The sequence below is a fragment of the Primulina tabacum genome, chromosome 4 (genome assembly GCF_025594145.1).
Source record: "Primulina tabacum isolate GXHZ01 chromosome 4, ASM2559414v2, whole genome shotgun sequence".
Taxonomy (NCBI): Eukaryota; Viridiplantae; Streptophyta; class Magnoliopsida; order Lamiales; family Gesneriaceae; genus Primulina; species Primulina tabacum.
The window spans coordinates 3415145-3522733 of record NC_134553.1 but is presented as its reverse complement, the minus strand read 5'-3'; the positions used below and the strand labels follow the sequence as shown (position 1 = coordinate 3522733).

Here is a 107589-nt window from a genome sequence, read left to right as displayed (position 1 = left end):
TTGCAATAAGCTAATGTAATAATATTCCAGAGAGTAAACAATCATTTCTTGCCAATTCCTATCTCACAAAAATGAATAATTCTTGAATTTAAAGCGAGTCAATAATATTTATATATATAGACACACACACGATGGATGTGACGTTCCACAATATGTACATCTCAACATCTTACAAACATTTAATACAACACGTTTTTTTAGACCGACTGATATGATATATACAAGATGTTCATGTTGCGGCGCTCATGTAGTGCTCTTGCAAGAAGCACCCAACAATAATATATATATATATATATACACACACACACACACCCATGGGGGTGTGAGACATTCACAAAGCACTGAACACATTGCAAGAAAGTATCTCAATACACCATTGACTGAGTAATCACAATATAAAAGCTAGAGTTTCTATTGGCCCTGTTACAAGTCCTGCGGTACAGCGCATCTGTACTCTAGAGCTCCTCACAGATACTTATGGGCAACCAATTGAAGTTTTTTTACATGGCAAAAGTGTATCCTCAAACGCTTTCCTCTTCTACTCCCGTTTGTTCCAAACAACAAGTATTCACCCTGTTGATGAAATCTCTCATACTAGGCAGCAACGGTTGCACTGTATTCGATTCAGATGGCTGCATCGTCTATCGAGTTGATAATTACCATACAAAATGTAGCAAACAAGTCCATATCATGGATGCTAAGGGCGAGGTTTTATTCACTATAGTTGCGAAGGTAAAAGAACAATGTAAAATTTATTTATTTCGGCAAGAGTTGGTTAATGTCATTCTTAAACCATTCGATATTGCATGTTACTTTTTTCAGAAACTCTCTGTTCTTGGGTTGTGGGAGGGTTACAGACCAGCTAACACAGGCAAGAAGAAGAAAAAACCCGAATTTCGCGTGACAAAAGTCCTTAACATCAGGAAAGTTCTGGGATTTCGTAGAGGGGCTTCGTCGTTTAAGGTTGTCGTTGGATTGGATAAAAACCAGCCTCGTGAATATGTTATGGAAGCTCAAATTTGCAAGTCGTCCTGCAAGATAGTTGACAACTCTGGTAAACTTGTTGCTGAGGTAATGAAATCACAAGAATTTGATGTAGAAAGAGCACTGATTTGCTTCACTTTCTTCGGCTCCCTTGATCATTAAACAATAATTATGATCAGCTAGCTGTGTATAAATTTTATTGCAGGTTAAAAGAAAGATAACTAACAGTGGTGTTGTTCTGGGAGAAGATGTATTAACAATGGTGGTGGAGCCCTACGAGGATCATTGTCTTATTATGGGACTTGTGGTTGTTTTTGGCCTCATCCTCCGCAAAATGTGAGTTTCATTTCAACTTTTGACTGAAAACACCACCATTTTCTTGCTTAAGATCAGGTGATTACGTAATACCACTTAAAAATAATTTAACTCAATACACTTCAATTAATTATTTTTTAGTTGAATCTCAAATTTGTTGATGTTCAAAAACAGGAAATTCAGGATATTGAACTGGACAATTGTCATAAATGGATAATTGAGAACAAGGAAAGACTTAACAGAGACTTAAATCAACCATTTTCGACCGCGGTTCTTATATATATACGATGCGACATTCATGTTTGATGATCCAGTTTTCTAGCATTATGTTCGATGATATTGTTTAATTATGTGTCTTCTTATTATTTGAACTTAATCCACATTTGTTTTTTTAACATGACGAGAACTCTTGATGAGGGTCTAATTTTTCATGCCATATGGCTTGAATTGCCACAATTTGATTCTAGACGACCAAAACGAAGACATGCATTTGTGATATTTTCTTTGAGTGATTACGACCATTAATTCAATGTTAGAATTTTTCATCAATCACAAATATATACAATAATGACAAAAACTTGTATGAGACGGTCTCACAGGTCGTATTTTGTGAAACGGATCTCTTATTTTGGATCATCTATGAAAAAATATTACTTTTTATGCTAAAAGTATTACTTTTTATCGTGAATCTCGGTATGATGGACCCGTCTCACAGATAAAAATTCGTGAGACCGTCTCACAAGAGACCTACTCTATAATAATACACTCAATCCAACAAATTACCAATACAACAAATGTAAACTCACATATATGAGACTATAATCCAATATCTTTTCTAAAAGTGAGAATTTCCGAGCCTCCTTCTTACTTGTCACTATGCCAAGAAATCCTCGGCACGCCGCACGTTTATGATATTTATAGTTGCATGAGTTGTAGCATCAAATCAAATAGAATTTACAGATTCATTTTAAAATGCTAACATTCCGAATATATATATGAAAAAAAATTCATTTATCTAAATTGTGTGCCTAATTTATTAATTTTTTTAAGGAAATAAAATGTTTATGATATAACAAATTTTAATTTATTTGTTAGATGGATATCTCAACGACATGAAAAATATAATTTTAATCATATATGTGATGATTTTTGAGTTTTATTAGTGTAATGCTCAATTTTTCGTTTTCATATTATAACTAGATATTTTTTAATTTTTTTAGCTGAAATATTTAAAGGGTAATTTGGAGAAAAATACATATTTCAATGATTTTTTTAAGATTCAGTACCCATAAGTTTTTTTTTTTTTTTTTTGTATTTTAATACCTGACAAAAGACAAACTTAGTTTTTACTACATGTTTCATGTATTTTTACCTTTTTACCCTTTTTACTTAATAAAAAATTATATAAATCTCTTTTTTTTGTTAGTCATCTTCTCTTTCCACTCATCATTCCCGATACATTTGGATCACATATACATTGAATTAAAATATTTTTTTATTTAAAAAAAACAATTCACAACTAAGCATTGAACTTTTTGAAATACTTAATTTTTACTTGCGAAATACTTAATTTCAATTTTAAAATACTTGATTTAGTAAATGACATACTCAGAATGTGTATTAAAATACTGGATATTCGAATATGCAACGCAAGTTCACCTAAGTGCTCGTATTTCCATCCAAGATCCATTTGGATGACATATTCATTTCATTTAATTAATTTTTTTTATTTAAAAAAAAACAAATTCGCAACTAATCATTGAACTTTTTCAAGTACTTAGTTTTACTTGCTAAATACATAATTGTAGTTTTAAAATACTTGATTTGGTAAATGAGATACTCAGAATGAGTATTAAAATACTGGATATTCGAATATGCAACACAAGTTCACAAAGTGCTCGTATTTCCATCCAAGATCTATTTAGGATGACTTGTTCATTTCATTTAATTATTTTTTTATTTTTAAAAAAACAAATTCGCAACTAAGCATTGAACTTCTTCAAGTACTTAGTTTTACTTGCGAAAATACCTAATTTCAGTTTTAAAATACTTGATTTGGTAATTGAGATACTCATAAAAGTTAATAAAATACTGGGTATTCTAGTAAGCAATGTAAGTTCACCAAGTACTCGCATTTCCATCCAAGATGCATTTGGATGACATGTACATTTCATTTAAATATTTTTTATTTTTAAATTCACAACTAAGCATCGAACTTTTTGAAGTACTTAGTTTTATTTACGAAATACCTAGTTTCAATTTTAAAATACTTGATTTGATAAATGAATTACTCAAAATGAATATTAAAATATTGGATATTAGAATATGCAACGTAAGTTCACCAAATTCTCGCATTTCCATCCAAGATGCATTTGGATGACATGTTCATTTCATTTAATTATTTTTTATTGTTAAAAAAAACAAATTCATAACTAAGTATTAAACATTTTCAAGTACTTAGTGTTACTTGCGAAACACCTAATTTCAATTTTAAAATACTTGATTTGGTAAATGAGATACTCAGAATATGTATTAAAATACTGATATTCGAATATGCAAGGGAAGTTCACCAAGTGTTGGTCTTTCCTTAGAAGATTCATTTGGACGACATATTCTTCTCGTGTGATATCTATTTTGTAAAATAATATCAAATTCCCAACTAAACATGAAACTTTTAAAGTACTTAGTTTACTTGATAAGTACCTACTTTCAGTTTCAAAATACTTGATTTCATAAATGAGATACTCAGAATAGGTAATAAAATACTGGATTTTTCTAATATGCATTATGATGCAATTTCAATGCAATTGAAATTTTAACAAATACATTGTTTATCACTCTTCATAAAATAAAAATAACAATTTATTTCGGTATACAAAGAAAGAACTTACTTTTACTCCGGGACAAGTATGCTACTATATTTTTGTTAAAAGTAAGTGTTTATTTTGATCTACAAACAACTTACTCTTACTCCACGATCAGTAATGAACTGTGTTCATTTCTTTAAATGACATGAATAAGTATTCTAATGAATCTTAGTTGGAAAACCAAACATGATTGAATTTACGTTGCATATTCGAATATCCATTATTCTATCACATATATGAGTATCTCATTTACCAAATCAATTATTTTAAAATTAAAATTATGTATTTCGCAAGTAAAATTAAGTACTTCAAAATGTTACATGCTTAGTGATCGAGCAAAACTTTCATTGTAAAATTCTTAGTAAAAATTAATAATATTCAAGCTCGAAATAATCGCAAGTGCACGATATCAAGTAATAATATAATGTACAAGAGTACGAATATCGTTCATCCTAAGGATTGTATTTCTCAATTATTATTCTCAGTTATTCAATTTTTAGCAGCGATACTTCAGATGATTATTTACTACTACGATTATTAAATAAAAACTCGATGAAATGGTTCAAGGATTAAATGATGAAATAAATAAGCTAGAATGATTGATTAAAGTTCAATGAGAAATGAATTTGTTGAGAATCTCGGTTTACCTACCCCTCGTTAATCTACTTAATTCGTTTGACAATGATCTATGCTTTCGACAAGATTTCCTATCCAATTGAACATGTCCTCTCAAGCTATGCCAAACTAATTCAACTCAGTGAAGTAATTAAATCTCTTTGATTATTTATCAAGGGTGAATTGCATGTCGTTTTATTAAATTCCCTAGCTTTCGACCTACTGGACTATGACTATCGACGTGTATCCGACTTCATATTTCTATGTAAATTGTAAATCCACGGATTATGCTACTCGTTCCTATCACAGGGTTATTCGCTCGAAGAACATTGTCCGGAAATCTTCAAATCTTCGCTCAAATCCTTTTTTCTCTTTCAAAGCTTTGTGGCTGCTAAAAAGTCATTGAACATGTCATCCAAATGAATCTTGGATAGAAACACGAGCACTTGGTAAACTTATGTTGCATATTCAAATATCCAGTATTTTAATACTCATTATGAGTATTTCATTTATCAAATCAAAGATTTTAAAATTGAAATTAGGTATTTCGCAAGTAAAACTAAGTACTTGAAAAAGTTCAATGTTTAGTTGCGAATTTGTTTTTTTAACAATAAAAAAACAATTAAATGAAATTAACATGTCATCCAAATGTATCTCGGATAGAAATGCGAGCACTTGGTGAACTTACGTTGCATATTCGAATATCCAGTATTTTAATACCCATTCTGAGTATCTCATTTATCAAATCAAGTATTTTAAAATTGAAATTAGATATTTCGCAAGTAAAAGTAAGTACTTCAAAATGTTCCTATGCTTAGTTGCGAATCTGTTCTTTTTTAAAAAAATAAAGAAAATAATTAAATGAAATAAACATGTCATCCAAATGCATCTTGGATGTAAATGCGAGCACTTGGTGAACTTACGTTGCATATTCGAATATCCAGTATTTTAATACTCATTCTGAGTATTTCATTTACCAAATCAAGTAATTTAAAATTGAAATTAGGTATTTCGCAAATAAAAGTAAGTACATGAAAAAGTTCAATGCTTAGTTACGAATTTGTTTTTTAACAATAAAAAAATAATTAAATGAAATGAACATGTCATCCAAATGCATCTTGGATGGAAATGTAAGCATTTGGTGAACTTACGTTGCATATTCTAATATCCAGTATTTTAATACTCATTCTGAGGATCTCATTTACCAAATCAAGTATTTTAAAACTGAAAATATGTATTTCGCAAGTAAAACTACGTACTTAAAAAATTTCAATGCTTAGTTGCGAATTTGTTTTTTTAAAAATAAAAAAAATAATTAAATGAAATAAACAAATCATCTAAATAGATCCTGGATGGAAATACGAGCACTTTGTGAACTTGCGTTGCATATTCGAATATCCAGTATTTTAATACTCATTCTGAGCATCTCATTTACCAAATCATGTATTTTAAAACTAAAATTAACTATTTCGCAAGTAAAACTAATTATTTGAAAAATTTGCTTAGTTGCGAATTTATTTTTTTTTTTAAAAAATAATTAAATGAAATGAACATGACATCCAAATGGATTTTGGATGGAAATACGAGCACTTGGTGAACTTGCGTTGCATATTCGAATATCCAGTATTTTAATACACATTCTGAGTATGTTATTTACTAAATCAAGTATTTTAAAATTGAAATTAAGTATTTCACAAGTAAAATTAAGTATTTCAAAAAGTTCAATGCTTAGTTGTGAATTTGTTTTTTTAATAAAAAATTATTTTAATTCAATGTACATGTCATCCGAATGCATCGGGAATGATGAGTGGAAAGAGAAGATGACTAACAAAAAAAAAGGGATTTATATAATTTTTTATTAAGTAAAAAGGGTAAAAATGTAAAAATACATGAAACATATAGTAAAAACTAAGTTTGTCTTTTTTCAGGTATTAAAATATACAAAAAAAAACTTATGGGTAGTGAATCTTAAAAAAATCATTGACAGATATATTTTTCTCCAAATTACCCATATTTAAATCCACCAATTATTATTTATATGACAACGATGCTATCATATATGACTTATATAACAAAAACAAATTTTATATTATTATACACATTAAAATATATAAAAAAATAAAGAAAAACAACAAATTTTTTTGCTCTTGTTTTGAAATACTGGGTGTCCTTGACTTATGTTCTTTTTTTTTATTTAAATTTATTTAAATATGTGTAATATATATTTGTTCTTACATGATATATGTAGAGATCATTAGTTCGATGTAAGGAATATTTGATTTAACGGGAAAAAAAATACTAAACATTGTCAAAAAGCTAAAACCATTAAACATTGCTAAACTCCATTAGACCCAACATTAGCATTAAACGCAAGAAAAAGCCACAAACCTCGACAGAAATCACCCGATAATTCCGAAATTCCACCGGCGATTTCGCTTTCTCTCGGCATAATCGGACAAATTCTGATCCATATTCGGTTGCTTTCCGCCCTCAAAACAGGATAAATTCAACACCGAACCCACACACGATATAAGCAGATGTGGCACAGGTCAGCTTCCTTCATTCTCGACAAACCGCTCCGAAACGACACTGTCACGAACCCAGACAGCAGGCCCCTTTCCTCCGCTTCCACCGTCATGGCCGCCGATAACGCTAACCCTCAAGTCTCCCGTTACTACCAAACACGCGCGGCACACCATGGGGTTGTCACTAGTGATTGGCTGGCTCAGGCGCAATCCGCTGTTGGCCACCACCCCGATGACGCCTTTTCTGATAATTATACGTCCGGTGGAGAGGACGATAAGAAGCTCAGCGTGGTGGATGAGTTTAATAACTGGCGGCGACTGCCGGATTTGGCTGAGGCTGTGGCGGCCATTAGGGCTTTGTCATCGGTTATTCGATCGAGTCAAGCCACCACTACGATGGAACTTGAGATTGAGCTCAAAAGAGCGTCTGATTCGCTAAAAGTAGGTGATTTTATTTTTATTTATTTATTACTCTCTTTGAAGTTCGCCGCGCAGAAACGAAGCCCTTTTACGGTTTTACTTGTTTGATGTAAACACAAAGTATCACCCCACGATTCATAATTTCATAGGTTGCATCGCATTGTGAGATTGGAGATAATTTAACCTAGAAACAAGAAATATCTGTGAGACCACTCGGTCATATCGCATTCCGCGCTTTTCTCAATGATAATAATAACAATAATCATAGCACGTCTAAGATATCATCTTTAACCATATTTATCCAAAGTTTCAATGGTCTGCCCCTCCTGTCTCTGCCACTCTTTCCATTTAACTGACAATCTAAGACATGTCGGATTGAGGTCATGTTTAGTTTCCTCTTCACGTGACCAAACCATATTAGAAGTCCTTTCTCTAATCTTATCCTCAGTGGAGGCTACACCTAAATAGCTTGTAATCATTTCATTTCTAATTTTATCCTTACCCATTTTGTCACACATCAATCTTAACATATGTACATATGCTACTGTCATCTTATTCATATGTAGTCCTTTATTGGTCCAACACTCTGAGTCATAAAGCATAGTTGGTCGAACAATGTTCTTATATCGTATTCTTGTCAATTTCGCAGGACATCCTTTTATTGCATAAGACTCATGATGTTATCCTCCATTTCATCCGCCCTGCTTTAATCTTATGCTCCATATAATCTCTAATGTCCCAGTCTTTTGGATAATAAATCCTAAATAGCGAAAAGCTTCATACTCTGGACTTCTCGACCGTCAATTTCAATTGGACTACTCGTTCATGTAGATTCAGGACCAAAGTTACAAACTAAATATTCCGTTTTTGAGCGACTAGTCCTAAAACCTTTACTCTCAACAATTTCACGAATCTATCTAATTTTTTATTTACACATTCATTAGTTTCGTCTATCAGAAATACACACAGATACTTCATCATGAATATGTCCCGTCAGTTCATCCATAGCCAAAGCAAAGAGGTAAGGGCTTAGAGCCAATACTTGATGAAGTCCTATTGTCACAGGAAATTCACACGACATCCCTCCGACAGACCTCACTAGTTATGATACCTTCATACATATATTTAATGATCTTGATGTAGTATTGAGACACATGCTTCTTTCTAAGTACCTACCAAATTAATTCACTAGATTATTTATCATAGGCTTTCTCTAACTCAATAAATACCATACGCTTCTCTTCTGATGTTCTCTGTATTTTTCTATCATTTGTCTAATTAAGAAAACAGCTTCCATTGTAGACCTACCTGGCATAAAACCAAATTGGTTAATTGATACAGTAGTGATACTCTTAACTCTCCCCTCTATCACACGCTCTCATAACTTAAAAGTATGCCTCAGAAGCTTAATCCCTCTATATTTGTTATGTATATCTTTTTTCCTTTTAAATCGATACTACAATACTGTCTCCAAAATTCTGGCATTTTCCTAGTATTATTGATGCTCTATGTTCATTGGACTTGTATTTTATCCGCCGTTTTGAAATTTGTTTCTACGAGTCTCAAAATTGAAGTTGAATGATTATTATTGTCGTTGGAACTACTTGGAAGAATGCTTGAAATGCTTAGTTATAATTGATGTTCCTGATGTTTGGATTATCCCAGACTAAGAGGTTTTTTTGTAATGTCTTGATTTGGAGAGTACATCCATTTTACAAATAAATTTTAACTAATAAATAATCTTCCTCGTGGTTTTTTGCAGTCATGGGACATAACTTCCATCTCTTTAACAGCTGGATGCGATCTGTTCATGCGATATGTGACAAGAACTTCAGCCTTAGAATATGAGGACTTTGGTTCCGCAAAGTCTAGACTGATTGAACGTGCTGAGAAGTTTGGAGAGATATCATACAAGGTATCCGTTGGCAATGATTTAGATTCTCTAATGATCACCATTCTTCACATGTCAAATTGCATCTCACTGCATCAACGTATATATGTATTGATGTGGAAAGCTGTTAAAAATCTCAGGCACGGAAGATCATTGCAATGCTTTGTCAAGATTTTATTTTTGATGGCTGTACCATTCTGGTGCATGGCTTCTCTCGAGTAGTGCTGGAAGTTTTGAGAACAGCTGCTCAGAACAAGAAACTCTTTCGAGTTTTTTGCACAGGTGTTTATTCTTGTGTTGACTTCTTTCTATTTTCAATTTTTTTGTTTTTTTATAATTTTGAATGTGATGACCTTGCAATATACATCGAAGGTTTGATTAGTATTCCTGGTTCACGTTATATCCAAAATCTATGTGGTCCAATCCTTTGGTGGACTCGTATCTGCGTACACTTAGTGGGAAGTTGATCAATGTTCGAAAAAAGTAACTGAAAATGACTATGGGTTAATGCCTTTGTATCTTTCAGATTACATTACGAGAGGACTTGTTTTTGCATAGTTTGTGAATGCTATGCGAACATGACCACTGATTTATACTATCCTGGTATCTTGATGAGCACAATCTTTCTGACGTGGCAATTCACTATCCTGCTATGTGTGAATGGTGAAATTTTTATTTCTGTAATTAGTAAGGGAAACAGATTAAACCATATTAGTTCAACGGTTTAACTTGTACAAACTGGCAGCTCGACTAAGCACGTAAGTCAACTGTGAAATGCAGAAGGGGGACCAGATCGAAACGGACTACGATTATCAAATGAGCTCACCAAGCTTAATCTGCCTGTCAAGCTCCTAATTGACTCTGCTGTGGCGTATAGCATGGATGAAGTAGACATGGTGTTTGTTGGTGCTGATGGAGTAGTTGAAAGTGGTGGTATAATAAATATGATGGGTACCTACCAAATTGCATTGGTTGCTAAGAGCATGAATAAACCAGTATATGTTGCTGCCGAAAGTTACAAGGTAAACTGCAACAATTTGTTTTCACGTATAATAAATGAAGCGACCATATTTTGAGTCATATCAAGAAAAAGTAGACTCAAACAGGCATTTCTGCATAGTCATTATTTTGCATATGGATGTTTCGGACAACGTTTTCACAACCGAACCGATAATTGAACTGGTTTACCTTGAAAAATGGACCATTGAACTGACGGTCGGAACGAAAAAACCTTGTGTTATATAAAATTATAATATAATAAAAAAAGATATACTTATCGAAAATTAAAATCTAAACAATCTACATATGATTAAATATAATTATATATACATATATATTAAAAAATATATAAATATTTTGGTTGAACGGTCTAAGGTTTTGTGTTATTTGCAGTTCGCACGCATGTATCCGTTAGACCAGAAAGACATGGTGCCTGCCCTACGCCCCATTGATTTTGGGGTACCAATCCCATCAAAGGTCGAGGTTGAAACATCTGCCAGAGATTATACCCCACCACAGTATCTTACCTTACTTTTTACAGACTTAGGTGTTCTAACCCCTTCTGTGGTTAGTGATGAACTCATCCAGCTTTACCTATGATGAGAGTCACATAAGATTGTTGCTAGAGTTGCAATTGCTGTTTGTATTCAAGTGATAGGTCGGAGCATTCTCCCCAATTTTGCCCAAATAGCATCGCCATTTAGTATACTGCCAAAACTGTGGATGTCATTGGTGTTGGTGCACGTTATAACCCTTTTGATTTATGGGTTATATTAGTTTTCCTTTGCTGCGAAACAGAGGAAATATCAGTTTGAGTGCCGGATGGATTGTAATGTTAGTGTTATTTTCTTGGATATCTTTTAAACTACTCGTCAACCAATTCACAGCCTTGAGCATGATTTCTAGATCTTTGCATCCTTTGAATTTTATGGAATATTACATCGTTGTTTTTCCAAGATCGAGTTGTCGAACTTCTATAGCTTTACATGGCTAGTTGGTTTTGGGGGGTTGAGTTATGTTGTTCCGGATTTGTTTTCCACGTCTTCATTTCTTGAGTTTGGCACCTTTTTTTCTAGATATTGTAAATTATTATATTAGATTACATTCTCTTATATAACCTGAAAACAAATATAAATACAAAAAATATAAAATATAAAAAATCAAACACTGATCATATTTGAACAAAAAATTATTTTATTCTTGTGTTCACTCGTTTATGTTTTTGAGTACGTTTTTTTTGTGAGATGGTTTGAGATATTTTTATTTTTTAAATGAGTTAATTTTGTCTAGATTACAATAAAAGGTAATACTTTTGTTAATTTTTTTTTCATGAATGATTCAAATAAAAAATAAGTTTCATCGAAATTTATCTATGAAATTGTGTCAAGAATTTCTGTGTATGTTTTTTTCTTTTACACGTGACCTATACTTTTGTCTTTTAAATTGTGTTTGATGGCCTGTGAGAAGAAAGCGACATCCCACCTATGTGTCTATATATATATATATATATATATATATATATTTGAATAAATATCTATATTATTTTGTATTATATTATTAAATTTGAGATGTTTAGAGTAATTAATTTTTGGTGTCATAGTCTGTTTTAATAATTATATATATAAATAAAGTATTAAAATTTTAAAGCAAGTCAACTGATAGATATTTAGTTTTTTAAACATTAAGTCGTATGTTCAATTTTTACTTGAATTTTTTTTCTTTTTATTATTTATTTTTTTAATTCATATATCAAAATTGTAGTATAGTTTCTCATTATTTTTTATTTTTTTAATTTATTTATTTAATTCATATATCAAAATTGTATTATAATTTTTTTCTATTTTTTATAATTATATTTTAATCTTTATTTAAATATAAACAAAATAAATTATATAAAAATACTGTATAAAACGTCCATTCAGTACGATACAATGTATTAATTTTAGGAAGGTGAATCAAACCCTTAATGCAGGGGCAAAAAAGTAAAACCAAATGATGCAAGTGCCTCGTACATTGGCCCTAATAAATTACGTATGTATTATAAAGAGACGAGGCGATTCATATCTTCTCTTCCAACGATTCGACCTATTTCTCATCTTCCAACAAATTTGCACCAAATTGTTGACCACAATAGCACTTCTCTTTTCGGGATGTGTGGAGGAGCTATAATATCTGGCATACCGCCGCCGAGCCGGCCGTCGCGCCGGCTCACTGTCACACCCGATATGTTGTGGGGAAGAGGGGCCGCCGATCTTAATGAGAACAAGTACACGGGGAAGATTCACTCCATGCCAGTGAGGTCTTGGTCCCTCGTTGACTTTGACCATGATCTCGAAGCTGAGTTCAAGGATTACTCCGATCATCATGAAGAGGAGTTCAATGTCCAAAAGAAGTCTGCTTCCAAAAGTAAAACTCTTCCTGGTAATGTTGGTGATTCTATTTTCCAGATTGTTTTGGGGTTTTATTAAATCATACTATGATCTATTGTTTGATAAGTTGAAAAATTAAATTTTTATATTCTAAGATCTATCGTCTGATAGGTTGAAAATTTGTTATACAAGCTAAGGGGGGATGCATCCATTCTGGAAGTTTAATGGCTTTTAAAGATTTTGTAACTAATATGCATAGTCTGAATTTCGATTTAGGGGTGAATAGCTTTTTAGTGGAAGGATTGATGTATAAAATAATAAAGAAATGATTGGCTTTGATTATTTTGATTATGATTATTTTATTAGGTGGTAAGATTAACAATTGATTTGTTTCTTTAGGCATGTTGAGTCAAAATTTGGATTTATTTTTTTATCGTTTCACTGTTTTGGTAAGTCTAATATGACTTTGCTGGGATTTATCTATTTGATGGAATAAAAAGGTATATTTTTGGTATTCTTCATGTATCCTTTAGCTATCTATCATGCTAAAAAAAAGAAGATTTCATTTATAGACAGGTTTTTCTTTGAAAGGACTTGGTGTTCTGATGTATCTATTTTAAGCTACCCTGACATTAAAGGGTTTGAAATGCACTGTGATATTTGAAAAATGAATTTCCCGTTTGTGAGGATTTCAAATCTGGAGTTAATCTTTGTTGTGCTTTTGGAATGATAACTTGAAGTTTAGTTTGAATTGAGAGCTGATCTTTTTTATGGGTGAACATGCTGTAGTATAATTCATTCGAGGTGATAATTGTATTCTGTTTCATCGACTCTTGCCAGTATGTGCCTAATTTTCTGAAGTGAAGTGTTTAGTCTGATGAAACAGTTGCTTTCTTCCCCTCATTCGTTTGAATGAAGTTCCAATTGCAGCCTTTGCGCATTTTAATTAGAAGGGGTATTATTCTCATACTTCTATCTAGTCAAGAATATGTGAATTGTTATCATTATCATACATGATTTTGGGTAATTAATTTCATAAGATTGAAATGTAAAGTTCTGTCAGGTCGTTTTTTTTGTACTCACTATAAAAATTTCTTGGGCTTGGGTAAATATCTGTTCCTGTACCCCCTACATCTCCTTTTCAATTCTTTGGTTTGAGATTTTTTCATGTTTTTGGAAGATATGAAAACTGTCGAGTATTCTGAATTTGACAAGGATGCTGCAAAGACCTCAAAAAGAAAGAGGAAGAATCAGTACAGAGGGATTCGACAGCGTCCATGGGGTAAATGGGCTGCTGAAATCCGCGATCCAAGGAAAGGGGTCAGAGTTTGGCTCGGAACTTTTAACACTGCCGAGGAAGCTGCAAAAGCATATGATACCGAGGCACAAAAGATCAGGAGGCAAGAAAGCTAAGTTGAATTTTCCTGAAGATGCCCCAGCCTCTGCTTTAAGGAGGACCGTTAAAATAAATTCTGGTAAAGTGCCACCTCAGGAGTGCTCGGACATGGTTCATCCCAATACGAACCAAAAGTTCATCACAAGCAATGATTACTTGGATTCTTTGGATTTCCCAGAGCATAACCCACAGATGATGCAAGGGAGCAATTCTTTCAACTCCTTTGACCCTTTCGGCTGTTCAGATTTCGGTTGGGGAGAAAACCATGGAGAGACTCCAGAAATATCGTCAATTCTCCCAACTGTTGTTGGGGATGATCAAACTCTGTTAATGGATGATGCTAACCCAGCGAAAAAAGTGAAGTCAACATCACATGATCTTCCATCATCTAATAATAGGAATACATTGAACAAGATTCCTGAATATGTCTCAGATTATGACTATCAGATGAAGCTATTTCAGATGCCGTATGCCGATGGTAGCAATTGGGATTCGTCAATGGATGCTTTTCTTGATGGAGCCTTTTGGACTTTTGACGATATTTCTCCTTCCATGATGGGTGGAGTCTGAACCCCATTTAAACTCATTTCTGTCTTTTCAGTGGATAAGGCTGGTGACATGCAAGTAATTTATAGCTTACGGATATGATGTCTCTTTTAGGTGTGTTGGCTGAGGAGCTGATTAAGCCATGGATGATGATATAATAAAGGTTTCTCTTCGGTTTATGAGCAGTAGTACATAAGTGGATGCTCTCTATCTTTGAGGCTTTGTGCTTACTAAAAGAATTTGAATGTTAGTTTTTGTGTGGGATGATAAACTTTAATTCATAAACCGATGCTTGAATATTCCGGCCATTGGTGTTGGATTCTTTTGTCTTCTTTTTATGGCTGAAATGCAGGTGAAACTAGTTATTGTGATATGATTGAGTAGTGGGAGCATTTTAACTGCACGATGTAAATTTGAAATGTTTTTTGAGCAAAATTTTCGCCAATGTTTCAAACACAACCTGAAAATTTCCGTACATGACAAAAAATATTGATAACAAATTTTGAAAGCTTTTGTTAATGTCTGAGAAATGTCCAAGTAAACAGATCTATTGTAAGATGTTTTTACAAGTTTATATTATTGAGATGTATCAATTTGATCCAAAATAATAATTTTTAACATAAAATATAATGTTTTTCATGAATTGGATCAAATTTTAAATTCGTCTCAGGACGTTCACAAGTAAAACATCCCACAAGATTTGTCGTTTTTCTTCGGTTGGTCTCAGCAAATTGCGTGCATATTTATTTCATTTTATGAAGTATTCATTGTATAGTTTCCTTCCAACTCGCCCACTTGTTTTTTAAATATTAATATACGTCAATCAAATTTATAAAAAAAAAATACTTGCCACTTGTTTTACTTTTTCCAAAAATTAACATTTAGTTGCCACCCAATTGCAATTTGCAAAAGCAATCGGCACGATGATTATTTGATCAACTTCTTTCTTTTTTTATTGATATAAATATAATTGTGATTTTAAAAGTTTCTTTTAATTAGTTAATATTAATTTCGTATCAACTAATTTGATGTTCGAGCGATATTACCTTCAATAGATATTGCTCTATTCATTTTACACAAAAAAATTTTGTGAAACGATCTCACGAGTCAATTTTATGATATAAATCATCTATTTAAATCACTCATAAAAAAATATAGATATAATTGACTTATCTTCATTTTAATACTTTAAAAATCGTCTTCTTTAGTGGCCAATCAATGTTTAAAATATCATGCTCCGATGACCACATGATTTTCGCGTACAGTATTAAAATATCTTATTTGCGATTGCATTTAAATTTAATTGGATCAAATTTTTTTTAATTATTATTCATGATTTGCCCATAAATTTTTTAAGTTTATTGGAAAATCTAAAGAAAAAGATGAATTTATTTCGAATTACAATTCAAGTTCCAGCTTGATCGTTTGCATAGAAGTTTATATTTGAATCCAATTCAATAAGATGAGTGTAATTTTAAGCATACAAAGTTTTCCATTCTATACATATACTTATATCTATATAAAAAACGAATAAGAGATACAATCGTGAATTAATAATTTGAACTTTTATTCTATGATATTCTACACAAAAATAAAAAAAAAGGTAAAGTAAAATATTAGCCAGTACATAAGAATAAAAATATTATACATAAATACATTAATTTATGTAAATGTAAATGAAAACACAATCAAATGTCAAAATTATATTTGATAATCAATATTCGTTTTTCAAAACCTATAAATACAAGAGTATGTATCTTGTGAGACGGTCTTATGAATCTTTATCTATAAGAGGGATCATCCCTATCGATATTCACAACAAAAAATAATACTCTTAGCATAAAAATTAATATTTTTTAATGGATGATCAAATAAGAGATCCGTCTCACAAAATACGACCTGTGAGACCGTCTCACGTAAATTTTTACCTAAATACAAATATACATACCAATATTATTTATAAAACTTTTAAAAAATGTCATTTCAGTTTATTTTTAAATCCCTCAATCCAATCATTACGTTTTTATAAGATAAATTTGAGCAATTATTTTCATAATAAAAGCTTGAGAATATCAATATAGGTAGGAATTCGATCCGAAAACTATGAATGTGAAAAAAAAGACTTTATATGTTAGATTTGACATGATTCGATATTGATCGGAAATTTCGATACGAGATTTGACATGTTTCGACAGTGATTAGTATATTTTCATCAAAATATCTATTTTATTCCTGTAAGTTCCTACTCATTAATTTTTTTTAGTAGATCTCTTGTAAGATGATCTCACGAATTTGTATCTGTGAGACGGGTTAACTCTACCGATAATCACAATAAAAAATAATACTCTTAGCATAAAAAATAATACTTTTTCATGGATGACCCAAATAAAAGATCCGTCTCAAAAAATACGACCTGTGAGACCGTCTCACACAAGTTTTTATTTATTTTTTATTGAATCAATTACGATCATATAATTATGTTTAAATAATCAATATTAGTTTTTTTTAAATATATATATCATAATTAATGACTGATTTTTTATTAAATTTTTGTAATTTATATAGTTAATTTTTTTTAATAACATATTTCAAAATGGATCCAATAAAAGATACGTGACTAAAAATATCTAAATTAATTGCTAAAAAAAATATCTAAATTAAAATTGACATTTTGTTGATTTTTTACCCGATGACTTAAAAGTCGAGGTGAAGGCGGAAAAGATGATGGTGCACAAAAATATCAAGCCCACAGCTTCTGGAGGCTTCGTTTTTGCACTCTTTCTCTTTCCAAATTGACGAGGTTCCGTGTCATAATACTCCCGCAAAGATGTGATTTTTATTCCCACTTGGGCATTCTGATGCATAGTATTATATATAATATAACATGTGCATCCTATTAAAACCGCGCATAATCACACGGAACTTCTGTGTTTTCGGCTGCTTGTTGACAAGGTTTCGTTGGGAGTAGGATTGGAATTCTCTTGGAGAAAGTTTCCGCAGCTGTTGTGGGTTGGGAGATTTTGAGGAATGGCTGAAGGGGTAGAGAAAAACGACGATTTTTATGCGGTTTTGGGGCTGAAGAAGGATTGCACGACGGCAGAGCTTAGGAATGCGTACAAGAAGCTTGCACTGGTTAGCTTTGAAGCGACTTTTTCTTCTTTCGTTCTTTTTTTTTTTTTTTTTGTGTTAAAATACTAGGAAATACAGTTTTTTGTGTTGCTCATATGGTTATTCACTCACGGGAGAAGGGATCCTTGAAAAATGTGATCTTGGAATTTTTGAAAGCATCGATTGCGTTTGTATTTTGGACGGGAAAATTCGTTTTTTTTGCTTTTGTGTGTTATTTTTTAAGATAAAAACTTATGTGCTTTGCGGCAATCATGTTTTTGGATTCTTGTTTCTCTTCGGAAATCTGAAAGCTGCTTGGGGTCTAATTGGTTTACTATTGTAGAAATGGCACCCGGATCGCTGCTCCGCCTCGGGGAGTGCGAAGCATTTGGAAGATGCAAAGAAGAAATTTCAGGCCATCCAGCAAGCCTATTCTGGTGACTGCGAACTAGTTTATTATAAATATTCTCTGTTATATGTTAGTTCAAGAAATCATGAAGGGGCCAATTTTCTGCGAAGAGTTGTATTTTTTGTACGTTGAGCAATTTTTAGGGGAAAAAAAGAAATAAATATTTTTGTTTTTGCAGATATCATATGATATGCAAGTTTTTGTTTTTGTTTTCTTTTTTGTTGAATACCCAAGAATTTGCTGTTATTTGAGTTTTAGTTGTGTGTTTACATAGTTTATGTATGTTATCCAGGAATTTATGAGCTACTTGTAAAATTTTCAAGTTTATGTTTGAACATGAACTGATTGTTTCTGTTAACCGTCCCTACTAGAACATGATGTAAGTTCATTTATTCTGTGCGTAGTAAGACTTATGATCTGCATTGTTTGGATTTGGACAGTGCTCTCAAACAGCGATAAAAGGTTCTTGTATGACTTAGGAGTTTATGACTGCGAAGACGATAATGACGAAAATGTAAGTCTATAATTATTGCAGACATTTTATGCAACCACAAATTATGTATGACCCCCTTCTGATATCATGTTTTGGGTGAGTGATCATGTTTCCAGGCAAATGATTTTAGCTTATTATAATTTTCTGTCGACTCCTGGATTAGAAGCAATAATAATCATACCTCAAGGTCCTATGTTTCACGGACAGGGAAATATGAATTTAGAAGATTTTAGGACATGATATTCAAAATAATATACACGTACATATCAATACAACATAACCACATCATCTATGTGTATATACATATCTAGATACATAACTCATGTTATTTCAAAACATCAAATATTAAGAAGACGTGCACAATTGTACCTGTGTTAACCAACCATCTTGCAAATTTGAAAGCATAACTGAACAAGTCTCGTTGACTGCATGTGCACGTATAGCTTTGAAAACTAAAACTATAATATATAAATCAGCAATTTTACATATCTATTCAACATAACCACATCATCTATGTGTATATACATATCTAGATACATAACTCATGTTATTTCAAAACATCAAATTTTAAGAAGACGTGCACAATTGTACCTGTATTAACCAACCATCTTTCAAATTTGAAAGCATAACTGAACAAGTTTCGTTGGCTGCATGTGCACGTATAGCTTTGAAAACTAAAACTATAATATATAAATCAGCAATTTTACATATCTATTCAATATGCCCATATACGCGATAGACATGCGTGTTCATTTTCTAATTTTAGTTTCTGAGACATGCTATGTAGTATGTCTAAAATTATAATTTTTGAAGTGACTGATGGCTTCAAGTGTGATATTGGCTTAGGCCTTTGCAAGTGGCATAACGTTGGTGCCGGATACATAAAAAAATTGCCCTTGGTGTCATATGTTGATTATGGCATGTTTTTGTTTGCGTGATGTGTGCAGGGTATGGGTGACTTCTTGAATGAAATGGTATCAATGATGAGCCAATCCAATGTGAGTGCCTGATTCTGTAGCTTATGTTGTCATTTTCCATGATTTTCCTCAAAAAGACCTATTTGATGCATGGAACAAAATGAGGAGAGCACCTTTGGATTTGCTAGTCGTGTTAAATTGAGTTGATGATTTGTAATTTATGTTTTCATATGCTTGTGAAACTTATATATCCCATTATATTTGCAACTTGGGAGTCCACATTTCTGATATGGGTTTTTGATCGACAATCCCGAGAAGTGCATCAAATATTCCCCCATTTAAATCAGGATCCGCCTAAGCAATAAGAACAAATTTTTTGGTTGGAGTTGTGGAAACATGTTCTAATTCAGTTCTTTAATCTGTGTGGTTGACAGGACAATGGAAATGAAAGTTTTGAAGAACTGCAAGAACTCTTCTACAATATGTTTGACAGCGACATTGACTCCTTTGGTTCTTCTTCTTCATCATCTTCTTGTTCTGCAGCCCCTCCTACATATTTTTCGTCACCCAAACCTTCTTACAACGAGACCCATTGCAACAGAAACTTCTCTGGGATCTCAGGCAATTCAAAAGCCAAAGCTGCTAAATTCGAAGGATTAGGTGAAGGGGTAATGATATTGAGTTAATGTATCTTTTCCTATCCTTCTGCTACTATTTAGTTCACTGCATACCTTTAAATGATGAAGCTGTGCAGCATATTCGAGAAAGTTAGAACATTTATATGTGAATGCAGGTGCAGTCGGGGGAAAGAATGGTAGGAAGGGCCGGGGATAACAGGAGGAAGGGAAGAAAACGAAAGATTATGCCTGACCACGACGTCTCCTCCACCATATCTGCCTAGAAATGTGCTGCAGCTTTACTGGTTTAACGTTTGGAGATCTAACACCGCATATGAGCTAAAAGAAACTAATCGTGGTCACACATGTTATTGAATCATTGGATTGCAATTGGGTTTTTTGTTCATACATGATTGATTTTCTCGAGGCATGTGACTGTGTGATGTTATAACTGTTGTCACGATGTTCCGTTTCCAAGTGAATTAGTTTGTTCTATGTCAGTAAAAAATTGGAGTAGCTTGTTTATGTTATGCTATTTGACTATTTTTAAATCTAAATATGATATTCTTGATTTATTTATTTTTCCATTCAATAAAGAAGTACGTGTAGCTCGGAAAATGGCTACCATAAACATGAAAAGGCCCCGTGTACAACAGTTTCTCGGGTTTGCCTTGTTCAACATGTGATTGCCTTACCCGGGGCATCAATGGTGGTTCGTCGATTTTTAATAAGCCTTAATAAACAGCGGGGGCGTCAGCATAAGAGGACATTTGAATGGGAGATGCCGTTTCCTTTAAACATCTAAAATAAGATAAAACAATGCAGCATGTTCCTACCATGTTTCGTGACGTGTGTCCAAGAATATTGAAGTGGAGAAAGAGACAAACACTCTGGATACCTGCAAGATGACAAGTGGAAGCTGCGACATACAAGGTGGAAATGAAAGGAGTCGAGCACATCTAATGATGTGAAGTCCGCAAGCCTTTAACTTGATGTAAGCTGTTCATTTAACTCGGTGGTTTCTATTGAGACAGAACGATGAATATCGGACAACGAGTAATCTACGAAATAGATCTTTTTCTTGACAAGCAAATTAGTTCATTTCTCTTCAACCTTTTCAATATGTTTTCTATATGCTTGTCTGCGAGCTGGCTAGCCAAAACTATAGCAACAGTCTTTTGTGAATGCATCCACCAATCGCGACTCAAATACTCTCTCTTTCTTTGAAACCAACTGCTCCATTGCCAAGCATTGTGCATCTGCTTCAAAATCAATAATAGATTGTGAAATGCTCAAAGAATTCCTCACTACGACAAGCCTTTTAATTGCTTAATCGATCATTGTTTGTTTACATTTATGGCAGATCATACATCTGAGATTATAAATTCGCCAATGTATACAACTGAGAGGCAACATTACACTACTCCCGATAGGTCCCAGTATCTAAGTCATTTTCTAGCTGTACCTCCAACCATTTTTCTCAGTATCTGACGCCTCACAAGCTGACAAATCCCACTCCTACCAGCCCCTTTGCGTCTGATAATGATAGGTCTTGGCAAGGGGAGCTTTCGTGGCAGTTTAAGCCAACCAGATGGCAGGAAAATCAAAATCTTGGGGCAGCACTTAGTCCATGGACAGCCAGTGCTGCTGCCACTCCATCCAGTGCTAGTAGCAGGATATTCAGGAGATCTGCCAATGACTATTATCTTTCACGTACCTATGGTGGCTTCCAAAGATTCACCAATCTCTACTACAATAGCCCTCACTCGAGCTATGATCGATTGCAGTCAGGAAGGTTTGAGCCTCATAATTATGTTGGAATAGATCACAAAAGCCCATTTCTTGAGAGTAATCACTCTTCTGACTTGCGTACCAGTCCCTGTAAAAGCACAATCTTGTCAAATGTCAATGAAGTGAGCGATAAAAGTGGTGGCCCTTTGGCTGATAAAGATGAGTTAAGCATGACTGATTATGGCACCACCCCACCAAATAATGATCCAAGATGGTTCTATGTATCAAATGCTTACGATGATGAAAATAATGATGATGATCAACAATCAAATTACCAGGAAATGTCAAAGATTCATCATGGTCATGATCATTTTCACAACAGGTTGCCTTATTATGGCCATGGCCATGAAGGGTACTATGATAATGAGTATGATGATTTCGATCGGAAGTCAGCAATCGGGGAAAAGAATGATGAAGAAGATGATCCTATGGCACCAAAATCAGTAGGCCTATTTAGCTTGTTTAGATATTCAACAAAGCTGGACCTCATTCTCATTGTTTTGGGATGCTTAGGAGCATTCATTAATGGAGGATCTCTTCCATGGTATTCTTATCTTTTTGGAAATATTGCCAATGAACTTGCCAGAGGACAAGAAAACGACAGGCATCAGATGATGAGAGATGTGCAGAAGGTATGCACTTGCAAATATTTCAATAGAGTACTCGAACAAAATTTCAGGATATTGCTTCGAGAATTTAATAAATTTTAAAATCATTCTAAAGAATTCAGGATTAATGATGATTGGAATGTTTAACGGCTTTCAGATATGTCTGGTTATGACTGGATTGGCAGCATTTGTTGTGATGGGAGCTTATTTAGGTCAATAGTACACATTATTTCCTTTCCTTCCCCCCTTAATCATAAATCTCAAGATTCTGTATGTGCATTTCAGTAAATGACACTTTTACTGTGGCAGATTACATGCTGGCGAATGGTGGGAGAAAGATCAGCACACAGAATAAGAACTGAATATCTTCGAGCAATTCTACGCCAGGACATGGAATTTTTTGACACAAAGATCAGTACTGGTGATAACATGCATGGAACTTCAAGTGATGTTGCACAAATACAAGAAGTGATGGCGGAGAAGGTTGACAAGTCTTAAAGTATGATAAATAAATTTGTAAATCAGATGGTACATTTTGTTCACCATATATTTACCTTCATCTGCGGCTATGTGGTCGGTTTCATGCGATCATGGAAAGTCTCCCTGGCAGTGTTTGCTGTGACCCCACTAACAATGGCTTGTGGCATCACCTACAAGGCAGTATATGGCAGCCTAACCGCAAAAGAAGAGGTATAATGAGTATATCATAACAAACATCTCGCATCGGATTCACTGAATTCCTGACCAAAATCTTTTCTTTAATAAAGGCGTCTTACACGAAAGCTGGAAGTATTGCAGAACAAGCCTTAAGTTGTATCAGAAATGTGCTTTCTTTTGTAGCAGAGGATGCTTTGGCAGAAAAGTATTCCAATTTTCTAGAGAGATCAGTGCCACTGAGAGCAAAAATTGGTTTCGCAAAAGGTGCAGGGATCGGGATTATCTATCTTGTTACTTATGCGACATGGGCTTTGGCATTCTGGTACGGCTTGATTTTGGTTGCAAAAGGGCAACTCTCTGGTGGTGCGGCTATTGCATGTTTCTTTGGTGTAAATGTTGGGGGCAGGTAAAAATTCAGCTATTCTTCCCCAAGATGCTCAAGATATGAATGTTTTCTCAAGTTCAGTAGTCAAGTGTATTTTTTGAATCGAATACAAAAGAAAAAAATCACGATGTTTGAATTTATACTATTGTTATATAAGAAAAGCATTCACGTCACATATGACAGGGGATTGGCTCTGGCACTGTCGTATTTTGCTCAATTTTCACAAGGAACCGTAGCAGCTAGCCGAGTGTTTGAAATTATCGATCGGATCCCAGACGTTGATCCTTATGGTTCCAATGGATTTAAACCGTCAAATATTTGTGGGAGTATTGAATTTAGAGATGTATCTTTTGCTTACCCTTCTCGTCCAACTATCCAAATTCTACAGTCATTAAACCTAGTAATCCATGCATCAAAGACTCTAGCATTAGTTGGTACCAGTGGAGCTGGAAAATCCACCATTTTAGCTCTCATAGAGAGGTTCTATGATCCAAACCAGGGTAAAATCCCGGTCTTTTTATTTCCTAAATGCTGATAATTGCAACCTCGAGAATCCTAAAAACCCCCACTAAATCTGACCAGTCGTGATTCAAATTTTCAGGCTTTATTACCTTAGATGGTTATGATCTAAGGACATTGCAAGTGAAATGGTTAAGAAATCAAATAAGTATGGTCGGTCAAGAACCAGTTCTGTTTGCAACAACCATACTTGAGAATGTAATCATGGGGAAGAAAAATGCCACCAAGAAAGAGGCCATTAGAGCCTGTATGGCAGCAAATGCTCATGATTTCATCAGTAACCTTCCACAAGGCTATGATACCAAGGTTAACATCTAATATATATTTAGCTCGTGTATCATTCATATGTGAAATTTTTCTGTAACTATGCTTCAAAACTTGTGTTTGCAGACTAGGGATAGAGGAACACTGCTTTCCGGAGGTCAAAAACAGCGTATAGCACTTGCACGAGCCATGATAAATGATCCAGTGATCCTCCTTTTGGATGAGGCCACGAGTGCCTTAGATCCCGAGGCTGAATTTCTCGTTCAACAGGCTATTGATACGATATCGAGGGGTAGAACAACCATAATTATAGCTCATAGGCTGGCTACTGTAAAAAATGCCGACACTGTTGTGGTACTTGATTGCGGATCAGTTGTTGAGATTGGTGATCATCGTCAGCTCATGGAAAAATCTGGATTTTATTCTGATCTTGTCAAGTTGTCTTTGGAAGGTGTCCCACAATCTGTTCTTAATCAATTTGATCAGCCCAAGAACTTAGATTTCTCCGCATATGAGAAATATATGCACAATGAATCAAAAATGCTGAATGTTCATGAAATATCAAAATGCATGTACTTGAAATCTGTGCAAAATGAAAATGAAGTAGAAGAAAAAGAAAATCAGTCAAAATTGACGAAATATAACCTTAGAGACATCTGGAACTTGCAGAAACCAGAGCTGACTCTGCTGATAATAGGGATTTTCTTTGCCATGCTTGCAGGTGCAATTCTCTCTGTATTTCCCCTGATTCTGGGGCAAGCTCTAAACGTCTACTTTCTCACCGATGAGCAGAAGTTGAAGAGAGATGCTGGTTACCTATGTTTGGTACTGGTTGGACTAGGATTTGGTTGTATAACCTTTATGACAGGGCAACAAGGTTTTTGTGGTTGGGCTCCAACAAAGCTCACTAAAAGATTAAGAAATATGTTGTTCAAAGCTATACTGAGACAAGAACCAAGTTGGTTTGATTTCGATGAGAATTCAACTGGAATTCTTGAGTCAAGACTCTCATTAGATTGTGTTAGCTTTCGGTCAGTTCTTGGTGACCGTTTTTCCGTATTACTAATGGGGTTGAGCTCAGCAGCTGTTGGACTTGGCATCTCCTTTTTTCTTGAATGGAGACTAACTTTACTGGCTGCTGCTCTTACACCTCTGACACTTGGAGCTAGCTATTTAAACTTGATCATCAGCATTGGACCAAAATTAGACAACACCTCTTATGCCAGGGCTAGCAATATAGCTGCAGGAGCAGTGTCAAACATAAGAACTGTAGCCACATTTGGAACACAGGAATGCCTGGTTCAATCCTTCGATAAAGCTTTATCTGAGCCTAACAGAATTTTGGTCAAAAAGTCGCAAATTCTTGGATTAATCCTCGGATTTTCTCAAGGTGCCATGTACGGAGCTTATACTTTAACTCTCTATTTTGGTGCCTATGTTGTAAAACAAGGGCAGACAAATTTTGGGGTGGTGTACAAGATTTTCTTGATACTCGTTCTAAGCTCATTTTCTGTTGGACAACTAGCTGGCCTCGCACCAGACACTTCCATGGCCGCAACTGCAATACCTGCAGTTTTTGCTATCCTCAACCGTAGGCCTGCAATAGGTGGTGATTGCAAGAAAAGCAGGAAGTTTAAAAGCTCCAAGGTGTTTGATATTGAGTTAAAGAAGGTAACATTTGCATATCCAGCTAGGCCAAGTGCTACTGTTTTAAGGGATTTTAGTCTAAAGATAAAAGGTGGGAAGATGGTGGCTCTTCTGGGAGGAAGTGGATCAGGAAAATCAACGGTTTTATGGATGATTCAGAGATTTTATGATCCATTAAGTGGGAAAATTTTGATGGGAGATTTTGATTTGAAGGAGCTTGATTTGAAGTGGTTGAGAAGGCAGATATCTTTAGTTGATCAGGAGCCGGCACTTTTTGCTGGTAGTATAGGAGAGAACATTGCATTTGCGAATCCAAATGCTTCATGGGTTGAGATTGAAGCAGCTGCAAAAGAAGCTTATATACACAATTTCATATGTAGCCTTCCTAAAGGATATGAAACAGAGGTAAGTATGATACTTGCATTAGAGCTCTCTTTGAGCCCACATACAATTTAGAAGGTGCCGAAGTTTTCTTGATTGATAGGCTGCAAGTTCGATAAAGGGCACACTGAGAAAACTTGAAATATGAGATGTTTTATGACACATTCCCTATAAACTAATTAGATTCTTCTCCTTTTTCTATAGGTTGGTGAGAATGGAGTACAGCTATCAGGTGGACAAAAGCAGAGGATAGCAATAGCAAGGTTTTATACTCAAGAAAGCAAAAGTACTGCTACTAGATGAAGCAAGCAGTGCTTTTGGACTTGGAATCAGAAGCAATCAATATGAGACATTAGTTTGACACCAAACAAGTAGGGAAAGAACTGATTAAGGTCCCCTACTAACTTATAAGTGAATCAAGTTGAATAGAGATTCTAATTTGTTCTCATTTTAGATCATGTTTCGATCCTTTTACAAATGACGCTTCCACGAAAACTCGTCCAAGTCTTGTTATATCCATGAAATGGTTTAGCAATATAAAATGGTCATTCGATATGAGTCGTCAAAAACTTAGATATACTGAGGAAAATTATACTAACTTGGAATCTCCATCCCTTAACGCATTGCATGCCCAGCAGTTTGATTCCTGGTCGCCGTGTAGTCATTACATTGTGCAAAAAAGGTAATTGTAATTATTTATTCAAGTATTAAATAAGACGGTAATATTAAAATTAAGAGATGCTTTTGGACAATTCGTTTTTCAAAGGATTTTTCCAAATTAATTATTAAAACCTGGGGCTATGAAAATTCTAAAACACATTAAATTCTCTAAAAATATTAATAAATTAATATATTTTATTTTAAAAAAAATCAAATATATTTAACTTCGATGTTAAAATAACTCAAACACGTGCAATATTTGTAAGGAGTTTGATGTTTGTTTTTTAGAAACGAGATTTAAAACAATATCAATCTTACATAAGGTTTTTTCGTCTTTTTTAAATTTTTATATTAAAGGGCTTTTGATACATATTGCCCCAAGAGGAAATCATAGGATGAAAAGCGTAAATGGGTTATAAGACTATGTTTAGACGAAATTGTCTAAGATAAAAAATATTATAATTATTTAAATGTTGAGTAGGATATAGAATAATATTTAATAAATAATAGTACATTTAATTAATTGATTAAATTTGATATAATTTTATTTTTTCAATAATTAATGTATACTGAAGAAAAAAGAGAAATGAAAATAATGTCACAATTTTAAATTAAATGATTTAATTGACATAAGATAAATAATCATTACATAAAATGCAATAAAACAAGTTATGGTATTGGAAAATCCAATCCATCTAACTAAACACAGCCTAAAAATATCAAATATTCACATTAATTCAATAAAGGTTACGTTTTTCAAATTGAAGTGGTACCATAACCAACAAGTAGCAACTGTGAAACAAATTTCATATCCATTCCAAATATTCAAGCACCGCTGAAGTAGGTATCCATAAGAAAAGAAAAAAAACGTGGTCATTGCAGTGCCAGACTTAACAAAACCAACACATTATTTCACCCATTATACAAAAACATCCCAGTGACAGACACAATAGGTTAGGAGAACCATTTTTGTAGAAATTACGAGTGGAGTGAAAAAAGCAAATAGATGATACTAACATGTATCATACACCACAAAAATAAAAGGAGTCATCGTATCCCACAAAGAAGACACTAGCCATTCCTACACTGTTACACGGGACATCTGAAAAGTCAAACAGATGATAAAATTAAGCTATCATTCGCAAAGGGGAAAAAATGAAGCCATGATATTCCTCAAAGAAGGCACTAATCATTCCCACACGAAAGCAGAAAAGCATACATCAAAGTATACAATACATGAAACAAGCATACATACGTCTGGCGTTGGGAATCCACCCCAAAACAAAAATATAACAAAACATCCTAAAAAGTTAGAAACTCTAACATGCGGAGGCACACAGTGTGTATGTCCAAATATCAAATCTTGATAAATTACTGGTAGTACATAAGCTGCTGTGCAGCAGCCACGTTCCCAAAACCCCCATCGTAAATGGCTTGGCTCGCACCAGCACCCATACCCATTGACGCTTGTTTCAGAGGATGTTGGCCTTGGGGGTGCATGAGGGCATGAACGCCGCCCATCTTGCTCATAGCAAGTTGTCGTTCATAAGCTAGAAAATCCGCTGCAGAAAGGCCTGGTAGGAGTGCCGGGGCAGGTGGTGGGAGCGGGTTTGAGCTTGTTCCAGGTGGAGTTGGTTTGTTACCCCACGAGCACTGGAGAAGCATTAAACAGAACTTAAGAATATTAAGGTCAAGGTTGAAAATAGAATCATAGACAGACACCCATCTCACACACTTAAGAGTGATAAAATTGAGAAACACATATCTGCGTCTATTTGTGTGTGTACTTCCTTTGGAAATGCTCAACACCTTTGGTTCAGTCTTTAAACTTCGAAAATAAAATGATTGGACAAAAAAATAAGGGAAAACAGGCCCAAACAAAGGAGAAGGATGGAAGTACATATTTCTTTGAGGAAATAAGTTATTTCAACTTTAAATGCAGTTTACTGGGTATTTACTCTGAATTTTTCCAAGATTTAGGGGGAAAAGAGAACTAGGATTTTTCATTTTTTGTAACTCTTGCAAAGATGCTCTTCATTTATGTAGTGATTAATTTTGTTGATATGGCTGCCAAAAATCGTGTGCATCATCTTGTATTGACTCACTAATGCAATTCACTACACCGTGAAAGCCTGAACCGTGTCTCATCAGCAATGAGATGCATAAGATTTTCAGTTGTACATGTCTTTTGTTCGAATTAAATAAGCTGGTCGAAAACAAAAATGTAAAACAGACCTTAATTTGCTTCCCACAGAGAAATGACTGAGTATTTCCAATTGAAATAGCCATAGCGGCCTCTGCATGGGTGCTATATCTCACAAAACCAAATCCCTTATCACGCTGGACTCGAACTTCCTCAATTGATCCAGCACCAAGGGCATGGAAATGGCGATGAAGGTCAACCTGGGTCACCTGGCAGAATAAAAGTGTAGCATGTTTTTGCATTTCATTGAGTATAAACTACAAAAGAACATTTAAGTATAAACTAAAAATAAATTATGGTTGATATAACATTATAAAGAATAGAAAATGTTCACTTTGATATCCAAGTAACTTCTATGATTTATAGTGCACCACTGAGGTATTCATATTGTCTAACAAGTGATAGGAAAATAACTAGATTTAATATTTTAATGAACTTTTAAGTAAAGAAACACTGTTTACCACTTCCGTTTTCCACTTGGTCCAAATATTCCAGAACCAAAACCAACACACACTACTGAGGAAAAAATAGATAAGCACCCACAGAAACCTATTTATGTTTTATTGTTTCAAAGTTAAATGTATGAATGGTAGGGGGAGAATGTGAGGCGTTGAAGAGCTTCTTACCTCCGGAGCAAGATTGCCAACGTACACAGTTGTATACTGAGGATTGTTCTCAGGAACCTCACTACTAGCAAGCTCTTTGACATCGTCTGTAAAAGCAAATGATGATATTAAATTCATATGAAACCAAAAAGGAAAATCACAATAACCACGAATAGCAAAAGTCTTGGCATGCTGTGGACGATAAGATCTTCATTAGATGACAATAACCACCATTCTTATCAAACCAACCACTAACCTGAGGAGCCATTTGTCAACTCCACAACACTTTTTGCATCGGAACTCTGCTTGTCATCACTGGTACCAGCACCTTTTGTAGCCCAGTTGCAACGTATCTGCCGACTGCCTAGCCATTTTCCTGAGATGTCACATAGAGGAGCAACTAGTAAATCACTTGAACCAAATCATTAAGAGAAACGAAATCAAACTATTCTCACCAGTTAGATCATTAATTGCGCCTTGGGCCTCCTGAATGAAAATAAAATGATTTAATTAATCTAAAGGATGTTCTGATTAAAAACACAATTCAGATTCAAGCGATGAATACATACCAGCTGGTTGCGGAAAGACACAAATCCAAATCCCCTGGAACGCCCCGTTTTTTGATCCCACATAACCCTTGCATCACTAAGACCAACATTGTAATCAAAATCAACTAAAACTAAATCACATATCCAATATGTGGCAACACCTAAATGACTACTTCTATGCATACAAAGGAAAAATGAGAGAATATAATTACTAAGGTACACCGATTTTGTAAGGAACCCAAAAAAATTTAAATCACTTGCGTATATACAGGAGTGTGGTCAAGAGAGGATTCTTACGAACAACTTGGGTAAACGGAAAAGCATGCGAACAACATGGCATCTGTAACCTCTGGGCTAAGATCGCCAACAAAAATGTTGTAATGGCCTAAACAAATGATATTGTCGGCATGAGACAAAAATTACTAGAAATTGATTTTACACTAAACTAGTTAAACATCACAAGCATAGTTCATTAATTGGTAGACCCACCTGATGTGTCCTCCCTCTGGCCACTAGCATAAGCCCAGTTAACTTTGATAGGCTGCCCAAAACTGAAATGAAGAAAATGATTTTATTCTAAATTACAGGAGAATATTAAGTCACACATTTAATGATTCTGACTTACAGATGCCTTCCGTTGAGGTTCATTATTGCAATTGCAGCAGATCTACGATCAAAGTAATGAATAAATCCATAGGACGACTGAACAAAGCAAAAAAGAAGACGAACATCAACGTCATCTTAAGAGCACAAATTCCATATCGGTACGTGCGACAATATTAGCAGGAGAGAGAATACAAGACAACAATTGTACCTTGTCTTTTCTGATCAGCTTACAACCTTCCACAGGACCAGTACTAGCAAAAACTTCTTGAAGAAGCGGCTCAGTAACCTGTGTGTGGATATTTCCAACATACCTGCATTTTCTCAAGAAATAAAAAACCTAGAAGTAAAAAAAGAAAACAAAACAAAACAAAGAAAAATAGATGGATTTATGAGAATCTCTTCCAGGCATTAACAAAGAATAAGTCAATAAACGAATAAAAAACTACAAAGATTCAAAGTCATAATTAAACCTTACATTTCTTCAAATACTCAGACTCATAAAATACCAAAAAACTGGGGACTAAAAAAAATTAACATTGACTAAGCATTCCGCAGAAACAAAAACTGAAAAATATATCTTAACAACACTCACACACTGCGGCAAGTACTTGGATCAAACCCAGGAGGCAAATTTCCACTTGGGATTGGTTCAATCTGCAAAAATGAATAAATGGGGAAAAAAAGAAATAAAGATAAAGGAAAAAAATCTTAATAAGGGTGCCGCCAAATCCACCATCCAACCCAAGGGGAAAAACTGGAAAAGAATATACATAACGTACACGTTGGAATGCCCCTACTGGAAGGGAAAAATAGGTATTTACAATATAACAATATACACTTCAGGCTGTCATGTTATATTATTTAAAATCTAATTCCGTTGGACTTAACAATGAAAAAACACTTTCCCTGCAAGCTTCTAAGTTCTAAAAAAGGTACAGAAAACAACACAGTTCGGGCCGTATAACTCTACAAGTCTACTGTCGTGAAATGGGGATACTCTGAATCTCTGATGCCGCACTAATATGTCCGAACAAAAGTAAAATCTACTAAAACATGGCGTATACAATGAACAATCCAATATTAACAGTCACCAATTGGATTTCTCAGAAAATAACCAAAATGGCTTCATACAATAAATGCTGCTCAAGGACTTTTTCACTAAAGATAGATAAGCAAAGAAGGAACGACAAAGAATTCATTTAGGTGAAAACCAAAACTTTCCATGACAAAATGACTCTTCGCGAGATAAAAAGACGGGACACTTCGTGAGCCCTTTTGATAAAACATTATCTGCAGACTAAAAGCAAGCAGCCAAACAAGAACTCGATTGCAACTCGACAAACTAGAGGAGATGTGGGAAGCCCCAAACACACAGAAAGTAAACAGTATGAATGGACCTTCGAAAACGGAACATAGTCGCACAACACCTACTCGCTAAAATTTGCAGAAAGGACTGAACAATTAATAGCACCGGACAAATCGCAAAAGCGTACCAAAAGAGAGAGAGAGAACGAAAATTATCGCGATCACAAAAACCAAACAGTCATAGACTCACTCCAACTAAGAAACTATAACAAATCCGAGTCTCGGAAAAACCTGAGGAGCAGCTAAGAGACCAGGGTGATACAGAGACTGCTGTTGAAGGAGAGCTTGCTGCATCAAAGCCTGTTGCTGTTGCTGCTTCAGCCTTTGATTCTGCATCTCTGTCAGATTTCAAATGAAATGGTTGCGAAACAATCGATTATACAATTTTCTCAAGGGCTCGAGGATGGGTAGGGTTTGTGGGGAGGAGAAGGGGGTAAATGCCTCGAACGACAAAGAAAAACTAAAAAAAAATAGAAAAGGAAAAAAAAAAAGCAGAAAATTAGAGGCGACACTTGAAAAGGGGAAATGTAAGTGGAGTTTTGCATATTTATAGCACGAGATTTTACCCGTCCCGACGTCACGCGGTAAGAAGCGGGATTTATTCTCCATTAGGTATTATTAACTAAACCAAAACTTACTCGTCGATTAATTTCGTGACACAAATATCTAATCTAATTCGATTAATAAAAAATCATGCTAAATAAGAATTAGGTTGATCGTCTCATTAAAAAATATTTGTAAAATCGTCTCATGAGTTATTTATTCTTTTAACTAAGGACCGGGTTTAGAAACTCGGTCTAATTAAGGAATTTTATTTCATTTTTAATGAATTGATAACGATAAAAATAGTTATAACGGTAATTCGTAAATCATTATTAATATTTTACTTACTACTATTATTACTTAAAATGCTATTATTATATAAAAAATTTAAAAATACTGTTGTTAACATTATTAGTATTTGAATTAATACATTTTATAACTGATATCAAAATTTTGGCAAACACTTGTGTGCGACAGTCTCACGGGTTGTATTTTGTGAGATTATTTGGGTCATTCATGAAAAAATATTACTTTTTATGCTAAGAGTATTACTTTTATTTTGAATATCGGTATGATTGACCCGTCTCACAGATAAAGATTCGTGAGATCGTCTCACAAGAGACCTACTTCATATTTTTTAATATTATTGTTCAAATAATTCTCGGATATGAATATATGATTCAAGTCGATGAGTGTAGGATAATTTCATAAAAGTTATAAAAATGTTCAAATATTATTATAAAAAAAATTATATTATGTGTACTAATAATTTTTTAGGGGTGCGGGATATGTATGTATACATATACACATATACAGTTTTGATATGTTTCATACTTATCATACAGACTTATGTGAACATTGATTAGATGACACTCACCTATTGGATGTGCAATTTTTTTATATTTCAAACATCCAACAGGTGAATGGTCACATCATCGGTGCTCACATCTTATAATTTTAAGTTTCGAGGTCTTCAGCCCAGCTCCTACTTAGATATATTCAAGTTCGAGTTGAAACATTAAAATTTTAATATTTTTTTCTCATATTGAATTCGAATCAATATTCGAATTCGACTCGAAATATTCGAACATGTTCGTGAAGTACTCGAAATAAATGTTCCAAATATATATTTATATTATATCAATAAAAATATTAAAGTTCACGAACATTTGGTAACTATCGAACAGAATAATATGTAATTGAGTTCAATTCGAATTCAATGAGTTTTGAATATGAACCAAATATTTACAAAATCGGCTCGAAAAACTCATTTGCTAGCTTGATTTGTCTTACACCCACACTATCATTTACCATTTCTCAAATTTTATGAAGTAAAATATTGAGATTTTCTTTACAATAAGCAATTTAAAAATTATGTCTCAAATATGTTTATATGATGTAATATCAATATTTTGGATTTTTGATAAATTTACTCAACATCAATAAAATTTTGGCCCTGTGATAAATTAACCCCAACGACTCTAGTGTTTGCATTTGTTTAAAAGAGAAACGAACATTCTCATTTTCTTTCCACAAAAACAAAACAAAAAAACAAAACAAAAATAAAAAATTAATTTCATAAATCGATATTATAAATTTAAAAAAATAATAATAATATCCCTCAAACCTAAACGGTAATAAAATAAGCGAATGTAAACCCTAACCGGTAGTTGTGATCAAGAGTACATGTTCAAATGATGATTAATTACCAGATAACAATATATAACAATCCATACTCGAACGCCAAATAAAGGCTATAATTTGAGGTCCAGGAGTTCATCTCCTTTGGATGAAGAAGAGGCTGCATGTTCTTGATCTTGGTATGGCCCTCTCGCAGAAGCTCTGTTCCACCAATGTCAAGAATGAAAAACAAAAATTTAGAAAATTAATTTTATTCCCATAATTCACTAACAAAATCAGTCATTAATAGAAAAACAATTGAATGAAATCTATAGCAGAAAAAGGTCCATTAATTTTCCCAGTTTCTACCCTTTACAAGGCTTCATGCTAACGAAATCGGCTTGTTTCTACCATTCTCTCTTGATTTATTTTTTCGGTATAGGTCCTCGTCCTGGAGCCAAATCGAACCACGGACAACCTGTTCGGAATCGATCTAGATAGGCTCGAGACTTGCACGCCTATTTTCGAACTCAAAACCTTATTCATAGCAACTCATCTCTTTCAGATATTGATTGATATGCTTTGTGTTTATACCAATAAATTAAGCATCTCAACAAAGTTAAAATACATCAGAGGGAGAGATACCTTTCTTTCCTCTTCTCAAGGAACCGATGAACTGAAGACCTCCTAGCAATTGGCAAATCTGATTACACAAAAACCACACTCAGTTTTAGACTTGTATCTTGTATCAAGCTTTATGATCTTTTTTTTTTTCGAAAAAACTAGTATAAACCAAGTAGTCCTGTAATTTGATTACCAGATCCATTAATTACAGGCTGCGGAGAAATGCACACTACGGTCCCAGAGCTCAACCCCATGTCGCCACTCCCCGTGTTCGGTAAGTCCTTAGAGGTGTTGGACGAGATGCCACCAGCTTTTTGGTGACCAATAACTTCTGATCTTGTTTTGTCCTTACAGCTGTTCGACGACATTAAGCCAGCCGTGGTTTGGAAACTGGGTACCGGTGGAAGTCCGTCTCGTGAGAAAGGTTTTGTAGCCACTAGAGCGCTGGGGCTTGGGTTTTGATGCAAGATGTTCGACACAAGGCCACCGGAGATGCGGGGGCTGCCTTTGCTGGCAAATTTTACTAGCTCTTTTGCTTTGTCCGCTGGACAACTATCGAATACCAGGATCCGGCCGCCGTAAAATATGGTCAGCTGAGCAGTCTCGGGTTCAATCTTTTTTGCATCTTTGCTGGAAATAATAATGAAAAAAATATCACTCTGTTGATGATTGACGACCACAGATTATAAAAAGCTAATTTAGAAGATTATGGGTGCTAAAGGGAGATTCTTGATTCATCAAGTAGGAAAAATGAACCTTTTGGTGTATTTCTCTGGTGTATCTTCGAGCAAATTGACGGAGCAATCAGGCCTGGCGGGACGAGGCAACGAATCCGTGGAAGGTCGTGCTGGTTTATCCATATTGGTCAGTAAATTAACAGTTGAAGAAGCTGATGCGGCATGAGCAGATCCGGATTTCACTGTCGATTAACAAGTATAAAAATGACTTGTAAAACTAAAAAATGAGCGAAAATGTAACATATTCAGAATCATAACTCGAAAGTAGAAAATTTGCAAAGTTAATACAAGCTTTTAAAGTCTTCCATATCCTGCCGGCTGCAGATCTTATTATGCGGAATTCCCATAATAATTACAGGTTATTAATTCCCTCACAAATCTCAATATACATAGTACTCAGATTTAACAGTTCTAAAGTCTAAAACAGAAATAGTAGATATGAAAGGAAATAATTACACGAGGAGAATTAAAACATAGAAATCTTACTTATAGATTCGAGGCTTTCGATTTTCCCATCAATCTCAAGATTGAAATCTCTGAGGCTACCTTTCTTCTTGATATACCGACTCAAAAGGTTGCAAGTATGCATAAAACTCGACCTTTCTGGCGCCTTTCCGGGCCTCCGTCCGTCTGAAAACTGCTGTAATCCCGACATATCCACCTATCGAAAACAGCCCTCGATTAGTTCAGCCCAGATCTTCAAATTTCAGCCACGAATTTTTCAATCTATATTCTTGCACACACTTTCCTTTTCTTGAACCTAAACTGAAATACATAAAACTCAAACTAATTGGCCAAAAGAGTTGGGGCGGCGAGATGAATCCGCATTTCTGGTAATTAATAGCGAACAATAATCAAAATCTAGAGCTATGAAATCGGATCAAGTATCGTGAGGTGTGATACAAAAACTCTTGAGGTGATAATAATTTTTCTAGAGCAAACGTATTAACGGGGGATTTAGCACGTGATAATTGCCTTTTGAGACGAAGCAAAGGCAGAGATAAGGAAGCGGTGGGACCCAAGGAAAGAAAAATAAACAAGTAAATGGATGTAAGAAACACGAGTTTTTATATTCTATTTGTTTATTTTTTGGATACCTTTGTTTGGAGCGTTTCGAATTATTGGGTTTGGCACACATGTTTTTCAAGTGCTTTGATATTTGTACCTACGATAACAAATATTTTTCAGCCCACGATTCTTTTCCCAACATGTAATTTAGAAGGGAAACAAAACTGTATTTTCTGTGATTTTTAATCAAGTTCATTTTTTTTTGGTAATTTTAAACATCTTTGATTTGATTGAGAGCGTTGATGCGGTGATGTACATGTCAATACGTCAGCATCACATCAATGTCATATTGTTGTCACACAAGAAAAAATGATTAAAATTACTAAAAAAATTTATATAACAGATTAAAACTGATAACATAGAAAACCAATATCGTAAATTGATAAATATATAAAAATACAATTTTTCCTGCAATTAATATGGTGAAAAAATAAACGATATAATAGATATTGCGCATTTAACACATTGTTTTTCCTTAAACAAAAATGAATCTAGGCTCAATGATTAGGCATGCCCAATCCGTGGAAGTGTGGCGAGTGATATGGCGCCAGTAGACGTGTGACGAGGGGTGTTATGGTTCATGATCGTGACCACTGGATAGCGAATGGTTGGATCGGATCAATCTAGAGCGATCAAATGCATACCAAGACAAGTGCACCATCGAGAAGGATGCGATCTGGTCTACCAAATTCGAATCTAATATAAAGGATGCCTTGAGTGGTGATTCGTTGATATAAAGATGATCACAATAGATTCAATCGCATTCTTGATACACAACTAATTACAAAATGGTCCCATCAAAGTGCAACCTTTGGAAACTTGTAGATAGAACTCAATATCAGGAGAAGTCTATTTACATGAAAGACTTACATTGAATAAAGCAAGCAAAAAACACTCCGAAATATCTTCATATGTTGGAACTATATAATTTTTTAAGCCACAAAAAAATAGAAAATACATTTACTTTCGTCCAATACATATTGTTGCATACAATTTCATTCTTCATATCTGAAAGTTCTAAAAACATATTTTGTCTGTCTGGTTTTGTAATTTGGAGTGTTCATATATATATTTATTAAGATTTTTGATTAAGATTTTTGAACGGAGTTTTTTTTATTATTATTAATATTAACAAAGCCTGAAGTTGATATTTTATGCCACAATCGCAAAATATAATGCCTAACAAAAGACGGGGATGAAATTGAACGCGGTTTTGGGCGAGAGGAATGCTGACTTTTCTTTCCAGCAGCTTCTTGAAATTAATGATTTTTTTATTATTTTTATATTAAAGAACTTTCGAATCTCAAATAAATAGATATTATGTTCAAAATATATATATATATGTATATATGTATACTCTAATCCAAACATTTAAAATGTAAATAATAATAATAATAATACACGTGTGAATAAACCATTGATAACAACACTAATTTACGGTTTTACCTGCCGACAGCCCAATTCTTGGGAGAAAAGTCAAATAAGCTTGCTAAATTAAGTTAATATTTAACATGCAAAAACTTGTGTGAGACGATTTCATGGTCGTATTTTGTGAGACGGGTCTTTAATTTGGGTTATCCATGAAAAAATATTACTTTTTATGCTAAGAGTATTACTTTTTATTATGAATATATGTAGGATTGACCCGTCTGACAGATAAAGATTCGTGAGATCGTCTCACAAGAGGAGACATACTCTATTTAATATTAGAAAGTTTGTATTAAATAAATATTTAAATGTGTATTGATTATATTTAATTAAATAATGCATTTAAAAATAAAACCCACGTGGAAAATTCATTATGAAGAGGGCGTTGGCCAACTTGCACACGATTTTGGGAAACCTGTGGTGCGGACTGGGGGGTGGTATTCTATGGAGCGAGCACCTTGTTTTTTCTTCTTCTATATATATATATATATATATATATATATATATATTGTATTATATTAAGCTTGATCACATGATACTAACTACTTAAGAGGACACCAACTTTTTTTCTTATACTTTTGTTTTTTGTTGTTTTCTTTAAAAAATTTAAACACATATTTTTATTTTTATTTTTTTATTTCAACAATTCAAATATCAATTTAGTCACTTCATAAATTGTCAAATTACAATTTAGTCCATAGATAATGATAAAAAAAAATTTTACACACGAATCGCGTGTGCATAATAACTAGTATATATGGAATATGTGAATCGGCCACTACGTCTACGCATACGATAGTTATATAAAATAATATATATTTCAGCAATACTTTTTTAAGTAAGTCTCTCGTGAGACGGTCTCACGAATCTTTATCTGTGACACGAGTCAACCTTACCGATATTCACAATAAAAAATAATACTATTAGCATAAAAAGTAATATTTTTCATGGATGACCCAAATAAGAGATCCGTCTCACAAAATACGACCCGTGAGACCGTCTCACACAAGTTTTTATCTACTTTTTTTATTCGTTTATATAGTTTTTTTAATAGTTTATTCTGTCTCTATATATGATTTTACGATCTCCAATAACTCGATCGCAAATGTAACTTTATATAATTATATGATACTTTATTTAAGTGAGTGATATTTTGATTAAAAGAGAGATACAATAATGTAGGGAGTTGAAAAAGCAAGTTGTGCTTTTACATTTCATGTTCGTTTTTTTATTCATGAATAAAGCGACACATGCTTATTAGATTTGATGAACCGAACCATATTAAACTTATATATTCGATAGATGAACGTCAATTTATTGATGAGTACGATTGATGAACAACGTAATAGCAATATATATATACATATACATATATATATATTTATTTATTACAAGTAGTTGTCAACTTATCGAAATTTTGAGCAAAAAGATGTGTAGTATTTATAAAAACTATATTGTTAAAAATAACCATTCGTGCAAGAATTTGATGGGCACACATCTCCGCTGTTTTTTTAGTATTTCAAAGTGCCAACCAAACAAACATAAATCAAGCATTATTGTCATCACAAAATCTTAATTTTAGTTATAAGACAGCTATTATATAGTAAATAAATATGATGAAAAATTAAGAATCTGTCATCCATACATGTCATTTGGTGTACGTGGATTTTGGGATTGAAATCGACTTCATTAAATTCCATCATCGCCTTCTTCAAAAGTATATTTTATTCTTCTTCTCACATCAATCAATTTATTAGAAAATAATTAAAATTATTATAACAAAACTTATTGTGTATATATATAATTATTATTTTTAAACAAAAATTCAAAAACTACTCTATTTTAGTTATTTAATTTAAAAATTTGCTTACATCATTCTAAAATTGTATTAGGCTTTAAACAAATTTATTTTATAACTTTAAATTCTTCATTTGATTTTCACAAAATATAAATAAAATTTCAACAATATATAATCTGATATAATTATATATGATATTTTTTTAGTTTTTATTTGATTAAATTTGTGCATACACATAAAATAAAAACAGTGTAAAAAAAAATAGTGTGTATTTGTTGGCAAGAAAATTTGATTAGATTTTTTTTGGTGTTAATATAATAGATGGATGATTTGAACACACAAAGGCGAGAGCTTCAAGAACAGAACCCCTCGTTGATTGGTTCTACTCCATGAATAGGCCCATAGAAATTAGCACCAAACAAGTTTTTGGACATTGACACATTCTAAACCTAGGTAAGTTGCTCATGATGGATCTCATGCAGGTTTGAGTTTTCAATTCATTCATTTATTATATTGATTTTCAGCAGTATCCTTAACTGCTCTCCTTTTTTATTCTCAGTATCTGACTTGAGCTTCGGAGGGGCTACGCGGGGACACCCTCACGGCCCCCTTCTAACGTACTCTTCATGATTTCAGGTCTAAAGTAAATTCGAGGTCTGAATTCGAGCTAATCTCACCTACTGGAATGGAACCCTATCTTTTTTGTGAGTACCTAAATTTGCTTTAGATACTCGTAATTAAATTTTCATTTAGTTTTTAAAAGAAAATTATGTGTTTACGTTCTTTAATCTATAACAAAATATTTTTGCACTTTCTAAGCTAACATGTGTTTTTCAAATGAAAATCGATACAAAACATTAAAAATATAGTACTAATATGTGATATTTGAGTACCAATTGTTTCATATCTAGTTTCAATATTTGATTTTTTGAGTATGTAAACATGAATAACAAATATTAATATTAATGACACGGTTATTTTTCAGATGAAAATCAGTATAAAACATTGAAAACATAGTACTAATATATTATATATGAGTATCATCTATTTCAGATATGTTGTTAATATATTATTTTTGAGTATCTAAAAATGTGCAGAGATGGATGATATTAATAAAATTGGTACAATTTTATAATTTTATAATCAAATCTTATCTTTTATAGCAAATCTAAAAAGATTAGTAATCAAATATCATATATCAGTACTGTATTTTCAATGTTTTGTACATATTTTCATTCGAAAAGACAATATTATATATCATTATCATATTTTCAATGTTTTACACTAATTTTCATACGAAAAAACAAATGTATCATTAATAACAATATCTGCTATATATGTTTAAGCACTAAAAAAATATATATAAATACTAAATCTGAAACATTTAATACTTGAATATTATAAATTAGTATCATATTTTTAATATTTTATATTAATTTTCATTTAAGAAAGGAAATAGGTTCAAGGAGTTCAAAGATATTTTTCTTACACGAGGATAATTTGTTTTTTGAGGATTTTTTATTAATTTACCGATAGATATAAACATTTAATCAAGTGCCTAGTTTATGGGAAGTCGACCTTCCGAAAACTTTGAATGTAATCGTAATGCAGAAAAATTTCAACACAAAAATGTTGACAAAATCGCATTTCATATGCTTATTTATCCAGCTGTGGGAGTTAAATAGAGATTTAAGATAAAAGTATATATCATCTGACTGCTCACGAAATTATATTCGTGTAATAGTGTTGACTCGATTCATACTTAATAAAAAACAATATTTTTGATATAAAACAATATTTTCTCATGAATCAAGTCAGATTGTGGGGACTCGGACGCTAATCATGTTCTTAATCATCATGGGGACTAATTAATCAATTAGTATAAATAGGATCTAAAATTTTTTTTTGTTTTTAAAATACAAAGCGGAAACGTAATGTAATTCAATTCAAATTACATATTAAACATAAATATACAAATCTTGTATTATCAACAAGAATTCAACTAGGTTCAACTATATCTCAGTGCTGAATCCTAAGTTGCTTCGAAGCCCGGATCTCCACGCTATCTAGTCCAGCCTCTTTCTCTTCTTGACCCTGATCCTATCCCACCTGTTGTCATGCATACATACAGACAAGACAACAGCCGGATAACTCCGGTGAGAATTACATTCTCAGTATAAATCATGTATACATGCAATTATAAAACAATATAAAAGCATATAACAGATATGTCTAACATGTATTCAAATCAGAATATAAATCCATATCAAGAATAAATCATATTCTAAACATGTACCATCATCAGGAACATAAATCAATATGTACCACATTCAGGAACATAATCAACATCAATCAATATAACTGTCAATTAGACTCGTGACTCCACATTTAAGACTAGACTCAATCCTAGTCTAGGGATCCCGGTTTCTAGAAGTTAGCATTCTCATATCGACCAACAGTAATAGAAAAGACTCCAGTTCTATCCGCGTCGATAGGGTATCGATCACCAGTAATAGAAGAAATACCAATTCTATCCACATCGATATGGTATCGATCACCAATAATAGAAGAAGCTCGTATTCTATCCACATCGGTATAGTATCGATCACCAGTAATAGAAAGAACTCCGATTCTATCCACATCGATATAATATCGATCACCAGTAATAGAAGAAGTTATGATTCTATCCACATCGATACGGTACCGATCACCAGTAATAGAAGAAGCTCCAATTCTATCCTCATCGATATAATATCGATCATCAGTAATAGAAGAAGTTATAATTCTATCCACATCGATGGCCAAACATCCGGTGACAGAATTTGGCACAATCGCCAATACACTATCTTGTGACATCGTGCAATGTGCCCGTGGCGATCCCACCACTATCAGGCACTTCTGTCACAAGGCTACTCGTCTAATACCTGCTGTCTAAAAATCAAGAGAACAAGTACATCAATCAAATCAATATCATAAGGTAAAGTATGTGATTTAGGGAAACTCGAAGCCAAACCTCACTCGAGTTGTGCAATCCCAACTCAACATTAATTTATACCTTTATCTTCTCGGTCCGACGAAGACGAAGTATCGAAGTCAACTCTGTCCATACCCAAATCTGATAATGACAATCGAATAGATACAATATCAGTACATAACTCAGTTCAACACCTGTTCTGATTAATACTCAAATCAAAACATAATCTGATCAATGCCCATCGACATACGATACCACAATACAATCTCAACCGATACTGAATCTGATCAATATCAATTTACGGATGTTTCGACGGCATAACAATACAGTCTCGATAACCCCGTCAATTTCAACACCACAGATATAATACCAGAACTCATAATCAATATCGGTGCAATTCATAATTTCAATAACAACACCAATCTGATATCGAATCTCAGTTAATCAATTCCAAAAATCATAACAATTACATAACCAGTCCGTTTCTTAATCTGACTTCGATTTTATGATGTCTAACATGTCAAGAACATCATATATGAATTCTATTCAATTCCAACAACATCATAATTTCAGAATATGTAACAACGTAACAAAACTTACGTCCAGTTGTAGCCTGCGTTGATAGGAACACAGTACTGAAGTCGAATTCAAAATCAGACGGACGGTTCGCTCGTAACTTGAATTTCTCCCGAAGCTTCCCTCGGCTTCGTCCTCTTTCAATTCTGAGGAACAATCGCTTGTACCTACATATATATATATATATATATATATATATATATATATATATATATATATATCATGCATGCTCAAGGAAACGTGGCTCGTTCCTTCAAGAAACACGTATCGCGCATATGCGCGACATCAACCGGCGCATATGCGCGAGACACCATTTCTCGGCGCGTGTGTCTCGGCATCTCTCGCGCATATGTGCGCCTTCCGTTGCGCATGTGCGCCAAACTCACTGCCCTGCTCGCGCATATGCGCCCCTTCACGTCGCGCATATGCGCCGAGCATTTCCTTGGCTACTGGACACCTCGCGCATATGCGCGCCTTCACGCCGCGCATATGCGCGGAGTCTTCTGTCAAAACCGCGCATGTGTGCGCACCAACTCGCGCATGTGCGCGCATGACATTTCCTTCGCACATATTTCGCGTCCGTTCTCGTCTTTCCCGGTCCACTCCGTTCCGTCTATAAACACTTCAATTAATCAAGAAATCATCCCAGAATAATCTCAGATTACGGTAAATACACCCAAATCAGTTCAGATTACGGTAAATACACCCAAATCAGTTCAGATTACGGTAATCAAATTCTCGGGCCTTACACGGATAAAAGAGATCTGCTTCACAAAATTAACTCATAAAACCGTCTCATAAAAGTTTTTATGAAATTATAATTATGACCCTTAAGTCGAACGAAATTATTTTAATTTGAGTTATACCAAATTTATATTTCGTTTTAAAGTCTGTCTTTTTTTTTGGGAATTTTTTTTCTGTAAAATTAAATCAATACAACAAGCTGGTTTTCGACGATGACATTGTCTATGATGATTGAATATGTTAGAATTAAAAAAACTTAACTTTGAATGGTTAATTTTAATTTTTATTTTATTTTTTTGAAGAATGAATGGTTAAAATTTTGGTCTCAATGCCAACATGCATCGGGTGTCAAATAAAAATTATTCCTTTTTATTTTTCTTTTTGTCTGCTTTATATTATATATAATACATTATATTATATTATATATATATATATTTCTTTAAGCAACAGTCTCACAGAATATAAACAAAAAATAGAAAGAAATTGTGAAAAATAATAAATTGTTGGACATAATTCAGAATGCAACATTAATATAATGAAACTTCACAAAAATAAAATTCCTTCAGGAATTCTCGATACAAAATTTAATAATACAAATAAATTATAATATTGATATTTTATTTCACAAGGCTCAATTTTTAAATTTTTTATTTTATTTTTTTAGGTTATTGAGTTATCATTTTTCTATATTATTCTGCAACTAAATGAAAGTGTTGTAAAACTATATTATAAATTAATAAAATTATTGTAAAAATATGACAAATTATAAAGTGTTGTAAAACTAGTACAATCCGGGACTTACTGTCCCGGGTAAGTCCCGGATTCATATTATTTTATTTTTTTTAAAGGGAAAAAAAGTGGGGACACGGATTTTTAAAAAAAATAAAAGGCAGATCGGCGACGGTTTAATCCAAAACCGTCGCTATTTGCGACGGTTTTACAAAAAACCGTCGCTATTGGCGATGGTTTAACAAAAAACCGTCGCCAAGCCAAATCCGTGGCGGGTTTCTTTCCATCATCATCGAAAATAATTGATCGCAGCTTATTTCTTTCATCCGATTTATATGTGCAAAATCCATCTTTTCTACTTCGATCATATATTAATATTATTTGTTGATTTTATCGTCAATTTCATTTGAAGAGATACGAAGATGTAATGTTTAATTTCGTTGATAATATTATAATTATACATTAAGAAGTAATTTTTTGTGTAATTTTTTTTATAATACATATAATTTATTTCAGATATTAGCATCGTCCGTTGATATTATTACAAGTTCCGTATAATTACGTCTGTGAAGATAATTTAATTAATTTTATAATATTTTGTTTGAATTATTTGTATTATATTAATGTAATTATAATTTTGTTCACTAACATTATATGATTAAATATAATTTAGTTAAATAGTATATTTTTAATATTAATCGCGATATTAAAAAATAGTTTGAATATTAAAAAATAATAAATATGGTACTATCCCGGATTGTACGTAGTTTTACAAATCTCTACAGTTTGTCGTATTTTTTCAATAATTTTATTAATTTATAATATTTTTAAAAATAACCCTTGTTCTGCAACTAAATGAAAATTTCTACTTTGTATTCAGTGGACAGAAAACACAAGGAAAAACAACCTGGATTAATATTTTCACGTGGAGCTCAATGATTCAAAAAGATATTTTTAAAAGCAGTCACATCAAATCAACGCGTGGATGAAAGTCTCCTTTATCAAGTCTTTCTTGTAACGCGTAAATGGAAGTCTTCCTCCATCTCTATAATCCAGCAGACGATCTAACTTTTCTTTCACCTTATTCCAAGCTATTTTCATAATCTTGATCCAGTTTCAGTTTCACCAATCTTCAACAATGTCTGAACCCATCATCACTGTGATCCTTACCCGAGTAGAAGCAATCATGGAAGAAATGATTCGCGAAGAAATAAGATTAGTATCCCATGTCAAAAAAGATGTCGATAACCTGACCAGAACATTCAAATCCCTTCAAGCATTGCTGCTTGATGCAGAAAAACGACAAGTGAAAGAAGAAACGGTTAAAGTTTGGCTTGATGACCTCAAGGATGTGTCCTATGATGCCGATGATGTTCTGTTCGAATGGATTACCGCAATCAATAAGTCAAAGAATGACCTGGAAGCTGAAGAATATTCGTCCCCTATTTATAAAAAGGTGTGTTCTTTCGTCACGCTACCTTGTTTTGGTGTGAGAAGAGTGGCCTTACGTAGAGATATAGCTCTTAAGATTAAGGATATCAACCATAGACTTGGCCTTATAGCTGTCGATAAAGATAGATATGAGTTGAATCCTCTTGAGGGTAGCGACGGTCTCGATAGGCTTAAAGCGGGGTCTTACGTTGTAGAATCAGATATTCGAGGTAGAGATGTCGATAAGGATACTCTTGTTAGGAAAATGTTGTCCGAACAAAATCAAAAAAAGACTTTAAATGTGACTTCAATTGTTGGCTTAGGTGGGATGGGAAAGACAGCACTTGCTCAACTAGTTTACAAATCTCTGTCTCAGCATTTTGATATGAGAATATGGGTGTGTGTTTCCGAGCCTTTTGATGAGGTGCGGGTTGCGAAAGCCATCGTGGAACATATTGAAGGGAAGGCACCGTATGTATTTGAACTTGAAACCGTGCTTCGCAAACTTAGGAATCATATAGCAGGGCAGAGGTATTTGCTTGTGTTGGATGATGTGTGGACTGGGGAGTGTCGAAAATGGGAGCAAATTTTTTATTCTCTCCGGGCGGGTGCAGCTGGTAGTATGATTTTAGTCACGACTAGAGACGAAATGGTTGCGAAAACAATGGGAAGCAGCTACGAGCTTCTGTTGGGAGAGTTGTCAGAGGAGGACTCGTGGTTTCTTTTTAGTGAAATTGCATTTTCCGACACACGCAAGGAGCAATGTGAAGAGTTGGAAGATGTTGGAAGGGCACTAGCTCGTAAATGTAAAGGCTTGCCCCTAGTTCTTAAGACTATTGGTGGTTTAATGAGATTCAAAACTTCACTGCAACATTGGCAAGAAGTTTTGTCCAGTGAGTTTTGGACAATTAAGGAAGCAGAAAAAGAGCTTCTTCCACCTTTTATGTTGAGCTATTATGACTTGCCTTCACCTTTGAAACAATGCTTCTCGTTTTGTGCTTACTTTCCAAAAGATCAAAAAATCGATGCTGATAATCTAATCAAGCTTTGGATGGCACAAGGGTATATCAAATCAACTGAGTTTGAGGAAATAGAGGCAACAGGTCAAAAATACTTGCAGAATCTGGCGATGAGGTCATTTTTCCAAGAGTTGGAGAAAGATAAGGATGGTACCACAATTTTGAGGTTCAAGATTCATGATATGATGCATGATTTTGCACAATACCTTACCAAGAACGAATGCTCTTTGATTGAAGTCAACGGTGATTTAGTACAAAAAATGGAGTCGTCCCCGAGAAGTGTTCGTCATCTGACATTGATACGTTCAGAAGATGCTCATTTTCCGACCTCTATCCCAAATGTAGAAAAACTGCACTCTTTTTGGGTTCAGTGTTTCTATGATTGTCCGCCTATCTTAAGCGAAATTGATACCGTTGAGCCTGATTTGTTTCGTCGTTTATCAAGAGTCAAAGCGTTAGATTTAAGCCGAAATAGGCTCGGAGAACTACCTAACGAAGTAGGCAAACTGATGAGCTTGAAGTACCTCAACTTATCCAACAATCCCTTATGGGAACTGCCCGAAATTCTTGGTGAGTTGTACAATTTGCAAACATTAAATCTCAGCTCATGTGATCATCTCAAGAAACTACCTCAAAGAATCCGGAAATTAGTAAACCTGAGGCATCTTATAATCGATAAGACCAACAGCCTCAAGGCATTGCCCAAAGGAATTGGTAACCTAAACTCTCTCCAAACATTAAGCAAATTCATAATTATCAGTCGAGAAAACAACGGTGAAGAGGTAGCATGCAGAATAGCAGACTTGAACAGACTCAACAAACTTCGAGGGCACCTCAAAGTCGAAGGGCTAGGCTATGCAGATGATACAGAAGAAGCCAGGAAAGCTGAGATGCATGAAAAAAAACACCTTTCTGGTTTGCACTTGGATTTTAGCCCTACAACTCAACCTTGTAGCAGAAAAGATGAGGTGATAGAAGCTCTTCGAGTTCACACAAATCTTCAGGTTTTGCAGATAAGTTCATATGGAGGCACTAAATTTCCTACCTGGATCATGAACTTATCCAATATGAGAGAACTTTCCTTGCAAGACTGCCTAAACTGTACAAACTTGCCTCCACTGGGGAGACTCCCATCACTGGTTATACTCTACATTGAGGGCATGCAAAACCTCAAGTTTATCGGGCCCGAATTCTCGGGACTTCCTGTCGATGGTAACAGCACATTTAATGGTGGAGCCAGGCTGGAAGGAACCTCATTTCCGAAGCTAAAGAAACTTAAGATTTCTAACATGGAAAGTTGGGAAGAATGGGACATCCCGAATGGAGGAAGCATTGATGAAAATGTTAAGGTCATGCCTTGCCTCAAGTGTTTGAAACTGGATCGTTGCGGCAACCTAAGAACATTGCCTCAGCATCTGCTTCTCAAAATCACACCGCTATCAAAACTGAGTATTAAAAATTGTGCTCTACTTCAGGAACAGATCGAGAAAACTGGAGAGAAATGGAGCAGCAAAATTTCACACATTGCCAAAGTCAGAATCTCATGAGGAAGCGGAAAGAATTGGAGCAATTAGCTTTAGTCAATGATGCATCTATCTAGAGTTCATTTTTCAGTCCATCCTTCTGATCTGCTTTGTTTTGATACTATAAAGTGTATTTTAATGTATAATAAGTTTTATGTAATAAATCACTTGTAAGATGTTACCTCAATCATAATCTATGGAGTGTAATATTTCATTTATGTAATATGTTTTTAAGCATTCAATAAAAATATAAGCATTTGTGTTCAAAGAAGAAGGTAGTCAGTCAGTCTATACAAATTGCTATGGATCTGGACATGTCAAGACCCAGACTGGCACGACCCATGTTTCGGGGGGCTGGGATGCTGGTCCGGGTCAGCCTCGGCCCACGTCCAACCTCTTTTTGGCATGTGGGTCAATGTAAATTTATGGCTATATACTACAGACAACAGGTCTTAATCAATATGCGTACATTTCACAACTTTCTTGGAAATGCAAAACTATTTCTAATTAATACCACCCAATGTATTATAATTTCATGATAAATTAATTTTTCTTGAGAAAACCGAAGATCGTGGGAAAAAAATTAGTTTTTTAAAAGTTGCTGAAATAATGGGGTAAAGTCCAAAGAAAAAATTAGTTTTCACACAAAAAAAAACAATTTATATTATATGCATAATAATATAGATGGAGTAGGTCTCTTGTGAGACAGTCTCACGAATTTTTATATGTGAGACGGGTCAACCCTACCGATATTCACAATAAAAAGTAATATTCTTAGCGTAGAAAGTAATATTTTTTTATGGATGATCCAAATAAGATATGCGTCTCACAAAATACAATCGGTGAGACCGTCTCACACAAGTTTTTGCCATATGGATGAGATAAGTAAAATAAAGGACGATAATCTAATTATGGTTTTTGTTGAATTGTGTCTACAGAAATTGAGACATTGTTATTTAACTACTTTTTAGGCAAATTGTTCGATCAAAATTTCCTTCTGCGGCAAATTAAACGTCATGGGATTTCATTGTTTCGACAAATTTTGTAAAACAAAAGGAAAAAAAGTTAGCTGATCAAAGATAAGAATAGGGCTTAGTGGGATAAATAAATGCATAAGATTTTTGACTTGATCAGAAATGAAACACGATTTTTGAAACGATCAAAGAAATTTCTATGCAAAGTTTTTGTATTTTTTTATTCCTTAATTAATCTATTATTGCTTTTACAACGTAAACTTGAGAAGAAAGAAAACATATATATAATATAATAAATAATAAATAAATATATTAATTAAGAAGGTGAAACGTGTAAGGCTACAACATTAATTGGAGTACAACTCGACAAACCATGTGAACGAAACATTGGTTTTACACGCACAAATCCGCTACAGCCAATTAAATTAAGTTTGTTATAATAACATAATATATATATATATATATATATATATTGTTATAATATATATATATATATATATATATGTATATAAGTAGGGTTTTTTTTAAATAAAATATAATCTAAAAAATTGAACAGAATGAGAGAAATTTAAGAAATGTGAGAATCATGATGTATGTGTTTATTGATAATAATATACACTTCTCAATCTTCTTGTATTTTATATTTTTTTAAAATTCTAGAATCACCTTATTCTTGTAATTAATATTATTTTTTAAACAAAACTTATTAATATTACCATTAAAAAAATATTGTCATCCTTGTAATTATAATTTCATATAATTTTGATAAGAATAAAGGCGATGATGTAATATTTCATTCTACATGGGTAAAAATATTAATGTTTCGATGGATTTATGATGATATACTAGCGTCTTTTACACGCTTATATGCTTGAAATATTTATCAAATATGAAATTTTTTATTTTAAATTAACTATTTCTCCGTATTTTTTATTAAGACTGTCGTGCTATGTAAAAATATCCACAAAGAACTGGTTGAATTTTTAAATATAAGAATTACTTTTTTCTAAGAAAAATACCCTTTTAGGAAAATTTAAAAATTATCAATAATTTTATATAATGAGAGTATAATTATAATTTTAAATAAGATTTCATCAATTTAATTAGAAGTTAGTTATTATTGGATTAATGCAATAAAACCATTCTATACGGACAAACTATTTTTTTCTATAATTGTGTGAAATAAAAATAGTTTTAATGCATAATGTTTGTTTATTATATTACATAAATGTAACTTATGTACCAAGGTCGCTTGTGATAACAATCATTTTAAGGGTATTAGTAACTAGCATTTTTTTAAAAAAATAAATAAATTTAATTGCAAAAAATCAATGGCCAAACTATGGCCAATTGTTTTTTTAATATTATAATAAGATCAGAGGAACAATTCCTCGGTTTTACATTTAGTTTTCAAATTTTTCCCACTTTTTTATAGTTTGGGAAAAAAAAAATTTACCATATTTTATTTTAAAAAAAACCTGGACATGTATGATATGTCTTGAATTATTGCAAATGATTTACATAGTAAGTCAAATAAAAAGGTAGGCACATAAATCATTTTGCATGATACATATGTTCTTGATCTTGTCTGAAAAACTATCTTCTTTTTCTATTTTCTTGTGAGTAAATATTACTTGAGTAGGTCTTTCATAATACAGTCTCATGAATCTTTATTCGTGAGACGGATCAATCATGTTCATATTTACAATAAAAATTAATGTATTTGACATAAAAAGAAATATTTTTTCATGTGTGACCCATATAGGATATCTGTTTCACAAAATTGACCCGTGAGCAGTGTTCTAAAAAGCGGTAGGCGATAGACCGGCGGTTACCTACCGCCTAGCGCCCAGGCGACTAGGCGGTTTTTTTTAAGCTTAAATTCATTAAGTGGTTCATGAGTATTATGTTTGTATATGAAATATATATTATTATAAAATTTAAAACTGTAATAATAAATATATATTAATAAATTTTTATATATAAATCATTCACATCAGTTTACTACTTTACTACGACCGTTGTACAATGAAAATTAAATTTGTTCAATATTTTTTCCAACATAATATATTGATATTAAACCTAAACATCTTACTCTTCTAGTTCATCTCCATATTTTTCCAATACTTCTTCTGTATCGGATTCAAACTCAAAATCCATGGCTTCTTCCTCCTCTTCATCCGATACAAATTATTCTTCGTGAAGTTCCCTTACATCTTCAACATTTGTCTCAACATCTTCATCTCCACCATCAACAATCCATCCTTGTGCCATAGTTGCTTCACAGCGAGTAGAACATCTACTCCTTTTTCTTCTTGCCTTCTCTTCTTGTTGATGATCTTGGCATTGAATTGAACATAAACTAAATTGTTCAACCTTCCGGTATCTAGTCTATTTCTTTTCTTAGTATGGATCTACATTAAAAAAAATATTAATATTGAATACATATATAAAAATATATAATAATAAGTATAGAATAATCAATTAAGTAATTACTCCCTCAAAAATACTCCAATTAAGTGTAAAATCGTTAAACCTTCCGGATTTTTAATTGTAAAATCGCCTAGGCGGCTTTCGTGCCAGGCAGTCGATTAATATGGTGGCGCCTAGAAGTTTCGACTAGCCTAAAATCGAACCGCCCAGCGCCTAGGCGGGGATTTTTAGAACACTGCCTGTGAGATCGTCTCACATGAGTTTTTGTAATATCACTTTATGTTTTCATCCATGTAACTTTGTTGCAAAGAAATATAATTTTCAAATTTTTATATAATTATTTTTAAAAATATAAATTCTATCAATAATATATATTAATTATTTTCTCTCCTTCAACTCTATGAGTAGTTTACTCCATCACCCACCTATAAATCCATTTTATTTTAATAAAAAATAAAAAAAAATCTAGAAAATCGTAGGCCTTAAGAAATAGCACTATTATTTAGTAATTGATGAATCATCACGAGCAAGTGTGTGTGATCGAGTCCATTTAAAAAACTATAGTATTTTTTTTCTCAATTATTACGGAAACAGCACTCTATGTTCTGTTTGGATGTTAAATATACGAAAATCAATTTTTAGGATCACCACTTTATTTAGTTGCTTTTTTTCATAAATAATAATTATGGTACCCTTTGTCCAACATGTGTTGGGGAAAAATATTCAAAAAAATTTATAATGAAATACAATATCAACTTAAATTAATCATTTTCATAAAACGAGACAATAATTCAACGTAAGTTGTCAAAAAAATAAAAGTTTAAAAATATTTATAATAGTTTACAACGAAGTCTTGTACTAATTTGAGTTAATTATTTTCGTGTAACAAAGACGGATATTGTCGTGAAAATATGTTGTACAATCGTCGTTCTCACACATGGACATGAAGCCTTGGGATGTCAATAATTCAACAAAAGTTTCCAAGAAGAAACCAAACAAAGCATTTGGTTGGGCTCCAATAACAATAAATAATGAAGCAAAACACGTAGATGAAGCGTGTTCCATGGCGAAGGCCGCCAATCATTGAACCTTCCTTTCCTCGCAATAAAAAAATATATAGCTAAGTTTGTTCCTCCTTTCATCTCTCTCACACGCACAAATATATATATACATGGTATGAATATATATAATATATGGCGCGCGCGCGTACACACTCATCGCACTTTTATCCCTGTCTTATTCTTTTTTTCTACGATGAAAATGCTAAACGGATTCATTTTGTGGACGAGATAGAACCCAAAAACCAATCTTTTCTATTTTATGAATCCTGTTTCTTGATTTGATATTATCTTCGTATCTTGTTCCACCTGTTCCGTGTTAGCGGTAAGAAGAAGTAGGAAATTAAACAGGGGCAAGAAACGAAAGGGTTTTGTTTTTGGCCAATTTTGCTGTTTTTTTTTTTTTTGGTTTTCTGAAATGTCTTTCATGTACATGTTCTTCATCCCTGAGGATGCCAAGGTGGAGGGAGAAGGCGAGTGGGACAAGGAAAGTTAGGATTTTTGTGAAATATATAATCAAGCTTTTTTTGTAGAAATTGGCAGAATTTAGGTATTGAGACATCGTAAGTCTGTGTACAAGCATCTGACTTGATCTTCTTCATCTGTTGATTTTGTGGGGTAAAAGCTCGGATTTCTGGAAACCCCATTTGCAGGTTCTTCATTTTGGTGCTGATCTATTGTTTTTTCGATATTTTTTCAGTGATGTCAACAGGTTTGATCGGTGATTCAATGGTGATAGCTCCCGGTCTTGAAGGGCCTGGGAGCACAAATCCTTCGACCCAAATCGAGCTGGATTTGGTCAAATGCGACTGTTGCGGGCTGACGGAGGAATGCACCCTTTCATATATTGAAAAAATTCGTAAAAGGTATTGAATCGACTTTCTTTCTTGATTATGTATTTTTTTAATTTGGAGAATTGCTAGAATAATTTGGTTGGTTGTATCGTAAATTTTCCTTTGTGGATTTGAGGAAAAGTTCATTCTGTCCAAGATCAAACAGCTAATATCTCGAACTTGGTCAAGCTCAAGATCACCTCCACCTTTTCCATGAAGAAAATTTTCTAGGATCAACCGAATCTATATCTGACAAGTCTTGATTCAAATGATTGATTTAATTTAACTTTCCTGAATCAGATACGGCGGAAAATGGATTTGCGGGCTATGTGCAGAAGCTGTGAAAGATGAAATCTTGCGTTGCCCAAAGTTGATAAGCCCGGACGAGGCCATAGCCCGGCACTTCAGCTTCTGCAACAAGTTTCGAGCATCAGGTCCACCGGAGGACCCGACTGTGCGTTTGATCCGGGCCATGAGTCAGATTCTGAGGAAGAGTTTGGATAGCCCGAAATCTCTGAGATCGATGCCGAGTAGCCCGACAAGGAACGGAGCAGAACTCTTAGAGGGCACCATGTTGACTCGGTCTGGGAGCTGTATGCCGAGTTTGACCCTGGTGGATGCCTCTGTTTACTGTGGAGTGGAAGAAGGCTGCGAATGAGGGGTTTGGGCCAAGGTAGTAAATTCGAAGATGGTTTCATCTTGGCTGCTGGTGATATTTTTGTGATTTTACTGTATTAGAGGGGGAAAACTTGAAAACAAGCACAATGCTAATGATAAATTGTAAAAATAAAGAATGTGCAAAGGAAATCAGTGCTTGATTTTGATGATTATATCAGCAAGTGTAAACATAGTGTCGCTCTTATTGTAAGAATGATTGCTTATTGCACCTTGTTCCAAATATCCCACAATTGTACAAAAAATTAGCGTGGAATCGCTCTATATTTTAATATAATCGGTTTAGTTGAATTCAAAATAAAAATACGTGGAGTTCTAGTTCGGGATGAGAATTTTATTTCAGATACATCATATGTTCAACCAAGAAAGTACTATATTCGATCTCATTTAAAAATGTTTCATAAATCACATGTAATATATATAAATATATATTTAAGCTATTGCCTTTCCTCTGCGTTCGAACCAGCTGATCTTCAAACGAGCTGAGAAAAAGTGCCAAGAGAAGGGCAAGTTTTTGCTAACTGTATTTCATTTGTCAATTGTGACATGTAAAAAAAAAAAAAAAAAAAACCCTGAAAAATATTGAATGCGGGGGGTGGCTAGAATCTTCTAGATAGTTGAAATGCAAGGAATATATGGTCAAAATGGGTGCCCCTGATTGAGTGGCAACTGGGTGTATGGGTCAAGTGATGGCTATGATTGAGGGGTTCCGTTCCCATTTCAATATTGACACATTTTATGAAGGGGACGGCTTTATGAATTTTTATTTAATCAAAAGTTGCTGATGGTATTGGTAGTGAAAAACAGCAAAATAAAGTAGGAATCGTAGCTTTTTGCGAGCTTATCTATCCATTTAATTTGTAAAATGAGAAAGGAATAATTCTATGCGATTGTAAACACTCGTAGCGATTCCTTGGGCATATTCCTCCATGGAAATGGTGGCCGTATTTTATATACAAGATATCATGTCATAAGTATACATGTTAAAATGGCTAAATCCGTCGACTCATCACATAAAGTAAGTGAGTCGTGTTTTCCGACCCGTCAAAATAACGAACATGAATGATTATGATTTATCTCCTCGTTTCGAGATTTTGATAAATGATATATTATTCTGTCCTATTTTTAGGCAAAGATTAATGGAACACCGAAACTAAATTAGTCAATCTATCTATCCTGTTTAGGTTTTGAAAGTATAACATTCGATATTTTTATTTATTTATTTTTTCTTCTGAAACTCGTAATTGAACAATCGACCTTGCTGGCTAAGAATAATGCTTAACAAAGAGAGCATAAGAGACGCAAGTGGTTTGGAGTACGTTGTCATGAAAGCCATTTTTTTATTTGTTTATGCGATTTGTGAACCAAGGAAGCCATGATATTCCGTTTAAAGAAATAAAATATACATATTCCTTATCTGCCAAGCTGGCAAGTCATGTACCCTCGTGTTGGGATCCCCTAAATCTTTATTATTATTATTGACAAAAATTCGTGTGAGACGATCTTACGGATCATATTTTGTGAGACATATCTCTTATTTGGATCATCCATGAAAAAATATTATTTTTTATGCTAAGAAAGTTACTTTTTATTGTGAATATCGATAGAGTTGGCTCGTCTCACAGAGAAAAATTCGTGAGACCGTCTCACAACCTACTTATTATTATTATTATTATTATTATTATTATTATTATTATTTTGTGTTATAATATCGTGTTTTTGTAATTTTCGAGAACATGTTACTATGGATGCCAATTTCATCCACGGAATTAGGGTCTCGCAAGTGTTCATCCGAACAAGGCCGATTCGAGGCCATTTATCGGTACATGTTTGTGTAGGACCGAGTGCTTACCGCTTTATCAAAAGCTATAGCTAGTGGTAATGATGCAACTCAAATCTTTTAAACCGCACAGCAGCTCAAGCACCACGATTCGATCACCCTACCAAGTAGGGACAATTATTGCACCCAACAATCTCCCTCCCAATAATTGCACTCCTTGCAATCAATGAAAATCGAACATTTGACCTTGGCTAATGGTAATGATGCAACTCAAATCTTTTAAACCGCATAAAAACTCAAGCACCACGATTCGATCACTTTACCAAGCAGAAATAATTATTGCACCCAACAGTTTGGGTTCAAGAAAATATTGGGTACAGTGAGATGATGTGATTGAAATCCTCAACCATGTATCTGCCCTAAAAGCCTATGAATTATATATAAATATATATTATTGGGGTGGGGTGAGAATGAGACGAAGACTTGGTCATCGCAAGAACAAATATGACGAATCTTCCATTAGAGAAATGGGGGATTAGGGCAGAGAATAGAAAGACAGCCCCGTCCCGTTTACCTCATTATGTTCTCTCTTGCCCACGAACCAAATAGACACGATGGTTGGTTAAAGTATCTACAAATTTTAATTATTATAACCTTTAATATGAGTAATTTAATATAATATAACTAGTGCATGGAGCAAGTGTATATAATATAAATATTATTTGAATTTAAAATTTATTTTTTGAAAATTTTAATTCAATATATTTTTTGCTTCTATGCTATCGTAATGGAGAGTGGTTAGGATAATTAGGCCATCTCCAACCTAAAACTCTATTTTAAAGCAACTCTACTTTAAAATAGTGTAATTTCTGCACCAAATACGATATTTATATCCAACCCATCTACTTCAAATCTTACTCTAAAAAAGAATATTTTCGAAATATTTTTTTTATTTTATTTATTTAATTAGTTATTAAATGTATATTTTTTAAATGTAGTGATATAATTATAATTACATTTTATATTGAATATATTTAATATTATATTTTTAATAAATGTGATAATATTACAAAAATGATTAACAAAATGAACAAAAAAAACTAGAAATTCGACAACAACAAATAGAATTGGCTAAAATTCAGGAGGAAAATAAAGTTTTGTACATGGATCTAAGCACAATTGGCGATCCAGAAATGCGTCAAATTGTTCAAAATGAATGAGCAAGAATTATGCAAAAAAGAGATGCAGAACGTCGTCAGCACGAGAGCAGCGCATTTGGAAAATATTTTGGTGATTTTGGTGAATCAGGATTTGGATCCGGATCCGATTTTCCAAATTATTGATGATTTAGTTTGTTTATCCTTTATTGTGTTTGCATTTAAATTATCTGAATTCGAATTCGTATTTTTATTTTAACTGTGTACTTGAATGTTTAAATATTATTCAATAAATTTGTGTGTTAGTGGAGAAACAATACAAATTAACTTTTTTATATTTTAGACAATTTATAATTTTCGGGCTTTCTTCTTCTCTTCATATTGGGCTGGTCTTTCTTTATAAACGGAAGGCCGAACTATTTGCTTAGGAATTTATACGCCCACCCTGGATGGGTGTTAGGTGTATGTATTTAAATTTAAAGTGGAGTTCATAAAAAAGTCGTTTGAATTTGGCAAAAGCATGTGTGAGACGGTCTCACAGATCATATTTTGTGAGACGAATATCTTATTTGGGTCATCCATGAAAAATTATTACTTTTTATGCTAAGAGTATTACTTTTTATGCTAAAAGTATTATTTTTATGCTAAGAGTACTACTTTTTATTATAAATTAAACTTCAATATATATTATATATCTGTAAATTGAAGTAGATCGTTTTTTACCAAATCAAACTATTTATAATAATTAAAAATAAGTAAAATAAATTATTATTTTTTGAAAAAAAATCGAACATTATTGCACTAAATCGAGACCAGCATTGGAGAATGGAGATGGCCTTAGTGGAGACATACTTTATGACCAAAATAATAATAATAATCATTTCTTTGGTTTTCCAGTCTCCACACTTCATTTTTATTCATATTTATATTGCATTTTTTAAGTGGTCGGACACCAACACTGCATTAAAGAACCCAAACTTTATTTTGATTGGATTTATATTTGATTTTATTTTTATTTTAGAACTCTAATCTATATTTTTTCATAATAACATGTCTTTGTGATATTATCTAAAATATTTTTATTTGTGAGATGAGTCAATTTCATCTATATTTTTTTTCATGAGTGACTCAAATAAAATATTTACATCAAAAAATTGACTCGTAAGACCTCTTTACGTTAATTTTTGTTTTAATATAATAATATAAATAATATCTTCTCGTATCAATGAATTTCAAATTTCATGTAAATATTAATATATTATATCTCATGAAACTAGTGACATTTTAGAATAATTAATTGTCCATCGTAAAAAATTACCAACTCTGATCCATTTCTTCGACAAAATAACTTTGAGAGCCACCACTGAAAACTGTTTCGTCTTCTTTTTCTTCTTTTTTTCCACTCAATATTTATAATCATCAATCCATGGAAAACTATTTCAATCGTAAAAGTATTGTGATTGATGATCGGTTGTGTCGTCACCAAAGTAGCGATACGATATAATAGGTAGACACTATTATAAAAGTTCAATGGTAAATTAAAATATAATATAATCGTTAAAATAAATAAATTCTATTCGTAAAAGATCATGTCTCTTGCCATACGATCTCATAGATTTATTTTCGTGTCTCGGTCAACCATCCTAACAATAGTAGGTAAATGGAAATAAATAAAAGTGCGATGTCTAAAACACGCATCAGTTATATATTTTAAAAATTACTGTTACAAAATATATAATTATGATTATGCATATATATTATTTATGATTATACATATATATTATTTGTGCCAAATAAAATTAGTATCAGTTTACTCGATATTTTTTTTAATTAGTCCTTCATTATGTTTTTCTATGCAGTTTTTTTTTTTTCGCTCGAATAGAAAATATAAACAAATAATGTATTTAGATTATAGCTATGGCTTGAAATATAAATATAAATATAAAATCTACGAGCGGTCATCAAAAGACGATATGATGAATAAATTCATAGATGCAACCTATAGATCTTTTATAAAAATATATCTAATGATATGTCATTTCGAGATTTTAATTTTCTATGTTATCGAATCTTAATATATATAATGTATCTTCCAATTTTTTTTATATTTTGTTTTTTTATCAACAGTGTTGATGCGTCACTACACACATCATCAGCGTCACATAAAAAAAAAGAATAAAATAAAAAACAAAGACAAAAACAAAGATATTTGACTAAAACTAAATTTTGACAATATAGATAAACAAAATTACAACGTTGCAAACTTACGGAAAAAAAAAAATTAACCATTTTATGACTTTTTTTTAGGACATCTCAAACCTGGGCCAAAATGGTGTGCGTGAAACACCACTTTGGCGCATGGGAGAAGCTCCAATGGAGGTGCGCACCTCCCATTCCCTCTTTTTTTATTTTTCATTTTTTTTGTTTTTTTTAATTATAAATATTTGAAAATTATAAATATTATTTATCTAATAATATGATATTATTATTATATTAATTTAATAATTAGATATATTTAAATAATATTTTTTATTATTTTAATAATTATATTTTTAATAATAAAAATTAAAATATTTAATTTTATAAATTTATAAATATATTTTTAAATAATTTTGATAATTAAACATCTAACACACAAATTTATTGAATAATATTTAAACATTCAAGTACACAGTTAAAATAAAAATACAAATTCGAATTCAGATAATTTAAATGCAAATATAAAAAGGATAAACAAACTAAATCATCAATAATTTGAAAAATCGGATCCGAGAATATGTAATTATAATAAAGGATAAACAAACATCAATAATTATAAAATGTAATTATAATTATATCACTAAATTTAAAAATTATACATTTAATAACTAATATTAACATTAATTATAATTATATTATTAAATTTATAAATAAATGGTAAACAAATGGAATATTTTAGGAATATACTTTTAATGTAAGATTTGAAGTAAATGGGTTGGAGATTAATGTTATATTTGGTGCAGAAATTGCACTAAACTACACCAAAATAGATTTATGGGTTGGAAATGGCCTTATGATACAAACTTACGGAAGAAAAAAATTAACCATCTTATGACTTTTCTTTATGATATTGTAATTATTCTTAAATTGGGAAAACGCTGAGAAATTTAGAGCTATTTTTTAATCGTTATGCTACATTTTATTTGCATAAAACAATATAATATAATTGCACCCGAATATTTCTAAGAAAGTGGCATGAAATTATGATCGAAATCGAGACAGCAGAGTCATCTTCCCATTCAATGAAAAGAAAGAAGAAAATTCCCATTGAATCCTTCCTTATTCACACCTAAGTTATAAAAAACGAAACCAAACATATAAAAGATCTTTCGTCTTTCCACTGATTACCAAAATTAATGTAAATTTAGTCCAAATTTCATATTTTTACTTATATTCCTAATTTCTTAAAATTTCGTCCCTAAAATTTGACCAACGATAACACCTTCTTTCGTTGCGAACCGAGGAAGATGAGCAAGTCGTCGTCTCTTAACTGAAAATATTAGAATTAAAGAATTTGTTTGTATTTACCAATTATGCCTAATTATATAGCAAACTTGGACTTAATTTTTTTTAATTAAGTGTATGTGCTCCACGAGGAAAACTGGAAAAAGATATAAAGGAAAAAACATTGTTAAAAAATGAGAGAACGTGCTTCACGACAATAATATCTCGATGAGTCGAGTCAATTTGTGTTTTATAATCAAGAAAAAGACGTTCAATTGTGTTTTAAAATAATTATATTTCAGGCTTGCAAAATACAAGGAAAAAGTTAGGAAACATTAACAAAATTTCCGAGAAACTGAACCCCAAACAAGTCCACTGCCACAAGTCAACCCCAATATCAGTTCCATATTTATTTAGTTGATAAAAACTTACCTGAGACGATCTTACGGATCGTATTTTGTGATACAGATCTCTTATTTGGATCATTCATGAAAAATATTAATTTTTATACTAATAATATTACTTTTTATTGTAAATATCGGTAGAATTGACTCATCTCACAAATAAAGATTCGTGAGACTATCTCACGAAAAAACTATTTTATTTCGTAAATGTGTCACCCACTATGTTTTTATGATAAAAAGCAATAATATGGAGATCTCAATATCAATAAAGTAATTCATTATTTAATGATTGAATATTAATTTTAATTTGAAATTGTGTATAATTCCTCGACAACCACAAGCATCGGCTTTATCTATAAATCACCCGTCTTTGAATTTCATGTATTAGTATACTCACTCCATTTTCCATCTCTTGGACTCTTCTCCCAAATGGATATCTCAATTTTGGCCGCCGTTTGTCTCGTCGCCTTTTCACTCTTTCTCTTCGGAAGAGTCATACATCGGAGAAAGCTTAATCTGCCTCCAGGCCCGAAGCCATGGCCCGTTATCGGGAACCTTAACCTCATAGGCTCACTCCCCCACCAATCACTCCACCAACTTTCACAAAAATACGGACCCTTGATGCACCTCCGTTTCGGGTCTCAGCCGGTGGTGGTGGGCTCCTCCGTCGAACTGGCCAAGACCTTCCTTAAGACAATGGATGTAAACTTCGCCTGTCGTCCGAAAACCGCAGCCGGGAAGTACACAACCTACAATTACTCCGATATCACTTGGTCCCCCTACGGCCCGTACTGGCGCCAGGCCCGAAAGATGTGTTTGATGGAGCTTTTCAGCGCGAAAAGACTCGAATCGTACGAGTATATTCGCAACGAGGAGATGAGTTCCTTCCTCCGAGGTCTTTCCGAATCCGCGCGAAAACCGTTGTACTTGAAAGATCACCTCTCCACAGTGAGCTTAAACGTGATCAGCAGGATGGTTCTGGGCAAGAGATACACCGATGAATCGAAAGACTCCATCGTGTCGCCGCACGAGTTCAAGAGAATGCTGGACGAGCTTTTCTTCTTGAACGGGGTGATCAACATCGGAGATTTGATTCCGTACGTGGGTTTTATGGATCTACAGGGATACGTGAAGAGGATGAAGATCGTGAGCAAGAAATTCGACATGTTCCTGGAGCATGTTCTAGACGAACACACCGAGCGGAGGAGGAAAGGTATAGAGAATTATGGGAGTAAAGATATGGTGGATGTATTGTTGGATCTGTCGGAGGACCCAACTTTGGAGGTCAAGCTGGAGAGGCACGGTGTCAAAGCTTTTACTCAGGTATGGAATGAAAACATGTTTTGGCTCCATTACTCCCTTTTTAAGAAGAAATTTTTTTTTAAAAAAAAAAAAAAAAACGTAACGAAAAAATTAGAACTTTATACAACAATAATTTGTGTATTCGTTGATCAGTTGAAAACATGGATCCAAATTGATTGTTGTCTAGGACTTGCTTGCCGGTGGAACGGAAAGCTCGGCGGTGACGGTGGAGTGGGCCATCTCGGAGCTCTTGAAGAAGCCCAAGATTTTCGACAAGGCAACGGAAGAACTTGATCGTGTCATAGGCCAAAACCGGTGGGTGCAAGAGGCGGACATACCTCGACTCCCCTACATAGACGCTATTGTCAAGGAAACTATGCGGCTACATCCCGTGGCACCAATGTTGGTTCCAAGGCTCGCACGTGAAGATTGTAAGGTAATATTCGATGCTATACTTTTATCAAATTTTAAAAATAATTTTGTCCATTTTCTAGAAATTAATATATATGTGTACTGCATGTGTAGGTGGCCGGATATGACGTAGCAAAGGGGACCCAAGTGCTAGTGAATGTGTGGACCATAGGAAGGGACCCGTCACTATGGGAAAACCCAACTGAATTTTGTCCCGATAGGTTCATTGGAAAGAGTATCGATGTGAAGGGTCATGATTTTGAGCTTCTGCCGTTTGGATCGGGTCGGAGGATGTGTCCGGGCTACAGTTTGGGCCTGAAGGTGATCCAAAACAGCTTGGCCAACCTCTTGCATGGGTTTAATTGGAGACTGCCAGACAAAATGCTGCCCGAAGATTTGAACATGGAAGAGATTTTCGGACTTTCCACTCCGAGAAAGATCCCACTCGTGGTTGTGGGGGAGCCGAGGCTTCCACCTAATCTTTATTTTCTCTAGTTACCTTTAATATGATCGTGTTGATGAAATTTAAATCATTTGATTATCTAAATAAACACTGAGGACTTGATGTAATATGGTGAGGTTAGTTAATTGGGCTGGCTCAATCTCCGAAATTTCGCTCTTTGTTATATTTTACACGCTTCAAATATGATCTTCGCATACTCTCCCGACACCGTTAGAGTTCGAAAAATGAGATGAAAAATGATGTAAAGTATGTGTATTATAAATCCAAATATAATGATTCATATTTATAATCTTTTATAAAACGTTAGCCAAATGTTTGATGAAACTATGATGCAAGTATGTATAATCATTTAACAGCTTAATTAATAATTGATCCCCATGAGTATCTAATTGTGTATCAGTTCAATTAAAATTTAGATCCATCGGACATGTAGACAGGCGAAGGATGTAGATTCTCCTGGAGTAGCTCGTGCGACCCTTACCTTGTCCAATTTGATCTCCGCATGCGAACACGTGTTTGCGCATGCATTTCGCACATCAACGTATCTCCTGTTCATTCATTTGTGCATGCGCGGATATATTTTTTGCTTAGAAAAAAAATAACACACGGTCGTCTGCGACAACTTGTTCATCTGTATCATTTCATGGTGGGATATGTTGTTAGAATTAGATTGTCGATACTAATTAAAAATTCATTTGGATTTTTTAGGCAGATATATACATCATCCCGTCATGCAACAATTCATATTCACCAGATGAAGATATTCTTTTGTCTCGGTGGAGGGGATAATTAATGGGATTAACAAAATTCGAGACCATTTATTCGGAATTTTTATTTGTGATCTTCATTTGAAAATTGATACTATATATCACACCAGCGATTTAATTATATTATTTATGTATGATAAAATATGTCAATTTTTCAAAATTTTAAGTGTGAATTATCAAAATTTCGAATTTAGAACAAATGTTCGATAAATCAAATTACGTTTTTGAGAGAGAAATTAAAAAAAAAAAAAAAAAAAAACTTTTGTATAGCATATATATCCTAGAAGGATCTACTTAATAGTAAAATGTACTAGAAGGAAACAAGTGTACACACCGTCGTGTTGACCACATTGCACGCAACTCAAGTATGTCCGTCTCTAGCCGAGTGTCCTATGTCTCTTTTTATAATAATATATAATATATCGAAATTTTTATTTATTTTTTTTCATTTTATAATAACAAATAATTTTATAATAACAATTAACACACACACACACACATATATATATATATAGGTAGATATCATGGAAATAAAAAAGTTATTTCATCGAATCTCATTAGATAACGTGTGTTTATAATAGTTTAATTTAATTATCCAACAACCTATTTTTATTTAACGCTGATCGATTTGTTCACGTAATTGCGAGCTTAAAATATCATATGTTAAGACTGATAATATCGCAAAAATCACATGAGACAATGTTTTAATCTTATGATATACATCTTCAACCTCTTTCGTTTCGTGAAAAAAATTATTTTTTCACATTTTGCAAAAAATTATTTTTTATTTTAAATATAAATCATATTGAATTTGCAGCGTAAAAAGTAATACATGAGATTATTCTACGAAAAATTTATTGCTATTGTATACAGTAAGTAAAGTGCTTAAAACAAAAGGAAAACGTCAATGAATATGTTAAAAAAAATATTTATTATTAAATAATTAATTATGAGTAACGGACAACAACGTTAAAATTAATAATCATTGTAGTAACTAATGAAAAATATTCACGCGTGTTGTTATTATCTTTAATTTAATTAAATGATATTAAAAAATTAAAACGAAATTATTTTTAATCTATAAGAGTTGTTCGATTTAAAAGAAAAATTTTATTTAATTTTTTAATGTAAAATATAGAATGACTTGAAAAAATTTTGAGTATGATAAATAAAATAATTATAAAATTAAATATTTTGATTAGTCCTAACATAAATAATTATTATAAAGATCTCGTACTGTTAACTATAATATAATAATATAGATGATATTCAACACCACACACACTATATATAATATTATTTACTAAAAAGATATCGATATTATCCTTTACGAAATTTTATAGTGTTTTTTTTTTTATATATATGAAATTATTGTGATTAAGTCCAATAAAAGTGTAGTAATTGAATCCTGCCCAGATTCATTGTCCTTGGATAGATTTCTGGAAGGACTGCAAGGAAGTCGTATGCCGGAGAAAGAAAATTGAAGCGTACAAGAAGAAGACACTCCCTGAATCGAATCTATCTGATCATTTTTCTTCCGAATCTCACATTTCATCATGGAAATCCCGATCACGCCTTCATTTTCTTGACCAGTTCCCAAATCGTTTTGTGGATATTTATCTTGATTCGATGTTTTTACTGCGACAATCCATCAGAAATTTTGCTATTTTTTTGCATTTATGTTTCTGATTGTTGTTTGTGTGTGTGTGTATATATATAAGATCGTTCACAATTTAGAAGTTTGGGATATTGCTTTGTTGTAATAGTGGTGAAATTAGGGGTCAGATTATGCCGATTCCGACAATAGCTCTTTACGCCAGTCCATCGAGCAGTGTATGTCAAATCAACTCCCATGCATCGTATGATGTAGACATCAATGGCCGTTCAACTTCGTCGGCATCGGCTTCGCCTTCGCAGAAACATATAGTTGGCGGGCTCTCGTGCTTGTTTTCATCGCCGTCCGTGAAGCCGGCGTATTCGAGTGGATCCGAGGAGTTGGGATCGCTGTGGCACGACATAACTGAGGAATTGGGGTCCTCTTCGCGATACTCTTCTTTAAGCTCGTCCGTCAAGAGAGATCATGGCCGACAGAGCCCGATCTCTGTAATCCAGGGTCCCAATAGTTCAGTATTATCTGGTTCCCGAAGCCCGCCTTCGAGGAATTGCGGCGATTCGAAGCCGCTGAGTGGGGGATTGTTTAATAGGTTCATGAGGCATGCTCTGGGTTCGTGTGTGGAGCATGGTTCCTCGACTTTGACTTTAAATATGACAGACATCGACCCATCTCCGTCGAATGTTATAGCGGAGGAGCTAACTTTCGCCATGGATGATAATAATTTCACGGAGTTGGAATTACCTCCATATGCTAAAGACCTGCTTTTTGAAGCCCAATCGAAGCAATTTATCTTTCGTGATGATAACGTTGTTAAGGCTTTTCGTGAAGCCGAAAAGGCGCATAGAGGCCAGGTATTTGAAATTATTCGAACGGATTCTTTTTCTTTCTTATTTCAATAGAGTTGTGATAAGATTGGACTCAATTCCTTTATCTTGTTATGGTGTTTTTAGATGCGTGCAAGTGGGCATCCTTATTTGCAGCATTGCTTGGAGACTGCGGTCCTGCTGGCAAGTATTGGAGCTACGCCCACAGTTGTTACTGCTGGACTTTTGCATGATACGGTTGACGATTCTTGGGTTACTTATGAACATATTTCCAGGACTTGTGGAACTGAGGTTGCTGAGTTGGTCAAGGGGGTGAGTCATAGAGACTACATAGAATATAGTTCTTATCTGCTGCATTGTTTTTAAGCGTATGACAAATCGGATTTTGTTAATGTGCAACTTGTTCAAGGCTTAAATTGTGATGACATGTTAGTTGAATTTTTTTTAAATATTTTGTCCCTTTGTACGTTAGTTATTCTCTAAATTACTCAGTTCTTGCTGGTTAATTCTTTGTTTATGTATTTAAGTGTAAGATGTTGAGTTCCCTTCCTTTTCGGTGATCCCATGATTACAAGTTTTGAATGCGTTGAATACTGTTTTGTTGTAATCATGTAGGGCAGTGGTGAAGTCAGGGGGTGTCTAGGGGTGGTCACCCCCCCTTCGTATTTTTAATCTTTTTGTTATTCATTTTTTTATGTGTTGAGTATTCATGAAAACGGAATTTCGCCCGTTAAATATTTTGAGCTTTAGTTTTGCTACATTACTGCTCTCTCCTGCCTTTCCCCTTCTTTTCCCTCCCAAGACTTTGAAGCGATTGCCTTGTGAAGTTCATTCAGTTATTGTTCTTCCAGGTGTCTAAGCTCAGTCACTTGAGCAAGCTTGCGCGAGAAAACAACACGGCCTGTAAAACTGCGGAGGCAGATCGATTGCATACCATGTTTCTTGGGATGACCGATGCAAGAGCTGTTCTTATAAAATTGGCTGATCGATTGCATAACATGATTACTTTGGGTGCATTACCTTTGCTCAAACAACAAAGATTTGCAAAGGAAACATTGGAAATATTTGTTCCTCTGGCAAATAGATTAGGGGTTTCAACTTGGAAAGAGCAGCTTGAAGATCTTTGCTTTGAACACCTCGATCCTGATAAGTACCAAGAATTGTCATCCAAACTTGTGAAGGCCTTTGATGAAGCAATGGTTACTTATTCTGTGGAGAAATTAGAACAAGCGCTGACAGCTGAAGCTGTTCCCTATCATTGGGTATCAGGCAGGCATAAGAGCTTGTATAGCATACATTCCAAAATGTTAAAGTATTTGACTCCTCTCCCTTCACTTTAACCAGTCCCTTTATTTGAAATTGAATTTTTGTTTAACAGATTTGTTTTGTGATATTTGAGGTTGTGTAAAATTTGTGGATGATTCTATGATGACGTTCACTTTAGCAGTTCAATTGTGTTGTCTAGATTTCATATGGTCCTCTGATTCATCAATACGAATGAAAACACAATATGCTATCAATTAACTGCCTAATGTATTTTATGTTTTGTAGGAAGAATCTCAATATAAATGAGATCCATGATATTCATGGGTTGAGATTGATTGTTGAAACTGAAGAAGATTGCTATAGAGCCTTAGGAGTTGTTCACCAGCTATGGCAAGAAGTTCCTGGTAGATTCAAGGACTATATTGTTTCTCCAAAGTTGAACGGGTATTCTAGATTCAAAATACAACGATTATAATATTTAGTTACTGCAACAATTATAATTGAAGCTTGACTGAAGCTCTGTAATTTTGCAGGTATCAATCTCTTCACACATTAGTGGTGAGTGACGATATGGTTCCCCTAGAAGTTCAGATTCGAACCAAAGAGATGCATCTGCAAGCTGAATGTGGATTTGCTGCTCACTGGAGGTACAAAGAAGGTGATTCAAAACACTCGTCTCACATCGTTCAGATGGTTGAATGGGCGCGATGGGTTGTTACTTGGCAGTGTGAGGCCATGAGAAAAAAATTGACATCTGCTGGCTTTATTGACTCCATGAAGCCACCTCGCACGTTCGTCGCCCATTCCGAGAATTGCTCATTTTCTTGCAGACCTCAATACGGCTCTGGAGGACCGGTCTTTGTCATATTGATTGAAAATGACAAGGTTTGTTATTGACTACCTTAGTTACCTGAATAATGAGTTGTTTGCATGCTACTCAAGATTTCCGAAATAAAAATCCCTACTAACGTGTTTGTAACTCGATATTTATGCCCCTCTTTGCTATTTTATGAGCTTGTAATTCTGATATAAATGTTTGCATTGCTGTGTTGAATCTGCAGATGTCTGTCCAAGAATTCCCAGCAAACTCATCAGTAGGAGATCTATTGGCACGAGCTGGTCCAGGCAATTCTAGATGGACATCATCTTCATGCCCGATGAATGAAGAGCTGAGGCCGCGGCTAAACCGCGTGCCTGTTAGTGAAACCATGTCCAAGCTGAAAATGGGGGATGTGGTAGAGTTAACCCCGACAATACCTGACAAGTCACTGACGGTGTATCGGGAAGAAATCCAGCGGATGTATGATGGAGGTTTGGTGAAATCAAGTGCAGTGCCAGCTGCAAGTACCTTGCTAACGTGAGAAGCTGAACCTTAGGGCTTATGCTAATTCTTTTAGTTTGGGTTGGTAACACAACATTCAATGACCAGAAAAATTAGCTAGTTTCATCTGTATATTGATTGATAAACGAAACACGCATTTGTGAAGAATAGCCCCCCATGTTCTCATATTAAGGCAAATGTCTTTAAGCATCTGGTTTTATTTGTCTCTTGTTTGCCACTTGTTGTCTTGTTTATTATTCTCGAAAAATCAAATTAAGAAGCTCACGTACCAGGCAACATACATAACAAGATTAAATTTTCAACTAGAAAGAGCGAAAATGGAAACTGTATCAAGGGGAAAGGATAAAGATCACGGCGATTACATCGACAATAAATAACATACTGCAACACACCCGGAGGGTTGGCCCTTGAATCTACTTCAGGTACCTAGGAAATTTGGTTCATGTAACAAGACTCCTGCTTATATCTCAATGCAGTGGCAGATACAAAAAAGTTATCTTGGGTGTTTAGTTCCAAGAGGAAACGATACTCGTTGGGTCGTTCCTTGGGGCAAAACACTGTGGTCTTGAGAAAGACTGGAAGCAGGAAAGTAATTGGGATTAGGATCCGCACCTTCTTCATCGTCTTCTGTTTCTTCAACGGGTTGGCCACCATGCATCTTTGGTATAGCAAGTTGATAATTTGGGCTGATCAAAGTATCCTGTTCTGGAGGGAGAGGGATGCCATACTGCGTGATTGACTTTGGTAATGGAATCTTGTTTCTGCTCCTGGCCAACTCTAGTAGCATCTGCCAAAGAGTTTGGAGTCAAAATGATCGTGTTTTAATATTGGTACATTTATATACTCAAAAAGGTATTTAGCCAACGCAGCATTCCAGATCAAGTACGAGGAAGTTAACTAACTGAATTACATATATGAACAAAGAAGTTACAAGGATTGAAAGTCCATAAAGTCCATAATCGAACCAAAAGCATAAACCAAATGGTACTGAAAGTCTGGAAGGCAAAACAAAAACATGTATGGCTATGCGACTTTACCCACACTTCCAATCAATAGGAAGATAAAAACACAAGCATGATATAATTCAGATTACCTGTCTCGGTGGAGGTTGCGAGAAACTAAAATTGACTTTTGACTGAATTGCAAGCTTCACATCATCAGAATCGATTGTAGACTTTCCAGCATGCTCTGAGTACACCTGTGCATCAGTCAGCACATCGACAACATACCGATACCACAGTTCCAAAAACTGATGGACAACCCGGGGCTCATAATCATCAACATTCATAGACTTTAATAAAGTCTTTACTATCTTTGCATCCCTTGGTATGTCTTCTTCTCTGCCTTCTGCCATTTCACACACTCAAGCTTCCCACTGACGCAGATCCAAACATTAACAAGCATAATCTTTCACAAAATACGCAAAAAGATAGGGTCGAAACAATAAAAAGCAAAAGTCCAATACCAAGCACTCCTGGAAAAGATCAAGAAAGAGACCTAATTTTCACTTCCACCGACAACTTATAGCCCCAATTTTGTCCGGGTCTTACGATACCTTGAAGGTTTTAATAATATATGCAAGTTATTTCCAGGTGAACAACTCAAAATCCTCAGGAAAATTGCACGAAAAGTTTTTTTAAAAAAACGTCAAATAAGAGGGAGACTGGGCCTGCTCGTCCATCCTCTAAGCCAAATCAATCGAACCCGGAACACTAGGGAAATGAAAGAAAAATAGGAACCCTAAATAATTTTCAACAGAAACATTCACCCACAGTATAAATCAAGCAACTACAAAAGCACAACAAAATAGAGCTACTCTCACAAAACGAAGACGCCCATAACGTAACATTAAAATAAAATAAAAAAAAACTCATCTTTCGATGGTGAATGAACAAAATCAAAATCAAAATCAGTGAAGTTGGACCAAAGAAACAACGAATTAGCTAGGATCAAACCAAAAATAAATTAAAACCCGCCAAATAAATCTAAAATCACAAAGCCACGAAACGAAATCCTGCAGAATACATTTAGCTTTTCAGAACTACCTGAGTTCGAAAAAAAGAAGAAGAAGAAGAACAAATTAAATCTGCACTGCTGTTTGATCTCTCCTCTGGGACCTGCACTGAATGTAGCCAGAGGATCGAAACTTTAAAATATGGATTTTAGTTGGGCTTTATGTTTCAGAATTTTAATGGACTTAAAGTCCAGTTAATATCGGGCTTCATGCGTCCAATTTGTATAAAATAATGTAATGAGTTTACAACTGTTTTTTTAATAATAAAACGAAATATAATATAGTATTTAAATTTGTGATGACATATTAGTTGAATTTTTTTTTAAATATTTTGTCCCTTTGTACTAGTTATTCTCTAAATTACTCAGTTATTCTTCTCCATGAAAAAACCAATTGTAGTAATTCGATATAAATCTATAACGACCGAGATATCTTCATTTAAAAATATTAGATCATTGTCATAACAAAATATTTCGATTGTAAGGACAACGTATATTTCTATTTAATAAACATTCGGGATGATTATGTGCAAATGTTAAACAAACGACTCTACACCAACATAATATTCATTTATTAGAAATTCGTTCTCCAACCGACAATACATCCAATTTCTATCGTTATCCATTTTATCATACAAAAAAATAATTAAGATGTATTTTACTGAATTGGTATTATTTATTCATTAATTAATAAAGTTAATGTATGAACTCCTAATTTCTCATAATATAGATTTAAAAATTTTAATGTTGAAAATTAAGTGAACATTTAAATTATAAAATATTTTAATAACAAACATGTAATACATATCATTTAATTTCTAAATAACATGCAATAAAACAAAAAAAACTATGTATAAATCAACAACAAACTCCCAATATCACCGTAGAAGACTTTGGAGTACTGTTCACGCATAAAGATTCAGCTAGATAACGACCTACACTACAACCTAACAAAATTCATTATCATAACTAAAAAACTTACCACAAGTCGAGACTAAAATCGCCACAGAGAAAGCCATAACAGGAGTGAAGCGATTTAGAGAAAAATGGGCGGAATGTGCTGGAATTTTATGGGCAATTAGCGACGGTTCGCCAATCTGGATCGGCGACACACCATTGCTTTTTAGCGACAGATTAAACCGTCGCTGATTGTAGCGACGTTTACTCAGCGATTGTATAATAATAACCGTATTATACCGTCGCTAATTTTTTTATTGAAAAAATTTGTGCGAGAGACTCAAAACCGTCGGTAATTACCTTTTTTTTTTTTGCCACATAGCTGCAATTGTGTTGTCTAGATTTCATATGGTCCTCTGATTCATCAATACGAATGAAAACACAATATGCTATCAATTAACTGCCTAATATATTTTATCTTTTGTATGAAGAATCTCAACATAAATGAGATCCATGGTTGAGATTGATTGTTGAAACTGAAGAAGATTGCTATGCTATATAGTTGCGACGAAACGTCATGATCAAGACCTAGCTAGGCTCTGAAAAAACACGAGTTGTGACGAAACGTCATGATCAAAGTTCAAATTTAAGTATGTTAGTAGGAGATTAAGCGTGATAATTTTAATTATATTAAATCAATCTTGATTAAAAAAACACACAAGACACCATATAATTTAAGAATATAACTTATAAATCTTAGAAAAAAATTTTCCCATAAAGAGCAACTATTAAAGAATATTTTGACGTCTTTAGGATATTTTAGTTTTAATTTGTATAAAAAATTTATATTATCAAATATTTGATATCTAAAATTTAAAATTTTAATTTTTCTAAAAAAGCTCACGGTTTATCCGTGCATATTGTGGTCAATTTTGTGGTTGACCGAGCTTCCTTTCGCGCGTTTGAAAAGACAAATCAAGTCCCGATCAAAGTTTTTTTCTACACGCTCTGTGTGCTTCATTTGTGTTTTTTTTGTGCGTTTTCGAAAGCTCACAAAATTTCAAAAAAAACAAAACAAAAGGCCGAAATCAGTAATATCAATATAAAATTGTTTTGCTGCAAATAAAATGTTTGGGTTGACAGTACTTAAGTTTATTGAAAGAAAGTTTGGAGATGCAACAACTCATTCACTCTTTATATTGGCTTTGGTCTCCGAACCATGACTCTCCGCCTTTGAAGTGTCCGAACTCCACTGCCCCTTGCTGCTATCCCTCCTCGCCGCTCCTGAATTCTGACACGGGCTTGAGGTTTGCACAGGTGCCCTGGATTCTCTGGAGAAGAAGTTGCAAGCCGGATCTTTAAGAATGAAGAAATCACCCGCTGAGTGAACGTTGCGACGTGACGTGTTGCTCGGGCCTGGCTCAAATTGCACATTATAAGCCTGATTAGTGTTGGAAGCATTGGTCATGGTTGATCCTACGCTTCCAAAATTGTTTTGGATCCCGTTTTCAGGCTGGATTATTCCCGAGATTTGACCCGATTGGGGAGACCTGTGGGCTCGACCAAACGGAGGCATTGATCCAAACTTCCTTGACTTGAAAGGTGACGGCCTATTGAGGTCACGAAACGTGTGAGGCGAAGTGGAATGAGACCTTCGCTCCTCTGGAGTCTGTCGGTTATTGTTACGCGATTTCTGTTGAAATGAAATCGAAGAAGATAAACAACAACAATCTGCATGTGTGCGTTCTAATTATGTGCGCAAGTATATATATATAAAGAACATACCTGGAGATGGCTTGCCACTTGCATTCTTGTCAGGCCCGGCGTCTCCATAAGCTCAAGGATGGCCTTCGGAAAACATCCTACACATCATTTAAAACTCCTTCAGCTTCGTTCGTTTAAAAATACATGGAAAGTTCAAATCTTGACCTACGATTTTCCAAAATACGAAGAAAAACAGAAGAACATACTCCCTTCACCAAGTTGCGTCACTGCATCCACAAACTTTGCATGCAGGTCTTGGGTCCACTCAGTGCAAATTTTCCTCTTAACCCCTGATCTGTTGCCATTATCATCTATAACCAAATTGCTATCACCCCTGTGATACCATTCTTCGTCACCCTTTTGTCCCTTAGATTTTTCTTTGGCTTTCCCTTTGCCTCCAGGTGCATAACTCGGGCTCCTATCGTACTTCCCCGATCTCCCACCGCCCTTATTCGCCGTTGTTTCTTGAGATCTCTCGTTCTCCTCGATTCGCTTTTTTTCTCTGTAGACATGTTGCCACAGACTTTGTAGGATCTCCATTGTCGCAGGTTTCTTGAATAACATAAATGCCCCATTTTCGAGTGCCATCGTGGCCAGGTATGTTTCGTCAGCTTCCGACATCACTTCATTATGCATGAATATAACATATCATCATGCAACAGAGATTAAAATATTATCAAATTTGTTATATATATATATATATATATATATGTTTCAAAAGAATAACAAGAATAATGGAAAAAGGTTTAGATATATCACCTCACAAGGATATGTCTAACTCTTAATTCCATTTTAGTACAAGTTTTGCACTGAAGTTGCGCAATTTTAGCACAAAATACAATATTAATATCAAATTCATTTACTTCAAATATTACTCAAAAAAATATTATTGCATGCTATCTTATTTACATTAATTCCTATGTCTTATTAAATACTCATTCCGACCCAATTTTATAGTTGACTTTGTTTTTCACATATTCAGAATGTTATTGAGAAAATAAACTATACAGATAAATTTCCAAATACATCTTTTTTTAATGATGTTGAAAAAACGAATTATATTCACCGACAATGAAAGTTGAATACAATTATACTTATTAAATAGTAAAATAATTTATTAAATGTGGAAAGTATATTATATATTTGACACATAATAAAAGAAACCTAGACTATATGTTAAATTTATAAGAACTCACAGATGACAGGTAAATCCATGTTGACAGCATGATACAGAAGCTTAAATGATTTGAAGTCGGGAGAGTTCACATCCGCCAGCACAATATCGAACTTGGCCTTTCCACTCGACAGCACCGACATAGCAGCAGATGCCATTTCCACTACTGTTACTGAATTCAAAAATAATAAATTTAGAGACTTTTATATTGAAATGGAATGTCTTTACCGATATATATTTCAGATTTAATATGGTTCAATCCACAGTCGATTGTGTTGGTTTTGGATATTAAATGAGATTGAGTTGTTTGAAAATGGATCAGAACTATTTTAATTTGGAGTGGGTCGTCTTGTGAGACGATCTCACGGATCTTTATCTATGAGACGAGTCAACCCTACTGATATTCACAATAAAAAGTAATACTATTAGCATAAAAAGTAATACTTCTTTATACATGACCCAAATAAGAGATTTGTCTCACAAATACGACCTGTGAGACCGTCTCACACAAGTTTTTGCCTTTGATCTGGTACCGAATCGGTTTGGAACTGGTGTCATTCAACTATATGTATATAGATATTTGAAATTATTTTTTTAAGAAACCCCAATAATATTACATTTTTTTCATCATTTTTCACACACACACACACACACACTTTTAATTAAAATTATTATTTACCTCTGTATGAACACATTTCTAGCATTTTTGCTGTGTTTGTTAAGGACTCGTGATCATGATCCACAAGCAACACATGAGTCTCTTGCACCATCGATTGGTACGAACTCGATGGGATATTTCTAGCTTCATTTGCGAAGTGGCTCCCCATTTCTCACTCGTCGCTTGATTAATTCTATATATAAAAAAATTAAATGTAATATTGAATAATTAGTCGCCTATAATAAGGATAAGATCAGAAAATTAAACAACGAAAACGAAATAACAAAATACTATATGAATTCGGATTTGGACGACAACTTTGATATGATGGGGTGTAAAAAGAAGGCGATAGTAGGGTTCTATTTATACTAGTTTTTTCACGCTCGTTTTCCTTTATGTAAATTTTATGACGTCACGTTGCATTTTTTTGTCGTCGAATAAAATTTAATTCGTGCAATACTACTTACCTTTTATATAATTTTCAATTTTCAAATCTAAACAGTGGTTGCATTCTAAGAATTGGTGTAATTTAGCGCGAGAAAAAAAAAAAGTCTTTGGCTAGTGCAATTTTATTTTTAGGATTGATGTTTCATTATATGGCGAATTAATTAATTTTTTTCGAATATTTTATTATAAAATTTGCCCTACACGTAAAATTTTTATGCATGTGATGTGTGAGAAATATTTACTCGATGCTGGAGAGAATATAAAAAAATATTATGATAATATAGAACTAATTATTATAGTACTAGTATAAGAATAGGATTGCTATTACTTGAATATTTCCAAAATAAAAATTAATAAAAGGAAAAAAAAAACATATGAATCGAAGTTCTGTAAATGCTTTTTATGTAATCTGATTTTTGATTTATTAGTATATGATTTGGACAATTATTACAAAATCTATGACATTTGATTTGTCTATAGATGTGAAATCATTATTCAATAGTCAAATCTTTTAAAACAACATATTTCAAATTAAAAATATCGGCAAGGTATTTATATTTTGGGAAAATTATTTTTGTTGTGTTTATGTAACTTTTCATGATATTGATCTAGTATGTTTTCAAATTTAAGGCTTAGTCAATTATCTTTATATATATATATATATATATATATATTTTTATAAGTTTAGTAATTTTTATATGAGACATCAATATGACGATATGGTTCAGACATGAGACTGACGTGTACAATGTCATATCATTATTCACGAAAATAATTACTAAAATTTTCAAAAAATAAAATTTGAGCAAAATGGAAAATATATAATTTTATAGAAATAAAAATGCAGTTTATTTTATATTTTCGAGAACAAAAATCAAATATTTATTTTATCTATTTAGCTCATCAAACACATAAGCTTTATAAATTTAAGTTTTAAAATCAATCTACTCTGTCGAAATTCTCGGGCCCTCGTGTCACCAAGCATAGCCTAGTTCCTATTCCATGTATTATTTTTAGGTAAAAACTTGTGTGAGACAGTCTCACGAGTCGTATTTTATGAGATAGATATCTTATTTAGGCCATCCATGAAAAAGTATTACTTTTTATGCTAAAAGTATTACTTTTTATTGTGAATATCGATAGGGTTAACCCGTCTCACATATAAAGATTCGTGATACCGTCTCACAAGAGACCTACTTTTATTTTTATAAGTGTTATTACATGTATCACATCTAAAATTTGTCAATAATAACAAAATATCCATTATATTTAAATATTAAATATATTTCATTTCAGATTTATGAAAATTGACAAATAAATCTGACAGCTTCTGATATTACATATGCTCTCTCTCAAGTAAGATACATACAAACTTGAGAATATAAAATATAAGATAAATACAAATTTAATGGAGATGTTTGTAATTTTATTAATTATTGGATTTAGTTTGTTATTTTCACTAACATCAACATGAAAATAATTTTAAGATATCATTATACATATCAAAACGGGCTGACAGGTGGCTAGCCCGCAACCCGCCGACACCCACCATTAGGCGGGCGGGCGGGGCGGGCCTCTAAATAGCCAACCCAGCCCAACCCACCTTGGGCCTGCGGGTTAGACGGACCAACCCGCTTATTATTATTTCTTTAAAAATAATAAATAATATTAAAATAAACATAGAGGAAAAATATATTTCAGTCAAATAGTTTCATAAAAAACTTAAAAACATTGAAATAAGACATTGAAAGTATACAACAATCAACATAATCCATAAAAAAATAAAGTGCTTTATTCTAATTCACACAAGATTTCATCGTACACATGTACAAAAAATTAACTCATGTAATATCACCAACCGTAAATACAATGAAACCTTTAAATGTGAATTCCAAATCTTTTTTAGTATATATTTTCTTCAGTTTCTTAAGGATTTATCCTCGCAATAAAACAAAAATTAACGATCTTAAGGGTTTGTCCGCACAAGGCACCTAGCTCTTACCATCCACATTTTCTTAAAAAGTGAGAAACATTGGAATATAACAGAAAGTCGAAGAAACAGACTGATTGTAAATTTCAAAAAATATTATGTGTTCAACAATACACATAAATACTTTATTTAATGTATTATTTCGATAATTCTGGATTAGTTCGAGTTAAACATTAAAAAAATGGAGGAGACTGGAGAGTATAACATCTTAAAAAAAATAGAAGTATAGAGATTTTACCTAGAGTGATTGAAGTTAGGCACATGAGAAAAAATAAGGAAGAAATAGGAATTTTTATATAAAGTTTAAAAGTATAAAATTCTACCCTAATTTGTCGGGCTTAGGCACATGAGAAAAAATAAGAAAGAAATAGGAATTTTTATATAAAACTTAAAAATATAAAATTCTACCTAATTTGGCAACCCAAACGGGCTCAACTCGTTTGGCCCGCAACCCAAACGGGCTGCTATTTTATCAACCCAACCCGTTCAATTTTTATGGCGGGGCGGGTCGACCCGACGGGCCTGACCCAATTTGACAAGCCTAGATATCATTAATTAGAAATTCATTAATCAGTGAAAAACAGGAAAATATTTCGCTGCATTGAAACAACTACGTTTTTCATGGTTAAACTGACATGAGTCTCATATATATTACTTATCTAAAGAGCGAGATTGATAATCGCTGGTGTTCAGAATACGTATCATTACCATTCGATTTATAATTAACGAGTGTAAAAAAAGTTAGTAATCAATAATCATATTTTCAGGAAAAAAATCTAAGTTTAAAATATACATATTAATATAATTAACAAAAATATGATAGTTTTGTGGTGAAAAATATTACGTTGGACATAAAAAGTAATATTTTTCGTTGGTCGGATCGGACCGAAGACTCGTCTCACAAAATTGAATCATCAGATAGTGTCACGTGAGTTTTTTTTTTTTTTTTTTACTATATGAGTTTCGTGAATGAAAAAAAATTTATTGCCCACTCTCTTTGGAATATACGAACAGTGAAGCACATCTTTATTTGTGTAGCACACCATTTTTAGTGCCACTATATTTACAATTGCGATAACATTTTTTACTTAAATGATAAACCAAAATATCTAGGGAACGTGATGTAATTAAATTCTAGATTTATTTCACGCTATAATATTTGTGACCTATAATAAATCGTGTGTAAGATAATTCATTGTTTCACTAGTGGCAAAAATTTGTGTGAGACGGTCTCACGAGTCGTATTTTGTGAGACGGATATCTTATTTGGGTCATCAATGAAAAATATTATTTTTTATGCTTAGAAAAATATTACTTTTTATGCTTAGATTATTATTTTTTATTGTGAATATCGATAGGGTTGACCTGTCTAACAGATAAAGATTCGTGAGACCTACTTTTCAATAGTTATGGATGAAACTTTAAATCGAATGATACGCTTACCTGACAAATTATTATTATTTTTAGAATACCTGACAAATTAATTAAAATATCATATAAAACATTTTCAAATATTTTTCAATTTCTATTTCAATAAAAATCTTATGAAGCTTAAAATAAATTATGCACGTCTTTTAAAAAGATTATCCCAACTTATAATTAATTAGTATCAATTAAATTATATTCGGAATAACCAAAAATATCTTTGTATCTCAAATCATCCTCCAAATCGAACTAGTTTATACATCAAGCTATTTTGAATTAACTGGAAAAAAAAAAGAATTATAAAAGACAAGAAATGTATATTGAGATAGCTAGAAAATTTGAAATATAAAATATCATTGCATCATATATATTATTTATTGCATCGTACTTATTTATGTGTCAATCGTTGATGTGACACTCTCACGTAATGATACGATTTTGATATATTTCAGTATATTTACTAGATGAGTCAGCGATTAGCCACAATGATTGACAAGTACTGTGAGCATTATATCAAAATTGTATTACATTATTTTTTTTAAAAAAAAACATATTAAAAATTATAGACGATCAGCACCTCTCATGCATGTGAATTACTTTTTTTTAAAAAAAAACTTGAAAAATATTAATAAACTCCTCCCTCATATTATATTATAATAGTTAAAATAAGTTGTCTATAAATAAAATGTAACGTATTTTTAGTCCAAAATAAAATCGTTTTATTGAAAAATCAAAACACGAGATCATTAACATGTGTCGGCGGACAAAGATTGAAACTTTATTTTATTTTTAGAAGTTTTTAATTTCTATATCTTAATTATAATAAAAATAAAATGAAAAATGTACAGTCGAATCGAGTTAATTCACGCCTCTGGGTTTCGGCTCAGGTTGCTCGAACCAAAATCGGAAACCCTAATCCCAATCCTTCCTTGGATTTTGGTTCACTTTCCTTACGCTAGGCACTGGATTATTCCCTTGCGTATTATTCTTCGATGATTCGCAGTGGAGTTATCTGAATTCGATGGATCGAGTGGTGAGTTCAGTTACAGTTACAGTTATTCCTTCTAGGATTATCATGTTTTCTGCATAGTCGCATCAATTTGTGAAGTATATAATGCATGAGCTGTATGATTCCCCGTCATCTACTTTTGAAACTCAAAATAGAGTTTGTTAGATGAGATTTTAAATGTTTATATAATTTTATTGTATATATATTTTATTATATTTTAGATGAGATGTTTGTATAATTTTAGATTGATAAAATGTTTGTTTTAAATTTTTTCTTCCCCAGGTTGCTTGCAGAAGTGGAATTTGAGTTATTTTATATGGAGACCGTGGTCGATGAGGAAGCTAAAGTTAAAGATAACTTCACCGAGATAAATGGCACCACTGTATCACCGCCAAAGACTGATGATCCTGTCGTTTACCACCTTGTTCGGGTATATCAATGTGTGGAATGACTATTTCAATTGATATTAACTAACCTATTCGAGGATCAGCATTGTTTTACATCTTGGCAGTGAGATCCTCCAAGGATGGTTGTATAGTAAGGGAATTCCTGTTTTCAGAGTTTTTTGTGCTCCTTGTTGATGATGTCTTGATTTGTGCTCTTAGTGTGTGGGTTCTCGGTGAATACGGCTGCCATTTTCAGTCCAACTCTTGATTGATGCGAAGTGTAGGCTTTGTTACTGTTTGAGTTGATTGGTAGTGTTATTGATGCCTTTTTTTTGTTAGAAGTGCCACTTGATCCGCATTTTATCCCTTCTGTTGTTCTCACGGGGCACAAATTTGATGGAGATCCGTTTCTTTATAAAATTAATTATTGATTTATGATCTTAAATTCAGGTTGTTGGAGATGGGACATTAGTTCCTGCAACAGCTGATCAAGTTATAACAGTAAAGGAATTGCTTGATGATGACAAAATTGAAGGCCGGATAATTTCAGACACTGCACAAACTTTGAAATGTGTACACTCAGGATCTGATCCGAACACTCAGTTTAAAATATCAGAAGGTTCACCAATATAAATTTTGATTAATTTCCTCATATTTTTTGTTTTGTACTTTCTGCGTGGCCTCTATAACCATAATTACTGTTGCACATGAGGTGCATGTTTCATGGATTGAATTCAGTTCAGAGACAAAATATATTAATCTTTGCGCGTGAATGTTTTGTATCTCAGTTTACTCTTATAGATGGTTTCCATTTACTGAGTTTATGTTCAAACAAGCAATGTCCTTCTCCATAGTTACATAAAATTTCACTTGCTCTTAATATGATGGGTGTTATTCCATTCTGTGCTCCGTTGAGGGAGACTACTTCCATATAGATGCCTTCAACCCTCATGTGCAACACGAATTTTGTTTTAGTCAGCTAGCCAGAAGGCTCAAGCTCTTAGGGCGCATGACTTGTGAGTCATTTTCGACAGCATGTAACTGGCCACACTTCTTTATATGGACAAATTGTTGTTTAAAAATTTGAAAGTGTCGGATCTGTGTTCAGTGGGTTGACCTGACTGGAAAGGAGAAAGGACATCAGTTGGAGTGTAAGATATTTGACCTTACCGGTTGAAAAACAGGCTTCCACGCACATGGACAAGCTGTTACGCTATGACATTACTAACAACTGTTATATTCCCACAAGGTTTCATGACTATTACCCTGTTGCCATCGGTAAAACCCAATGCTCACGAGCTTGCTTATGTGGTATTACTTTGAGAACTACTCGAGCAATATAAATTGGTCCATGTCTATATTTCTTTAGAAGTTTTAGCGGCTAGAACTTTTTAGTTTCTCAGCAGCCACATGTCAATTAGTGATGCTCTTATCAATATCGCCCATGAAACCCCTCGTAAACTAGTCGGTACTTTTTTCCTCCGGTTCTCTGCTAGTTTTGGTAAAAGAAGCTGGGGGTTCATATGTTTAATTTTTCCCATCATATCCTATCTGACAACCGCCTTTTTTGAGTTGCTGAACCTTGATTATTTTTTAGGCTTGCTACAACGTGAGAGCCTAGAAGTTGATGCTGGAGAACTGGGTCTGCCTCCTGACCTTGAAGTGGATTCTAAAAAAATGGATATTCGAGATGAGGTATTCGAGTTGGTGTTTCCTGAGATGTTTTTTTACTGATACTCCTACTTGGTTATTTGTGCAGTTAGTGGGTATTGAATTTTTCGTGGTCAAATTGGGATATATTGTGGAATGGAGAGGCCCAAATAGTTGTCTATTTTCAGCTTTATGTGATCTTATTCTTTCTCCTGTTACCAAAAATTGTTATTGCCATAATTATGATTCTCTTGAATTGTTCTATGTTTCGTATGAAAGATGGTTACACTATGATGACGACTTCCACTTTATTTTTACTCTACAGGAAAATATCCATCGGTTTACTAGTGATCGTGTTGTTGACCAGTCTAGACCTTCAGAGGAATGCTCAAAAATTTCTGGTTTGGGTGAGGACGGTTCCTCAACTTCTGCTATAGGTATTAGTATGATGCCTGATTTCTCTCTGTTGAAGGGGGAGATACACCTGGACAATCTGACAATGAAAGAACTTCAGGAGACATTCAAAGCAACTTTTGGAAGGGAAACTTCTGTGAAGGACAAGCGATGGCTTAAAAGGAGAATCATCATGGGATTGACTAATTCTTGTGATTTCTCGGTTACCACTCTTGTTATCACAGACGACAGGGTGTGTGCGGGCCCCTGTGCTACAGTTGATTGTGTCGTTCAATCTTCACGGGAGGACTGTGAAAATTCAACCTGCTCTGATGACCAAAAGGGAATGCACTCAAATGGTAATAGAACAAATGTACAAAGTTTTACGACACAAGAAAATTGTGGGAGTAAAGATGGTAGTGCAGAAGAAAGACCTGCAAAAAGAGTTCGGAAGCCCACAAGACGATATATTGAAGAGCTTTCAGAAGGAGAACCCCGGGATTCTGATGCCAAAATAATTTCCTCTGGGAGGCAACCTCCTGCATGTAACCAACCATCAGCAAAAGTTCAGCTAATACCTGTTCAGACTGTTGTACCAGATGCAAAATGTCTCATGAGACAGGATTCATTAGGTGGTTCTGGAGTTCAGGTCCCATATGTCTCTCGAGTTCGACGTAGTCGTCCAAGGGAAAGCTTCATGACCCTCATGGTAATGAAACAATACCTCTTATTTTATATAGTTATGATTATAATAAATAAATAGTATAATTTTGTTGATGTGGATACTACTCAATTGTTATCTGCTGCCTGTTTACTTTTTTTAAATCTTGCATCCATGTGTAGCAGCCAAATTTCAATTCAACTTGTGCAGATATACTTCAATTGAGAGTGGTGACGAAAAATGATGAATACAATAATTCCAATAAGCTTGTTAGGTGGTTTGATTTACATGCTTTCTGCTGTGTAGAAACTACAGCTAAGTGACATTGGGTTGCCGACCAGTCTGGTGAAGAACAATGTTTCATGCAGTGAAAAACTTCGCAATGAAATAGTGGACAAGGTTTTTGAAGCTGGCTTATCTCCCAGATTGATTGAAGTGCCTGTAAGTAAACTTACTTAGCATGCTAAATGTAATTTTGGTCTACTTAATTTTCACTGATATTAAAAAGCTAAAAAGATGATACAGTTAACTTGATTGGGCCTTATCAAATTATCTCAATAGACTGCTCTTTTGTCAGTTTGACAGATACCCAATATTGTTCTTCTGGATGTTATAGCAGTTTGCTCAAAGTATTTTAAATATTGAATAAAATATTGAAAACTGTGTTACATGGTGCAAATTGTTAGTGGTAAACAAAATCAATGTGAAAAGGTTTCAGGCTGTTCTGGTTTTAATTTGGTATATCAAAAGATATAATTGCTTCTTCATATCAATTTATTTCACCTGTTATTGTTTTCTGTTTCTGCTTTATTGATAAAAGTGCATGTGTATTGCCGGTAGGGATGTAAATGAATTAAACTGTTTGCGAGCTATTCGAAGCTCGGTTCGATAAAAAGCTCGTTTGAGTTCGTTTGTTAATCATATCAAGCCAAGCTCAAGCTCAAGCTCGATTTTGAGCTCGAAAATTTAATCAAACCAAGTTCAAGCCTAAAGATATTCGGCTCGTGAGCTCGCAAACATGTTTGATCTCTAGCTCGAGCTCGGCTCGTTTAGGTGGCTCGTAAGCTTGAGCTTGACTCATTTGTTGAATTGACAAATAAAAATATTAGTAGTAATGTCAATAGAAGGAATTGAACAAAAGACAAATAAAAATATTAGTACTAATGTTATTATTAACTTTGCAGGATACTTGACAAGTTGTTATTGGAGATGAATTTGTAATTTCTAATTTTAATGGATTCTTTGACGTCCTCTCTACTTTCTCACCAGATTTAGTTGAAGTATTAAAGGGGTGAAATTATTTCATTTATATTTATATGGTGATATCAGTGTATGATGAAATATTTATTATTTTGGAATGTTCAATAATATATTGATTTATGCTTTTTTAGCTCTTATTTGTGTCGTTTTGGTTATTTATGAATGAATTTACATTTTTATGTCTGATTTAAAATTAATTTATAGATATATTTAATTTTTAAACAGCTCGAATCAAGCTCAAATTCGAGCTCAATTCTATGCTTTACGAGCTCGAAAACGAGCCGAGCTCAAGCCAGACTTGTTAAACATGAAAAACGAGCTATTAATGAGCAAGCTCAAGCCTGGCTTGATTAACATGTTAAACGAGCTTTTAACGAGCCGAGCTTGAGCTTTTCCCGAGCTTGATAATTTCAAGACAAACCAAGCTCGAGCCTGATAATAAAAGCTCGAATCGAGCTCGAGCTCGAGCTCAAGCCTCAAACAACCTTAAACGAACCAAGCTAAGCTTGATACTGTTTGGTTTGGTTTGGATCGTTTACATCCCTAAATTTGCCGGTCTATATTACACTGGGAATAATAATGACTCTCCATGTAATAAATACCACTGGATATATTAGTCGCACGTGAAATTTGTGTTGAAGTCACATGTTTTAATGCATCTTAAATGAATGTCCCCGGCAGATTTCTTTTCCAGAGGAAGGCATGCCACCAACTGAAAAGGAAGTGGTTCATCTGGAAAAGGAAGTGGTATCGCAAAATGTGAGACCACACACCAATGGTTCGGACGACGAGGTGGTTACAGTTGCCAAAGAAAATGGAGGAACAAGGAGGAAACATCATCGACCTTGGACTCTAAGTGAGGTTGTTAAGCTGGTTGAAGGAGTTGCTAAATATGGTGCTGGTAGATGGTCTGAAATTAAACGTTCTGCCTTTTTATCATGTTCTTACAGAACTTCAGTTGATCTCAAGGTAGGTACATAAAGGTTCAGTAAGTGAAGTGCAGCAGAACTGGGTTACATCATCCACTTTTAAGCCATCATTTTAAGCTTGAATGGTGGAATGCTTTTTTGTAGGATAAATGGCGTAATCTCCTCAGAGCTAGCCTTGCAGAGTTGCCAGCTAGAGATGGGGTGAGCACAATGTGTTGTCACATTAGGCTAATTCACTTTACCACATTGATAGTTGAACTTTATTTTAGATGCACGTCTATACCACCACTAAGTATGATTCTGATGCGATTAACATGTTATCTATTTCAATATATGCTGCTATTTGTTTGCTGTTTTACTTTTTTCTCCTCATTCTCAAATGAAGCCTACCTGTGTAAGACAGACCCGGGGAAAAAAACCTTAGTGGCTGTGTGAATAGGAGAGGAATAGACCATGATCGGAAAATATTCAATAATCAGTTTGTGATTGGCTGAACAATTCATGTATGACGGTTTGGGTATCGCTACAGTCTGGAAGTGATAATATGTTCTCAAATCTTGTATGATGCGGATTCTCATTTTTTTCGTAAACTAACATCTTTATTTGTATTTTAAATTTCAGCGTGATGATTATTTTCGTTTGTGATAAATAAAATAATTTTCAAATATTATCTGCGTCGAAACTTCTAGTGACTTTCATCGATATTAGTATCAACCATGCTTAGTTATACTTGGTAAATGTTACAGCAGATGCACGCTTCTTCCCGCAAAAATGCTTCCATTCCGATCCCTGCCCAAATTCTATCTAGAGTGAGAGAACTTGCTGATGCCCCAGCACAGGTTCCCCCGAGCCTCGGCTTCGATGGTAATCTACACGAATGGGGGTAAGGGTTGTTTTAGCCTTTTGAGATGTACATTTATATTGTTTTAAGGATTGCTACAAGTGTGTTAGTATGTATATGGGTCACAGTTTGCAACTATAGTCAGTTTTTACCAGGTTTGTGTTAAGGCTGTATATTACATGGATATGATATGATCATCTAATGGTTCCTTCATCACAGGTAAACCTATGTTACAGCTGTTGTATTGCACCCCATAGATAATAATCATTTGACATCATCCATTTTATATATGGGTTTCATTATGTTCCATATGATATCCAATACATTACATAATCTAATACCATACACAGTGACAGGATCCTTAACTCAGATTTGGTCACAAATCCAAAAGTTGTCTTCAATTATCCACGCAGTGATCTATGTCAGATAACACAGTTGATAATTATGAATGTCGGTCATGAATCCATGATAGCAACATCGTATATTAATATGAACATGACATTAAAATACCATTTATGATTTGAATAGATAAAAAATATACAGACGAAAGTCACGACCATATATGTCCATACCTTCTTCCCATTTGTATTTTTACTCCATTCAAGGTGGCCATCTGCGAATACATGTCTCTTTGTTGAAACGTCGAGATATCTCAACTTAATAATTTGGGGAATCTGCATGAATTTTTAACGATGCATGATGCTTTTAGTTATTTTTTCACGGAGTTTGTGACATATTTAAAAGTATAGTGGGTTTTTATGTTATTGAATTTATGCAATAATTACGACATTTGAAGATTATTTTTTTGTACGGCGTTTTAAGAATTTAAGGCACTGATATTGTCAACGTCCGTGGCGTAAATGTTTTTTTTTATATAAATTTATTGAACACCCATAGAAGCTCTACAAGAATGGCGTTTATTGGAAAGCAACGACATTGTTAAATACATATATTATCAAAAGTCAAGTCTTCATTTCATATATTTTTATATTATTATTATTATTATTACTATTACAAACAACCAGTACCTAAATATCTTATATTCGACACTATTTAGGGTAATGTCTTAATACTTAGAATCTTCAATTACAATTTCTTTATTAATTTTCCTAAAAATCAATTACAATTTCTTAATTAATTTTCCTAAAAATGCCCTTTTAATTGTTCAAATTAATTTTTTTCTTATTTTTCTTCTATGATGATTTATTATTTCAATCTTCTCCAAACACAATGCGTGTGCCCCGTTCTACAACAGTTTATTAATAATTAATTTGTTCAATTGAATTAATTAATTACATGAAGAGCAAATAAGTATTAAATATTAAATATATTCGTCATTTTTAAATTTTGATTTGAAAAATCTCCATTCGTCCCTTCCTCTCTCTGCATATCGATATCTGACTCTCCGGGGGCCCAAGTTTCTGTATAGCTAACGAATCCCAGAGCCGGGTTTGATTTCCATTTCTTTCTGCCGTTCTTCATCGTCGCCGGTATCTCCGCCGACACACCAGGTGTAGAATTCACTTCCACTCGTGTTGGACGCCTTAGCTGTCAGCTCTGCAATTGGAAGCCGTTAGAGGAAGACATACTTCATGTTCGCATTTCTTCCAGCTCTTCTGTATCATTGGAGTGGTCTCTTCTGATGCGGGCTCCGCCACCACCTTTGTAATTTTTGTAACCACGGCACTACCTCGTTAGTTTCGCCACAGAATTTGGTGAGCAATTTGTTTTTAGTAATTTGGAAGGTGGAGTGGTAGACGTGTTTAATTTTGAAAAATATTTATATGATGTTACGTATTCGTTTTCTGATATTTCGTTTTTGAATGTGTGAACTTGGCTGAGTTTTCCGGATGATGAGTTTGTCTGTGGATGCTTGCTGCTTTATGCTCTTTTAAGCTTAGATCGTTGATACTCTATAGATCGAATAAAAATAGGTACTTTCCTTTTTTTGTACTTTCTGAAGTTAGTATGAAACCGTTGGGTTAGATTTCTTGAAAATTTCAAAACGAAATAGCAAAAATATTCACCACTGGAGCGTCCAGGCAGAAATATATGCAAGAAACAAAATGATTCATCAATTACTTTGCCTGGCCACCATTTTACAGAAGTCTGATTTATAACGGTCAAATAAAATTAACGTTTAGTTTCAGAACATTCACCCAGCCTTTGGCAAATCATATGCTTTTCATCAAGTACCTACTTTGGCCATTGTTTGCTGCCACCTCTTTTATTTGAACCGTATTAATAATGATAAAATTCCATTTCTGAAAAGTCTCTGCCTTCCTAAGTACCCCTATCTTGTTCTTTTTCAGAGCTGAAATTATCGTTCCATGATCTTCGAAATTATTATTGAATCTGTTCCTTGTTTGTATATCATCTAAATTTCAGAAAAGAGGATCTATTCGTGGACTTGTACTGCTGTTTAGAACACTCTTCAAATTTAATGTTTCATATTTGATGTATAAAATGTGTTTCTTTGCTTGTACCTTTCTCAACTTTGATGTATTTGACATCCACTCCTTAAATGACGAGGTTCAATCTTGAAAGGTGTTTGTGTATAGGTGTCAAAGTAAACTGACATTGGACTAATTGAAGTAGACGGTAGAAATATGGCACCAGGAAAATACTCTAGAGTTGATGGTCGGAGATCATCATCGAGATACTGCTCAACAGTCGCAATAATGGTTTTTGTAGCCCTTTGTTTAGTTGGTGTATGGATGATGTCAACGTCTTCTATGGTCCGTTTTCAAAATACTGATGTCTCTCTGGAAAGCGAGAACAAGGTGAAGACACACACTACTGATAGCAAAAGTGAGAATAATGATGATGATGATAACATTGATAATAGTAGCAATGTTGCTGGTGGCAGTCATGAACTAACTGATGATGGAAAGTCAAATCAGTTTGAGGATAATGCAGGTGATTTAACTGAGAATGAGACCAAAGGGGACACAGACAGGAATTTAAATCAAGAGGAAGAGAATGAAACAGACAATAAGGAGAAGAAGGAAGACAAATTGAAAGAGAGTTCTAAGTATGAAAATACAGAAGATGGATCAGAAAATGGAGACGACGGAAAATCTCAGATGGCGAATAAAGCTACTGGATCTGTAGAGATGGAAAGAAATTCTGATGACGGTGAGAAAGAATCTGAAAAGAAAACAAATGAGATGAAAGATGGCAAGAGAGAGAGTCAAATAGACGAAAGTGTGGTGATAAATAAAGATGAGGAGCTAGATCATGGTTCTTTTGCGAAGAACAACTCTGTTGAGTTGCTTCCTTCTGGATCTGAATCAGAAATTTTAAATGAATATTCAACCCAAAATGAATTCTTTTCGACTCAAGCAACGGAGTCCGCAAATGAGAATGAAGCCCAGAAATCATCCCAATCGGAGAATCAATATGTTTACAGTTGGAAACTTTGCAACACCACCTCTGGGCCAGATTTTATTCCGTGCCTTGACAACTGGGCAGAAGTTCGGAGACTTCCATCAACTAAGCACTACGAACACAGGGAGAGGCACTGCCCAGACAATCCCCCCACCTGTCTTGTTCCACTTCCTGAAAGATACCTGCACCCGATTGAGTGGCCTACAAGCCGGGAAAAGGTAAAGTACTTCCAAAATAGGTTTTTTAGCTTTATCTTTTTGGCTATTGCTTTCTCATGCCAACTTCTGTTACTATATTTGACAGATTTGGTACCATAATGTTCCCCACACAAAACTTGCAGAAGTTAAAGGGCACCAGAATTGGGTTAAAATTAGCGGTGAATACCTTACTTTCCCTGGTGGTGGCACCCAGTTTAAGAATGGCGCTCTTCATTATATTGAATTCATACAAGAGGTAGTGTTGTATGTGCCTTATTAAATTGGACTTGCATGTGCATGTGTCTCTCCTTTGTCTTACTCAATCTACAAGGAATTAACAAGTAGGCTTATGTTTGATCTTTTCTTCTCGCCGTTATGCAAATTTTTGTGATTCTGGTTTTAGCAATGAGATGAATATTTTTAGTTTTCATTATGTTACCCTGCATGTGTTCCTATGTCAATTATGATAGTATTGTCAAAATTGTGGCATGCATATAAAAGGTGACTCCTATCATGAATGATGAGTAAATAATTACCTGGAACTTGACTGTTTTGACTCATTACAATTGATTGTTAAATAGTCTGTGCCTGGCATTGCGTGGGGAAAACACTCCCGAGTTGTTTTGGATGTTGGATGTGGAGTTGCTAGCTTTGGGGGCTTTCTCTTTGAAAAGGATGTGCTGACAATGTCATTAGCTCCGAAAGATGAGCATGAAGCTCAGGTTCAATTTGCACTTGAAAGAGGAATACCTGCTATATCTGCTGTTATGGGTACTAAGAGACTTCCTTACCCAGGGAGAGTTTTTGATGTTGTCCATTGTGCACGTTGTAGGGTGCCTTGGCATATTGAAGGTAGTTGAATCCCTGTTACTTTTAGTTGAAAAAGATCATTGGATTAGTCCACGAGTATTTGAGCTATAAAATCACATGGAGAAGTATTTGGGCATTAACCAGCTCCTTTTTCATTTATATGTACATGTGTTTAAGTTTCCGACTCGGAAATAACCACATCTATGCTTTTTCTTTTAACATGTGATAATTCACTTCATTGTAAATTCACTTCATTGTATAACATGTAATAATATTTAGGTGGTAAGCTTCTCTTGGAGCTGAACCGTTTACTGAGGCCTGGTGGTTTCTTTGTTTGGTCGGCAACTCCCATTTACCGGAAACTTCCTGATGATATTGGGATCTGGGAAGGTACAATTTTACTCTGCTATCCCTCAAAGCTGATTAGGTTTTCTAGCTCTAATAAATGTGTGTTGGACAGCGATGAAGAAACTCACTGAAGCAATGTGCTGGGAAGTTGTTTCAATTTCCAAGGATGAAGTAAATAGAGTAGGGATTGCTGTATATCGTAAGCCTACTTCAAATGAGTGCTATGAACAGAGGTCACAAAATGATCCCCCACTTTGCCAAAATTCTGATGATCCAAATGCTGCCTGGTATGCTCAGTGTCGCTCGAACTGCAATTGCATTTTCTATTTGATTGATCTTGAATATTTCCTTATCTCTTTATCTACTCAGGAACGTACCTTTACAACCATGCATGCACAAAGTTCCTGTTGCTTTGTCAGAGCGTGGTTCTCAATGGCCAGAACAGTGGCCTGCCAGAGTGGAAAAAACACCTTATTGGTTGTTGACTTCCCAGGTTGGAGCCTATGGGAAGCCAGCTCCAGAAGATTTTGCTGCTGATAATGAACACTGGAAACGTGTAGTGAACAAGTCATATCTAAATGGGCTGGGAATTAAGTGGTCAACTGTGAGAAATGTCATGGACATGCGTGCTATCTATGGAGGGTAAGTGAAAAAAAAATTGAAGAATCATATTACTCCTCTTCTTTGCTTTTGAACATTCTTGTCTTAATTGCATATGGGCTATCCTGTGGTAGCATTATTGCGATCTATTCAATTTTCCAATCTCACGCTATCTAGCTTGTTCTATTTGCAGATTTGCTGCTGCTCTGAGAGAATTGAATTTGTGGGTTATGAATGTTGTCTCTATAGATGCTCCTGATACACTACCAATTATTTATGAGCGAGGTCTGTTTGGAATTTACCACGAGTGGTGTGAATCATTCAGCACTTACCCAAGATCTTATGATCTTCTCCACGCCGATCATATTTTCTCAAAGATAAAGGCCAAGTGCGTGTGAGATCCAGTGTTTTTATTCAGACAACTCATGTTTTGGCTTGTTCTAATTTTCCGGCCTGCAGGTGTAGCATCGTGGCTTTGGTTTCTGAGGTTGATCGGATTTTGAGACCTGAAGGAAATATCATAGTCCGGGACACCGTCAAAATAATTAGTGAACTTGAAAACATATTCAAGTCGATGCAGTGGGATATCCGCATGACCTACTCAAAAAACAAGGAAGGAATGTTGTGTGCACAAAAAACAATGTGGAGGCCTAAAGATGAGGAGACGATCCAATATGCCATTGCTTAAAGCCTCGCTGTAAGAACACAATTCTTGAGGTGTACATGCCAGCCACGTAGTAGGTTTGCATTAGTGCTTATTCAATTGCTGCTTATTCCATCTTTCTTCAGGTTATCATGCATCTAGTGCTAGCCTATCAGAGTAGTTTTTTACTTTGTGAGGAGCGTAAGTCCTGACAAGTGCTCTGTATCATACCTCCATTGTGATGACCTATAGCTATTATATGTAGTACGTGAGGTTTATATTTTGGAAGACTTTCATACAAAAAAAAAAAATCTTTCATTTTGCGGTGCGTGAGGGGCTTAGATATGCTTCAGAGAAATGGTCAGCAGCATTCATTTGCTGCTGCTGCAGGCTCTCTTAATCGTGAAATCACTTCTCTTAATGCAGGTGTAACAGGTGGTGGTACCAAGGGATCGAGGTTGGATTAATTTCCTGGTTGGTCAAATTTGGACGCAGTTGCTGTTGTAGCATGTGTACATGTAATATTTCTTTTCTTTACTTGAGTTGTATGTATTTTTGGAGGACGTTATACGAAGTGGCGTTGATTGATGAGGACAAGATATTTTATGTTGTGAAATATTCAACGTAAAGTTTTTCATTGTTTAAACCCTGCATAGTGGTGTGAATTCAATTATTTCCGAAACTTAACTTTCAGTGAGAATGAAAGCTTTGCTTTCGAAATTTTGATGCCTACTACTTTTTTAAGTTCCTAATTTTTCCAATGAGTTAAGTCAAGCTCTTTTTCACAAAAATCTATTCATTACCAAGTCTCAAGTAAGGCTTTATCTTAATTTGACTCGATCATAGAAACTCGAGTTCAGATTTGTTGAGTGGTTGGGGTTTATGATCGAGTTCGTTGACAATGCGGACCAAAATTTGTTGGGCTATCTTTTAAACGATCTGGGCATTGATTTCCCCTTCCTTTAATTGAAATAAGATTGGGTAGATAAGGCATCGTTATAATCTTGGAAACAGAAAGTTAGAAAAAATGGTTTAATATTCAAATGCATTAAAATTATATAAACAAGCCTGAATTCAGAATCTTGGCTTCCAAAATTTTGACTCCAAATAATTTATATCAAGAAAAAATCTCCTCTGAACATTTCGAATTAAGTCAGAAATACACATTAGGAAACTACAATATTATATTCAACTCCTAAAGCAGACCCCAATCAAGCCAAGGTCTTGCCCCCAAAGATATCATCAAATTTTTTAATGGAACGAGTCCCATCATGTCATTCAAACGAACGCAAGGGATCCGACCCCTTTTGCACCCTAGCCATAACAACTGGAATCAGGCCCTACCAAGCAATAATTTAGCCACAGAAATGGATTTGTTTGCCACTCAATCCTGCAGGGTTGGTTTTTAACAAGCTTTGCCCACAAAAACCATTCATATAACAAGTCCTCTTGATTTCGTGACATTTAATTGATAAATGGCTTTTGATTAGTGGCTGATAAAGAATTGTGGATTCAAGTCTTAGATAGGCATGCCTATCTGTGGTTTCTTTTTTCTATCTATATGGAATGGTTGGATCCATCGTCCACGCCATTGAGGTTGGATATATCACAAATTATATATATATATAATTCAACAATGGCAGCACTCTAATTATTGCAATCAAGTACATTTGACATAGGGAATGAGTTTATTAATCAATTTATAAATTACCATGCGTCAAGATGACTATTGCTTTTAACTTCAAGTACAAAGTTTTTAACCCACTTCAAAAATTTTAAAATGGAGTATTTTCAAGTAAAATGTTTATTTTTTTTTCTATTTTTATATCATATACATTGTGTTAAGCGTGTATGAGTAAAAATAGTATTGAGAAAAGTGATATAGTGAGAAATTCTCGTACGTCAAGCTGCTGGCGTTGCACAACTTTATATGGTTGGCTAGGTGGATCGTAAAAGAGTGACATCAGCTATTCACGGGTAATACTGTCTCTGCGGGGACATGGATATCGATAAGGAAATGGTAAGACTGATCTATGAGGGATGAAGCACTACCAGTAGATAGACACGCACTTCCCCGAATTCAAAGGCCTAACATCATGTTCCACCACAACCCATGTAGGTGCGATTACAAGGAAATAAAGTTGTGCATTGATTAATAGTTATATCTTTTGGCCTAGTGGTAATCGCTTGATCATAACAATTTGTACCAGAGCGAGGTCATGAGTTTAAGTCTCTTAAGAATCATATTTATATACTTCTTCGGGGTGAATATTGAGTTTAGCATGTATGAGTGAGAGTAGTACTAGGATGAGTGACCTCCTAGAAAATTATCGTACATCAAGCTACCGACGTTGCGCCTCTTAATCTAGTTGGCTAAGTGGGTCGTAATAAGAGTACCGACGGATCTTCACATGTAATATTGTCTCTACGGGAATATAGACGGTGGTAGAGAAAGGATAAGACTGATCTCTAAAATATATGAGACAACACCAGCTATTAAACACACACCTCTCCGTAATCATGAGTTTAACAGATCGACCCATTTGTATTCAAATAGGTGCGATCTGTGCTGCCACGAATAAAGTTATGTCTTGGTTAACAACTATAATTGTTGGCTTAATGATAAACGTTTGATCTTAATAATATGTATGATCCATGTGGGTTTTGACGAGGATTAATTTAGGATTTAACGTATTTGAAGGGTGAACTATATTATATATATAATAATAAATATTTTAGGGGGTGGCGACTGTCTGCACTATATCACGATTAAACTTTCCATATACATACATAATGTGCATGCGTCCGCTTTCTTTTCCAATGATCAAGTTTCCATTATTAATTAATAATGAACAGAAGCTAATTTTTTTGGTGGTATATATGTTTTTATTCCAAGTAGGGTTTGCATGCGTGAAGCTACGGTTCTACTGCATTGGAACTAGCTAGGCCACACAACATAGCTAGCCCTTTTCTTTAATTTTCATTGTCCCAAAGTTTAAATGACATATATTAATTATTCATTGAGTAGGTCTCTTGTGAGAATGTCTCACGAATCTTTATTTGTGAGAATGGTCAACCTTATCGATATTCGCAGTAAAAAGTAATAATATTAGCATAAAAAGTAATATTTTTTCATGGATAATACAAATAAGAGATCCGTCTCACAAAATACGATCCGTGAAATCGTTTTACACAAGTCTTTGTCTTATTTATTAGGACAACATGACGAAGAAAAATCTTGTAAATTCTAGTCCCCGTGCCTTTGTAAGAAAAATATATGGTGTATATATATATTCTAAGGTGTAAATTCAAATTTTCGTAAAATAATTAAACCCTCAGATTTTTTTAAAAAAAAAAAACTTACAAGAAAATTACAGAACAACCCTAATTTACGACTCGTTTGGCGTCAGCACTAGTGGTTTCATACACTGGCAATTCTTTCCTATACGTCTCCACTCCAATGGTGGAAAGATTATCCAATTCAAACAAATCAGAACTTGCACAGCTTTCCATATCGTCATCTTCATCTTCTTCCTCCGATTCTTGATCGAAAACTCGGTTCGTGAAATGGGTTTTTCTCAGGAAATCCATTGCTGCATCCTCCACTCTGCGGTTGTACTCCACCACATGCACCATAAGCTCTTCATCAATGGAAGATTTATTGTTGTTCTTTACGAGCTCGGAATATAGAGTTTTATGGATCGGTTTTTTTTCTTGATGTAATTCTTTTGGCCCACCCAGCTGACAATCTTCGTCAACGATTACGGTTCCGGGGAAAAATTTAACCGACCTTTTGGCGACGCTGGGAAATTTTCCAGTAGACGACGGTGGTTTGCTGAGACATGATCTGGAAAACGACGAAGCGGATGAGCAAGTGGACGTGTTAGCAGATTTTGACGCTGGAGAGTGGTGAGGATTTGTGTTGGCTTTGTGTTTTTTTGAACTTCCGGCCGCGTTGGTGAAGAGTGAGTTTAAGAAAGTTGCGAGCTTGCGGCCGGGAGAAATCGGCTGCTTCACCTTCTTCAAATCGGCGTATATTTTCAGTGCTTTGGATTTGGTCTTCAGGAACCCGCCTTCATGCTTCGGTTTCTGCTCTGATAGATCAGCCAAACCTCCTCTCTCAACACGATTCATTTCAAAATCCTGGCGATTTTCCCGACTTTTCTCCTTCTGATGAGGACCAGAACCGTCTGTTCTAATCGACTTCGGCCGCCGCACGGGAAGCTCCGGGAAACGATAGTTCATCAGCTTCGCCTCCGCCGGAACTCGAATCGGAAAAACTGCTGAAACTCAAACTACCACCCCCATCTTTCCTCCACTTTTTCGCCTGCAAATCCACCTCCGCGAACTTCCTCCCACCTTTATCACCAACCTTCTTCTCCATCAATTTCTCGATCATGCAAACCCGCTGAAAGTTTGCCATTTCTTCCTCAGTCCGAAACAAGCCTACCCTGCTGTTCTTGTTGATGGTTTCCCTGTAAATCCCCATTCCTTCCTCTCCAAGATCAAAGGAGCGGTAAACGGAATCAAGAAGCGTAGAGGAAAACGAAGGATGATTAGCAGAACAGTGCGAAATATACATTATATATATATATGGTGAAAGCAAGAGTATTGGTGCTTTATTGTCTGGTTATGGAGAGTCAAAAGCTGCAAGAAAAGAAGTAAAGAAGAAGGAAAATTGAATGGAAAGAAACAAAGATTGAGACAATTGTAATCATGAAGCAGAACACCACCACTCCAGATCCATTAAATCACTTGAGATTCCATATATATATATATATGTGTGTGTGTGTGTGTGTGAATTTTTTTAAAATATGGGAAAAATACTTTATTTTTTTAATAGCATTAGCATTTTTCTTTGACTATAAATTTATATTTATTCAGTACAAAAAAATACCTTCATTATGTTTTATACCAATATTCACATTATGTACATAACATACCAAACTTTTATATTAATTTTTTGGGTAATAATCATTGTTCGTTATAAGAGAACAATTAACATGCTAAGTTTGGATTGTTCTATGATCTAAATTATTTTATTCGCAATTATAATAATTATCGGTTGTATGACACATCAAAATATTAATATACCACCTTCGTATATCTGAAAATACCAGAGATCTTGAAAATCAACTCATCCGAAAACAGAGAAAAAAACATATGCAATTAACTCATCGAACTTACTAAAATGCCTCTGTCGGCATAGACTTTTTTGGTAGTAACATGAATTAGATTTTGATTGTGCCCGAAATATATATGTCCAAATCGAAGTTCTCTCATTTATTTATTAGGTGTGGACGAATGTGCATACACGTGCATGCAACAATTATAACATTTAAATAGTAAAAAATATTATTTATAAATGAGAGAACATTTAACTCAAAAATACGAAAAAGTCGAGCTCTTTAAAATAAAAAAATATAATATAGTATTTATATTTATTTAGACAACCTTATCTTCTTTAACCTCATTCGATAACCACATTGGCACATTCTAATTATAGGCAAAAACTTGTGTGAGACGATCTCACGGGTCGTATTTTATGAGACGGATCTCTTATTTGGGTCATCCATGAAAAAGTATTACTTTTTATGCTAAGAGTATTACTTTTTATTGTGAATATCGGTAAGATTGACCCGCCTCACAGATAAATATTCGTTAGACAGTCTCACAAGAGACCTACTCAGTATATTCACTAAAAAATGGTTTTATTCATTCATTATAAAGAATTAGATAATACAAATTATTAAACCTTATCTCTTCTTCTTTTCTTTTTTTAACATTATCTGATGAAATAAATCCTGGCTTACTAAAGAAATAATACAAACAATAGCTGATTCTATATCCTTTGTCCATATATATAAAGATAATTGAATATTCACTAGCCAATTTTTTTTAAAAAAATCATTCACGTCTTTTAAAAATGAATAAGAATTAAAAAAAAATACTTTAATTAGAGGTCAGAATCGGTTGTGCTAAGTGGAGTGTGATTGCACTCGTGGGGTCTATTTAGTGAGTTTGAAATGTGGCGATATATAGTATATATTCAATGGGAATAATTTAGTGAAGATTTTATTCGGTTCATGTGTATAGTGCGATTATATAAATAATTAATTTATTGACTTCACTTTAATATTGACCATTTAGAATTAGATATGTCAAAATGAGTTAGATTCGTCGGCTGGTTGTCCGTCTATAAAAGAGATAAGTTGTGTTGATAATTTTCCAACTCACCAGATTACACATCTAATCGACTAGGTACGCCGTGCCAACGCATCTCTCTAGCTAAAATAAGTGTGTTTGGTTGATAATTTCTAGATCCATCGGGAAGTGGGTCAGTTGGCCCTAATAGCCCGTTTTGACATCTCTGTTTATGGTAAGAAAATAAGAAAATAATTGTTGGTTGGTTGAATGTAAGACCTGACTTAAATCATAAAAAAAATTAGAATATATTTTTTGTTGGGCAAGCCATATTAGTGATTAAATATAAACTACTGTTATTTATAATAAAAATAAAAATAAAAACTCATTAATTTAACCTTTTTTCTCAAGAGAAAATCAAATTTGACAAGTATATACATTTCTTTCAAATGAACATATTTGGGTGTAGGTACAGATATCTCTCAAATATAAATGATGAAGACATGGAGTGCCAACATGAACTTGACATGGAAAAATCACGACGAAACAGGAAAGAGAGTGAAGCTGGCACACTTCAAGCTCATGTCCGTGAAATCGCGACCGTAAAATAAACTCATAATTTTATGAAAATGGTTAACCCAAATTAATATGAGAACTTATTATAAACCAACTTATTTAAATTTTATTTTCTAACCAATATGAGATAAAAAAAAAGTGTTACAAATACTTTTTCTTCTGGCCACCAAATTTTGTTGCATATGGATAATACCAAAATTTTGAAGAATTTTTTTCTGAAAAATGCTGTTGATTCATGTGCATAATAGAGTTGACCTATTAGCCCACTAAGGTAATTTACACGCTTTTATTTTCCAAATTCTCAATATGTATTTATATTTTTAAAGAAAACGCAAAGTAGACGAAAGGGTTAAAGCACATTAAAACTTGACATTACATTAAAACTTTTAGATTACATGCATCACCGGCGGACCAAATCCACTATAAGAAGCAAGATCCGATTTAAATTTATAGAAGGTAAAAACTTTGAGCGCAATATTTTATTTTCCAAAAACAAAGTGATTTTTTCCCTTCAAAATGCATTAATTAAGCTGTATTTCTTTGACTGAGGGGAAATTTGGATTAAAAAAAAATAATTAGTTTTAAAATATATTTCATTAAGTTGCTCTTTTCTGAGTGCCTATTCCCCCTTGTAAGGGAGTAGGAATATCATGTTTGGGAAAAATTTTGTTTTTTCAAAAAAAGTGAAGTAAACTTTCTAGAAGATGCATCATCTTAGATATGAATTAATCCAACCATTAAAAAAAAAAAAAAAAAAAAAAAAACAGCTTCGCTTTTTATATTGGAGGTGTCAAAATGAGCTAGATCCATCTCAAAAGTAAGTGAATTGTGATAATTTTCAACCCGCCAGGCCAAAATTACTGGTTGGAGTGTTGAGTTGTGGCGAGTTGTAGACCAGCTCGTCTCAACCCACCAAATTACACACAAAATTGATTAGATGTGTCAAGTCATTCCATTGTGATATCTAAAATATACACGATGGATTGGATTGGTAATTGAACTCCCAAAAATTCACAACAGGTCCGCCCTACTTACCCGTTTTGACGTCTCTGTATTTAAACCAACTCATCAGTCCGATGCATCCAAGCCGGACTGTAACACACACACAACACGAAGTAAAGACAAAGAAAGGTTCCCTCAGCCTGACGAATACAGAAGACATAAGAATCAAGAAACATTCACAGAAAAGTGGCAGCTTTTGCCAATCCCTAGGCTGAATCCACAACTGCTGCATGCATCTTAAAGTGCACACAATACAACTGCAACCAGGTTCTTTACCTTTAATCCTCAGACACATCAACACCATCACCCGAACAGAGAAAAATCCCTTTATGCATGTATAAAGAAATGGTCACTGTAAAAAGCACGATGGATGAGTCCAAATCTGAAAAGTGAATAGACCAAGATCCAAGGTTCACCCCATTCGCTGACTGGTTAGAGAAAAGTTCAAGATTAAGCCTAGGCTGATCTAAATTCAATGATATATTCGCAGTCCGCAAAAACCCACCGGTTTAAAACTTTCCGTGTTAGATAGAACCATTGGATGTAGTGGAAGCCACGGTATCCAATGGTTAATCCCACGCTGGGAATTTTTCTCACGGTGCAAGATAGAATTTTCCGCATAATGATACTGTTGGCGGGATTGGGGTATATCTCCACCTCATGACTATGATGACAAGATAGTGACAAAACGGGCTAAACCACTTCTCCAAATCACAAGGCATCTTATCTCCCATTTCCAATTGCCTCACCGTTTGTGGAAGACAGAGTGAACAAAAGAATAATGAGCAACATATAAAGGAGACAACTTTTGTTAATCCCGAGGTTGAGTTTAAAATCGCCTCAAACAATTGGCAGGAATCACAAAGTGGACACGATTCTGCTCCTTGATAAAGAAAGACGTGAGGTGTTCGCCTTTTATTTCCATGGGAAAAAGGGAGAACAAAACATTCGTATAACAGTTGCAACATGAAAAGGAGACAACTAAGTGGTGAACAAAGGCTAATAAGTTTTGTTTCAAGAAAAAGAAATCACGCAGGGTTCATTTGGTAATTTAGTCATAGATATATGACATACGAAGATCAGTTCTTAATTCTTAAGTTATTTTTGGCAAAATGTGATAGATTAAATTACTACTGTGGAAAATAAAAATTGAATTGATCAGTTGAAAACAATTATATGATTAAAATTGCGACTCACTAAAGTTAATTATGTGCATGTTGAACCACAAGAAAACATGAGTGAATTAAACTTGCTGTTTTGGTTTTTATGACAAATTAACCAAAATAAATTTAGTTTATTATATTCTTATGAATTAAACTAATAATACATTGTCAGAAATATTCAGACTTGTTTGCTTACACTCACTATCTACATGAATCGGGGGGGAAGATATAGAATTGGAAAATGTCCTGTAAACATCTTTGAAAGGGTAGTGGACGAATATACTTACAATATCATATTTAACATGAGGAAAAAACAAAAAAGAAACAAATTTGACAGAAACAGCAGATGGCTACAAGTCCACTTTCCCATCGGATCAAACATCTCTGATTCCCCTACTGCCCTTATACCACAACCAATCACAAAAACGAATAGAGAAAAGAGGAAACTACAAAGAGATGGCTAAGAAAAACACATTTCTCATAGCAAAGACAGCTACATGAACTAAAAGGGGTTGAAACTGTCGTGAAGGAATCGAGCAGAGCGTGGAATATTCTAGAAACCTGTCCTAAAGAGGTTCGAGATGATTATTGACTTTTCCCGGTAATTAACCTCGCTCATTCACAAGTACTGCTGTTGAATCCTTGCTCTGTTCTCTTCCCACCACAACCTTGCTTGCATTTCTCCAAACCTTTCTCGGCTGCATCCAATGTGTAAGATCTTTAATAATCTGTCTAGGACACAAGATAAATGCAATATAGACGTGTAAAAAGGTAGAGTGGCTCACCTAAACCGCACTCGTTTAAGCTCGCGAGTGCCATCTGGCAAAGCCCGGATAGTAACATATACTCCTGGCTCGTCCTGCTCGACCCACTCGGTCTCTAAATCACTGGCATTGCTAACTGAAAGCTCTCCAGAGTGGTCCAGGTCCCTCGAATTATAACTTGACCGTGCAGAAGCATCTATTGATGATGTCTCGGTTTTTACAGCACTGATGCTCGAGAGTTTAGGTGTCGAATTAAGCACGTTGGAATCACGGCCATGTCGACATAGCGTTGGGTGGCATTCGAGTGAGTTTGAAGACGAGTAGTCCACCCCTGTCGGGCGATGGAAGTTGCGGGGTAGACGCTCTTTGCTCAATGGAGGTGTAACTGGGCTACTCTCAGCAGATTCAGTTTTTGAGTTCTGATTGGAAAGGTAGGATTCTTAGTTCAATTTTTTTTTTTTTGTCAAAGCCCATTAGAAAGATACTATTTAAATATTGCATACTACAAGAACAAAATTTTGCATAGGACTAAGCTTTTATGCAATCACAGTTAACACTCACCTCGTCTTCAGATTGTGGAGGAGTTGGCACGGGTATCCCTTGACGATTGAACATGTGGACATTATATAATTCCATAACTTTATCGTAGTTCTCTGCCCACCATTGTTGAGCTTGCCATTTGTTAAAAATCTCTCGGCTATAAAAACAATAAAGCAGAAGTAAGATGGTGAAGTATTGAGCAGAACTTGTGCGCGGATTTCTATCGAGGGAACTCGTATCTTTCTTTTAGCATAATAGATCCCAAATTACACAACTACTGGATGCCAAACATCTGCTTGGCCTAAAATTCTAAAATGCTAATTAAAAGAGTTTATACCAAACTCACATGTAATTCTGGAGTGGCCTAGCTATAACTTCAACTGATTCTCCCACATAATAGGCAAGTTTTTTGTTTCAATCCTACTCATGTTTTAGGCAATCCACCAACCATTCGCTGAAGATCTAAATATGGACGCTTAATTTATCACTTGGTAATTCAATAAAATTGCATGCAATTTATCTGAAAGTTTGATGATATATCATTATCTATATTCGACTAAGGTGTATTAACATAGAGAACATCATAATAAAGTGGATATTCAGCAACAGTTATACACCAAAGAAAGGTAGGAACAAGGCGCTCCTTTCATCTCATGATAAATATAAAAGGTATTGAGTCCATTGAATATCAAAAGATTATTATCTTCTTACCTGTCTACATTGCTTTAACATTGTCATTGTTTTGTACACATGCTATCAAATTTTAGTCACTTCAACCGAAATACTATAATTTTCTTTCTTAAATCAGAAAGTTTTTTTCTATTTTTTATTATAACCACAAGGTGGGGTGATATGAGCTGGGGGGATTTTTCCGCTCTAATGTTGGTTCAAACTCGCGCCTCTTTCTTTGAGGGAAGAGGTTTATGTCATTTCACCAATACAGTGGTGACTAAATAAGAAACTACCTTCACGGAAACTCGTTAGAGACTAAACTCGATAAATACATACATAAATTGTTAAAAGGGTCAAGCCTCATAGTTATAGGAAAAGAATGAGGTCATCTCATTTAGGATCCCAGAATTCACGCGTAACAAATCCAATATGTGAATATTGAAAATCTAGAATAGAGCCATAGAGTAGCTCCTCCTTTCCCCCCATCTAAAATATCTTCAGTTCTCCAAAGATTTTGTTCTATGTGGAGAATGAGTGACTAAGAATAAGATGAAACAAGTTTTATGAGCCAGTGAAGACCAATTGTTCGTTCCAAAGACCCCACCACTTAATTTAGGGGTTTAAATCATTGGCCTCCACATGCCCCATTCAATACGACCACACCACTGTATAATTCAAAACATTAACCACCAAAATAAACAACAAAGACAAATGGCCCATCAAAATCTCACCTCGCAGACAAAATTCAAACTTTCAGCTTTCAGATCAAATGGGATTTACCTGCAGCCACTGTTTGCTGCTACAAATTTGGTCTCTAAAATACATTGGTTGGTCATATCAAATATGCTAAATTGTATTTACGATTATGAAACAATCAATTAAATCAGTTCTAAAAGCAAAACATGTAGGCACACACAAAATCTTGAGTTTCATTGAAAAACTCAAGGATGGACCAGAAAGTTCTCAAGAATAAAAAAATTACTTTCTATAAAAAGTTTACATCAAATTTAAATTTTTTATCTGAGGCATGAACTGCTAGTAACAGTAACTGTACCTGAATCGAATCCTTTTGAGATCATTTCCACCCTGGGGCAATGAAACAAATGTAATTAGCACACCAGGCTCGACTTGTGCAACCCACTCTTTGGGTTCATCTTCCTCCATGAACACTACTGACTCGGTTCTCCCGCTCACAGAAGCAGGGGTGCACGAGCCGCTGGAAAGGGCCTTCAATTTTGCTTCCATTTCTTTCCCCCAGGGCCTAGGCGTGGAGTTTGAGCTGCAAGCTCTTCTGTAAGTACCATAATATCTCTCGGACATCGAGCTGGCCTCCGAGTCTACATAGGCTCGGCTCTGATCGTTCTTGAAAGAGCCGGAACATGGCTTGCAGTTCTTGTACGCACCTGATGCCTTCACGGCCATGTCCCTGATCTATAACGCAAGAAACGGAGACAACACAAATTGCAATATTTGAAATCAATGAATATGCCTTTTTAGAAACTGTTACTTACAAAGTCTTCCTAATTACATTAAATGAAGGATGAATTCAGAAGAGAAAATGGTGTTTACTTGGGCTGTAAGGACTTTGATGGCCTGTTTGGTGGAGGGAGTGGCAGCGTTTTCTTCGTCCTCCGGGCGCTCGCGTAGAGATCCATTATTTAACTGCTTCGAGCAAGCTATACAAGTCAACATGTTCAATTTCCACAGACCTCAATCTACTACTATCAAAATGTCACTGAAAATATGGAAGATGCAAAAAAATTAAACTGAAAATCGAAAAGGGTCGCCCGTAAACCAAAATTAATTGAAAGTTGAGAAGAAAAATACGACCCACGTGCAATAACTGAGAAAGATTCAAGCCCAGATAGACTAAGAAAGAGACATGACATTTTGAGGAGATACAATATTAAAAGGGAGCGATCCGCACATCCCAATTGCCCAAAAAAAAACTGCAGAAAATGAGGGACAAAGAAAGGCAAACACGAAACTGTTCGTTTATGAAATGAGATTTCGGTTGAATAATGGAATCAACATTCACCAAGGTGGCGTAAAGGGTGGAAATACATAGTATTGAGGTCATTGTTTCACCACGATTCAGAGAGAGAGAGAGCTTCAAATTTCAAATAAATCAAGAACATGGTCCTTCCTTCGCAATAATAAAGAGTAATAAATTACTCTATTTCCTCTTCACAAGTCACAGCTACAGGGTGGAAAGAGTGAGAAACAAGCACAATCTTTTCTCACAGATTCTCGCCTCTGCCCCCCTCCTCTCTCTCACGCACAACGCATACCGTGTCCACAACAACTGCGAGTGGTTTTATGATGTGGGAGAAGAATAAAAAATGGTGAGAATACAATGGTGGATCGAAGAGAAGGAGTTGAGATTTGTGGGGTTTTCGAAGCAGAGGAAGAGGTGGCAGAACAGAGAGGCCTGCTTTGTGTGCCGTTGCTTGAATTACTCCTCCAATTAATAATAATCCTTTCTTAAATTGTTACTTATCAACAATATAAAGTAAAAATCGCCAATTATTTAATATTTGATTAATGACAATTTATTTTTCTTTATGCATCTATGTTTCATGTCGACTCAAATTTTATTGATGGTATATTATTCTTATATAGATTTATCATTCATATTTAACTATTTCATCACACGAGATTCACATATATCATCTCAGATATATCTGATCGTCCACACTTATTCTTATTTATTTTTAATATTAAATAGCATATCAAAAATGAAAAGAGCTCGATAAACGATACGAAGTTCGCTATATGTTCTTTACATGCTCGATCGATTATATAAATTATGAGATTAGATAAATTTTAATTGATATTTTGAATGATCTAGGACCCTTACATCCAAATTTAACCCAAAAAAAAAAAAAAACAAAAGAACAAAAAAACAGTGGACAAAGGAAGATTGGGAAAT

General features: G+C 34.2%; 16 protein-coding genes and 1 pseudogene across 30 annotated transcripts; 12 read left to right on the top strand and 5 right to left on the bottom strand.

Annotated features, from left to right (window-relative positions):
• The first annotated feature begins 345 nt into the window (after positions 1 to 345).
• LOC142542500 (protein LURP-one-related 11-like) lies at positions 346 to 1519 on the top strand. Its single transcript, XM_075649162.1, has 3 exons — positions 346 to 732; positions 823 to 1071; positions 1190 to 1519. The coding sequence occupies exons 1-3, from the start codon at positions 478 to 480 to the stop codon at positions 1322 to 1324; spliced, it is 639 nt and encodes a 212-aa protein (XP_075505277.1). The 5' UTR covers positions 346 to 477; the 3' UTR covers positions 1325 to 1519.
• A 5563-nt stretch (positions 1520 to 7082) lies between these two features.
• On the top strand, positions 7083 to 11465 carry LOC142542498 (uncharacterized). Its single transcript, XM_075649161.1, has 5 exons — positions 7083 to 7747; positions 9489 to 9641; positions 9758 to 9899; positions 10398 to 10639; positions 11010 to 11465. The coding sequence occupies exons 1-5, from the start codon at positions 7319 to 7321 to the stop codon at positions 11214 to 11216; spliced, it is 1173 nt and encodes a 390-aa protein (XP_075505276.1). The 5' UTR covers positions 7083 to 7318; the 3' UTR covers positions 11217 to 11465.
• Positions 11466 to 12647: 1182 nt separating this feature from the next.
• LOC142542497 (ethylene-responsive transcription factor RAP2-12-like) lies at positions 12648 to 15253 on the top strand. The gene is given in 3 exon segments (XM_075649160.1): positions 12648 to 13037; positions 14166 to 14383; positions 14385 to 15253. Coding segments are annotated over 3 exon segments (1173 nt in total). The 5' UTR covers positions 12648 to 12649; the 3' UTR covers positions 14952 to 15253.
• A 2400-nt stretch (positions 15254 to 17653) lies between these two features.
• LOC142542496 (uncharacterized) lies at positions 17654 to 21001 on the top strand. Of its 2 annotated transcripts, none has more exons than XM_075649159.1 (6): positions 17654 to 18059; positions 18379 to 18472; positions 18885 to 18958; positions 19885 to 19935; positions 20289 to 20541; positions 20648 to 21001. In XM_075649159.1, exons 1-5 carry the CDS (start codon positions 17955 to 17957, stop codon positions 20538 to 20540), a joined length of 576 nt encoding a protein of 191 aa, XP_075505274.1. In that variant the 5' UTR covers positions 17654 to 17954; the 3' UTR covers position 20541; positions 20648 to 21001. The 2 variants fall into 2 exon arrangements, with proteins under 2 accessions (XP_075505274.1, XP_075505273.1); XM_075649158.1 differs by having other exon boundaries at positions 17655 to 18059; positions 20289 to 20522.
• A 508-nt stretch (positions 21002 to 21509) lies between these two features.
• LOC142541336 (uncharacterized) lies at positions 21510 to 23368 on the top strand. Its single transcript, XM_075647883.1, has 3 exons — positions 21510 to 21527; positions 21905 to 22894; positions 23180 to 23368. Exons 1-3 carry the CDS (start codon positions 21510 to 21512, stop codon positions 23366 to 23368), a joined length of 1197 nt encoding a protein of 398 aa, XP_075503998.1.
• LOC142542495 (ABC transporter B family member 19-like) lies at positions 23184 to 27363 on the top strand. The gene is made up of 6 exons (XM_075649157.1): positions 23184 to 23560; positions 23638 to 23933; positions 24096 to 24412; positions 24514 to 24737; positions 24822 to 26747; positions 26928 to 27363. The coding sequence occupies exons 1-6, from the start codon at positions 23372 to 23374 to the stop codon at positions 27024 to 27026; spliced, it is 3051 nt and encodes a 1016-aa protein (XP_075505272.1). The 5' UTR covers positions 23184 to 23371; the 3' UTR covers positions 27027 to 27363.
• Positions 27364 to 28550: 1187 nt separating this feature from the next.
• Positions 28551 to 33233, bottom strand: LOC142542494 (oligouridylate-binding protein 1C-like). Its single transcript, XM_075649156.1, has 12 exons — positions 32942 to 33233; positions 31938 to 31999; positions 31554 to 31656; positions 31365 to 31441; positions 31229 to 31290; positions 31037 to 31124; positions 30761 to 30836; positions 30647 to 30677; positions 30448 to 30567; positions 30213 to 30298; positions 29619 to 29795; positions 28551 to 29036 (listed from the first exon to the last, which is right to left on the bottom strand). Exons 1-12 carry the CDS (start codon positions 33044 to 33046, stop codon positions 28755 to 28757), a joined length of 1269 nt encoding a protein of 422 aa, XP_075505271.1. The 5' UTR covers positions 33047 to 33233; the 3' UTR covers positions 28551 to 28754.
• Positions 33234 to 34938: 1705 nt separating this feature from the next.
• Positions 34939 to 37223, bottom strand: LOC142542493 (jasmonate ZIM domain-containing protein 1-like). 2 transcript variants are annotated; one of them, XM_075649153.1, is made up of 5 exons: positions 36721 to 37221; positions 36254 to 36416; positions 35691 to 36127; positions 35519 to 35576; positions 34939 to 35095 (listed from the first exon to the last, which is right to left on the bottom strand). In XM_075649153.1, exons 1-5 carry the CDS (start codon positions 36887 to 36889, stop codon positions 35008 to 35010), a joined length of 915 nt encoding a protein of 304 aa, XP_075505268.1. In that variant the 5' UTR covers positions 36890 to 37221; the 3' UTR covers positions 34939 to 35007. The 2 variants fall into 2 exon arrangements, with proteins under 2 accessions (XP_075505268.1, XP_075505270.1); XM_075649155.1 differs by lacking the exon at positions 34939 to 35095 and adding an exon at positions 35125 to 35410 and having other exon boundaries at positions 36721 to 37223.
• Positions 37224 to 46525: 9302 nt separating this feature from the next.
• On the top strand, positions 46526 to 49828 carry LOC142542492 (disease resistance protein RGA2-like). Its single transcript, XM_075649152.1, has one exon. It carries the CDS (start codon positions 46690 to 46692, stop codon positions 49546 to 49548), a length of 2859 nt encoding a protein of 952 aa, XP_075505267.1. The 5' UTR covers positions 46526 to 46689; the 3' UTR covers positions 49549 to 49828.
• Positions 49829 to 53987: 4159 nt separating this feature from the next.
• Positions 53988 to 55698, top strand: LOC142542491 (uncharacterized). 4 transcript variants are annotated; one of them, XM_075649151.1, is made up of 3 exons: positions 53988 to 54539; positions 54690 to 54855; positions 55123 to 55698. In XM_075649151.1, exons 2-3 carry the CDS (start codon positions 54692 to 54694, stop codon positions 55478 to 55480), a joined length of 522 nt encoding a protein of 173 aa, XP_075505266.1. In that variant the 5' UTR covers positions 53988 to 54539; positions 54690 to 54691; the 3' UTR covers positions 55481 to 55698. The 4 variants fall into 4 exon arrangements, with proteins under 4 accessions (XP_075505266.1, XP_075505265.1, XP_075505263.1 ...); XM_075649150.1 differs by having other exon boundaries at positions 53988 to 54607; XM_075649149.1 differs by having other exon boundaries at positions 53990 to 54552.
• A 7004-nt stretch (positions 55699 to 62702) lies between these two features.
• LOC142542490 (trimethyltridecatetraene synthase-like) lies at positions 62703 to 64792 on the top strand. Its single transcript, XM_075649147.1, has 3 exons — positions 62703 to 63644; positions 63811 to 64059; positions 64149 to 64792. Exons 1-3 carry the CDS (start codon positions 62751 to 62753, stop codon positions 64527 to 64529), a joined length of 1524 nt encoding a protein of 507 aa, XP_075505262.1. The 5' UTR covers positions 62703 to 62750; the 3' UTR covers positions 64530 to 64792.
• Positions 64793 to 66654: 1862 nt separating this feature from the next.
• On the top strand, positions 66655 to 70500 carry LOC142542488 (putative GTP diphosphokinase RSH2, chloroplastic). Its single transcript, XM_075649143.1, has 6 exons — positions 66655 to 67730; positions 67830 to 68015; positions 68555 to 69015; positions 69255 to 69413; positions 69503 to 69854; positions 70031 to 70500. The coding sequence occupies exons 1-6, from the start codon at positions 67053 to 67055 to the stop codon at positions 70328 to 70330; spliced, it is 2136 nt and encodes a 711-aa protein (XP_075505258.1). The 5' UTR covers positions 66655 to 67052; the 3' UTR covers positions 70331 to 70500.
• A 133-nt stretch (positions 70501 to 70633) lies between these two features.
• Positions 70634 to 73393, bottom strand: LOC142542489 (transcription initiation factor TFIID subunit 9-like). 2 transcript variants are annotated; one of them, XM_075649146.1, is made up of 3 exons: positions 73307 to 73393; positions 71405 to 71686; positions 70634 to 71098 (listed from the first exon to the last, which is right to left on the bottom strand). In XM_075649146.1, the coding sequence occupies exons 2-3, from the start codon at positions 71663 to 71665 to the stop codon at positions 70805 to 70807; spliced, it is 555 nt and encodes a 184-aa protein (XP_075505261.1). In that variant the 5' UTR covers positions 71666 to 71686; positions 73307 to 73393; the 3' UTR covers positions 70634 to 70804. The 2 variants fall into 2 exon arrangements, with proteins under 2 accessions (XP_075505261.1, XP_075505259.1); XM_075649144.1 differs by lacking the exon at positions 73307 to 73393 and adding an exon at positions 72357 to 72454.
• An 8127-nt stretch (positions 73394 to 81520) lies between these two features.
• Positions 81521 to 88115, top strand: LOC142542487 (uncharacterized). 3 transcript variants are annotated; one of them, XM_075649141.1, is made up of 9 exons: positions 81521 to 81712; positions 81971 to 82118; positions 82525 to 82693; positions 83672 to 83769; positions 84050 to 84826; positions 85085 to 85219; positions 86720 to 87007; positions 87112 to 87168; positions 87717 to 88115. In XM_075649141.1, the coding sequence occupies exons 2-9, from the start codon at positions 82005 to 82007 to the stop codon at positions 87852 to 87854; spliced, it is 1776 nt and encodes a 591-aa protein (XP_075505256.1). In that variant the 5' UTR covers positions 81521 to 81712; positions 81971 to 82004; the 3' UTR covers positions 87855 to 88115. The 3 variants fall into 3 exon arrangements, with proteins under 3 accessions (XP_075505256.1, XP_075505255.1, XP_075505257.1); XM_075649140.1 differs by having other exon boundaries at positions 87714 to 88115; XM_075649142.1 differs by lacking the exons at positions 81521 to 81712; positions 81971 to 82118 and adding an exon at positions 82125 to 82354 and having other exon boundaries at positions 87714 to 88115.
• Positions 88116 to 89153: 1038 nt separating this feature from the next.
• Positions 89154 to 94419, top strand: LOC142542486 (putative methyltransferase PMT26). 7 transcript variants are annotated; one of them, XR_012819527.1, is made up of 10 exons: positions 89154 to 89523; positions 90356 to 91416; positions 91502 to 91651; positions 91977 to 92247; positions 92485 to 92595; positions 92666 to 92840; positions 92923 to 93195; positions 93347 to 93541; positions 93613 to 93894; positions 94232 to 94419. XR_012819527.1 is itself a non-coding variant. In XM_075649139.1 (10 exons), exons 2-9 carry the CDS (start codon positions 90418 to 90420, stop codon positions 93839 to 93841), a joined length of 2403 nt encoding a protein of 800 aa, XP_075505254.1. In that variant the 5' UTR covers positions 89154 to 89523; positions 90356 to 90417; the 3' UTR covers positions 93842 to 93850; positions 94232 to 94419. The 7 variants fall into 7 exon arrangements, 5 of the variants coding, with proteins under 5 accessions (XP_075505254.1, XP_075505253.1, XP_075505252.1 ...); XR_012819526.1 differs by having other exon boundaries at positions 94223 to 94419; XM_075649139.1 differs by having other exon boundaries at positions 93613 to 93850.
• Positions 94420 to 97147: 2728 nt separating this feature from the next.
• LOC142541434 (protein BIG GRAIN 1-like A) lies at positions 97148 to 98527 on the bottom strand (annotated as a pseudogene).
• A 4465-nt stretch (positions 98528 to 102992) lies between these two features.
• LOC142542485 (protein Brevis radix-like 2) lies at positions 102993 to 107107 on the bottom strand. Its single transcript, XM_075649133.1, has 5 exons — positions 106227 to 107107; positions 105712 to 106088; positions 104007 to 104142; positions 103467 to 103864; positions 102993 to 103379 (listed from the first exon to the last, which is right to left on the bottom strand). The coding sequence occupies exons 1-5, from the start codon at positions 106347 to 106349 to the stop codon at positions 103301 to 103303; spliced, it is 1113 nt and encodes a 370-aa protein (XP_075505248.1). The 5' UTR covers positions 106350 to 107107; the 3' UTR covers positions 102993 to 103300.
• Between the last annotated feature and the right edge of the window lie 482 nt (positions 107108 to 107589).

What these genes read in the sequence shown, in the direction of transcription:
- LOC142541336 (XM_075647883.1), top strand. An exon ending in TGATGAGAGATGTGCAGAAG is followed by an intron (nt 22,895 to 23,179) that starts GTATGCACTTGC and finishes TTACTGTGGCAG; the next exon opens with ATTACATGCTGGCGAATGGT.
- LOC142542488 (XM_075649143.1), top strand. Translation starts at nt 67,053, where the DNA reads ATGCCGATTCCGACAATAGCTCTTTACGCCAGTCCATCGAGCAGTGTA. An exon ending in AAAAGGCGCATAGAGGCCAG is followed by an intron (nt 67,731 to 67,829) that starts GTATTTGAAATT and finishes TGGTGTTTTTAG; the next exon opens with ATGCGTGCAAGTGGGCATCC. An exon ending in ATACATTCCAAAATGTTAAA is followed by an intron (nt 69,016 to 69,254) that starts GTATTTGACTCC and finishes TATGTTTTGTAG; the next exon opens with GAAGAATCTCAATATAAATG.
- LOC142542496 (XM_075649158.1), top strand. Translation starts at nt 17,955, where the DNA reads ATGGCTGAAGGGGTAGAGAAAAACGACGATTTTTATGCGGTTTTGGGG. An exon ending in CGTACAAGAAGCTTGCACTG is followed by an intron (nt 18,060 to 18,378) that starts GTTAGCTTTGAA and finishes TTACTATTGTAG; the next exon opens with AAATGGCACCCGGATCGCTG. An exon ending in CAATGATGAGCCAATCCAAT is followed by an intron (nt 19,936 to 20,288) that starts GTGAGTGCCTGA and finishes TGTGGTTGACAG; the next exon opens with GACAATGGAAATGAAAGTTT.
- LOC142542487 (XM_075649140.1), top strand. Translation starts at nt 82,005, where the DNA reads ATGGAGACCGTGGTCGATGAGGAAGCTAAAGTTAAAGATAACTTCACC. An exon ending in AAATGGATATTCGAGATGAG is followed by an intron (nt 83,770 to 84,049) that starts GTATTCGAGTTG and finishes TTTACTCTACAG; the next exon opens with GAAAATATCCATCGGTTTAC. An exon ending in AAAGCTTCATGACCCTCATG is followed by an intron (nt 84,827 to 85,084) that starts GTAATGAAACAA and finishes TCTGCTGTGTAG; the next exon opens with AAACTACAGCTAAGTGACAT.
- LOC142542490 (XM_075649147.1), top strand. Translation starts at nt 62,751, where the DNA reads ATGGATATCTCAATTTTGGCCGCCGTTTGTCTCGTCGCCTTTTCACTC. An exon ending in GTGTCAAAGCTTTTACTCAG is followed by an intron (nt 63,645 to 63,810) that starts GTATGGAATGAA and finishes ATTGTTGTCTAG; the next exon opens with GACTTGCTTGCCGGTGGAAC. An exon ending in TCGCACGTGAAGATTGTAAG is followed by an intron (nt 64,060 to 64,148) that starts GTAATATTCGAT and finishes CTGCATGTGTAG; the next exon opens with GTGGCCGGATATGACGTAGC.
- LOC142542500 (XM_075649162.1), top strand. Translation starts at nt 478, where the DNA reads ATGGGCAACCAATTGAAGTTTTTTTACATGGCAAAAGTGTATCCTCAA. An exon ending in TATTCACTATAGTTGCGAAG is followed by an intron (nt 733 to 822) that starts GTAAAAGAACAA and finishes TACTTTTTTCAG; the next exon opens with AAACTCTCTGTTCTTGGGTT. An exon ending in CTGGTAAACTTGTTGCTGAG is followed by an intron (nt 1,072 to 1,189) that starts GTAATGAAATCA and finishes ATTTTATTGCAG; the next exon opens with GTTAAAAGAAAGATAACTAA.
- LOC142542491 (XM_075649151.1), top strand. Translation starts at nt 54,692, where the DNA reads ATGTCAACAGGTTTGATCGGTGATTCAATGGTGATAGCTCCCGGTCTT. An exon ending in ATTGAAAAAATTCGTAAAAG is followed by an intron (nt 54,856 to 55,122) that starts GTATTGAATCGA and finishes TTCCTGAATCAG; the next exon opens with ATACGGCGGAAAATGGATTT.
- LOC142542485 (XM_075649133.1), bottom strand. Translation starts at nt 106,349, where the DNA reads ATGTTGACTTGTATAGCTTGCTCGAAGCAGTTAAATAATGGATCTCTA. An exon ending in CTCAAAAGGATTCGATTCAG is followed by an intron (nt 104,143 to 105,711) that starts GTACAGTTACTG and finishes TTGTTTTTATAG; the next exon opens with CCGAGAGATTTTTAACAAAT. An exon ending in CTTAAACGAGTGCGGTTTAG is followed by an intron (nt 103,380 to 103,466) that starts GTGAGCCACTCT and finishes CATTGGATGCAG; the next exon opens with CCGAGAAAGGTTTGGAGAAA.
- LOC142542486 (XM_075649139.1), top strand. Translation starts at nt 90,418, where the DNA reads ATGGCACCAGGAAAATACTCTAGAGTTGATGGTCGGAGATCATCATCG. An exon ending in GGTGCCTTGGCATATTGAAG is followed by an intron (nt 92,248 to 92,484) that starts GTAGTTGAATCC and finishes AATAATATTTAG; the next exon opens with GTGGTAAGCTTCTCTTGGAG. An exon ending in TGATATTGGGATCTGGGAAG is followed by an intron (nt 92,596 to 92,665) that starts GTACAATTTTAC and finishes TGTGTTGGACAG; the next exon opens with CGATGAAGAAACTCACTGAA.
- LOC142542498 (XM_075649161.1), top strand. Translation starts at nt 7,319, where the DNA reads ATGTGGCACAGGTCAGCTTCCTTCATTCTCGACAAACCGCTCCGAAAC. An exon ending in TTGGAGAGATATCATACAAG is followed by an intron (nt 9,642 to 9,757) that starts GTATCCGTTGGC and finishes TAAAAATCTCAG; the next exon opens with GCACGGAAGATCATTGCAAT. An exon ending in CTTTCGAGTTTTTTGCACAG is followed by an intron (nt 9,900 to 10,397) that starts GTGTTTATTCTT and finishes TGTGAAATGCAG; the next exon opens with AAGGGGGACCAGATCGAAAC.
- LOC142542492 (XM_075649152.1), top strand. Translation starts at nt 46,690, where the DNA reads ATGTCTGAACCCATCATCACTGTGATCCTTACCCGAGTAGAAGCAATC.
- LOC142542495 (XM_075649157.1), top strand. Translation starts at nt 23,372, where the DNA reads ATGATAAATAAATTTGTAAATCAGATGGTACATTTTGTTCACCATATA. An exon ending in GCCTAACCGCAAAAGAAGAG is followed by an intron (nt 23,561 to 23,637) that starts GTATAATGAGTA and finishes TCTTTAATAAAG; the next exon opens with GCGTCTTACACGAAAGCTGG. An exon ending in GGTGTAAATGTTGGGGGCAG is followed by an intron (nt 23,934 to 24,095) that starts GTAAAAATTCAG and finishes CACATATGACAG; the next exon opens with GGGATTGGCTCTGGCACTGT.
- LOC142542489 (XM_075649146.1), bottom strand. Translation starts at nt 71,665, where the DNA reads ATGGCAGAAGGCAGAGAAGAAGACATACCAAGGGATGCAAAGATAGTA. An exon ending in CGCAACCTCCACCGAGACAG is followed by an intron (nt 71,099 to 71,404) that starts GTAATCTGAATT and finishes ACTCTTTGGCAG; the next exon opens with ATGCTACTAGAGTTGGCCAG.
- LOC142542494 (XM_075649156.1), bottom strand. Translation starts at nt 33,046, where the DNA reads ATGCAGAATCAAAGGCTGAAGCAGCAACAGCAACAGGCTTTGATGCAG. An exon ending in CCAAGTACTTGCCGCAGTGT is followed by an intron (nt 31,657 to 31,937) that starts GTGAGTGTTGTT and finishes GAGAAAATGCAG; the next exon opens with GTATGTTGGAAATATCCACA. An exon ending in CGCAATTAATGATCTAACTG is followed by an intron (nt 30,568 to 30,646) that starts GTGAGAATAGTT and finishes GTGACATCTCAG; the next exon opens with GAAAATGGCTAGGCAGTCGG.
- LOC142542493 (XM_075649153.1), bottom strand. Translation starts at nt 36,889, where the DNA reads ATGTCGGGATTACAGCAGTTTTCAGACGGACGGAGGCCCGGAAAGGCG. An exon ending in CCAGAGAAATACACCAAAAG is followed by an intron (nt 36,128 to 36,253) that starts GTTCATTTTTCC and finishes TATTATTTCCAG; the next exon opens with CAAAGATGCAAAAAAGATTG. An exon ending in CTTGAGAAGAGGAAAGAAAG is followed by an intron (nt 35,096 to 35,518) that starts GTATCTCTCCCT and finishes TTGGTGGAACAG; the next exon opens with AGCTTCTGCGAGAGGGCCAT.